This window comes from Nipponia nippon, unplaced genomic scaffold (assembly GCF_047370975.1).
Source record: "Nipponia nippon isolate SJK-2023a ecotype South Korea unplaced genomic scaffold, ASM4737097v1 scaffold_4, whole genome shotgun sequence".
Taxonomy (NCBI): Eukaryota; Metazoa; Chordata; class Aves; order Pelecaniformes; family Threskiornithidae; genus Nipponia; species Nipponia nippon.
This window is the reverse complement of record NW_028262358.1, coordinates 61,207,163-61,351,341: the sequence shown is the minus strand read 5'-3', so window position 1 is coordinate 61,351,341 and position 144,179 is coordinate 61,207,163. Positions and strand designations below refer to the sequence as shown.

At 39.0% G+C, this 144,179-nt stretch overlaps 1 protein-coding gene and 1 long non-coding RNA gene across 7 annotated transcripts; one reads left to right on the top strand and one right to left on the bottom strand.

Annotated features, from left to right (window-relative positions):
* Positions 1 to 33,714: 33,714 nt before the first annotated feature.
* On the bottom strand, positions 33,715 to 51,121 carry LOC148053328 (uncharacterized). Of its 6 annotated transcripts, none has more exons than XR_015708413.1 (6): positions 50,944 to 51,121; positions 45,735 to 45,945; positions 44,438 to 44,760; positions 41,553 to 43,444; positions 37,408 to 37,444; positions 33,715 to 37,315 (listed from the first exon to the last, which is right to left on the bottom strand). It is a non-coding gene; the product is annotated as an uncharacterized LOC148053328 (long non-coding RNA). The 6 variants fall into 6 exon arrangements; XR_015708411.1 differs by lacking the exon at positions 41,553 to 43,444 and having other exon boundaries at positions 44,438 to 44,588; positions 44,673 to 44,760; XR_015708410.1 differs by lacking the exon at positions 41,553 to 43,444 and having other exon boundaries at positions 33,715 to 36,544; positions 44,438 to 44,588; positions 44,673 to 44,760.
* Positions 49,149 to 78,467, top strand: LOC148053327 (uncharacterized). Its single transcript, XM_087775661.1, has 6 exons — positions 49,149 to 49,549; positions 70,808 to 70,857; positions 72,175 to 72,247; positions 73,707 to 73,869; positions 75,701 to 75,786; positions 78,051 to 78,467. The coding sequence occupies exons 3-6, from the start codon at positions 72,216 to 72,218 to the stop codon at positions 78,082 to 78,084; spliced, it is 315 nt and encodes a 104-aa protein (XP_087631787.1). The 5' UTR covers positions 49,149 to 49,549; positions 70,808 to 70,857; positions 72,175 to 72,215; the 3' UTR covers positions 78,085 to 78,467.
* The last annotated feature ends 65,712 nt before the right edge of the window (positions 78,468 to 144,179 follow it).

Below are 144,179 nucleotides of genomic sequence, written 5' to 3'. Positions count from 1 at the left end.
TTTAAGCAAGAATTCCACACCGGAGGGAAAAAAAAAAGCACAAAATGGTTGTGCTTAAAGAAGATAGTCCAGTCTCCCCAGCTGTTTCAAAATTAGTGATTAAAATGAATGATATCTCTATTATTTCCCTTCTTCCCTCCCAAATATGCACACATGTATTCACACTCATAAAATGTGTGTCCTGAAGGTCCTAAGGACTTGAAGTAAAGGAAGGTGCAGAGGGGATGTCTTTGAAAGTGAGTGATTTATTTTTACTTAAAACCTGAAAATTCAGTGTATGCAAGTCCCCATTGAGAGATAAAATAACAGAGTTATAGAAATAGCAGGTCAGTAACTCTCATTTGCCCTGAGCTCTGTACAGAGTCATTCAGCTTCTTGTTGCACTAAAATGTGGAGTATTTATACAACTCAGAACTGCTGGCATCAGAGACAAAAGTCTCATGTCTTTTTGGCAAGGCAGGGTTGTGAAAAACCCTGATATCTGTTTTTTGGGGGAAAAAGTCCCCACCAGCCATGTGAAGCCTGTCATGGTATTAGCACTCATGGACAAGAACATCTAGAAGATTGCACAGTCTTTTCTGCACCTAAAGAAAATCATAATTATAAGCTTTGAATTCACATTCCTTGTTAGATGACAGCATGTTTAGGAAGCTTATGTCCCTGTTAAGCTTCTGACTTTTGAAATTAAATTAGGCATGGCAGAGGGAGGGCTTGGGGGATGAGGGAATATTTTTTGGCAAGTGAATGCAAAACTGAAAAGCCAGATTTGCCAAGCATTTTTCCAGGGATGTGTGCATGATTTGCATGTCCCCAGTCAGCCTCATAACACATCCTCAGTGTGAAACTGATGGGGAGGGTTAGGGAAATGGCAGTGGTGGCTGAGAAATTAAGGGCAACATGAAAAATATTTGGTTTTCCTTGATGCAAACTAATTGATGCTGGTGAATTAGTGGATTTGTTCCCCCTTCTCCCCTCCCCTGAGGAAAGTCCTCTGTCCTCTTCTGTTTCTTTTGAGTAAGCACTTAAAACTGAAACTGTGATCATTGCATTAGCACAGGTTGGTGAACCTCAGAAGGAGGTATCAACAATTTTTGAAGCTAATCCGAAAGCACAACAAAGCATTTTAGTTTAGAAATCAGGCTAAAAATCTTTCAAGATCAAATTCCCTTGTGAGATTTCCACTTTTACATGTGCGAAAAGTATCATGAGACTGTTCTTGCATATCACATCATTGCAGTAATTCTCACTGCAGGAATTACAGTTCTGTGTGAATATTAAAGTGAATAAATAGCCAAGCTAAAATGTTTTGAGTTCATTTCAGGTTATAGGCACTGACTCTCTACTGTTGATGGACTTCCTGAACTGCTTCTTTTGTCCTTGGGCTCTGATTTAGCAAAACACTTTAAAGTATACTCAGACGTAAATGTCTGGATTTTCCCATCAAGGTCACTACTCTGTTCACATATTTAAAGCCAAGCAGGTGTTAGAGAATTTTTAGGTAGATAATGCAGAGGAAGGTTTTCAAAAAAGAGTCAGAGCTGTTTACAGAGGAAGCAGGAGACTCTGCCCTCGGCTCCCTCTGTTTACTGAAATTTAGAAAGTCCTACTTGCTGGTCTGCCTGAAACATCAGCATGCCCAGTGAGGAAGGGACCCAATTTCTAGCAAGACTGTGAAGATTTTGTGAAAATTTACCCTTAATTAGTAAGTTGTCCTTATATGACAACCATCTGCAGGATATAGGGCAAAGAGTATCAAATCCAACACTTGGGAAACAAGTCAACACCACCAGTGAAGCTCAAAAATCTCACAAATTATTACAGTGGAGTGAAATATTTTTTATACTTTTGAAACATGGGAAGTGGTTGAAATTCTGACTTTTGGAGAAGTGGAACTTGTCATAGCCCCCTTTCGAAAACCAGCAGTCTTTCGTAGTGTTCAGCTTTATTCAGAGATCCTGTACAACTTTTGGCATGGATGAGGGCATAGAATCATGCATTGTTTTCTGGAAACCTCATAATGTCAGTGAAAATGCAGATAAATCAAAGAAAATGGAACATCATGAGGAGACAAGAAGAATTGGTTTATGACAGAAGATTAAGAGAATCAAATTTATCTAGCTTGTCCAACTTAAATTAAATCTCAAATCATGATGAATAAACACTTTAAGACTGTGAACAGCAAGGACAGACACATTATTTAGGGTTTTTCAGAGAGTTATTTTTGGGAGTATCAGAATGAAAGTAAGGAATAAAAGATACTGGCTGGGTATTAATAGAAGTGCTCTATAATGATACAGAAGAACAGGTTCACCAAAGAGAAAAAGTAGCTCAAGTAATTAAAAGTGGATTGGACAAAACATTGGGAAATCTCTATTTTAATACCTCATTCATCACTATGATGATATCCCCTTTAGAGAAGAAAATTTCCCTTACACATTAATGTGATAGTGGTCCATCTTTTTCTTTTTCACTAACTCTAATTTCTGTTTTCTTTTCTGCCTCTACTGTCTTGCTGAGAAAAGTGTATTGGTTTGATGCCTAAGATTCAGTTCATAATCAGATATGTCTCAGCTGTTACTTTTTCCTCCTTTCCTACAGAGAGTTCCGATGTGCCTATGGCACGTGATTTTTGTCGGTATTATTCTGCTTCATCCTGTCTGGTGTACCTAACAAGAATGCTCAGGACTGACCATGAGACAGTGCCATCAATTAATAATATAAGATGTTCATGCAGTCATAGAAGCTGAGGATCGAAGAGCTCTGTGTAATCACCTGTTCTGGCTGCTGCCATTGATTCTTATTCTGTTTCAGATCCTTGCTAGGAAGGTTTACATACTTTAGCCCAGGCTTTGTGAGATTAGCCTGTAATTTAAATATATTTCATTGACAGACATGTTCTTTCTTTCCACTGGTCTTCTGTTTATCTGCTCTACTTTCTGTTCTACCCCTTATCCTCAAATTAAAGAAACTTCAATTCTGCTCCTCCAATCTTCCTTCCTTATTCCTCTCTTAACCAAATGACACACACTCCATCTCCCCACCTTAAATGATTCTTTTTAGCAAAGTCTCAAAAGTCTTTGCTAAAGTTTTGAGAGATACTTTTATCTCTCTCAAAAAGTCCAGCCTCTCCTGGACTTCCTCTAATACGTCAGTATCATATTGATAGTAGTGGCAAATAGATCTTATTGGTAATAAATAGTGTATAGAGCTGAATACAGTGACCTGGGCCTGGGTCCAAGAATGCAAGCATTTAAACAGGTGAGTAGCTGCCATGTTAAACTAAAGCTTTAAGGCTGATAATATAAACTGCATACAAACAACTGAAAGGCTGCACAGTGTAAGCAAGGGAAATCTGTGCAGAAAATTAACTCCAGAAGTTATGTTCACTAGCTATACCAAGTGTGTACAAATGGGTGTCTACGGCCTTTAGCATCTCTGAGTTTTGGAGTTGCTGAAGTACTGTGGAGACAGGGCAGTCTCTCAGGTGAGGGGAGGCAAGCTCCACGTGCCAGTCCAGCTCCCACCCAAAGCTGCACTCCGGTTAGCACTGTTGTTAGCAACTTAGGTATTCCTAACATCTTAGAGGCTTGGATATAACTACTAGGGTGTCAATAAGTTTCTCAGCCTTTCTGTACTGCATAGGAAGTCTGAATGTGTTCAAACTCAAATACATCACAACCTCTCTTTCTTTCTACTATGGTTTTGTTTTTTTGTTTTTTTGTTGTTTTTTTTTTTACAAATTTTGCGATTCTGTCCATGCCCAGTTGTTGAAAGTTTCATTTCAGTATTGTGGCAAAAATATAGCCTTCAGAATGCTCCATTACTTAGAGGTCATGGCTCTACTGCCATTTCTGCATGTAAAGATGTCTTCCATCTTTCCAGGAGAGGAATAAAGACAGGAAATCCTATGATCATCTGGTTCAGCCTCCTTCTCCTCAATCCTGGAATGGGGGCTGTATTGCTTTTCTCCAGTCTCACAAGACTTCTCCAGTACCCATCTTTTACAATCAAGCAGTTCAAGCAGTTGATTTTGCTGTTCTGATCACTGCTCAAATCAAAACAGAGTTCCTCACTGAATTGGTCATAAAAATGCCCAATCTGAGGTGCCAAAGAAGCCACCAACATATGCACGGAGTTTAAATTTTTCTGCACTGACACATTCTACTTGTATTCAACTAGATTCTCCATCATGTTGCCCCATTTCTTAATTTTATTAGTTCCTTTTTAGTTCTTACCCAATCATTTTTTTCTCTCAAAGAAGAAACTTCACTATTAAATGCAAAATAAATGCATTTTACCTTTGTCCCAATTTCAGTGTGCTCTTACAGGTACCTATTTACTAGTGCAGCACTTCCATTTCACTAGATAAAAGAACCTTGCAGAAGCATCTGTTCCCTTGCCCCAACTGTCTTACATACTACAACGGAGACGTCCAAAGCAGCAGGACTTCAGGGAGGGCAGCCAAACTTTAGTGATGATCCTGGCAGCCACAGGCAAATACCAAATCGACTGCGTGTGCAATGCGAAAGGGTTGAACATGCTGGTTAGATGCACTAGCTGTGTGCACGCTTATGTTTGTGTATGCAAAGGAGTTACAGAAAGAAAATAAATGACTGCCCTTGTGAGTGGCAAGGGTAAGTGGGACTACTGTTGGAAGATCACTTGTAACCATGGCAATGTGATTTCTATAACATACCTGTGGCTTGTTTGTAGCACATGGAGCCATTACATGGTGTACAAGCTTGACTAAAATACCATTGTTTTCCCCCAGTCTCCTTAAGCTTAATCAAATTAAGCAATTTGGTGTCCTCAGTGCATTTGGCACATGCAAGCCTTTTCCCAGCCCTTGAGTGGATCAAATCCTCATGTCTTTACTTCTTTCCCTGTCCTTCCTTAAGAGGCGTGTTTGGCAGACCCCGTGGCAAAACTGAGCTGCATTGAGCCCTGTAGGATCTAGCTGGACAGAGAAATCTCATGGCACTGATCTTGCTGTAAAATCATGGATTTTTACAGGAGTCTTGTCCATATAAGAATGATAACACAAGCTTCACAATAATTCTTGTGGTAAGCTCAACATGAAACTTTGCCATATATCACCACTTACAACTCTGGAAAAGGCAAAGGCTTAAACATTTGGCATGATGGCTGGTACCTGCAGTCATCAACTGGTGCAAATTCAGTAAGAATAGGGCGAGAAGTGACATTTTAAACAAGAATATGAAGGACGTCCTGGCTATTGTTAACACAAAAATAAGACTTCTTCCTGCCTCTGCTTTTATAGTCTCTTAAGAATGAGGATTAGTTTATTACTGAGACAACTCTTATTCTGGAAATTAAAGAATACAACAGACAAAACCCAAGTCTGCCTTTGCTATTTCAGGAAGATACCTTTAGTGTTTTCTGAGTACATATGGCAAGCAAATGCATACGATTATTTTTCCTGGTATCTGAAATGTGGAAATCACAGTCTTTACAGAGGAAAGTTTTTTTTCATTACATAATGTATGGCTGGCCAATGACTATTGCAGCTTATTGTACTTTATCCTGGAGCCAGCAACAGATCTCATACTGAAAGGCTGTTGCTGCTTTAGTTATTGGTTGTAGCACATTTGAAACAAATGGTTTAACTACAATTTATCCAAGTCTATAATTATTCAAATTGCTCAAGGGGCTCTGTAGGTTCCATCCCAGCTGGAGTTTTTCTTCCTATTTTTATTTCTTTTTTTTTTTTTTTAATAAGAAAAAAAATAACATGGAAAGTGTTAAACAAAATACACATTATTTTTAATTTCAGAACAATCTCATGCACTGGTTCAGCTGTCCCCATTAGTCTTGCTGTGCCATACTACTGCAGCAGCCTCTGCTAGAGAAGGAGGGGGTTTTGACTTCATGTTTCTCTCTTTGTTCTTTCCTTTCTCTCTCTTCTTTTTTCCTTTTTTCCCCTGCTCCTCTCTTCCTCCCCACTGGTCAATAATTGGCCTACAGGAATTCGCTCAAAGCTGAAGCTTGAGAAACTTGTGTGAATTTGGAAAGTTGGCTGCATTTCTGTAAGTGTTAATGATTTAATATTTATCATTTTCCTCTTATTTCTTGAGATTTAGACTTGGAATTTGGAAAAGAAATAAACAGCTAGTCATAAAATAAAATAATAAAAAAACCCCAAACCAACAGTTGGCTATTTGAAAGGGCAGTGTAAAGAGTTTTTGTCTTCCTGGATGCCTATGTGCTGCTTGCATTCTTGTTACTCTTTTTAAATGGAATTGCTGTACCTGTTGGAAGATTTATATGTCAACTGCTTTGGAAAGTTTAGAACCATTGCTTCATGATGTGAACAGGATCCTTTGGGTGTCTTGTAATAACGACTTATTTTTCTAGCCTTCTTAATCAGAGTATGATTCTTTAGGTGCAGAGTAACAAAATGGGACATGCAATAAAGGACAGCTATTAAGTAGCTCCTAAGAAAATACTGACTAGCCCAGAATTCTTGACAGATGAAAAGTATCCTAGCCTCCTTGGTGAGGGGATTGTATATTTGACTTGTATATTTAACTAGTGCCATTTATAGTATGATGTTTTGTAAATTGTCAGAAATACAAACTAGTACTACAATTTGTGGGAAAGCCTGGGGAGTTACTTAGTAATGTATGGCATTGCTTGGCCCACTGCCTTTGGTGTTTCATCAGGTATATAATCTGGAATGGTACCACCACAGTTGTCATTTTGCCATTTGCATTCACATTCACTTTATTCTAGTCTCTTTCAATCACTGCTATGGGTGGGAGATACCAAAGCTAGAATCAGGATTACATTGTACTTGATCTTAAGCTTGTTGTTTCAGAAATCAAACTGTACAAAGTGTTACTATCTGACTGGCTTCCCTGTAAGAATATTGCCTGCAAAACTCATGCTGGAATGCAAGTGAATGTAGAAAAAATGATCAGTTCGGTCTCATTTTGGATCTCAGGCATCATCTAACTTGTCAAATCAAAAGAAAAAGGAAGTTTGAATTTTCTGTCCACTTGGAAAAAGGACATAACAACTGCCATATAGATCCAGTCTGAAGTCCCCCTGTCCTGTTATCGTTTTCTGACATAGACCCATAGCTGAAGGGATGCTAATGGGTTTACTTATGGGAAAACAGATTTCTGAAGTGATTAGAGGCATAGCTACTGGCCTGATATTGTAGCATTCTTGCCTGGGCCCTCTTCGCCCTGGTTTCACATAGTGGTATGAAATGAGCCCCCTCAGTCCATCAGGCTTGTTTACAAACAAATCCAGGAAAATTCTTTTGTTGTCACGGTTTTCGAAAAACATAACGTATTAGGAGTGGAAAAGTTAGAATTGCCTGACCTTTCCAGTTTTTATTTCTGTCTGAAATAATATAGCTTTCAAAGCTAGGATTCAGTCATCACTGAAGCCTGATGTAGTCTGGTGGCTTAACTAACACATTACACTAGATGTTTGCACTGGGACTGCACTCTTTGTAAGTCATCATGTCCCTGCCGAGTGCTGCTGAGCTGAGCAGCTTCCACCTTAGAGGGAAGGGCATTGTAACAGAATCAACTGTGATCAATGAAGTGTAGCCTTTAGCCGTGTCTACACTATGTAGTGTTCCTGGAATAGTTATGTTTGTAAGGAAGGTAAAAATACATATGGGGATATTAGGCAAACTTAAACCAGAAACCTTCTCCGCACCCAGGTAGATGCAATTAGTTTTGTCTCTTGTTTCTGCATAAATATGACTACATGTTAAAATATCTGCTGCTTTGGCTTCTAAAACAGTTTCAGAAATTATTTTATGGCATTATTTTCAAACTCAGGCTTGTGCATCCTCCAAGTTTCCCTACCCAAGGGGGGATACTGAGATAAATAAATTAAAACATCCAAGGCCTTTGTGTAAGCCTTGAAGCCAGCTAAAGTACAAAACAAAAAAGCTCCATGAATGGGTCCTTGGATATAAGGTCACCATAGCTTAGCTGTGAGTGGGATCAGAAAAATTCCCGTTATCCATTTTAAGTGCATGGAAAGACACAGAGACTGATTTCAATTACATTTTATATACAATGAGTTGTGTTCAATACAATTGCTCCCATTTACACTAGTACAAGCAAAAGGAAGGCTGGGACCATTTTCCCTACTCTGAATATTTTAAATAGTTTAGTAAAACTAACACGACTATGTCTCTTATTATCACTTTACTGTGGTAGTGTTTTATAAGCAGGAATGAATTTCTCTCGGCAATGTCCCTGCTGGAAAGACTGTTCCCATTTCACAGCCAGGGAGCTGAGGCATGTAGGTCAACAATGTAATCCAAAGCCCAATTTTTAGCACTCTCATGAAAGACACTTGAATTATTTCATTGGGAACTGAAGATAGGTTTGCTTACTTCTAAGCCAGAACACATTCTGTAATTTGTCTGTAAGGCAGCTGTGTCCAAGCAGAGCACTCAAGGATATGTGCAGAAAAGCCTTAGCCTTAAGTTTCAGTCTTGCAGAACTTTTTTTGCATCCATGTGACTCTTACAGCCTATTCACAGTCTGGGGCACCGAAACCAGTAGCAGTGTGGAGCTCAATTTCTAAAAGCACCAGTAGGGCTAGCACAGAGCTGATTTTGGGGCTGTGCCATCTGGAGAGAGATGTTGGTGGCTCCCACCTTCTGGCTCGCTCTGAGTTCTGAGAGCAGCGGGAGCTTCTGCCTTGTACAGATGCAATTTAATGATGATAGAAAATGGTAGCATATTGTTTCTGTAAGAGGCAGTCTCTTGTGGATCCCACAGCGTTCTTACCAGCATGTGTAACCTCTAATCTGGGAAAGAAAAATACCATCTGGTACACACCATCCTTGAAATGTTGCTGTCCCCTGCCTTGATGTGTACCTGAAGAGATCATGTAAGTGCTGCACTGAGTTACCCATGCTGAATGAACCTGCCTAGGCCCCAGAAGAAGTGAAGCAACATTAGTGTGATGCACTATCTGAGTTAATATAGCTGACTTTGCAGCAGGGCTAATGAGCTGGTGCAGAATGCCATATTTGCCTGGCTATGCTGCTTCCAGTAGTAGAGCTGGCTTATTTAGAGCTTGCTTAGGTATTGCTGCCCAGAACTGCACCAGGCCATGTTGGCAGATCCATAAACTCTTAATGTTTAATGAAGAATATATTGTTTCTTCATTTTATTTATCTCATCAGAGAAAAGATCACACTTTCTGTCCTAAGGAACCCATGCTTCCTTGTTTGCTTATTTATACAGTGTTAATCCTATTTTCACTATTAAGGTGAGAAGGATTCTGGCACGAATGAGAACTTGCTGTTAAGCTCTGACAACCTTGACTCATGATACCTGTCAGACTTAACACATCACCTCTGCAGTCTACGCCTTACGTCCGCATTGTCTCTGTAGCAGAGAGGACAGGAGGGGTTGTGTGTCCACTCTCAATCAAAATCTGCGGTCAACTGGGCTACTGATTTAAATCACCATCAGTTTTGCTACATGCTCCCAGGTAGACTGGTCTGTGCTGCCAGAAATTGAGCTGCTCTGTTTCTGACTTGGGTAGGTTCACTCCTCCTTAGGCAGCCTGCTGACTTGAGCTCTCTGGGATCATCAGACTGATGCCAAACATGATGTGGAAACCTGGCTGGCCAAGCACACTGCAGCCCCAGGCTTGTGGGCACCCACCCACCTCCTGAGCCACTGGGATGACAGACATGGTCCACCAAACCCAGCTTTCTCCTTAGAGGCAGTCAAAAATTGCCAGTGCTGACTCTATTTCTAGTCATGAGGGAACAATATTGCGAACAGTTTCCAGTAAGCAAATACCGTGCCTTGGACTGACCTTGCTGGTGAAGACACTACTGCTGTGTGAACACACAGCTCATTCTGCTACCTCTGTGAAAGAGATGAGGTGAGACTTAGAGGTGTGACCTCATGAGTTACTGACGAGAGTGTGAATCAGAGCCCCAGGCCCATTGGTGGCATCTGTCCATTGCAAAGAAGCAATTCTTCCTCATCCCAGTTCTGCAGTTCTTTAATAATAAAGTGTCCTCTCAGAGACAAAATGAAAATGTGAGATCGGCAGAAATCTTAAAAATGAAGCTGCGTTACTGGCTTTCGTGTGCATAGGAACAGAACTAACTGGCTGCTACTTTGGTCTGTTTGGAAATCTCTGTCCTATTACTGCTTTCATTCCTTCAGACGGTTGCAAATAGAGCTGTTTTGGTTCAAAAAGCTTCTTCATATACGTACTAAAATGTGCTTATTTCATTTTTTGAAAGTGCCTGTAAAGTAGCTTGGAAATAATTGTTCCTGATGTTTAATTAGGTAGTGTTTGAAAAGCACTTTGAAAATGAAAAATGGAGTAGAAGTGCTAAATATTCTTGCCTAAGGTTGATTAATTATGGACAGTAAATCTTACATTAGCCCATGTGATAAATGTGAGTGAGTAGACTGCACAATCTATTAAAGGAAACCCAGGCATATACATTTCTCCCTCTGCATATGGATCTGGGACTGACAATCTGGAGGTTGGAGAATTGTGTCTGCTTTGTAGCTTCTCATCCCCTTTCTTATTCAATGCTATTGAAGACTTTAGCAGAGAATTCAGAATCCGGCTTTTCAGAGCTAGCAGAGGGGCAATCCGGGGCATGGGAACCCGCTGGGCTCCTTCAGAAGTTTCTGTTTTCAACTTCACAGGAAGTCGTTAGAGAGTGAGGCTACATCTATATTAGTAAATCAAACATGTCCAGCTCTCTGCCACTGAAGTCACCTGGCACTGAACTGTCCGCATCCACACGATTAAACACTTTTACCCTGTGAGGGTGAGGTGGTTGCTGCCAGGCGCTCTGGTGGGAAGAGTCCCTGGCCTGTGCTAACTCGGGAAGTCTTTCTGGAGATTGCTTGGGTGAGTGCAAGACGGTCAGGGTCAAAGCCATTCTAGAAATTTAACAATGGAGATGACCAAGGTTGAGCGCCTAAGCCTGCCCAGCACTGTTTATTTTACTGGTACAGATGTATCCTGAGGGGCTATAACCTCAGCCTAGAGTACTTACCTCTGCTGTCTTCAGGGCACCTTCCACTAATGAAGGGGCACAAAGCTGCTTTTCTACAGGCCAGATCATGCCATGTGGTATATGTATCTTGCTGAACTCTCCAAGCTGTGGCTGTTTTGGGGCAGCACTAGTAATATCTGGTCTTAAAGGGCTGATGAAACTAACCACCCAGCTTCACTTGAACTGTAGAACAGATGATAGATTGCAGGACCACTTGGTGTCTTTGACAGGTTTTAAGTGGAGCTAATGTATAAAGAGCAAATGTTCTTATCACACCTAGACAAAATATGTGAGAGGTCTGTGCTAGTTCTTGCAAATATGATAAGTGCCTTGAATAAACTGACAATCACTTACCCCAGATAAAAAGTCTGGAGAAGCCTGTAGAATGAAGGCAGAAAAGGAAGGTGGAGATGAGTCCAGGAAAACTGCATGAGAGTCTGCGGAAAATACAGAGAGCATCTGTGCCTTTTTTTTTTTCATATATGACAGTTTGCTTATACGTTGTAGTACTGTAATCTTCAAAGACTGAAGGAGTAAGTTTTCTCCTTGGAACAGGGGGATCAGGTCCGTTTTTGACATTAGCACGTTGGAGTTAGCATGAAGGACTGATCTGAAATGCTTTAAGGTGGCATTACTTTGAGATATAGCAAAACCAATGACTAGTCATTAACATTGTTGACTTACAAAAAAAGAGGCAGCATATATGAAAACATCATAACTGCAGAACCAGCAATAAGGTCTCTGCTACAGAATATAGGAGGATAGTTGGAATCATGACAGTTTGGTTTGAAAAGAAAATACGTAAGCCTTGATTTTCCATTCTGGTTGACAGATCATAAAATATTAAATTCTGATCTGTTTGGAAAAGATTGTCACGTGTTCCTGAAAATGACTCCTGACTACAGAGCTTCGAAGAGATAAGGTCTTTGGCAAAAGCCCTGGTTCTTTTAGCTTCGGTGAACAAGCTACAGTGAAAAAAGGTACTGAAGGTCAGATCTAGGCATAAAAAAGTTAAGGCAAAAAGTAGGGCCTTAGGCATAGCCTTTGCAGCCCCCCAGAATTTCCCTTCCTCTGCATGTATTCTCCAGACCCAGCCTGGTGGAGAGAGCTCTGAGAGGGGCCTGTGAACCTGAGCATGGTACCTGGTCTGCAAATACAGGGGAAAGACTTAGATTGTGAAGGCACTGCTGGAAACAGGGAGCTGTTAGAATGGCTTAGGTGTCCTGCTGAAAAAGTGCATGCTTCCTTCTTTTTCTCTTATGCCTGTCATCTCACATCACTTTCCCATGCCAAAACATTTCTCTTAATGCTTAGGCAGCAACATGATGCTTTTTGACAAGAAAATTCAGCAAGAAGGTTCTGCAGAGCTCTTCAAAACATCTCTGAGAAGATGGTGAACTGGTTTAGAAGGAGCTGATGAAATGGCAAGTCACCTGGTGGGTAAGAAGCTTGAATGCATGGTGTTCATTGAAAGGAAGCAGTAGGAAGGAGAGAGAGATTCAGAAAAGAGAGGCAAGGACTGGAGAGAGAGCACAGAGACTTGGAGGGCAGGATCTTTTTAAAGTTGAAAAGGAAAATCCATACAATGTGCATCTTCCCTGTTTTTTTGACTCATAGAAACTTCTGAAATCTAGTTAATTAAAGGCATGTTATTTAGCACCCCACTTTTGATTGATCCTTCTCTCAAGAATGTGTGAATGAGATGCCGAGGTGTAAACAAGAACCATGAGACATACATCTATGGTGAACTATACATACCCATTCTATTAGCATAATTCACTTGTGTCAGGTGCTTTATGCAGCATTTCATTTATTTAGCAAGTTTCTCAGTTACAAGAGCTTCAATACACAAAATCAACAGAACTGAAATGTTTTCCTTATTTTTGCATCAGGAATTCTTGAAGATATAATATGTGATGGTATCTGCTTCACAGTGCTATGCAACTCGGTTACAAGCTATCACAAGTGACCTATAAACCAGATTTATTTGACACTAAATTCAAGCTGAAAACAACTTCCCAGAACCCTAGAAAAGGCAGTGAAGCTCTATATACTCGCTCCAAGGAGGCATGCACACACATTCAAATATGCATACTTTTATGCACAGATATCATCATGTATCATATTCTCGCTGACCATCTGTTTGCTTACTGTGAGCTCTGAGATGATTCAGTTGCTATGCCTTTGGGGAAAACACTGGGTAAGACCTGCATGTAAATGTGCAAGGACACATTTGGGGATACACTAACTTCTGTGTGCTGGGACCTTACATGCTATGCCTGGCTCTATCTATCCCATCAGCCCTCCTGGTTGGGCAGTCAAGATGGCTCCGAGATCCATCACCAAAGCTGGAGTGGTGAGGCCACCTTAGCAAGGAAGGGTGTGAAGTGTAGACAATACAAACTCTGACTGAGTTTAGGTTGTCTGCAGGAGCTGGGTGGGGTTCAGTCACGCGAAGAAAGCAGGTGGCTTTTGGTACCACTTAGATCAAAAGCAGATATAATTGCTATATCCTTGTGGGACAATGCAAAGAATAAACCAGAAGCATACAAACAACAGGAGCTGTAGCCACTTTTATTTAGGTGGGAATCATCAATGGGAAAAATAGAACATCCTTAAAAAGTGAGGGAGATATTGAATCCAAATTGCACAATAAATATAAGAACGCTGCCTTCACATATGTCACTGGTGAAATCTGGCTGTCAGAGTTGGACTTGATCTGAGGCAGATTTACCTGTGCACAAAGGAAGTTCTGTAACAAGTGCAATATTACATTAACAGTGCATCTCCACTTATTCACAGGTAGCAGAGTTGTGCATTTCAGATGTCTGAAAAGACCCCGCAGCTGGAAGTCATGAAGCTTTTCATTTATATTTCCTCAAATTCGTGTTTTATGTAACATTTTCGCTATCCTTGCCAATGCACAATGTATCTCTGTGAGCCTTTATAACCGAAAGTATATCACTGTCCCAAATATCTACACTGTTTTTTTCATAATGGATTTTATTTCTGGCCTAATTTAGGAACTTTCAGAAATGTTGTCCTGCATCTGGAGCTGAAACCCTCTACTTTTCAGAGATGTTCTGTTAGGCTTTTGTTAACAAGCATGTTAAAATCGGGGCTGCTTGTAAGAAACTTCCCTACCATTCTCTGGTCTGCAAAGAGCTCGCACAGGCAAACCCCACAACTATGTGCAGTCACATGCAGGATTGGGGCCTAGAGGTTTTTTCTGTCAAATCAGTTCACAGTGGCAGGCAATTGAGATTCGATATTTTGATTAAGGCTTTTCCTTATTTTTTTCCTTCCGAGTTGGTGATGAAGGAAGCTCTCAGATCCACCCTTGCATTTTTGTCCCAATGAAGTAGAGCTTCCTATGGCATTTTCTTTGCTCCAGAACTATTCATCACTAGCACTGTGTTGATAATGTGATGACAGTTGTTGCCAAAACTTTCCTGTTCACCCTAAATCTGTTTTTCTTGGTATGAAAATAAAGATACGAAGCTCAGCAGAGAGCGAGCAATCCGTGGTATGAGAACTCAAGGTGACTGGGACAGAGTAATTATCCAAGGACAAACCCCAGGGGCGGGCGGCATTTTCCAGATTCCAGAGGGGAAGGAGAGAAGAGGGGTGTGAGGCGAAAGGGGGTGGGCTGGGTGGGATGTGCCTGCTGGGGGCTGAGGAGGGAGACAGGGCTCCTCTTTTAAAGGAAAATGAGCAGCCAGCAGAAACTAGATGCATCTCACCATGGGGTGAGGGTGGAGAACCCACCAACTGCTGAGACAGTCAATAGGCAGATTATTCATCACACATTGCTAGGAGATTAACTGAGCAAACGTTCTGACAAAACTGATTAAAGCCTTCATCCTGTACGGAGGAACAAAGAGACACCAAGTTATTACACCCCAGCCAAATGCCATATGATGACTACATGTAGTGGAAACACAAAGTATGGAGTGTTGGGTTTTTTTTTCCTTCCCAAACTGGGATGACTCTCCTTCTCATTATCACTAGAGTCATCGAAAGCTGAAGTTTGTAAATACAGCTACCTACTGAATGTTTCAAAAGCCAGATTGCTGTGATGTAACAGATAAAGAACACCCCTCCTCTTAATTTCCTTCTCTTAAAATGTTATCTCAGAGTGTTATCATGTCTAGAATAATCTCTCTTCTGAAGTGCATTCTTTCTTAGTATTATCACCACTGTTTACAATTGCAGGTACTTAAAATGAGCAAAATACTTGACTTCCCATTATAGTAAAGTTTGGATGGTACTCCCTCAGCCAAGTGTAAACTCTGAATGTGAATGCTTCTAGTATCAGTGTTTGCTCAGTTGCTAGCACTGGTAAAGGGGAAATGGACATGATTTTTTACTGTGTTCACTAATTACCACAGTTTCTAGCCTTCTCATCTCCTAAAGCAAGAGAAGTAATATCAATAAAACTAAATCACTTAATTGCAGAGTTCTGAAGACTGGGAAAGTCATGAAAAACAACCTGAGAAAGGAATCCCTTTCTAGGCAACTTTGACTGTTTTCTTTTGACAGTCAAAAATTTAATTGGTCATGGAAGTGATCATATCAAAACTGCCAAGTGTCTACTACCTCTAACAAGTGCCTCCTAACAAGTGTTTAACCTGTGGCACTGCAGAAGCCTAAGCACCGAGCTCAGCATTGGTTTAGATATACCTATCTATGTTCACTGTTTCTCAGGCATGAAAAATCTCCCTCTAAGTCGTCCTGGTAATGTACGGACACTTTTGGAAAGAAAGGCCATCATCTGTCAGGACCCTGAGACGTAAAATTACACAGCGCAGCCTCCTGGGGAGTCAGTAGCAGGAGCTGGGCAATGGCACTGGTGGCTCTTCCCTCTCTAAACCCCTGACTCTGAGGGTAAGGACATTACAACTAATTATGTCTGTGGACCGTGCTGACATGAATAAACCATTTGAGGTTAACTGTCATGCTTCTTGATGTCATAAAGCCTCCTTTTCATAGAATTAAAGCCTTATTACATAAAATCGTGTCAAATCATTCCCTTGCGCTGGGTTAGATCCTATAAACTGGTCTAAAAAAGTTGTTGTTTTGGGAAGAGTTGGGCTCGCTTACTGTAGTAGTGTCCAAGTAATCTTTTATTATAAATGTGTTTTTCAGGTGTCAGAAAAGTGGATGTCAAATGTGCAGTAGCTTTTGAAAAGAAATGTCATCTAATGTAATAACAGAAATCTCTGAACATTAGGGAGAACACTGGTATGGTTAGGAATGCTCCAAGACTGTTAACAAAATTATCGTTTGCTACTTCATGGGGATTTTTGCTTAATGATTTGTATTTGTTAACTTGCATTTACCTTAGCTGTGGTTGTCAGTGCCATCTCTTTAATATAAGCAAAGAGGAAGGAGATAGCAAGTGAGAAAAAAATTTTTCTGTTTAACGCTGTGAACCCTAGACACTGGGTTAAGAAATAGCTCACATATATTAGAAGCAGAACTGATAGAAACACTAATAACAAAACCAGCAAAATACTGTGTGCAAGAGAGTAGAGTAACACATATACTGGAATAATTTGTAAATATAGTAGGAACTTTTATGTACATGAACATTTTATAGAACTGGTTGATGTGTTGAGGTGGAGCAGTGGAAAATTAAGAAACCCCTAGAGAATTTCAGATACCTTACATAATTTATAGCTGATTTTCCTCTAAATTGTTAAACAGCTTTATCTAGCAACATGTTGCATATATGTCAGCATTTCATAGTTAACATGAATCTGCAAAAGATGCTGCCAACTGTTTGTTTTTGGGTTTGTTTTTTCTTTCTTGTTAAATAGGCAGCTTCATCATCATTCAAATGATTCTCACAATTTTGAGACCACCCCATCATTAGATGATCTTTGAAAAGGCAGTCGTATACATCTGGATTGCTCTGGCAAAGAGCTTTTCAAAATGAAGGAAACAGCTTCTCTTTTAAAAAACCTTTTATACCCTTGTAAAAGGCAATAAAATATATATCAAACATAGATGATACTGACTGCTCTTTATAGTCACTATTAAGATTTATGGTCCCTGAAGTTAAATATTGACTTTGGCATCACCTTGGTCAATATTTATCTCTCAGATCAATAAATCTTAATATTGACTGCAACTGAAGTCACCATGCTGCCCAGTGTTACCTCTGAATGATTTATATCAATGTATTTTCCTCTCCCCTCAATGTATCTTTTACTTTCCTGTGTTCCTATTTGATGGGGTTGGAAGATCTTTTTGAATCAGGAAACTTTTTCTTTGCATAGTGTTGTCCTTCCCATCAGGTTGTTTTACTCCTTTCCTTATTTCTTCATAAGTTCTACTGTAACTGCACAAACCATCTTAGCATGAAGAAACTTTTCCTAGTGCCTAAGTAAATGTATAACTTCGGAGAGCATACTAGGGTGTATCATTTTCATTATGATTTTACATACTGGAAGTTATAATCATCATAATCATCCTAATCAGTATTAGTGCTTTCTCTTATCCTTAAATTTCTATATTAACATTTACTTTTCTGCCACCCAATGTTTTCCTTCAACTGTTAGAGTTATAATACAACAGAAAAGTCTAGTTTATTTAAAATCTAATTATTTAGTCGCATTTGGTAGGTTTTTATTATCTTGATTTCCCCAACACAATTCAGTTCATGAAGAAGTTAGAGACATGAACACAACTAGCTTTTCATATATACATAATTTTCCTAATATCACTGGAATTTTTGTGTTAGCAGGACCTTTGAGGCTAATTGAACAAAGCCCCTTTGCCTAGTCCAATTAAAAGTGAAGCTCCTTATGAATGTGATATACAGACACTCGCTAACGCAAAAATGGGTTGCTGGCTACCCTCCTTGTATTATCCTAACCCAAACCTTTAAAAAGACCCAATCTTTTTTATGTAAAAGATGTGCGTGTTATTTCCTGAACTATATTCTCACCAATAGAAACCTACAAGCATGTTCAGTGGAAATATATTAGCCCTTTCTATTCTTTCACAGTGTCTAAAAAATCCACTTTTCTTTTGTTCCCCTGGGCAAATACTGCTTATGCCCTGACTGTGTTGTGCCTGTGCTGGCCCTGGCACCTTGCTGCCCTGCAATCCCATCCGAGGGACTTTGAGATAGAACTGGCCCTGGCACCATGTCCCATACTGTGAATCACAGTGTCATCTACCTACTCAGTTTTTGATCCAATGTTGCTCTTTTTTGACTCTACAGCTCCAAGCACAGTGATAGCTTAATTAAGAAATAGTAATATAGATGGTCCCTGTATCTGTATCAACTCCAAGAGTAGGCATTTGAATACAAGAAGTTCCTAATTTTTTTTATGGTGTAATTCTTTCAAATGCTTGAGACTGTAAAATGTCTGTGTGAGTTGTGCTCACACTTGAACAAAGGAAGAGTAGGAGTTTCAATAAACTTCTAAGTTTTATTCCTGCCACTGGGAAAAGCTAGAAGAATGCTAATGTTAAATAATGAAATGAAGAATACTAGGCTGCTGCCAAATCATCAGCTAAGCCTTTTGCCTTTTTTTTTTTTGTTGCTGTTATGTTCCCACGTGAGGGCTGCACCCTACAGAATAAAATAGCTCTCTTCTACTGAGAGTGTCATGGAAAATTTGCCAAACAGAAACAAAGGCCCTTCTTCCACTTCCGCCTTCTGACATAAACAGCTGTACTGCTGCATGTGATAAATTATCAGAATGGATAAAAATCTTCCTTTCCTTCTCTGTTTTCTTTAAAAGGAGATCAGAGCGCTCAGATGAACACAGCCTCTCTCCCTATCTGAGAAACAGAGTGAAAATGGCTCCTGGTGACCTTCTACATTATTTGGGTAGCTCAGCTAATTAGGGACACAGCAGAACTCCCTTGTGACTTGCCCTATCATGATCTTTCCCAACTAACACAGTTCAAGCTCTGAATGCACCAGAAAAAAACAGCTTCAGGATGTTCCTTGCAATCAAGAGAAGAAATAAGTTTTCCTCTGCTTGGATGGAAAATGGAGTGGCTGGAGGGGAAAAAAAAATAATTCACCAGTACATCTGTGAATGGGGAGTGAAACTCTGAGCAAGAGTTTGAAGTTGAAATGCAAAGAGTTGTATGGCTTACTCCTTATCACTTATTAAGGTCCAAAACTTCCCCCATTAGCAAAACTGAATAATTTTCTATACTTCCTGCCTTAAACTCTGGAGTAGCATCGATGTGCACAGCTATGAGTCTGCTGCATTCCAGTACAGGGCAACCTGCATTTCCCTGGCTGGTGAACAGCCCATCCTTGCATCTACTGTAGCACTAGTGATACAATAAGTGCTCCAGAGATGCTTTAAAATGTCAGGGCTAAGCAAATGATAAATAACAGTTTATTAGCTTTACTTGGTGTTATTAACAGAAGTACTATTAGTATTAGTGATATCATTGATAATGACAATGTGGTTTAGAAGTGGGAGGGAAACCAGGTGTGAATATTCTGTACAGTAAATAATCTGCAGGCTGTTTAGAGGCAACTATGAAGATCAGTGAAGAGTTTTTCAGTGTCATGCAACACTTCCGAACAAGCTGATAGAGAAACATTCCCTAAATGCTGGGCTGATGACCTGTCTAACAATGTACCTTGTGATGATTAACTGCTTCTCAGATCTCTAAGAAAACAGGACAAAAATGCTGGTGACCTTGCACCACTACCTAAGGCAAGACTGACAAATCTTGTTCGGCCCCTGAAACTGATGATTGCTGATGAGGACAACAATGCTAATGTGGAGCAGCGATGGATGCTTTTATCTTCCAATGCAGCTCACAGGACTAAAACACCTCACTTGACGTGGCCTGACTCCTCAGCTAACTGCAGCAGAGCTGAGTGAGACTGAGGATGATGGTAAGACCCCTGGAAAATTGTAAGGAGAATTTCTCTGCCAGTTGTGTGCGCAAACTGGATTTCTTCTTCCTCAGGATTCCGCAACAATGAGAAGGAGATTCCTTGTATTGGTCCTACTAAACAAGCAGATCAAATTTGCAGTCACTTAAAAGTGTCTGGGCACATGTGCCATGCTTCCAAGTCCTGCTTTGGAAATTAAGCAGGACCTAGCAAATACTGTGATGCTCTGCATGTCAGATAGGGCTATGAGGCTGGAGGGACTGATCTGAGAACAAATTAGAGCAATCAAATATGTTTAGCTTGGATAAACAATAGCTAATGGGCTGGGAATGCATACAACTGACAAGTTTGGAGAAGGCTGTAAACATCAGCAAAGGCAGTAACATAATTCTGAAGGTTCAAGTAGATTTAGATAAAGAGTAAGGGCTTGTTTACACCAAGAAATTCACTGTTATAATTATGCAGCATAATTATACAGCATAATTGTAATTATCCTGGAATTATTCTGAAGGAAGAGTGTCCACATGGGGAGTTATGCTGATAAAAAGATACTACTAAATTTCCTTGTGTAGACAAGCCTCAGAAAAAGAAAAGATTGTTTTTGTGTAAAGCTTCTGTGTGCTACTGTTACTAGAACCACAGTGCAATACAAAACAGAGAATGTAAATTACAGTCATAGTTTTTAGTTGATTTAAGCTATCTAGTTCAAGCCTTGTCCCCAGAGACAGACTCCCTACCAGCATTGGCTTGTGTGACACATATTCCCATTTCATATGAAGAGTCTTTGCACTTTTCAGTCCCCTGATTCGCCTGGGACTGTGTCCTGCTCTGTAGTTTAGCTCAACTAAATAGCTTGCATGACAATAGCTCACTCTCTGCCTCTATGGCACTGTCATCCACAGCTGTAAGGCACTTGTCATGGAGATGATCTACTCCAGCCTATTGCTGGTGTGTCAGTATCTAATAGGGTTTGTTTTTTCATACTTCTCCAGATTTTAGTTAACAAGCTTTAAGCTTCCTCTGGGAAACTATATCATATGCTTAGGCTTGCCTATGCAAAATGTTGTTCTATGTTAAAGGTACCAGAAAAGCCAAAGTGATACATTCCCCTCAGTTATGGATGCTCATCTACAACCACATTTATAAACCATTTGTATGACTTTGTTCTCTGTGGCCGTCTCATTGGACTTGAAAACAAGGTTAAATATGTGTGCCCTCAGTGAACAAAATCCATCACTTCCATGCTCCTACACAAGCGATGGTGCAACTGCTTGAGGAGGGACGATGAGTCTTTGGGATAATTGGAATATGCTTCTTACAGTGTCTTTACAAGTAGATATATTCCTATGGCTTGTTTAAGATTTCAAACTGAGCGATCCAGAAGAGTTTAAATATTTGAAGGAAGGTTCAGAAAGCAAACAATATGGCAAGGAATTGCTGTGATAATTAGTTTGAATAATACCATTGCTCTCCACTGTTTCCTATCATTTTTTACAGTCTTTTCAACAAGAACACATTGCTATAATCTTCATTTTATAGATGACAGGCAAAGAGAAGTGGCTTACTCAAAGTCCCATACCACGTCCCAGCTGGGAGTAGCAAACTGGTGTGCTGAGTTCTTGCACAGATACTGCTGAAAGACCGTGCACCAAGGACAAGTTCGTAATGACATATGTTTTAAATACTTTAAGAACCTGTGCAGTTGCATGTAGAGGAAAAGCCACCTTCACTGCTGAAAGAGGAGGCTGGAAATATACAATTCCATTGAAACAGAGAATTTTAAAATGCAGCTGACAGAGGAATGGATGAGATATAGATCATTCCAGAACTGTGTTTTTCTATGGCTAAAGCTTTTTGCTGTTCTTTGTTAATACATAGAGTTTTGCAAACCTGAGTGTTCTGCTTGCACATTGCTTGTTCCTTGTTCCTTTATTTAAAATGACACCTACCTCTAATTCATTTTTGTGCATCCGAAACAAAGAATGACTTTTTTTGTCTTCAGTGTGTCACTGTGTTTCCTTCTTTCTTTTTCAATTGTACCAATTTTATACTGAGAAAACACAGCAAAAATAATATAACTTTTATCTGCCTGTAAACTCTTCCCTGCCACAAAACTCGTGTCCAATGGAATGAAAGGTGTGGGAAAGGTTGTGCCTTTGTCTAGTGCTCCAGTGAGCACAATACTCCCTTAGTGTGCAGGAGGGCCAGGTTTGTCTTTGTTTCTTCCTTAAGAAGACCTCAGTCAATTTCTTTGCCCTCTCAGAATAGTGTCATCAGCACCAGGCACTAGCAGGAGACCTCCTCTGATGAAGCTTATAGCCTTATTGCTCTCCTCCTAAAACAATTCCTTAATCACCTGGGTATGAGAAATTAGTTAGGATACCTCTGCAAAGCACATCTCCAGGATGAGGCACCTCCCAGCTTAAGCAGCAACTGAGTGCAATTTAGAATTAGCTTCAAGTGGAGAGTTAGACAGTTTTACAGTTATATCCCTTTCTTTCTTTAAAACTGTTTGCCATGTCTTTAACTCTAGCTCCATCACTAATGTGTGGGTTCACCAATCACTAGCCCATGGTACAGAATTCTCCTTTTTCTGATTCATTATTACATTTACAATTATACTGGCTTTTAAAGACACCATGGCTTTGTCATTATGCAGAGTTAAAGACAATATTGATTAATTCAACCTAACACACACCTTCCAGAATTTCAACAAAGAAAATAAAAGTCAGTCTTTAAACAGAGCAGGCAGTTTGAACTATAAGCTCCTCTAAAAAGCATAGCTCAACTAGATCAGCACCTTTTATGTTGCTATCTTCTCTACACTCAGAAAAAAAGGGAGACTCTATCAGTCATAATATTCTAGCAATGTACCTGGTGTAGACAAAACTGAACTTAAGGCTTTTGTTAAATTTTCTTCCTTTGAAGACAAGTTTGGATTGTCAATCTTTTACATACAAGCCTCCCTCCCTGCTTTTATCCAGAAAGGGGACCAGTTTGTTCTCCCAGAAAATATCAAACTCACAGTCTTAGGTGGGATTGAGATATTTTGGAACACTTCCTTAAATTAGGCTTTCCAGTACCTAAAAGGTACACACGTTGGAAATAATCTCCTATCTGTTGGAACACTATGGCAATATGGTATGAAAAAAAAGATTTTAAATTACTGCTGCCTAACATTACTAGTAATAGATTTTGCTGTGGGGAAAAAGTTGTCGAGTCAAATCTCCTGTCCTAATTGTTAATTATTGTTGTCTTTGTCTCAAAGAAATTCTGTTAGGAGACTAGGCAGCTTTATTCAGTTAAAATGTTCCAGGAGAATTCAACACCAATCACATTTAAAAATGAATGTTCAGTAGCACAATGAAGAAATATACAGTTGCACACCTACTATATGTTTACTCTTCTTGATCTCCAAACAATGTTTATGCTTGTATCCTTTGTCTTTTAAAGTGAATATTGTATTGATGGAAGCTGTTCATTTGATAGTCCTATGGAATGACTTCTGCTTCACTGCATGAGTTAGTAATGCATGCCTTCTGCATGTGAACTAATCATTGTTTATAAAGCCTTGCAAATGCAATCTGGTATTTATTTGGTGAGAAGACTTAGTTGCAAACTGGTTGTAATCCTGACCTTGATAACATACGATGTAAATTTATGCAGCAATGATCTCCTGCCCTCCTGGGGGAGCTTTACCACCTCTTCAAAAGTTTGAAATTTGTCTCGGTCTGAAATTTTACCCTCAATCCCCAAGTGTGCATCCACTTGATGAAAGCCTCATAGAAAGATAATCTTTCTCTTTAAGGCTAGGTCCCACTCATGCCACCATACACAGTGTGTTTTGATGAAATCATAGCTTTCTACACTAGCATTAGTAGAAACCAAAGGTCGCCCACATGAATTAACTATGGTAGCTTACCACCTTGTCAGGTGCCAATTTAACTATGCTAACCGTTGGTAAAATTTAGGCACATGCTCTGAGTCTGCTCGGCTGTGAAGTAATATATTCGTTAGCTCAGTCCTGATGAAAGAGTTTGAGCTAATCATGCATACCATTACTCAGCTGATGGGAAGTAACTTGTTGTGCAACCATAACTTCATTGTGTATCTATGCCTCAATTATCAGCTCATATCTTCCATGAGTCTTAGAACTGCTGGTATCAGAGATAGGTCTAGTGGCTGGAAGTTACGTAGGCCTTTATAGGCCTGTATGGACAGAAAGCCTGAAACCACCAAGACACTTCATTTAGCTCACCCTCAGCTATCAGACAGTAATGCTTTCCGTTCTCAATAATCTGAGCTAGACTGTAACCTCTGTGACAGGGATTGTCACTGTACTTGGTTAGTATAGTACAGTAGTATAGTAATCAGACCATTTGGGTAGTGACAGTGTATAAACATAATTTCTGTTTTATTCCAAGGAAATTTGCTCACTGTTATGACACTGATCTCCTCAAGCATGGAGAATCTATCTTTCTTTTATCAGTCCACATCACTAGCTATTTGTGCTGTAGATCATGATGAAACATGTTCACATACATGGACCATATGGCAAATTCCACATTTCAAGCACCTTTGTATGAAGAATATCTGTCTGAATTGTGTTTAATATCTGTCCTTTTTTTCCCCCTCCACATCAGTCCAAAACCACATGACTCCAATTAGTTCCTATCTCAAATAGTTCATTGGCAGCAATCTATTCTCAGTATTGCCAAAATACATAAAACTGTTGCAAGTCTCATGATTTTTCATGGTTTTCTTTACAATTCAAAAGTCAGATGAATACCTTAACATTACAATGAGATGAAAAGAAGTGAAAATTACCTTTCAACTCAGAAAAACAAAACAAACCAAAGCTTGGATCTAATTAACCTTGGCAAAAAAAGAAATCACTGAGAATGAAAATCTCTCCAACTCTAAGCGGCCAAAACAAAGCCTTCTGAAGTCCTAACAAAACTCTTGAAATACGATTTAACTGGTACATCAGTGCTGCTCAGGCTGATGTTGATGCTCTGTATGGAGATTAATTTTACCCTCAGAAAGGAGGCTTCCTGCCAAATACATGCAGTCTGTATTATTTACGTCTTTAAGTACAGAAAATCCTGGAAGTTCTCTGCTTGCTCCGCTGTATCTCAAAGAATTAGGTTAAGGCAAACATTGCAGGGAGTGAGTATTTCCTCATGTCTGGGTATTTACTGACATTTTAAGTTCCAAAATTTATGTAGGGCAAAGATTTCTGGGGCTCTCTGTTCATTCTGCACTCCACTGTCACTGCTGTAAAATTCTTAGATTTAAATAAAGTTAGTACAAAGTTGCATGGAAATTATAGTCAGCTTACCCCAAGGGGGCTAATAAGCAAGACAATATAAGCAAGTCTCCAGAGAAGAGTAGATGTCTTTAAATTATATCCCAGAGATGTACTCTAATGGCTTGCATCAGAAATAAGAATCAGAATTAGGGACAGGATTTTTAACATCCCCTTTAGGCAACCAGAGCATCAGGTTTCATCTCAGTTTTAACACAGGTAGAATCTGTTCCAACAGTGAGAAGACTGCCATTTGTAAGTATTTTAATTTCACTTCTCTGGTGACTGAGTGACTTTGGGGAATGAGAGAATAAAACCAAGGGTAACAAATCAGGTGATACTTGAAATAACATTACTAACTCCCCACCCTTTGCAAACATATGGACAAAAAACTGTATAGGTTGTATCAGAGTACATACAAAACAGGATAGAAGCATTTCCCTGTGGCCCAGACAGTTTAATGAATCAGATCCAATACTGCAATCAGAACTGTGGTATCTGCGGACAAAATCTGTATGGAAGGTGCCAGAATGATACGTCTTAGGGATCTTGCAGATCAAGACCCCCAAGCAGTAAACTGTTGTTGAAAACTATAGCAGCTTCATTAGCTTCAATACCATTTTTGCACGTGACTACTTTGCTAAATCAAACCACTGGATGAGTGTCTTTCTTCACTGTATTTCTCAGCATCATTCCAGTTATCAAAAATTGAAACTTCCCTGAAGACTTAAGCCAAGCCTCAAATTACGTCTCAAAAATAAAGAAATTGGCATAACGTTAGAGGGGTTTACAACACCCTTGACCATCATTACTTCTGCCACTGTTGTTTGTGCTTTGCATCATGCCTTCAAAACCACATGCTTCAATTTTGGAGTCCTCAGTACTTCTGTAAAGGATGACAATAGTAGGATGAGATAATCAGATTCCATTTTGATTCAGGATTGTTAAAAGCTGAACAGACAATATAGAATAACTGCAGGATCATGGTTGTTCTAGGTAAACATTCCAGATAAAGGCTTCAAGGTCATCTAGCAAGAGTAATATAAAACATAATACCTGAAAAAGTATAATTTTTCCAGGCATTTGGCTGGGTCTGATGGTCCTTTCTTATAAAAAACATGATGTATTCATGAAAATGGAATAACCCTAGTATCAAAAGTGACAAAACTGGATCTGGACTTTGGTTACAACAGTGGGTTTGCCTGACCAGTTAGATCTGTCTCATCTTATAGAGACTAGATAAATGCATGAGAAACCTGTTACATTGAGCAGAAAGAAGGATAATTTTCAAGCTGAAGTGAAATATAGGAAAATTAGGATTAAAGAAGTTAGCACTGTGTGTCCATTGACAGGGAGGAGGCTGCATGTGTGGTACTTGAGGTAAAATTGCATGAGATGAGCTGCTTTAAGAATTCACAGCCCACTGGAAAGGTCCTTCAAAAAGGTCTTCCTATTCAATTCATTCACCACATCTCACAAATCATCTCTGCTGGAATGGGGAGGTCCCACCCCTTCCACTCCCAGGCTTCTGACTTGGTTTTGTTTTGGCTCTGACACTCACTAGACCTTCTTTTGAGCCCATTCGATTTATTAACCCAGAGCAAACCGGTCATTTATCTTTTTGGATGAGTTTTTTGCCATGTTAGTGAGCTGGTCTACATAGGAGTCTGACAAACACCAGAGCTCGTGCACAAACTGGGTGCAGGAGTGGGAGTGTATGGATGAAGTGGTAGGACCTCCCCCTTTCAGCCACAAGGGGCTGTTAGATTTACTTACTCATCTTTTATAACTTAATCCTTTCTAGAAAGTGAAAGTACTAAGAGAAATTCATGACTGTTGCATTGTCACATGAACTCAACCAATTTGTATACGTTGCATGTGGGATGTTTTTAGTGAAACTGATTTCAGAAAGAGGTGCTCTGTTTTATTTTCAGGATCCATTTGGATTTCTGCTACAGTGCCTTTCTACAGAGAGTTACAAAAATGAAGAATTCAGCCCTAGCCTTACATGTTTTACATAATTACCATTTATATTTTCTAAAGTGGCTTTTGAGGGGAAAAAATAACTGTATGAAAACTGTTCTAGAGGGGAAAATATACAAAAAATCTCCAAGTCAGCAAAAAATACTTGCAAACTCTCAATGAAGTGTTATTCTGCAGGGACATCTACAATTTTATAGGATGCAATTTCACAGTTCAGGCTTGGTTTGCCATGTGTGGAGAGCAGGCTGATTGCATCAGGTGGTGGAGCATTATCAAGTCATTGTTAACTCATTACCACAGAGGACCTAAATGGCTTTCCCCACTTACTAACAGTGACAGAGTCAACTGGTTTGGCCAGGCTGATATTGGTAGAGGGAATGTTCTCCAAGCTGAAATGTGAAATGAGCAGTATGAAAAATATAGATTTTTTTTTTTTTCTAAATAAGGTCTCAGGATTTTTGTAGCAATTGCATTCTCTGCAGTTTAACGATTATGACTGTCTCCCATCTTCTCCAGTTGCAAGACAGCATTTGCCACCTTACCACTCAAAATACTTCACTGTTTCTCTTCAAAGTGCTTTTTAAAGTCCTTCTTCACTCCCATCCTAAATATCTATTGGTAGACCACTGGTAAACTTTGACTTTTTTGCTAACTACCAGTTCCAGTAATTCTTGTGTTTTGAATCTCTTCTTGGCAGGATCTTAATTTTATTCTGTATTTGTACAGTAACTTGCATCTATTTTGGTCGATAAATCTGATAAGCTGGACTAATGCAAATAATAAATACATATAATAGTAAGGCAGCTGTACTGGCCTGAAAGTTTATCTTTGTATTATTCAAATACAGATATTGACATATAGACCTACTGTAATGAATCATCACATTTTGACAAACTAGATAGAATAAAATATAGCAGCTGAATCTTAGGAGATGAATATAATGTGCTGAAACAACAAGTTATTCCACTAACCTTCTACCTGACAGGAATTCATGAAAGGCAGATACCAGAGAAGATTGTTTGTCAAAACCAATATGGAGGCCAGCCTTTAGGTTTATCGTGGAAGTTGGATGCTACGATTTTTACAAGAATTTCTGAACATGCTTGGGGTAATGTTTCTTTGTGTTAATATTATTGGTTTGCTTATCCACCTCTGCTCTCTATTTTCCTCTCTGTAGCCCACCTACATGCCTAGCATATATATATTTCATGTAATTTGTAAATGTAACCAAAAGCTGCAAGTTCTTCTCAAAGTATTGTTCAAAACCTCTAAACCTTGGTGCCATGAACCTCAGCTGTTCAACTTGGCATGGGCTTGGGGCAAGAAGTGATCACAGTGATTCCCTGTGTGCCAGATAAAATAGTGATGCTCCAGTAGCACTTCCTTGCCCCCAAGGAAACTGAGATAGGTAACTGCTGTCCCTGCACTAGGTCATGAACCATCAGGGAGACGATGAAACAAAATGAAGTTGATGATTGGCTAATACAGTAAATGCTGGGTATAAGATTGCAGGCAGGGATCCAGACCATTTGTAAAAGTGGCATGGGATGTATAAAAAAGCAGATGACAGAGGATATTCGTGGAGGCCAGAGGACCACACAAACTTTACACAATAGTAATAACAATAGGAATTATTTTTGTTAATATTCTTGTTAGTAGATTGGCCAAGGCAAACCACAGCATGACACAATTTCATAAGCTTAGATGGATGAACCAGTCTACTTGGGGGACTAGTTGTCTCTAATGAATCAATTGCCTGCATAAGAATAAGCATAAGAATAGCCATAGTAGGTTGGACCACAGATCCACCTAAACTTCTATCTGAAAGTGGCCAAAAGTGGATAACCACTTTTGGATGAGTGATAGATAACCCTATAGTCATAGTTAACGAACTTCCAGCAATCTACAGTTCATGTATTTCCCTAACCATGGATATTATCTCTGTGCTTAACAGCTATTGATGTCTTGTTCTTCTATTACTCTATTTAATCATTTTGGGAAACCATGAAGTCTTTTGACATCCGTGATATACTGTGTCAATAAGTGACACAATTTAACTGTACTTTCAGAGAAGAATATCTCATTTCATTCATTTTCAACATGCCATCACAGATTTTAATTTGATGTTCCTTAATTCTTAACAGTCATGCCATTCCAGTCACGTCATCTCCAATTTTATCTTTACTATGTGCTTTTAACTATGCTGTCACTCGATTAACAAGGCTTCACTGTGAAGGTTTGTCAGAATAATATTTTTTGCAGTATTGGTAGCAGATGAGACTCCAAAGCCTTTGGTGCAATATACAGGGATGCATATTAATTGCCATCAGACAGTATCAGTAGGAGAGCATTCCACTAATGAGCAGCAGAGGACAAGGGCAGATTTCCAAAGAGTCAATTTCAGACCTCCAAAAAGCTTCCCAAAATGCTTGTTTTTATTTTAGTAGCCAATTTTACCAGAAGGTCATGATAAGTCTGAGATCTGTCAAAAGAAATGTCAGAAATCAATTGTTTTTCTGTGGGCTGCGAGACTGTTTATATTTCCACACTGCAGAAACATCATGGAAGTAGGAAATGCATACAATTGATTTAGAAGGGGCTCAGTTTCAGTTCTCAGTTATGGCTGTAGGTGGGTATTCACCTAATTCAAGCTGTCCTAATGTTCAGAAAAGATTCGATGGCATTCATATAGCTGAACTTACTGCATAGATTTTCAGACAGACAATTGTGTACATTTAAAAAGGAATACTGCTATTGTGGAATATTAAGGTAGGTGGTTGAAGTGGGGTTTCTTGGAATTGTTTCTGTTGTTTATATGGCTTGTTTTATACTAGCAAGTGTTCTTGTATTGAGGGAAAAACAAAGTACAATCAGTTCCTATTCACCCTTTTCATGCCATTGATTTTATAAGCTTCTGTCACGTCCTCCCTCGGGCATCTTTTTTTTCAGGCTGAAAAGCCCTAGTCTGCTTATCTGTTCCTTGTACAAAAACTGTTCCACACATTTGATCTCCTGTATTTCACTTCTTTGGATTTTTCCAGTTCTCATATTTTGAAATGGGGGCCCAACGTGGCACACTGCATTCAAGATGTCTGTCACCATGTGTTTATATATAATAATGGAATAATGTTGTCTTATGCTTTGTTCTCTCTGTCTTTTTTAATAGACCCAACATGTAATGTACTTTTACAAATCCTCCTGATCAGCAAATTGCCATTTTTTTCTCTGCCATTATTTGACTAGCTGTATCTATGATCCTAGGTATCAGCGATGTATGTGGAACCTCAGACAGAATTAATCTTACATTCATCCTTCCCATGAGTAACCTGAAGGACTTGGGTGGCATCATGCAGGTGTGTAAGAGCTTCTGAATCACATCCTGTGTTAAACAAGAATTGCTTTGTTAGAAGTACTAACTATATGAAATACACAAGATATCTTGTTAGTTGTCCAATCCCCACATTTATCTTCTCCCATAGAAATAAAACTCAGACTAATCTTTGATCATTAAGGCATGCCTCCTTTTTGAATGTATTGTATCATTAAAGATCAGTTTTCATGCTAACTAGGACTACTTAATGATTTTGGGTTGAAAAAACTCTTAATTCTAGGTGAGTTCCATGAGAAGAATTATTTCAAGTGAAGTTTGCTCTGAGGTTTTGAAATCATTTGGATCTGAAGCTCCCAGTGAGACTGAAAAGGGTAAAGTTGAAACCATGTGGACTGAAATAAAGAAAAAAATGTACAGATAACCTCTCCATGAGTGCAACCTCTTGAGTTTCAATAAAATCTAGCGACAATGAGCTCAGCTAGTTTCTAAGTCCTCAGTCCTTTTCCTGCAGCATGAAAGTACCAACTGTATTTTTGTTCTTACCTCGACTTGGTTTTCATGGTTCATTGTGCAAGAATGAACAATGATTTCTTTTGTCAGTCATCCAACTGAAAATTGTTTTGCTTATTATTCAATATAAATTGTTCCTCTGCTAAAACATAAGATATCAGCATGTAAGGATTTATTGCCCAATTTTACCTCTCACAATTCTAAAACATGAGAACAGTACTTGCTGCTTTGGTAGAGAATGAGAAACATGGTAAAAGGGGGAAATGTAGGTTTCACTAAAGAGAGAGTATTGAATAGCTCCCAAATTCACTATAGTTCAAAGCATTAGCTCTGCAAATCCATTACTTTGGAAGAGGACGATGGAAAAATGCCATCTTTGTATTGCATATGAAAGGATACGACTTTCCAAAGTGTTCTGGTGAAATAGAAGGCTACATCCTGTTGACTCAGGATCCTTTGAACTTGAAGCTCCTAATATAGGACTGAAAAATGTACCGCTGAAGTTATGCAGACTGAACACAGCTCATAACATCTGAGTGAACATCCTCTGAGTTACAACTAATTCTAGCAAGCCAACTCAAGGAATTTAGGAACATAGTGGTCTTAAGTTTTCTCTTTAGTCACTGCACACCTAAGATCAGAATTATTCTTGATCACTTCTGTGGACAACTGAGAGGTTGACCTGAGGCTGATGAATTTAAGGACCTTTAGTTATAGCAAGTCAGCTTTTTGCCTCTGAGCAGGCTCTGAGACTATAATTATCATGAAATAAATGTAGATAACTCAGCATTGCTATGAATCCCCCTAAGTCATAACTGAACTGTCTTTGTGGTGTGACCACAATGAAAGATGAATACTTCCCTGACAGAGAAATCCAGCAGAGTCAAAGCAGCTAAACAAATCAGCTGGGTTGTGATCCAGCATATGTATCATTAGAAGAGCTTTTTCACTCTGAGTTGTAAGACATAGAAGGAGGAAACCGGTCCTATTTTCAAATATTGTTTGTATATTTTGCATTAAACTGTTACTTGATAGAATTCATAAACTATTCTTGAAGAATGGTCTAAAAGCCAGGACTTCTTGATTGAAATCTCCTGTTGCTAAGAATAAATGCTTTCTTTTCTGCATTTTCTTTCCAGCCAATGAATACTGAAGTTTTTTTCTTGACAGTGAGACAGGTTCAGCAGGAAAAGTAGAAGTGATATTTTTATCCAGCCAATAGCTCAATGACCAAGTAATTCTCTGGAGCTGCAGAGAGGACCAAATCCAGAGTTTGAGCAAAGAACCTGTTGTAAGCAAAAGAGCTCTCGCTTTGTTGTGTGTGCTGCCCATCACAGTCCCAGGAGTCAACTGAAAATGATTTTCAGAAACAGTCACTTGAGGACGGTTGTGGAAAACTGCTGTACTTTTGAATTCTATTTGGAAATTAACTGTGAGGCTATTTTTGAACTCCTTAGGACCATCAGAAATGCTTTCTGTTGGTGGATACAACTACTCAGAATAGCACAAACTGGTGCATAGAATTATTATCACTAGGAAAAAAACACTAGGAAAAAACCATCACTAGGAAAAAACCATGCTGGGAGACCCCAGACGGGTGTTTGGGCTCAGAATAAATACACAGAGCTGAAGGTTAGAGAAATCATCTACTCAGGTGAAAATCACTGTTGTAATATACTCCATGCTGAAATTTTTAGAAATACATACCTAAGCTGTCAGGGAGCAGCAAGAACAAGTTTGGTCCATGAGGGAGGACAAGCCAGAATCCAAGGGTGACCTCCACATAGGCAGGGTGCTCATCAGCTGGGCGCCATCTCACAAGGTCTGAACAGGACTAGGTTGGTGATAGTGGCAGGCTCCATCAGGGCAAGACCTATGGATGCCTTTGGGGTCCTGACATAAGGATACTATCATCTGAGCAAAAGCTGTCATGAGTCTAAATCTTACTGGTTTTACTTTTTAATTATTTACTGTAGCATGGATTCAACTTCAAGCTACAGATCAAACATCTGAAAACTGATCACAGTTTGTATTTGGATCCAAAGACCCTTATCACTAAGGGTTAGTTATTTGGAAGTGGACTGGAATTTTGTGGTTTGTTGCATCTCTTCAAAGCAAATTCGACCGTTGTGTCTTCAGGCAGGTTTGCAAATGGATGTCACTTGAAGGGTTCTTGGTTTCAGTGGCAGCTATTCATGGTATCACAGGATGCCAAAAGCACTACCAAATCCTTGTTATTTGAATTGCATACTGCATCACTGGGAATTTGTAAAACAAAACAATGCCCATTACTTCTGCAGCTCTCAAACTGAGATTATTTGTCCCCCATATGCTGACTCCAAAGTAATAATTAACTAAGCACACTATTTCCTGAACAATTGATAATGCTGGCAAAAAAGAAAAGGTGGTTTGGCATGACTAAAGATGTCTTTTAGCAGAAATATGTAATCAAGGCCTTGATTACCTATAATCAGTAAAATTTTAAAGTGCCATAGGTGTTTTGGCCTGATTTCACTGGTTAGGAAACACCACTGTAAAGACATCATATTACTGCATAGGTCTTGTTATATAAACTGAAGATATTAAACTGAAACAGATGTGTTGATTTCAGCTTGGCTCAAAACACACACAAGAAACTGATGTTTGCCAAATGGAAAATGATAAAAATCAGTTGAGAAAATGTTATTTTCATGCATCTGAGATAATTACAACCAGTGGGCAGTGAAACAAAATTAAAACCTATAAAGAATAAGCTCGCAGTAGCTGACAGTAGATGCTACAGAGGGAGGTAAAATCCTTGCCAGTGAACCAAGCCAGTAGGTGAGTAGAACTATATAAGGAAAAATTGCATTTTCTATATACCCCATGACATAAGATTTAATACTCATTTATGATGACTTTCATGTCTACAGAAAGTACTAATGGTTGTAACATTAGGCTTCTTTTTAAACTGTATCCCTAGTATTTCACTTAATGACCTCGTGTAGTACTATGTCTCTTGAAAGTAAATACTTCTCTTTCTAATTGGGATTTATTGCCTTTTAATTTGCAACCCTATGTTGTTATATGATGGGACAAGTTTAATAAAAGGAGAGATTGATCAGTTTATTACTATACCAGTAGCAATTCTGTACACCTCCATCAAGTCTCCTGTTACTCTTGTCCTGTCTGGGTTAATCTCTCATCCAATATAAATCCCACCTTACCTCTACCTCTACTCTGGACTTCATCAGTCTCTGCTTTATCTTTCTTGAGAGTGAGTCAACCACAACTGAGCTCAGTTTTACACGTGAGAATTGATCATTTTTATATGGTGCTATATATTTCCTATATTGTTTCTATCCATTTTAAATTGTTGTCTGTTAAAGTCATTCTTAAAATTTGGCATTTTTCTTTAAGGCAAGAAGTCTTCTTAGCAGTTCCAGAATGTAAAGGTACATGCAAATTGAATTTTTATTTGGCCCTTTCAACAAATTTTTTATAGAAACACTTTGTTTTTCTTAAGAGTTGGAAACTAATGAGCTCTGTCAAATTGGACAACACTGTGTCTAGGAAACTGTTAGAGGAAATGCTGATTAGTTAGTGAGCCAAAACCATAGCCACAATTTGCTATTGATTGTGCAAGGCAGGCAGTTACTGAGTTTATCTACACGATAACTCTTGGACAAAATATACCTAGCTAGTTAGAAACAGAATGTATTTAGCTAGTTAGATTCAATAACAGGGAATCACATTCATTCAATGGAGAGGACAGAATTATATTTTGAGTGATGGTCTGGGGACAATAGTAGAGTGGGTGTTAATGTTTTTAGTTTAGAAGAAGTGATTTTTCTGAATTAGGGTTCTGAGTAGACTTACTGTGATATGGAAGGAAGTCAGTAAAGTATTTAGGTATTTAAATAGGACTCAAAACACCTGAGATTCTCATGGAAATCAATAGAAGACAGGTTTGGAAAATTTTAACAGCGACCTATCTGCATGTAAAAATGAATAGACATGGACTTCATGCTGTACATAGATCAACCTTCCTCCTGCGTGTCCTTCATTTGGAGTATAGTACAAAATGTAGGTCTGTATGTTAAGCCTAATTCACCCTATATCTTATACTGATCTCACATATAAGGGCATGCCCTGCATGTACTAAATAAACTTAATGCTAGATTCTGTTTTGTTGAGTGGGAACAGAATAATGCAAGGGTGCTTTAGGATCTGCTGCTGTTCCGGAACTTGTGACTGAAAAGCACTATATGGTCAGTGATTATCCAAACAGGATTAGCATTATATATGGATTTTTTTTTTCTTAGTCTTCTGGTTCTAATGGCTGTTCTAGCCACATCTCTGGAGAGTTTGAAGGCTTTTGGAGTTCTGTGATGGATGTCCTCCAATACGAGACATTTACATGAATGTGAATAACTATAAATGAGTGAAGACAGATCTAATACTGAGTCCAACTCGCAGCGTCTTTCTGTTTCGTTCAGTGCTCGATCTATATTTTGACAATGACCACCTACTAAATCAATTATTTTACTTTGAGCAAAATGCTACTTTATTTTTAGTATTTGCAGTCCTATCATGTTTCTCAATTTCCTCTAGCATCTTCTCTAAACCAGTTTCAGTATAACAAAATAGGAAAAAATTATTGCAGATAATCTTTGGTTTGAATCAGCTGTAGCCGCAATTTTGTGCTAAACAAACTGATATCTTTGTGAAACAATTCGTTAATTGATGGTACTATAAAGGTTACCTTTTATAAAACTTAGTTCTGTTTTAATAAAGGCAACTTGTGAGCAGCTGATCTTTTTTTTTTTTTTTTTTTTGAAAAAGAAATATGCTACAATAAGGCACTTATAAGAAGATGAATGATGCCTAAAAGCTATGTTGGAACAGTCATCCCACAGTCTCACATCTTTTTTTTTTTATTAGATCTATAATTAATCCTCACTTATACCAAATGTGTGTGACTCAGACACACTGACAGAGGGCTGATGACAAAACATGTTATTGTTGATGCTGTAGAAGATGCACTGTAAGCATCTTCCAAGACTTGGAGAACACCCTCTTGTTCAAGCTGTTTACTCAGTAAACAAAAATCACAAAAATTGTCTCAGTCCACTCTTCAGAGCAACCTTGGGTTTGGTTTTTTTTTTTCAGGATTAATCCAGTCCTTGATGAAATTCCAGAAGCACCTCTTACCCTGTTTGCTGGATTTTTTCTATATTTAGACAGTCAGTAAGAGTGACTAGCTCAGGTAAAGCAGCTGACCAGCGAGGCTTCACAATTCTATTTGCATCTCCGAAACCCTGGAGGACAGAAGGGTCTTTTAATTGGTGATTCCACCTCAGTAGGAACATGCTTTTAGGAAATGAGGCCTACACCGTTGTCTTCACACCAGGCACACTTGCTCTGGTTGTCATGGTAATCTGCCAGAGCATGCTAAGTCCAATGATGTGGAAAACAAGATGGCTTCCTCACTTGTTTAGCCTTAAGGAAAATTAGAGATATTAACAAATCATTACAGGGTTAACAGACACTCCGAAGACTTGACCTAAATAAACAGCATCATGTCAGATTGCTAATAGCTGTCTAAGTTTTTCTTCTGTGACTCTCCTGAAAGTCCTTAGTTAATGAAGGTTTTATTACCCTAAATATTTGTTTTTCTCCACCTCCAAGTAAAATCCTGTGCTTTTACTGTTAAGGTGGACCTTGTATTCAGTGAAGTGCATTTAATTTGTCGGTCAATTGGGAAGAAATTAAAATGCTAAACAACAACCAATACTTTTGGGAATATAAAACCGAAATTTTAGGTACTTATTGCCACTTTCCCCAGAAAGGTTTTTCTGCATTTCACAGAAAGCTCTTTCCTGGTGCAGAGTGGCCAACACGCAGTGCACTCCTCGTGGTGACAGAGCGAGGTCTCGGGCTCCTGGAACTCTGTGGGGCTGGGGAGGGTGGCATGTCTCTGAGAGAGGAAATGTTGCATTTGAAGTTGGTGATTTGAGGGTGGGGGAAGAGGAAAATTAAATGCAGGCATGAGAAAAAGCGTACAAACGAATGAACCCATCTGTTAAAAATATAGGAGGAAGTGGCAGCCAAAACTCTGTAACTGCAGATACGATGGTGGTAGGCTCATATGGGGGAACCACAAGGTCAGTAGAAAAATAGACTACATCTTTCAAGTTTTCTCAGTCAAATCGTCTGTAATTTCAAAGCAGCCAGTTAGTTGGTGCCATCCACTTCCTCAGAGCTTGCTCCCTGGGGAATGAAAGATGAAGGTGAGGAATTTCACAAGTTGCTGAAAGAAACATTTAAAAAAAGGACTTGTTTTGCTAAGTCTTCTGACGTACCGTGTCTTTACTGGGGGCTTCCAGTGTCCTCTGGAATCTGAACGATAGAAGAAACCAATTAACAGAGAAAACACATGGGGCAAATTTACTGCTTCCTTGATTGAAACATACCAGTGACAGATACACATATGTAGGCACATGCTCTCCATCTAGCTCTACGTGTGCGCTTTAGCACATAACCGGAGAAACTATGCCTTTCGCTTCGCTTCCTTTGCTAGGTTTAAAATGCGAGTGCACTGGTTTTCAGTTTGGCCCAGGAAACTGGGACATTCCTGATGGAAATGCCTGCATTGTATTCAAAGCAGGGTGATTTTCTAAACTGTAGAAAATACCAACACTGAGTGCTCCTTTTTAAATGTAGAAAAGCTGCCCAAGGACTGCAAGATCAAATTAAATGAGATGGCCTCCCCACAAAAAAATTAACCACATTCCAATATCATCATATTTACACTGAGAATCTGAATTTCTCAGGTTCTTATTGATTATGTGAACTGTGATTCTTTCAATTCGTATGAATTTACTTGCTCTAAAATTCACCCTTGCAACTGAAATAACAGCATGTGTTTCCATTGTTTTTCAAGAGTATTTATTTGAAATTTCAGCAGTTAGAGCATATATTTACTTAGCAGAGGGAACAGGAAACATGGTGGATCAGGACACTTAATACAACCACCTGAATGTTGTTTATTTATTATGTTCTGGGTTTTTTACTTTATTAATGTATTATGACATAGTACACCTTATTCCAGGTATACTATCTGCATACATAATTGCACTTGCACTTTTCCTTTTATATTGCATATCGATTAAGTAAGTTAAAGAAACAGTGGGCACGGTGACTGATTTATTTTCTTGGTGTAGCAAATTTACTTAGTTCAAATATCCTTAAATAAACAGGATAAAAGGTTGTATGCGATTTCATGCATTAGCTCTATCACTGCTTTTATCCCAGAGGTCTTTTTTTTTTTTAAACATTTTGCATGTCGGTCTTAATTCTCAGGTGTAGCTATGATAACATTGCATTGTGATTCTCTCTGCTCTGACATCTCAGGTGTACAATTTCTGATGTGCTTTATGAAGCACCATGTCAGTGTGTCATCCTTAACAACTGTTGAGATTTACAAATTGAGGAGAATAAAGATTTCGATTTGGTTGTGGTTCTTAAACCAATTTGGTATACCAAATTATCTAATCAAAGCTTTGGCTTACAACTGAAATGTATCCAAATAATGGATCTTCAGATAGAAAGCTACAAATCCCCTGAGAAGAATTAAACAATCTTTCATGAGAATTCTGCTATATTTTACATCTGTTTCTTGGAAAGGCCCAGCCCCCGACTTTAGATGTTCCTATTTTGGAACACATGACTTGTTTCACTAAGCATGCTAAGAGGAAATGTGAACACATATAAAGGAGAAATTACTCCCTGCACAGTTTCAACAGTGAAAGCTTGGTTCTGGTTCAGTTAAGCATCACAAAAATCTCTGGGTGCACTGTTATTTTTATTTGAAACTATTTGTCTATCACAATATCATTGAGTTCTTAACCTTTTACTTCTGGAAAAAACAAATATGGTTTAAACTATCTCTTCAGAGCTTCAACTTGCTAAGGAATGAAAATCACTGATAGCTGTTGCAGGAAGAGAGGTTACATATTAAAAAAAAAGGAAAGAGCATTTGAAAAATGAACGGGAAAAGAACAACGAACCCGAAGATAAAGATACAGTAGAAGACAACGATGGAAAAAGGAATGTGATGACTTGAAAAATGTTTAGAAGATCATTTAACTATTTCTCACAAGGAAAGATGGAATTGCTGGATATGGCTTTGTGCTGCATTACTTTGTAAACCTCTCCTTGGTAATTAATCACCTCTTCTGTTCTGGTGCAGAGGAAGAGTAACACATTTTTCTCTTTGAATTATTCCACATCTTCATTCCTGAATGCATTCCGGACCCTAGAGGTTTTGTAGAATTGGGTGCATGTGTGTGTGTGGGTGTTGCTGTGGAATGGGCTCTTGAAATTCTTGGATGATTGTAGCTCCAATGACTGCTGGGAAGGGACAACACCTGGCTACAAGTATGTGATCTATGGACCATTCTCTTTGAGCCAACAGCTCTGCGTGTCCCTAGAGTCCCCATTGTCATTTCTAGATTTCTTAGTCTTTTTTTCCTTGATGGTAGACCCTATGAAAATAAATTATTTTTATATTGTGGAAATTATTTGGATATTCCCTGCAGTTTTGGACGTGTAGTGGATCATGTGAATTAGAAGTTTGTTTAATGTCAGTCAGCAAAAGGCAACAACAACAAAGAATAAGAAAAAAAGAAAATAAATAAAAAAAGAGAGAAGGAAGAAAAAGGAGGGAGAGAACATTTTCTCTCTAAGCAACCCATGTTTTCCCTGCAATGAAGAAAACAAGTGAAGGATGAAGTTGCCTCATCACATGAGCATCCTCGGGGGTGTGGAGGTGGGGGAAAGGAACCAATCTGGAACCACTTCTCAGAGGCAGCCCAAAGCCTTTAACTGTGAACTGGTTGGGAATCCTTGTCCTGACTTATGCTTGGGCAGAAACAGATGAGATTTCCTAGCCTGGGGGGCAGGTGGTAGCAGAGCTTTTGTCTTAACAATCTCCCATGTCAGAGCCAGGCTCTGTTCAAATCAAGGTTAAATTCAGCATGGCTTCTCTATTGCTCTTTGTTTTCCCATGTGTATCGGGAGGTTATTATCTTTTGCCATGTCCAGAAGCCACTACTACCTTTGAGTGCAGTTCAGTCTGTACTTAGGAAATTCAAATCTTCTTTATTATTTCAGGCAGACCACTCAGTAACAACTAGTTAAAACTGTAGTTCTTGTTATTATTGCCTCCCCACTATTATAAGGTGTTCATACTGGTGTAGTTTCTGTCCCAGTATGATTTTTTTAAAATTATTTAAGACTTGAACACAAACGATGAGCAATTTCTGAACAAGTCAGAGAAAAAGTACATTCTCTTTTGTTTCCCTTTTGCTCTTTTTGCATTTCATTAAGAAGGAGATTTGAAAGGTGTCGTTTGACACAGAAAATCTTCACTAAGAGGCAATGAACCTTAGGCTGTTGGAGAAATAAATATTTCCTGTGCTATGTTATAATTCTGAACTTTAGAATATGATCCAGTCATTAAGAAATGCACTGCAGCTTAATAGCTCTAACCCCACAGAGAGGGATAAAGTTGAAAGTTGTTGTGGAATTCTGGTGGTGGTAATCCCTTTCTCTTCAAGGAATAGCTGTGCAGACTTCATTTTACATTTGTGTCTGGTTTTACTTTTAATTCATGTTACTGAGCTTTCTCTCAAATCTTTGCTCCCACTCTTTTAAGAATTTCTCCTCCCCTTCCATAATTTCCCTAATGTCATGGTTTACAACAAAAGCAGACCATGTTTCTTCTTTTTCCTCTTTATATCCTCTCTCCAAGTTATACTCATTTGGTTGCATGCCCATTATAATAGATGCATATCACTGGCACTCACTGCTAAATGCCAACTACAAGTGGACATTAGCCACTCTCCCCCTTCTGACCATGCCTGTTTGTTACAGACATTTTGGTATTTACTCTTTCTGCTGTCCTTTCTGCACCCAGTAATTGTGTTTTTAATTCTTTTGTTTTCTGTGTACACACAGATTATTTCAAAATCCCTTGCTTCTCTCTCCAGAGACCAATCTTCATTATATCTTTTTTTTCATTAAGTATTACCTTCTCTATCTCATTGCTCTGTTTCTAATTATGGTATATGTTAGTTGTGTTTTTATAGACGGTTGCCCAAAACACCAGAACGATGTTTAAATTACCATGGTCAGATATGAGCTGCTTTTTCCCGAGAGTGCAATTCCTCCCCTTTGTAAAAGTATCCCCTTATTTCTGCTCAGCTTCATGTAAAAGGCTGAGTAACACATACCACATGGGTACTACAGATTGACATCTATAAGGAATTGTTTTTCAGAAAATGGATAGTGCCCCTACAATAGTCCAGAGAGGTTTTCTTTAGTGCAGGTGTTCAGAGAGGATGACATGAATTCGGACAGGAGTTAAGATCAGGAAGCCTGTAATGATGACAGAAGAGTGCAAAGATTCTAGTTTTCATTACAGCGTTTATAATAAATGCCTTACCCCTCCTTTTTTTTTTTTAATTGTCTGTCTTTTTTTTCTCTCCAGATTGCTCTTGGAGACCGACGAGAAATGATTGCTGGTACTTGCAGAAAAAAACATCTGGGGTCTATTTCCAAACATTAAGCTGAGTGTAATCTAAATATCCTGGAAGTATTTCATGTTAAATCAATCTGTTAAGCCTGGTGTGCATCCCACAACCTTTGCACAGATCTTTACAAACAATGTTAGACCGGCTCTGTGCTTGGCAGCGCAATACTGGGTTGAAGCTACAAGAAGGGAGCAAAAAACCAATTGCTCAGGAGCATGAAGGCAAACTCTCCCTGGGTGGCCAGGGAACTGTTCTGCACTGTTATCAGGCCAGGTCAGGGAGCATGGAGATATCATTTGGAAACTGAAATTGTCCTCTGCAAAATCCTGCCTAGACACAGGAATCTCCTCTTCAGCAAGAAACGGCCCAAAGAGAGTGACCAGCATGGGTTGCTGATCTGGGAAGGAAGAACATGGAAAGGAGTGGTGGGGGAAGGGCAACAGCTTACATTTTACTCTGCACAAAAATAATGTCTCTCCTTTTTTGTTGGCTAATGTACTTTGGTTTTCATTCCACTCTCTCCGAAGTCAAATACTTTTCTCTATCTACATTCTTCCACTTAAAAAATAAACAAACCAAGAAGTTGCCACAGCTTTGCCTACTTCGCCTCAGCCACTTCTCTGGTTTCCTTTTCTGTCATACACTCCCTTAGGTCGCCTCCGTGCTTTGGCTTGTGAGATTCTGAGAGCTGGACTGTACTTCTAACACTGACACAAAAACACTGAGTTTGAGTCATGTAGAAAGCCTGTAGTGCATTCAACTCATGCAGTCCATTGAAGACTGCTTTTTTTTAGTAGTTAGTAGTCTTTTCCCAAAAAAGGATGCATGATTGTATAATGCATTGCACTTTCTAGCTGTAGACTTTGCTTCTCTGGCTTCCTTTTGAGCAAATATTTAGAAACTCTGGTATGTGCCTATGTCTTTATTAGAGCTGCAATTCTAAACTGTGTGTTGGAGGCAGTGATATAGTACAGTTTATTCAGAACCACGTCTTGAGGAAGTTGTGCAAACTAGTGAAATTTTGCACAGTAGGGTCATGATCCGTGCTTTGGCCATGTAGGCAGTGCAGTCTTTTAAAAAAGTAAACAGTGAGAACTTGCAGGAGTTGCAAACTGAAGCCTGAAACATACTGTTCTTGTGCAGTCCTAAAAGGGAAATAAGCTATGCACATTTTCAATCTGGCAAAAATTTGGCAATAACATTAGAACGCTTGTCTCTAATAAAGCATTCAGAAACATTTTTAAGTAAACAAAGCCAGCTAGCAGCAGACTAAAGTTGATTTACAGTAAAAAGCAAAAGCCAACAAAATGTTGTCAATTCCTGGTTATTGTTGAATATTTTATTCTACTATTGCTAACTAATAATGGGTGCCAAAAGCCATATATAAAATACCTTAGGTTTGCATACTATACCTATCTGGATTTGAATTTTCAAAATCTTTGGTGGTATGGATTTGGTTTGCTTTAAGCCTTACTGTATATACACACATTATCCATGCATGTGTGTATGCATTATATATACACGTATATAAGCATGTGTGTATTTATATATGTATATTATTGGGAGGGAAAATATTTAAGTAGGAAACTTATGGTTTTGTTTATATCATCAATGGAGGACCAAATGGAAGAGGTTTGTTTTTTTTCTAAAATCTTCGTTAGTTGGATTTAATTTTTATAAACCCCAAAGCTGATACAGACTGGTGCCAAAGTCATCCAGGGTTTGAGCTGATGAGAGGCTCCTCTTTAGATTCATGTTCGTCCTGAGAGGTTTAGCAGTGGAATTTCCAGAAGTGCCAAAGTGCCTGAGAAGCAAAAGTGTTATTGAACTCAATGGGATTTATCCATACGCTACTAGATGAGAGGTCTCTTATACCTAAGTGTTTCACAGAAAATCTCTGTGAAAAATTGGAAGCAAAAGTCTAGACTTAAAGCAATGCACTCCAGTAACTCTCCCTTCCACCAGGAATGTGACCCCAGAAGAGGGGCTTCCTGTCAGTGTCTGCCAAGGAGAATGGATAGGATCCAATGGGCTGGCCCGAGAAATGGCTGCTTTATATGCCATTTGTTGTTCCTGAGAGACACTTCTGAGAAAAGGAAAGACATTTCATAAATTGGAAAACCAGTTTATTTTAGGAATAGTGTCAGAAAGTGTGTATTAGCTAGTTATGGTTTAATATTCCTAGGGTGAGTAACCATGCTAAAGTAAGGCAATGGCTTCTTGCATAAGTATGTGAAAGTTAGAGGTGAAAAGACTATTAAAGTGGCTCCTGCTAAGTTGTGAAATAGGAGAACCTGTTTAAGAGGGTCACGTATGCAAGAAGACTGATAGTTCTCTTAGTGTTAGATGAGTTTTTATTAAGAGGTGAAATAACAGAAACTGCAGCAGTTAACTGACACAGCTAGCAGAGTGGCTGGTGGGAAAGAGGGAGACAGAAGAGTAGAAGTAGCTTGAACTGATCTTTTTATGTGGGAAAACTTGGCAGTCTCAAAATGGGAAGGAGGAAGCAACTGGCTGGCATAGCTTGGTTGTACTTTATGGCTTAGGTAGGGCATATTAGACAGTTGGTTTACTTTGTTAGGCATTTTCCCTTCTCCTTTCAATAAAATATTGTTGTTGCCATTGATTCAAATTTTCAAGTCGGGCAATTGGCTCACTGAGCACCAATAGTGTCATTTAAATTTGTGGGTGAGGGGCTGAACTCGAATTTCACTGGGAACCCCAATTCAAATGGGACCAGCCCCTTGCTGCTAGGTCTAGGCAGAGAAATTACACAGGATGGCCAGCCTTAACTTACCTGGTGGCTCCTGGGCGTGGCAGGGTGCTGAGATGTACAGCATGTGCTGAGGAGGCCATGCCACAAGGACATGGCAAAGCTGGCAGCAGGGAAGCTAAGTGCACTTGAAGGTGGCACAGGTACAATCTCACTTGCCTTTGAAAATCCAGCCCTGGGAAGGTTTGAGGATTCTGTTACTCACTCTCTCATGGAAAGTCTTCCCCCTCACCAACTGTGACACCACATCCTCAGAGACCTTCACACCCGTGTGTTTGCTCAGTAGTGCGGATCAGCTGAGGAGCCTGAGCCATGCTGTGACCTCTTTCAGATTTCTGCTCTGCAGACTGACAACCAGAAGAAAAGATGGAAAATTTTGCACCCATAAAAGCTCTCTGAAAATTTTTCTAGAAACATAGAGTCCTCTCCAAAGAAAGCATTAAAGTACTTGTGACAAGGTGAATGGACAGGCCCCAGTTTGTCACGGGTAAAAACTGGCTCAGTCAGCTGGAGGCTTACCAGCCACTAGCTATTAGGATTGTCATTTCCCCTCAGGAAATACCTGCTGGTGTATCAAGGGTAATTGCTAGCAGTCAGCTGTAACCCCAGAGGGTGGGTATATAAAATCATCAGGAAAAGACTGAACTGTTCCTGGTAGGAGGCAATAGGGGGTTTGTGTGTGTGTGTATCTTGGGTGTTTATCTTAATGAAGGATCTTAATGCAACGCGGGCTTTTGTTTCAGTTTTAACCCTGGTTGTGACTCATCCTTAGTTTTCTGCTGAAGCTTCAATTTTACAGACTCCTTTTCTTATCTGAGGCCACCACTTGCAACATTGGCTGGTTTGTCACAAGTATTCTCCAAAACAGAGTAGATAATTATAGCTTCCCGGATGGCTTGGTGTCAGTATGTGGTTTTGCTTCTAGAATACTTGAAATAGCATTCCCAAATGCCCTTCACTTTGTTATGCTCTTGCCATTCTTTCCTCTCACAAAAGGAGTAAACACCTTTGCTTTCCTGAGCCTTGGTTAAACTACCCGTGAAGCAGGTATATCAAGTAATGCCTACTGGTTACCCTTTAAAGTTCATTCTAAAATTTACAGCATTATAAAGATGAAAAGCAAGGCAAAAAAATTCAGAAGCACTCATGCAGTCAGTTTAAAGATTCATTCCCTCTCCTGCCTAGGCAGAGGTCTCCCCTGAATATTGCAGCCCATCAGTGTTACCCTGTCAGTTAAAGCACTCTTTGCCTCCATCCTTTCTGCAGTAATAAAGTTCCCAGAAGTGCAATAAAGCCAGACACTCAAAATAGGTCATCCTACCTGACACTTGTCTTTTCCTTTGGACGTATCCCCACATATCCATGCTCCCTGGGCTTTTTCTCCTGCTCCCAAAAGACTCCTCCAGACAGCAAGTTGTCACTTGGTTGTAACTTCACGAGGAGGCTCTCCCTGCCTCTTTGTCCCCTCTCGCTCCCTCTTCCTGTCTGGCATCTGCTGCAGGTGTGCTTGAATAGGACCCACTCCTCCTTACCTGTGGAGAGACCTTGTATTTGTCAAACAACAGAGTGAGCTTCACTTGGTTGTAAAGTTCAAGTTAGATGCTTCCAGGGTGGACTCAACACCTGCATGCTCTCTGAAATGACTAGTAAAACCTGTCATGATCAGATCATGAACTAACCACAGACTAAGGTGCTTTGTAAACAACAATGAACATCAGATGTATAATCGATTAATAGAGTTCATGAGCCATTTGATAATAAGTCACAACTAGGGAAAAAGGAATAATTTAATGAATAAACTAGTCACAGTGCGGGTGTTTCTCCAAAGCAGTTTCTCAGAACAAACAGAGATAAGAATCAGAAATAAACCATAGTTATTTACTTTGCTCTTTCCTTCTTGTATTCACTTGCTGAGATGAGAGAAACGTGTGGGACAACCGGGGGATCAGGCCCAGCCAGCATGGGTTTATGAAAGGAAGGTCCTGCTTCACTAACCTGGTCTCCTTCTATGACAAGGTGATGCGCTTAGTGGATGAGGGGAAGGCTGTGGATGTTGTCTACTTGGACTTTAGTAAGGCCTTTGACACAGTCTCCCACAACATTCTCCTGGAGAAGCTGGCTGCTCACGGCTTGGATAAGTGCACTCTGTGCTGGGTTAAAAACTGGCTGGACGGCCGAGCCCAGAGAGTGGTGATGAATGGAGTCAAATCCAGTTGGTGGCCGGTCACAAGTGGTGTTCCCCAGGGCTCAGCATTGGGGCCGGTCCTGTTCGATATCTTCATTGATGATCTGGATGAGGGGATTGAGTGCACCCTCAGTAAGTTTGCAGATGACACCAAGTTGGGTGCAAGTGTCGATCTGCTGGAGGGTAGGAAGGCCCTACAGAGGGACCTGGACAGGCTGGATCGTTGGGCCGGGGCCAACTGTATGAGATTCAACAAGGCTCAGTGCCAGGTCCTGCACTTGGGTCACAACAACCCCAGGCAATGCTACAGGCTTGGGGAGGAGTGGCTGGAGAGCTGTCTGGCAGAAAAGGACCTGGGGGTGTTGGTTGACAGCCACCTGAACATGAGCCAGCAGTGTGCTCAGGCGGCCAAGAGGGCCAATGGCATCCTGGCTTGTATCAGGAAGAGTGTGCCCAACAGGACCCGGGAGGTGATAGTGCCCCTGTACTCGGCACTGGTGAGGCCACACCTCGAGTACTGTGTTCAGTTTTGGGCCCCTCACTACAAGAAGGACATCGAGGTGCTGGAGCATGTCCAAAGAAGGACAACGAAGTTGGTGAAGGGTCTACAGCACAAGTCTTATGAGGAGCAGCTGATGGGATTGTTTAGTCTGGAGAAGAGGAGGCTGAGGGGTGACCTTATTGCTCTCTACAACTACCTGAAAGGAGGTTGTAGCGAGGTGGGGGTTGGTCTCTTCTCCCTAGTAACAAGTGATAGGATGAGAGGAAACGGCCTCAAGCTGCCCCAGAGGAAGTTTAGGTTGGATATTAGGAAAAACTTCTTCACCGAAAGGGTAGTCAGGCATTGGAACAGGCTGCCCAGAGAAGTGGTTGAGTCTCCATCCCTGGAGGTATTTAGAAGCTGGGTAGACATGGTGCTTGAGGACATGGTTTAGTGGTGGACTTGGCAGTGCTAGGTTAACAGTTGGACTCGATGATCTTAAGGGTCTTTTCCAACCTTAACGATTCTATGATTCTGTGATTCTAAAATATCTCCTCTCAGAATGCTGTGGTTATCTTATGAGTAGCGAGGTCTTCTGTGAATCATATGCCTTCAGATACTCAGTTCATAAGGAAATTTTAAGCCTTTGCATGTATATGGGAAGTAGTCAGCTTCTTTATTCTAATTTCCAGAACTCAGCAAACTATGAGGTTAAATTCTAAAAGAGTTCTCGATTATAAAGTTAAAAAAACAATGGAGAAGGAAATATCTTACAATCCAAATTTTCCACCTGATGATAGTTTTTCCTTTGCTTGGTATACTCTTCTTAGGACACTTTGTAGCATGCTCAGAAGACACATGATTTTCCTGAGATTGCCTAGTTCATTTCCTAAACACTGTGTTGAAACTCTAAGCTCATTCCCTTGTTGCCTTTTCTAAGTAGATGGGATCTATTGATGGAAAGAGATGAATTCTCTCTGCAACAGAGCAGACCTTTGTGAAAACAGATCCCCTTATAAATGGCCCAATCCTCTCCCTGAAAAACAGATGCCAGAAGCAGTTGTGGGACATTATGTTTCAGCTCTAGAGACTTCCACTTGTAAGAAAAAAGTAAAGGAGTCATTATTTATCTAAACAAGGCCTTTATGCTATGGTTCAGCGGCTGCTGGACAGCCGTGTGATCTGTCTTGTGTAATGCCCTCACCCCCTCCTTTCCCCATTTGGAGAAGAGAAAAAAAAGACTTGTACTAGCACAGAACATACTTACACAGCTCACTGTCTATTGTGCTCAGTCGCTCTGTCTATTATGGTCCATTAGATAAACATGGTGTTGAGCAGCCACTCAGCTGCTGCTATGTACGGCGGTGCTGATAACATGCTCTATGTTTAGAAGGGAAGCAGTGTGTCATGGGCTATGTGGGATATGTTTACGCATACGTGTGTGCTTTATCCTCAACAACAGAGAGCTTCCATCACAAAGCCCCTCTCTCTGAGGAAACAGATGGGTTTTTATCTTTTGTGATGGATTTTTTCATGCTGCTTCTTAAAATACCGCCTTGTATTTCTGTGTCTGAGGGTAAATGAAGTGCGACACAGACTCCTAATATTTCCCCTCCCCTGTAGGAAGTTGTACTTTAAATACAGAAGGAAGGAGGCAGCTCACTAAACACGCACTTTCCACATGCTACTGAGTCTGTCAAAGTTTCTGTGTATATCTCTCTTTCAGGAGACAAGCAGTCAAACAAGTTACGTTTTACAAAAGCACCTAATTGTATTTTTTCAAAAGTGACTTAGGCACTTCAGGGCCAAGATCTCTTTATTTGAGAACGGGGCTTGGGGCTTATCTATTCAGGGAGGCATACTGCTTTGCTGTGTCCGGTGTTGACCTCCAGATATGTACACAACCTGACACAAAAGCTCCTCTTGTGCTTCTGAAAATGTCACCCAAAGCACACAGTGCTCTGAAAACCATGTTCTACAGAGGGTTGGTCCAGGATCAGTGAGTACAAACTTGCAAAGAGCAGACAGACTGGGAAAGGCTTGCCAGTGTGGAAGGGCAAATGGTCAGGAGCTACTTCCTCCTTGATTATATGAAGCAATAAAACCGACCACTGAGGCTGTCCTTAAATTATGAGAAGTTGGGTGTTATTCTCCTTCTGCACGTGGGAGAGGATGGGGATTTTTCTTTGGGCCCAAAGTAATGGGCACGGCAATGAAGGAGGAGCCCAGCATCACTGTTTGCCGGCCAGTCTTTTATCAAGCAGATGTCACGATCAGACCATCACTGTAGAAACAATGACAATGACCAACCTGAGGTGATCATGGCCTGTTTCTTGCCATGTGCTGGATAAGCTCCACACAAGGTGCATGTTAAGAAGTATAAAAGTTCTGCTGACTCCTCTGAGGCTTCATGAGCAATGACCAGGTTCTTTCTGAGACAACCCAGCATGTGGTAATGCTCCAATACAAGGTAATAAAATAATGTGTCCATTAAGACGTACCTTACATAGTATCCAAGTACTTATTTAAAACACTGAGATTGCAGGCTGCTATGATACATAGTGAAAAATACTTAGAATATGATGGTTCATTGCAATAGAATGAGTCCAGTGAATCCTGCATTCTTAATACTTTTTCCCCCATAATTGTGGTGTTATTAACAGAACAACAAAATAATTCAGAAAAATCTTTAAAAATTTCAAAGTTGTTCCCATGAACCCATGGAAAAGAGCTCAAATTTTCTTTCAAAATTTTCTTGGCAACACATGCTTATGATATTTTTAATTAGCATTCTAATGTAAGATGTACTAGTTACAATATTTTGGTTTCCAAAGTACTGGTAAACAAGACAACCCACATAAAGATTTTAATCTCTCCTTTACGATTACAATATATTACACAAGAACTTCTTGAAATGGAAAAACATTAGTAATGCCACTAGTTTCTCATGAACATTTTAGCCTATATTTAGTATTAAAAACCAGATACTTTTAAATTTGATAATATTCAAAGTTTCTCATGTCCACAGCTTTGTGGACTAGTTATTTTACTTTTTTCCCCCTCTTTGAATCATTCTGAAACCTCAAAAAATGTTAATGTTTATAAACATTACACTTGTTTATAAAGTGTTTTCACAACTTTAGTTCTTCCTGAAGAGTGCTGAAGTTAGATTCTTTACCTGAATTGTCCTATTGTAAGATTCCTTTTGTAGGGTCATGAGGAATCATATTAATAGCATGACTTCATTTCCAGTAAAAATTTTGGCTATGATTGCAGACTTCGAAAATCTGTGTTTTTTACTTGGTCTTATTTCCTGATACTCAAATTTTTTCTCTTCCTTTCATCTACACTGCTTTCAGTGTCAAAGTGTGTCATAATTTTTTCTGGTAAAGGATTAATTCAAGCTCAATAAAAGTAAGAAAACACAACACAAACACATAAATAGTGAAATTCAGTCCATGGTCTGAATGGCACAGCACATACACAGAAGGCCCAGAGAATGCAGGGCATATGTTGGATATTTTTAGCTATCAGAAAAGTTCTGGTAGTTTCCCTTACTGTATTAGAGGTACCTTTGTTTGGACATTCGTGCAAGTGAGCAAAGTTGAGCATGAAGGTGATTTTTGTTAGTGATTTAAAAAAAAATCTGTATCTGTGTCTAGACCTATGTACAATCTGTCTTCCTTACATATTCATTTTACTACATAACCACCTTACAACTTATTTTCATCTCAATGTTGGTTTTTTTTTTTGTATAAAATTACATCAGTCACAGTGCAGGTGTGTGCATTAGGTGCCTTTCTGAGTGGGAAGCCTAAAAAGAGAAATGAAAGCCATAAGTTTCTTGCCATTCCTGTTGCTTACCTCATCTTGGGGGTACAGACACCAACCAGTGCACCAGCACAGAGAGACTCTCAGACTGCCAGCTCTGCTTTCTTCCCTGCTTGCAAATGATATATGGCAGAGCCTCTGCCTCCTGTGGCCCATCCTGGGACAACAGGAAGGCACCAGGGAGTCAGGGATTTAGGAAGACAGGGGTTAGGCGGGTGTTCAGATACTGATCTGGATGGGAGACAGCCCCTTCAGTGCCCTTGTTACATAGGTCTCATTGTGGAGGGCTGTAGGCTGGCTGACCCAGGGAGGGCACCAAATTTGGGATGATCAGTCCCTGTGAGCATGCATCATGTGAGCTGTCCTGGGTATTTCCCAGGTTACAGATGTTACTGGGATGCTCCTACTAAGCTATAGAGACTTTAAAGACAGAACTGGAGAAAGGAGAAAAGAATGAGGAAAGGACAGCAAATGTGAGAAAAGAGGACTTGGCCCTGCATTTAGCAATGTAGCCCATGTAGAATTCACATTAATTCTGGTCATTTTAGGCACGCTGTTTAAGCTAGTGGGACCTGCTTCCAGATTCCATCAAATCATCAAAATACCTTCAACTATGCACTTCTTTTGCTCTTATTCCCTGACTTCCATCCAATCAGATGTTTCTTTTATCTGATGCTCTCTTTTATAGCAAGAGTTGTTTTGTATAGAATGCTCTTCCCAAGTGCAATTAGCATTGGTAACTCTCTTCTGACTCTGGCTTCTTCAGCTGACCTCCTGCAATGGTTATAAAGTTTAGGCAAGGAGAAAAGGCAATCACACATACGAAATAACTCGAGTGTAATCGCCAGTGAATGTCAAGTTGCATAGGATGACTATTCTCCTTGCATGCCTCTCTGGCAACAGTATATCACTAGTAATAGTATACAGTAAAGCTAGACTGAGTCATTCATGTACAGAAGTGCAGTCCTGCCGAAGGCAAGTAATCTGAAGTGCTAGTGTGCATATGCAATCAAATAGGATAAATCTTGTTTCTCTGCAGTAATTTGAGTGAAGAAGGGTTCAGGTCTATATGCAAAAAACATTCAGAGTATACAATTCTGTTTAGATACAGGTAAGTCAGTAAAACAGTATATTAATTCTGGTTTAGACATCAATGCAAGATTTCTTCTGATCATTAGGCAGTGGCAGCTATTGGAATAATTTCTAATTTGGTTTTATTTTCACATGATAACACCTACTGCTTTTATACATCACATTTTCTTTAGGGCTGCCCAAAATTAGCACTGTTCATTAAAATGGAATGAGGATAGAGAGAGGAGTGGAGTGACGGGGTGGTGTAGTGGCAAAATACAAGCTAAAATAAATAATGAAATATCTTCTACTCCACAAGTTTATGGAACGTTACATTGGCACTTCAGTTCCCAGCATCCAGTTCCCACCTTCCTGCACTCATATGGACATGCGCTCTCTTCATACCCTTCTCCCTGACCATGTAAAATGAAGATCAGCAACAGGAGGCAAATATTTCTCTTTGATGCTGCAAAGTCTACATGACCACCAGGGAAAGCTGATCAGAACTAATATGTGATTGTCTGGAAAGGTCAGTAGTAATGCCAGGAACATTAAAAGCCTGGTCTATTTCAGTGATAAATGCAATACATTGTTGATTAAATGCATATATAAAATGATAAATTGTTTTGATGATAACTAGAGCTACAGCTGTTATAGTTCTGCGTGATTACTTATCTCCTGTGTTCTTTTCCTGGTCTAAACTGTTCCTGTGTGCCAGTGGAGCCTATATTTTTAAGTCTAAATGTTTGATAATGGTGACTCTTCTCAAGATTGGTGCTTTCATGCAGTTTAATAGCTATGTTTTGTACAAACATCTGCAGTTGGAAAGAGAGAATTTTGGAGATATTTGGGAGAAAAAAATTATATACTTATAGCGGCCATTGAAATGCATTCTTCAGGCCAAAAAATCAGAATGTCAAGCGCACAGATTCATCTCCTGTGCATTTCCCACTAGGTGAATAGCACTGTCTTGATGTCAGTGAATAGCTGTGTACACTGGTGTGGAGCAACCCCTGGTTCAAATTAAAACTTTCAGGATTTGGCCTCAGGGGAGGTTTTCTTGACTGAGGACTTTGATATCTGATTAACAAAAGCCAACCATTAGTGAATAAATTGTCATCTTTCATCAAATAATGTGTTTGACAAATCAGTTATTCTCGTATTCAATCAGCGTTTTAGGCTGTTCATCAAATGCGTTACTTGACACAGAAAACGTTTGTCAAAGAAACATCGTTAATAAATTTCTGCAATATTCTCTCATGTCTTCATCTGGCTTACAGTTTTGCCTTACAAAGATCCCTCCATTCCTTACAGTCCCATCTTCCTCCCTGACCCATCCCCCTTCCTGCCCCAATGCAACAAGAGGAATAAATATTTTCCTTGTCATCACTTTGATGTTTCTTCATAAAGTTTTTGAAGAGGAAATAAGCAGCAAGGGCAAAGATCAGAATGCTTTATCTTTCATTGTAGCAGTTCCTTCTAAAAACACCACAGTTTTAAACAGAAGTTTATTTATGACTTCAAGAACCATTGGAGATGCTGATGGAAATGGAGAATCAATTTAACTCCATTATAAATTAGTGGTAATATATATCACAGTATTGTGATAGGGTCACATGTTGGATATAGGTTTACTACAAGCAAGAGACTCAGGGAAATAAGCACATATCTGATTTGCCTGTGGGGATGGAGCAGGCAAAGGATGGGCTGGATGACACCAGCTGTTCAAAGGAAGCTTGACAGGAGCTAAGGAAAGCAGTTCAATCTTACAAAACAGAGCTCTGTTCCCTAAGGGCTGCTTATACTAGAGAGCTCTGAAATATCGCCTGTAACTTCAGCAGGGTGAATTTTGAGGGAAGATGTTGTCTGTGTCTGTTTTTGTGTGGGAGGGTGGTGATGGGGGTGGTGGTGAAAGTCTTTCCAGTGGAGCTTTGCAAGTTCCTTATTCCTGCATGCTGTGCAAAAAAAGAAAGTCCCTGCTTCTTAGAGTTTTCCATCACTGGATTGACACATTTCTCATCACTGTGTATCTTTGTGTTATAGAGCACGTGCAAAAGAGACCTTGACCTGTCCACTAGGAATCCTAATGATAGTGAGAGTAGAAAATGTCAGTGGTACTTTATGCAAAGTCTGTCTACAGGGTCACAGCTGACTCCTTAGACAGACTGTCTGACACTAGCCATTTCTGTTGGAATCTGAAGTTAGCAGAAGTTAGTATATATCCAAACCAAAAAAGACACAGGGCCAATTGCTATGCAGTGTGGATGCAGTCAAGTCAAGCCAAGCCACTTAGACTCAGTGAGTGGCCCTGTTTCATTTGGCAGTATAGGTGTACACCCACATTAACTTCTGAAGAATATCTTTAAAGTGTAATAAAGAAATCTGCTTTCTTCAAGTGCCTACACCCTTAAAAAACGATCATCATCAGGAAGAAGAAATATAATCTTGTACTGGCTTACATATTTAGCCTAGCTTCCTGAAGAAATTAGCTTATCAAATCATGTTGTCTGTTCTGTCTGTCACTTTCCCTTTAGCTTCTTCCCAACAGCCCACACCTTTCATGTCCAGTAGGTGTGAAACCCATTCATCAACTTAGGAAATGTTGATAGCAGAAGGATAAAAAAAATTCAACCAGGATAGATGGCATGCAATGGCTAGTTAGAAACCATAATGAATGTTCTTCTGGGGAGAAACCCTGCTAGAATTCAGTCCATTATCCATTCTGAGAGGTGGCATCTAAGTAGCCAGACAATGTATGTGTGCTGACTAGCTGATCAGTGCAGCACAGCTCTGAGTCAGATAAGCTGCATAGTGCTTCCTGTGCAGCAGGAGAAATGAGGAGAGCAGTATGTGAAAAGTGATGTTTTGGGCAAATGGAAGGGACTGGAAGTATTAAAAGAGAGAATTAGGGACACACAGACTTCAAGTTTCATTATGAAAGGAACAACATGTTTTTAAAGAAGCAACAAGTTGTGTTGTGCATCATCCTGTTTATCGTTGCTGCTGTAGCATGCAGCCCTCCCACAGGAATGGTTGCTTGCAGGGTATATTTAGATTACAGTGATCAGATTCCACCACACAACTCTACAGTATAGGTCAAAACTGTGCTGCTTGTTTTCATTTTCAGCAGAAATGTTAAACATTTTGTATGTGGATGCATAAACTCTTCCTTTTCAACTAAGGATATAAACAATAATATCTCTTCCCAAGAGGTTTTTTTTTTTTTTTTCTGGTAAAACTAATTGTCCTCTAATTCAGTGTTATAAGCACTGACTTTTGTTATAGGATCAAAGCTATACAGCCTTATGTAATGGTGACTGGGATAGCTCTGTAGGGTCCATATTAACTCCAGCCTTGACTTCAGATGCCTTCCAGCATTAAATGTCTTACGTGGTTTACAAATCTTGCTTGTCTAATTGGGCCCTGAGATAGAGAAACTTGTAAGGGTCTACAGAGCCTGCCTGGTAATTAGCTTTGCTCAACAGAGTGTTGGGACAAACCTCATTGCAGGTTTTGACCATCAGACAATATCAGAGATTTATTGTCGTTGTCTCTTCCTTCATAAGTTGCTCAGAAAGTAAGTTGCTCATGGTAATAACCTCCTAAGACCTGCTTCCATAACCCTGGGGGTATGTCTGTAGTTGACTAACATTTTCCCATAGTCTTGTAGGAGGGCTCTGAAGATAAAATTTCTGTGGCTACTGCTTTGGGTGTTAAGGGGACTACCCTGAAAGTGGCTGGAAGGACTACTGGCTGATCTGGGGATCTCAGGCTCTGTGTAAGGAACAAATGTTGCTGGCAGAACACAGTGCCTCTGAGCAGAAAGATCTCTGAGGATTGGTTCATCTCCCAAGCCTCATCCGAGAAGTTTAAGCATTAGAAATCCCTGTCTAACCATGTGAGTAGGACACCGGCAACCTAGACTGTCCAGAAGATGTCAAGCAGTATGATCTGGCCTGATTATTGCTGCAGAGCCATAAACACACGCATAACTGCTGTGGTCAAGACTGTGTCTGCTGCATGCAGTGCCTGGCTTCTAGAGGCACATGTAGCTTCTTGTCCACGCTGCACACTGGCAGTGAAGATGTGGGCTGGTTCTAGCAATCACTTCAAACTGCAGTTGATCTCTTGCAGCTTGCAGACTTTGCTAGTTAGATGAGGGACCTCTTCCTGCTAAGTCCCTTGGTGAGTTTCTGAGCTCTGGGCCATGACTAGAATTATTGCTAGCAGAGGCACTGCAGTTAGGGATGAGGGCAAATCCATCATGCAACAGTGACTCCAGGTGGTCTTGGACAGTCTTGAGAAGGGGCTAGTGATTAAACACCAACAGTAGCACACTGTGGGGCCTGGGTTGAATTTTCTCAAAGCCAGCTTGTGTATAGCAGCTCCACTGTGAACTGGACTGGAACTCCTAGGCTAGTCACGTATGCCAATACCTGCATCCAGAGGGTCACTTGGATCAGCAGAACACCATCTAGCCAATTGTCAGGCAGGCAGTGGTGAAAAAAGACTGGAGATCCATTAGCACTGAGTCGCACCAGCAGAGACATGCTGGCTTTTCTTCTTGCCTGGATTTGCTAGTTTTCTCTGCTCCTGCAGTCTTCTTTAGAGGCTTTAATACACCTTGAACTTGTGCAATAGGTGGTATTCACCTTGTTTTGACTGTTGCCACCTAAAACCTAGGCATATAGTCTGATATTCTGCAGTCAATCCAGAAGAGATTAACGCGTCCAGCATTTAACACACCCTGTGCATCTTAGGCACCTGCCCTGGCACGGATTATCTCTATCAAATCCAGCTGAAGTGAGAAAAAAGTATCAATCCAGCTGAAGCTGATAAGTGTAAAATATCTGAAAGTGTCGGTGATGCTCTCTGCCATGGCCTGTGCTAGTGTCTGTGAAATGGCTGTGACAAGACATAATGATGAAACTTATTTTCTCCATGATCAATAGAAGTCTAGCCAAATACAGTATGATACCGCTACAGTGTGTAGTGACTGGGGAGAATGCTTAATTCTTGGTCAGGAAAAGCAACCCACACAGGATCAAGAAAGAGACTTTATTTGGGACCATCTGGTGGATGCTGTATCAGTGTTCTGAACTACAGTTCAGTCTTATACCACATTTCTGAGATGTAATATATGATTAGTAATTATTCAGGAGGGGAAATGTGAATACAGGCTGGCCTTACTTCACCAAATGCATTCCTAACTGTAATGAACTGTCACTGAGATTTCTTGTACATGTGTAGATGTCCTCGGGATTTTCTACTTTCTTTTGGTTCCAGCCTAATCAAGTGTGGAGACTGTGTGTGGAGTGGATGTGTCTCCCGTTAGGGTGGTCTCACACCCAAAGTGCAGGATGCTTTTGTTGAAAACCTTTGACGTGAAGTAGGCTTAGACAAATAGAGTGGGACTGGTGCAGGTGGGTGACAGTCAGCACAGAATAGTCAGTCTTTTGGCCAAGCGTCCAGGCCCTAATGGCATCCGCAGAAAATGACATTAAAGCTTCCCCTCCAAATGACCATAAAGAAGGCTTCATTTTCTAGCCTGTGACAAGCTGATCAATTGTTTGATCCTGGTAACAGGTAATGGCAAGGATCCATTCTCTGGATAGTCCTGTCTTGGTTTTTGGGATGTCTCTCTTCCTTGGGTGAAGTGGAATGCATTAAAGGCCATCCTCAGGTGCTCTGGAGTGCTTCCTACCAGAGGTATGTTAAACTTGCAGCACCAGACTGTCTATTCTTTGGCTTTGTTTGCAGTCTCTTGTGGAGCCCAGTCGTGGCCTGTCTTGTTCCAGGTCACTTTGGAGCCTACACTGAAGCATCTGTGTAGAAGGGAATGGCAAACCATTTCCTAATGTGCCTTGCCAGAGCTCTGGTAGGGCCAACAGCTCCTGTTTAGATCCCAAAAGACAGAACTTCAGGAAAAACAAAGCCACCAAACAGAAAAAAGCAAAGCCATGAAATGGACAAACTCAGGCATTGTTTGTGCCAGCTGCTGGGTGCTGAAGGTCTAACTACCTAGAGCTGGAGCAGGAGTCCATGATCAAGAAAGGTTCAATCACAGTGAGAAACAAAAATGGAAATACAGACAAAATGGAAGCTCTAAGATCATGTTTAGTGAAGGCTGTTGACATCCAGAGTCCTCTGAAGATACCAAGTAGGAATGGCAGGACTAGACCAAATGGGGAAGTCCTGAGAAAATTCCAGGACCAGATGTTAATGAACAAACATATCTGTGTGGAAGCAGCCTGTCAGAAGAAAACTGGGTAAATTTTATGCAAGATTGTGAGTTTCAGCCAGAGCAGGGCTGTGCTTCACATTGCTAGACCATTAAGTTGGAGACCTCAAGACAGATTTATGGTGCCATCAAACCAAAGTCTTAGTTTTACTAACTACTCTGTCTTTTTAATGGTACTTAAGGGCTTTACTGCAGTTGGGCATTTTATTGTGTTTAGACATGGTTTTAACAACTGAGTTAGCTCTCATGATGCTGCCAATTGCAGTCTGTGTGGAGAAATAGAAGTCTTTTTTCAGCACTGTAACCTAGTAGACAAGGTTATATTTTGGTCTTGCAGAGTTTAAGAATGACTAGAGGCCATTATGTTGAGCACAGCTTCTCCCTGTATTTGCTGACATCCAGTTCATATGGTGTCAACTAATTTCATTTGTTAAGAATTTTATTTAAACAAGCTAAAAATTTTTGAAAGGAGCAAACCTTTAGAGGTTTTATCCAGCCTTGAATGACTCCCATGGAGAGCAGTGAGTTGGGAGGAGGAGACAAGGAGAAAAAGGAAAATGCAGACAGATCCAACCTAAAATCAAAACTGTTGCTTCATGCTGAGAAAAACGACCAACTGTTCTCTTCTAACCTTTCTTTTAAAATAGTTTAACTTGTTTGAAAAGTAATAATGCGGCTTGCTTGACTTTTAAAGCACAAGATCATTTCAATTTTAAAGGGCAAAAACAAAATCTAAAATTCATGAAAGGGAGAGAGAAAACTTAGCTGCTGTCCCACAGCTTCCATGTTAACACAGGAGTGATATGCCCCGCAGGAGACTGACTCAACTTTTTTATGAGCCATCAATGATTTATTATAAATCCCGATGTTTTTCCCCAAGAAAAAAGTATCTTTCATTAGGTGTCAGGAGATGACATAAGGGACTGATCTGCTGTGCTGTTCTCCCTCTTATCCCATTCTCTCTTCCCAAAATACAGTTATTATTATGTAGTATCAGGCATCGAAGTAAGTTCTGGAAGCTAAAAAGTCCAAGGGATACTATTTGTCATCCTAGCATAATACAAGGGTTTGCTAAAATCGTGTGGGAGGAAGCATACCTTAGCTACTTTAAATAGGGCAGAAACATCCTAAATTTATCCTAAAAAAATGATAGCGTAAGGTTACTATTTATTATTAGTCACAGCTGATTATTTCAGAGATAGCTTTGGCTTTATTCAGTGGTAAATCTGCTGTCACCAGCTATGCACCGTGGCCACCCTTCTTGCCAGTAGTCAGCTTTGGGCAGTGGATCAACTGAATGCCTTAAATTCTCTGTTGAACCTTGGCATTATTATGGAAGAAGTCTGCAGCCAATTCATGGGTCCCTGGTATAGCTCCAGCAGCTTAACAGATGGATCACTAGCAAGTCTCTTCTCAATTTCTCTGTTAAATATTCATGGAGCCAGCATGCACATAGGCCCAAGCATGCCCCTGGAGGTGCCAGCAAGGGTCTCTGATCTGGGGAAGATGTCAAATTGGCTAGTGGAAGTCTGAGGGCAGAAATATTTTCCACAAGGATCCATCCTTCAGTGCAGAACATGGAGTGACAGCCATATGTGCAACTGTGCTGGTGAATATGTCTGCAGTGCATGCTTATACAATCTATTAATAGGCCGGTGGCATACCGAATGTTAATGTGGGGAAACAGGGAGTGAAAGACAATAAGGAAATGCCTTGGATTAAGTTGAGTAATGAACCAAAGTAAAAGTCTTCCTGTTAGCTTGCTGTGAAGTTGAAGAAAAAAAATTAAGCTGCTTTCCCCACCCTGCCCTTAGAATATACCACTCTTATTTTCAGAATGTGCTACTGAAAACATTGCTAAATGCAAGTTCATACAGCCCTGTGGATTGCTTAGTGTTTTTAGATCCCAGTCAGGGCTAGAATGATGTTTTCTTTTGATATTATTTCTTTAATACCATCATTGAAACAACAGCCAAATATACCTCTGGAGTATCAGGGTCCATATATGAGTATTGGGCTACCTTTTTGGGCAGTACTGCATATCAGCATCGAGAACCTTTTTTTTTTAACCTGAAATAGCTATGAAGACTTAGGAGTGCTCTTTTAAAGTCTGCCTGTGGTGAAAAGGAGGTTGCAGTTTTCTTACTTTGACAAATTTCTCTGTTTCCAATGCTATACTAGAAATAGAATTTATCATTATGTCTCATTAAAAATGTTGCAGAGAAGTAATTTGTGGTTGTTACAATGGACTGTACTGCATAGAGTATGAAGAATAAAAAAAAAAAAAAAATCCTGGGAAAGAACATACTTATTCCCTCTTTAAAGATTTGCACCCAGTCCTTTGAAATTACACAGTGCTGACAAGCTACTATGTAACCAGTATTCCTAAGATAATCAATTTGTATAAAGGTGAAATATTTCAAGTGAACTCAATGTAAGCCTTTTTATAACATGATATTACAGAAGATATGTAATATGCACATGTTGTAATGAAGAAACAAACATTTTTGTGTTTGCCAGTGACATGATAGTCATAAGTACAATAAGCATTAAAATTAAGATGGGATACCTGGAAAAGGCCGTATTGCAGACTCCTGTTTCCTTTTACTCAATAGTATAAGGCTTTTAATGCTTCTTAACTTAGGCTAGAAGTCTTTCCTCCTTAGCCAGAAATTCAGATAGCTGCATAAGCTGTTTGCTCCCAAACTGGTTCTAAGCATGATTTCATACAGTTACATTATTAGCTACATTAACAGAAGAAAACTAATGTTCTAGTACTGTCTTATATTTCCCAAATGATGCAACAGAGTATGTGTTTCCAAAGAGCATAGTCTGTGCAAAAACCATGAGGTATTTTAACTGGTACTCAGATATACACTTAAGATATTTGTCCCAACCTGAATGGTGTAGCATGACACTTCTGTAAGGTGATGTAGTAAACTACACAGTGCAGCTAATATACCATTAAACGTTGCGTCCTACACAGTCTGGTGGTTCTTGTAGCCCAGGAAGATCTTTTCTCTATGATAAATAGAGGTATTTCTGAAAAGATGCTATACAATTTGCATCAAGAAGTAGTCTTTCAGTCAGCTCAAGACTAACACAAACCAAATATTTTTGAAAGCAAGCGTAAAGTATGCAGACTGAATTTCATCTACAAAAGGGACTATAAAAGTATCACCCAAAGGTGTCTGTATAATACCAGGAGATGAAATTGGACACTTGTAAATGAACATGCTTGAAAAAGTAAAGGCCCATTTGCTTTAAAGCCAAGAATATTCCTGCTGTGTTTGCAATCAGCTGGATGGGGGAAGGGGAAATAGGAAAGTATGTTTTGTTCTTTTTCCTTCAATAAAAGTTTGTTCCTTGTGACGGATTGTTCAGACCTTCCCTGAAGTTCTTTGGTAGAGAGAAATAGTGAACAAAACCTGATTTAAAGTATCACCAGAGAACTGGCATTTATGTTTAAGCTAAGACTGGATATATGATTTCAAAGCTTCTGAGCAGTTGTGATTGATTTCTTTTGCTGCATTGTATAACTATTTGGCATATTTGACCCACTGCTTGTTCAAGATGGACTGCTTTTATTGCTGATTGTATGTGTGACCATGATCACTTCACTTAATTCTTTGTATTTCACTATGTCTATTAGAAAAAAATGAGTAATAGTTCTTGCCTAAGTGTTGATTCATTCAAGTGTTGAATCATAAAAGCATGGATTAGTGACTAATTACTAATTAGCTGTATCAACATCTTCAGTCAGAATATCCCCTCTAAGAGTACAAGGAACATATTAATCAAGAACAGAGTGTCACATGCTTTTGGGCAGTAATTTAGAAATTATTCTGTTCCTTGTATACTAGCAATTGAAAACCTGCTTTTCAAAAATGTCGGGCACCTCATTTTAAACTTTTTAGAGTATAATTTTGTTTAGCTCTTGAAATCTCATAGCTTAAACCACTTATAACACAAATGAAGTGAATAGGATAGGTCATTTCCTAGTGAAAATTAATCCAGTAAGTGAAAATTTCTTTTTGTTCCAGAATATATCCTTGCTCACTTGGGTTTTGAATTCATCATCTATTTCTTTTTCTTTACTTAAGTAAGATATCTTTAGCAATAGCTATCAACAGCCTTCTGCCAGTACTGGAAAATTTCAGTTAAAGCTAAGAAGGAAACAATTCTCATGTTCTAGTAAAATGTTAAAAAATTTGAAACATGTCAGTTAGCTAATCATGAAGTGTTTAATTATTGATCACTTTTACAAATAAAAATCAAGCATTCCAAACTAAGAAGTAGATTGTAACTGAAGAGTTATTTTCTTTTTGTGGATATTGAAAAAAAAATATTTGACATCTTCAGAATACTTTCAACATTTTTTCCACATAAAAAGTTTACAAAACCTGACCCATTCCTGGGAACAACTTTGGCTTTAGCCAATCAGTTTTTAGTAGGGAAGCAAGTTATGGAAAAACTCTCAATCAATTTTTAGTGTCAGTAGTATTTTATTAGTATTTATTTCACAGTTGTTCTGTTAGATAAGCGAGAAGTGAACTTTACGAACATGTGAGTGTTAATTATAGTATATTAAGATAAGCAACTGAAAGTTCTCATTTCCACTTTGACTGATACCAAAATAACCTGTCTTATGATATTTTGACATACCTCTTTAAAACCCTCTGCTAAATCAGGAAGATAAGAAATAAATTTGTGAAAAGAGAGAGCAGAAGAAAATAATTTTTTTAAAGATCTGAGAAGCTTTGAATTAGTTTATTATTCTTGTCAATGGTTATGGTTAGTTCTTCAGTAGAGTGGAATTGGTTCAATCACATTATGTCATACTTCATGACTATTGGCTTGGTACTACCATAGTACTTTTTGGTCTATCTACAATAGATCATACAACATATGCACACACATGCAGCTGTGTCAGACAGAAAGGGGAGAGGGGAAATAATGCAATAGTAAGAAACTAATATGCTTACACATTGCATCAAAATAGGCTGTTATAATTTGTTCTTCCTGGTGCAAGCAGAGCCACATATATCATAGGGAACCTTATGGATATTGGGAAATCGTGCGGTAAGTGTGTGCTGCAGTGTGTCCTGTTGGGTCCTGTTCCTCTTGTCATCCAGGCATGTGGCCAGGGCCATACCATGTTAGGCTCTTAAGGCCACCATACTCTGGTTTCATTCTCCAGGATAGCAGTGATACAGTGGAGAAGCAGAATACAGCATAATTAGGTCTCATTCCAGCAGGGATCAAGATATGACTGGAGACCTCACTTGGACTTGTGTATCTGACAAGCATTCCCAGGTCCCTGACCTTTAGATGACAATATTCATAAAAGGACTATCTAGATCCTTAATGAAACTCTTAAATTACTTTTAAGGGAACCACTTAAAATTTGGGTCAAGAGGCAACACATATGTCCAAGCACAAAAGGAGTGCTATAGGATTTCTTTTCTGCATTCATTTACGCCTTGTGAAATTGTTTTCTGCACTGCTGTGATATAGTTCCTTCCATTATTCTCTCAAAGGAATCATAGTCTCATATTTTTTCCCCTTTGGTGTGTTTGGCTTCCTGCTTTAATCTAATTCTCACAGCTCAGGGGAATCATCAGACCTGGCTGAGATTTGTATCTTTTCAGAGAGCTCATCAATAGTTTACATAATGCTGTGGCAGGGCCAGGGTTCACACAGCTGGAGAGGTATTCGGCAAGAGTCCTGAGTTAAGCAGAAAAAGCCTTCTTGAGAATCTCAACTTTGTTTAAAGAGTTTTATTTTCCTTCTGAAGAAGCCAAAACAACACAAAAGCGGTGTGTGCAGGTTTGCTGGCAGCTGGTGTGCTGTGACTGATGATGCTTGTGTTAATTATGCTCTCACTATTACCATGTGATCCACCCATCTGCTTTTTGAAGCCAGCTGTTTTCCTTTATCTTCCTGTTGAACTACCAGTTATTGAGGGCAGTGACCATCTTTATGTGATAAGCAAGGAGAGAAGCAAGTGCGGTGAAATTCTGATATGGGGGTAGCACTGTCATGACTCAAATAATCAAACTAAAAAGCTAGTAAAACACAGGTTTAGCCACATCATCTTTTCCAGCTTGTATGTCTTTAAATATTAATTAGGACTGGACCAAGAATGTGATGAAAAGATGAAACTGTTGAGTTTAGCCTTTCCTGGAATTCAGAAAATGTCTAATAATGCAAGTTTTAATAAAAAATGTTTGCCGTGCAATTAATACAAATGTGTTTTACCCAATTTACTTATCGCTTTCTAATTTGCAACTGATTGCTTAAGTCGTGCAATATTCTTGCTGCCCTTTATTGGATAAGCCATACCTTTTAACTTAGAAAAGCCATACCTTTTAGCCTTTTGTTCATATGAGAACACTGGCATTCATGTGGAGTGCAACCAGTTGCCGGGCAGTCATGCACATGCAAAAAAAAAAAAAAAAAAAGTAATATTCCTGTAAAATAATACAAAAGGCATATGATCATAGTTAAAACAAACAACTATTCAGAACTAAAAAAAAGTTTATGAACTGTTGCTTCACCGTGTTTGTCCAGTTCTTGTCCAAACAGCCAAATATATATATATAAACAGCCCAAACACAACAGCATAAACAAAGCTGTTCTTATGATTCCAGAATTCCTGTTCTGGCCTTTAACCAGCAAATATGATCTTGTTCTCTCCCTCAGAAGAACGCCCTCCCCCTCTGTCCTGCCTTTAATGGTCCCATGTGTTATTTTCTTGATCTCATAAAATATTTTCCTTTAGCAAGCAAAAAATCACAAACAAACAAACAAAAAAATCCATTAACAAGATTTCTCAAAGATCTTACTTGTGTATAAAGGAAAGACTATACAATATTTAGAATTATCTTAATGTTGCCTTGTGGAAATTTTAGTAATATTATTATTGTTCAGATTGTCTTTAGCTTTCCTCATTTCACTGATCTTCATGAACTACATTGCAAAGCCTACTTTTCCTTTAAATATCTTTTGATCAAATGGGTTAAAATGGAGTAGAATTTGAAGAAGAATAATGTTACATATTGGAGACTGGGAATTTCTGCAGGATAGACTTGTTCACATCGCACAAACATTTAGGTCTTTCCTCTTATCATATGTGGAAAGAACTAAGTAAAACTAGGCTGAACATATAAGATGTGTTGATATAATGGCATGTCAAAACCAGAAATTTGCTATTACCAAGTTTTTCATGTAATTGAGAAGTATCAGAGAAACTTGAGGTTTTCCATGTTTTTCTTGAAATTTCATGGCAATATTCACAAATCTGACTCAAATGCTGTAGTTCTTAGTTGAGTCAGTGCTTTCTAGTTTCTGTGAAGTAGTCTTGGCTAGCAAGACAGCTTTTGTAATTGGAAAGACCTTGAGTGCACACTTTTAATCAGAATTTTGGAAATACAGAACTTTTAAAATAGAATAAAAGTCTAAACAATACAATGTAAACTTTCAGAATTTTTGTAAATGCATGAAAAATATCTGTCAGTCTGATATTGCTCTATAATGATATAAACTGCCTGAGCTACAATTTATTTTCCAGCATAAGGAGAATCTTACATCACTGACATACTGTAGCCTGGATTTAAAACTGAGAAGGAAAAAGTATTCGAGGCTATGAATGAAATCACTCTCAAGGGGAAACTGGAGTCCCTCATTTGAAGATCTGGCTCCTGTTGCTGTAGCTTACTGCATTTGAGTGGATATTGGAGGGATTTATGAAGAGTGAGTGATTCTTCTTATTAGAAGTGGGTTACACATAATTTCAGCATGGCAGATGAGATAAAGGTGAAGATTCTTCCTGTCATCCTAGTCCTAATGCAACTAGCAGGAGCTCTGGTACTTCCTTGGAGCCCAGATTTTAATCTTAAGCATTACTCTGAATTTTTCCAAATCTCGATTTTTCCTAAGTCTGAACAAGGGGAAGAGAGATTTTTCTTGTGGTTTTATTGTTTGTATATTTTCTTGAAAGATCTACCCTCTTGTTTGCAAGAAAAGTCACTAACTGACATGTCAAATTTTCTTGAAGAAATAATCCAATTCTTAGAAGAGATTCCATCAGCTACTGTCTGTCTTCAATTTCACAGTCACATATAAACATTATTCTATATTAATTCTTCCTGGATACAAATTTTACTTTGAAAAGACTGGTAACTGGACTGCTCTGTGTGCTTCTAACATGTAAATCAAAATGGACCCTTTAAATGTATATCAAAGCAATTAGCCTTCTTATCATGTGCTTGGGAGCATGCAAGGTGAAGTAGCACTCTGGTGACATCATTCTCAGGGCACCCTACAAGAATAATGAAATCACATAGAGAGGTGTGCCCTGAGGCATACTCTGTTGCCATAATTAGGTTGAAGGCTCCCTTGGAAATGATGCCTTATTGCAAGAGCATTTGCAGGAACTAATTGTGGTATGTTTTTGCATCAGTATTGGCGTACTGCATCATTTATGGTCTGAAAATAGCTGTAATTGTGTGCATGATTGAGTCATTTCCTGAATTTAGTATCCTAAGCAGAGTACGAATTAAATGACTAACACACTCTTGACTTTGTCATCTTTTTTATCTCTGGCTGGATTCTTAAAAAGATCTCTCTGTGCTTTTGCATTTTTAGAGCCAAATTAGATTTGGTGTAAGTTAGCGCTGCTGAGACTGACAGTTTAGCAATAATCATTGTTCCCAGACAGAGCGCACGCAGGTGCTGTGAGATCTTCCTACCCTCTTGCAGCTCTGCCAGTGCGCTTCTGATCAGCACCACCTTGCTGTGCCAGGGACTGCAGGTTTGTCCTGAACAGTAGGCACAGTGAATTTTTGAAACGGAGAAATGGTCAGCAGGGCATGAGGTTGAGGTCGTCACTCCTGTTTCATTTGCAGCTCAAGTTGGAAACAAATGCACTGTCCTCAGGTACTTCTACTCTTGCATTATGTCAGTCTGCATCTCAGGAGGCCCCATTTCCTCTGAATTTTGCCTGTGGTCCTCTCCTACTTGTAGGGGCACTTTTTCTTAGTTGTGAGACTGCACTCTTGTCTTTTTAACTGGCAGATCCTCCAGAGAGGATGAAATGACAGTTGTTTGCAGTCTCGTGAAAGCAAAATAAACAACTGGCACTGGTTTTTAAAATAGTGCTAAAGATCTAGAATCCTGCTGCCACTCAGAGGGTGCAGCATATTAATTATGAATCATCAATATTTTTGGTGCCATCATTATCACACACACAAAAAAAAAAGCAACCTACAGTACTTGCATTCATATCAAACCATTTTATTTCATTTATTTGGACTGCTTTTCTATCCTGTACCAGTTAATCGCTAGCCCTATTTCAACTCAGAATCTGAATGTTATTTACCATCTGTCTCCAAGGGACGCACTTGCCAAGTCCCTTAATTTGCTATAATTGGCAGGTTTTCAGTGTACATAATTTATATTAAAAAAAAAAAAGAAGCCACAATCCTGAAAAAAAAGAAGATTAATTAAACCATTTCTTCTGGGCCCCTAGAAGTGTTCCAAAAGGATGGCTTTAAGGCCGCAAGGTCTGCTCTGTGTATGTGCTGTCACAGCTGATCACATTAAATATGTATGTTGGGTTTGTCCCTTGTGCCTCTGTGCTGGTCAGAAGGATGTCACTGGCACCTGGGTAACATCACACATAAACAGTGAATTAAACATCTTGCATTTGCATTTGTGCCTTTTGTTCACACACTAGAAACTCCTAGGCTGCAGTATAATTTATGGATACCTCCATGTAGGCAATTCTGTAGCTGATATGATAGGAAACGCTGTGGAAAAAAAAAAACCAAAATCCCAAGCAGATGTACAGAATACTAAATAGAGCTGCTGAAAGACCACAAATGGATTGAAAGACATCGCACATGTGGTTTGTAAACATGATTTATACCTTTCTTTCTCTTAGCTTCCTGCTCCTGACAGCACCTGGTTAATGAGCGCATGGTGCAGTGATGTAATGCCCTGTGTAGGCAGCTGTCAATCTGGGGGATGTCAGCAGTTCTCCCAAGTTACCCGTGTGAGGATGCAGCTGACTACAACGTCTCTTCTGCTGCAGTTCTCCCACTGTCCTTTCAAGACAGTGACAGAGGAAAGGTTGATAGAGAAAGGGATGGGGATGATTCATCATGTTTGGCTTGGAAAAGGAGAGGAGAGGAGAGGAGAGGAGAGGAGAGGAGAGGAGAGGAGAGGAGAGGAGAGGAGAGGAGAGGAGAGGAGAGGAGAGGAGAGGAGAGGAGAGGAGAGGAGAGGAAAGGAAAGGAAAGGAAAGGAAAGGAAAGGAAAGGAAAGGAAAGGAAAGGAAAGGAAAGGAAAGGAAAGGAAAGGAAAGGAAAGGAAAGGAAAGGAAAGGAAAGGAAAGGAAAGGAAAGGAAAGGAAAGGAAAGGAAAGGAAAGGAAAGGAAAGGAAAGGAAAGGAAAGGAAAGGAAAGGAAAGGAAAGGAAAGGAAAGGAAAGGAAAGGAAAGGAAAGGAAAGGAAAGGAAAGGAAAGGAAAGGAAAGGAAAGGAAAGGAAAGGAAAGGAAAGGAAAGGAAAGGAAAGGAAAGGAAAGGAAAGGAAAGGAAAGGAAAGGAAAGGAAAGGAAAGGAAAGGAAAGGAAAGGAAAGGAAAGGAAAGGAAAGGAAAGGAAAGGAAAGGAAAGGAAAGGAAAGGAAAGGAAAGGAAAGGAAAGGAAAGGAAAGGAAAGGAAAGGAAAGGAAAGGAAAGGAAAGGAAAGGAAAGGAAAGGAAAGGAAAGGAAAGGAAAGGAAAGGAAAGGAAAGGAAAGGAAAGGAAAGGAAAGGAAAGGAAAGGAAAGGAAAGGAAAGGAAAGGAACAGACAAACATGGATATTGCCTTGCTCCTTTTACCAGATCTATGATGATATCCAAGTGATATGTGAGACCTTCACCAGCCTCAAAAGTTACTGATATGTGACCATGCAACCTTCTTGTGTGTCAGTCACTGTGTATTTATTTATATAAGCCATCCAAGAAAAGCATGAATTAACTAAATTGTGTGAAAACATAGCTGGATAGGTCTGTTCCTATCCGTGTTCCATTACAATTTGGCATGTACCATTTCAGACTCAAATGAGAGATGCTTTTTTCCTGTGTTACTCATTTTCTAGTGGCTCAAACTGCCCCTTTTTCAAACTGAAGTACCCATATTTGCTAAAACTAATTTTCCTAAGGTACAATGAAAAAGTAGGTGAAGCTGGGAGGAACTTTTAGTTCTCTTTTGACTTTGTGAAATTTAGTCGTCTTTTCTTCAGGGAAAACATATTTTCCAATGTAATGAGATGGTTACTTCTTATAGTATTTCAAATGGAAAAACTTAGGCTTTGTAACTGGACATAACCTGTACTGATAATAGTGTTTTAGAAAGTCATTCTGAAGGAAGGAGGGATGAGTCAGTGGTTGTAGTGTTCACTAGATTAGCTAGTGTCAGTTCTTTGAAATCCACTTTTTAGATTACACAAAAACACATTCTAGGTTTCCTTCCCCAGTAAAAGTCTGGAAAATTCCCTTCCAGAGCTAGTTTCTGTGGAAATGAACTCTTTTCCAGTACAACAGAAAAGTACTCAGATGAATACAGCAGTGTATCTAAATTCCTAGGTGCATTAGATCAGAGAGACACAGCAATACTGTGAAATGCAGAAAACTTGAACAAATTTACATCCTAAACTGCTTGCTTCAGAACTGGGAGAATGAAACCTGCTGAGATTGGCAAAAAAATTAAGACAGATATCACACTGTGGGACAGCAGAGATCTTGGGAAAGCAGCAAGAACAGAGGGGATCATCAGTTCTCCAGACCTATGTCAAGGTCTGCTGTGAGACTCAACCTTGTAAGACTTTTGTAACGTCATGGAGTTTTATCCCTTCCCTTACTTGAAAGGCTTCACTAAACACAATCTTTTCCTTGTCATGTTAAGGTCTGGGAAGTAACATGGGCTGTGACTGATGATTTTCCTGTTCTGCTGGAAGTGGGACTAGTTACTCAAGTGCTCTAGGATATTCTAAACTGTACCACTGTTCTTCTGCAACTGAAACACACTAACTCAGAGCCAAGCTCATTAATAATTGACCTACATCAGGGATGTCATGCTTTTTCCAAAGGATATTTTATGCATGTATCGGGGTGTATATTGCCTGCTCAATTCCCAAGGTAACATTGAAAACTTAGCAGTGCCTTCAAGCATCTATACAAGATTTGGGCTAAATGGGTACATTACATATACAAGGGAGGGGACATATTCCCTTTTGCCTGTTTGTGGACTAATTACACCAGGAGTTAATGAATATCCTTATACAATATTGAAGTCACAAAGAAGCATGGTCCAAAAAGAGAGCTAAGCTTTGCAAAATGGGCATGGGAAACCAAAAATGATCATCTAGGCTTTTTTCTAGATATTCTATGCAATCCTCTGTATTATAGATTATGTTTTAAGGCAAAGTACTTAAAATACTGATGCCATGATGGTCTGATTCTTTTTTCGTTTTCATACCTGTTCCTTTCAGTGATTTAAGTTCTTGCAAATGCATTGAAAGCTCCTTTGTCATTGCAGGCCATCTTGCAAGGACATCAGAACAAGCTCCAGCTTTCCTGTGATTTTTGGTAAGTAAAATGCATAGAATTTGGCCTGCTCTAGGCAATTGCTCAGGGTGTCTGAATCATTGACTGCCCAGTGGATTCTGACAGCTATGAGAGAGGAAGAGGACTACAGTTATTTTGCCCCAACTGTTACAAGCATGAATGAGACAGATGGTTATCTTACATAAACCTTGCACCTTAGGAGAAACTGTCCCATACATTGCATGGCAGTTCTAGATCCAGTTTTCTTCTTGACTGATGACAAAGTCCATATCACAAATCTATCATGAGACTGAGAACAACTGAGGCTAGGACATTTCAGGGAATTTCATTCCAAGTTCCAGCACCTCTCTGTATCTATCTACCTGTCTATCTGTCTACCTACCTACCTAATCTCCCCAAGCTCTTGTTGTCACTTTTAAACAAGCACCTAACTTCTCATTAAAAGAATTTTTATCTAGCCTTTCTTACAAGCCTGGAAGTGTAAACCAACCCTAGACAGTGAATCAAAAGAACATGAAATATATTTTGTTCAAGTTGCATGCTTTTGCAGTCAAATGTCGGATTTTGCATGGATTTAACAAATGATTTGGAGCTTTCTGGAATTAGCAGGACACTAATCTTAACAAATTATTTTCCAAAGCACAGAGATTAAGTTTGATAATTTGGATAATTTGGTTTTTAGCCATACCCAAAAGACACAGATACAATACAGCAAATCATATTGATCTTTTGAAGGCAGGACCATCCTCAACTTTCCTCTGCCTTGCCTTGTGAAAAACAGGCACTTTAGAGTGGAACATGTTTGAGAAAGACCTTTTCATGCTGTTTTCTTCATTTTTTATTTTTTTTTTTTCAATTTTTTAATATTTCATCCAAATCAGCCACATTCTGGAAGAACACTTGGATTTTCATAACACATCTTTCATCAAAATGCCTAGGGGAAAAAAAAAAATCAGTCAGAGATAACCAGTAATGGAAGGAAAGATACAGAATTATTTACAGACTGCCTGTGTGGAGGCTACAGACTTCAGATAAAACCTCTTTCCTTTCATACCTAGAGTGTGTCAAGCCAAATTAAAATGTCTTTAGTTCCTCAAATTAAAAAAAATTAAATGGGGAAAAGAAGAGAAGGAGGGAAAGTAAGGGTAACAAGCACATTCCTACATTTCTACATAGAATGCTCATCATGCTATTTATCAGGAGGACTTTTTATGCATAAACTTATTGTGGTACCCGGGTCTAACCTAAATATCAATGGTAGCCCTCTGGAACAAGATCTTCTGAAAACCTGGCTTGTTGAGATCTTTAAAACTCTGATCTTTACTGAATTTCTCTAAGGGAAGCTGAGTCGTCTGGGAAATCTGGCCTTTGATGCAGGCATGGTGACATTTGTACACGAGTCAATCTACAGGTAAAATTTCAGTGCTTGGTGTTTTCAGAGCAGTGGCTCTCCTCTCACCCTGGAAGATTTGTCCTTTGCACTATAGTGCTTTTATTTTCTTATTTGATTCATGCAGCTCTCAGTGGCTATTCCAAAGAATGGCTGCAAGGTCATGGGAGTCTTTGCTGATTCAGGAAAGACACGTTTCATTGCAAAAGGCTGCTTTTATTTTGTTTTTGTTTTCCAGCATGTACGCATGGAATGCTGTTGTGGTTGTTTCAATGTTTACAAGATATTTCCTTCAGTGATAGTTTCATTTCTGCCAAAAGAAAAGTTAAAAAAATCCATTAATGAGCTGACAGTGCTTTTAATACTGCTTCAAAAGGAGAGGGAATGCTCGTGTGCCAAACAAATGTTTGGAACAGTCTCAGACAGCAACATTTGTTCTGCAGGGGAATGATCCACAATAGGACACTTCAGCTGCTGAACATCTAAAAGTACTCAGATAATGCAGTGCTCAGATGGTCAGCCTGTTTCCAAGATAAGTAGCATTTCTGTTAATGTGGCAAAAGACTATGCTCTACTTAATGTAAACAGAGGGAAAATCTCCCAGCTCAAGGTTTAGGAGTCCCTGCAGGAAAAAGTTACAGAGCTTTAGGCAGAAGTGTGAATGTGGGAGTAGTACATGTCTTGGCTCATCAAGAAGGGGGATGCTCTTGACAGCATAGAGGCACATTCTTGACGTTTGTCAAACTTTCTGACACACTTTTATCCATTTTGAGACAGTGACAAAAATGTTGCAAGCATTTTTGTAAAATGTTAGTCTCATTTTTCTGACCAGAATTCTATAAGAAAATGACTGCAAAAATTGAAAAGTAGGATTTCTTGCTTTCACAGGCACTATGCTGTCTGAAATCATCCCCAAAAGAATGAGTATGAGCTAGGAAATCACAAATATACCTCGCTAGAAAGCTTCTATATCATTTATGCTCTTTTATTCTTAATTGTTACTCTCTTTTTCAAGAAAGTTCCACCAAACATGGAAATTTGCATTGCATTTTGAAGATTATTCAAGGGCACAGTTGTTCTTTTCTGGTTTTCACAAGCTTGGGCTAGCAGTCAGGCAATGTAGTTCTTCCGTTTGAAGATGCGAACACTTGAAGTTGCTGGCTGCATCGTTTTTGTTCATGCATCTCAGTGAAGGTTTACCTTTTAGATAACTTGACTTTCTCTTGCAGGAGGTCTTAGCAATGCGAACTACTAACTTGGAATTAACTTGATATTCCCAACAAGTACAGGTAGCCACTTACTCTTAGAGCATGATTGTGAGGGAATTATTCTACAGACTGCAGCGAAGCTGCTTGTACAGTTCCACCTGAGAGAGGCATCAGAATACGGCCCTGTGTACTCAGGACAGCTTTGCTATTCCATCAGAACAAAAAATGTGAATGTTCTTACTGTGTTAAATTGTGTTCCATTTATGCCACAGATCATCCTTTGGACCCAGATCTCAGCTAGTGTTAATTGATGTAGCTCTGAATTTAAACTTTGGAAGCTCTCACTGCCTGAGAATCTGTCCTGTAGACGGCTTTTGGAATAAGCTTATATTCGGCTTGATCTATTCACAACTGCAATTTATGCTTCAACTGAAGGTAAATGGTGGCTATTTGGTAATTAATATCCTGTTCTCATGCCAAGTCAACTTAAGATGTGCTGACTTAATTTATCACTAACCAACAGTTACTATCTAACCGTAATTATAAGAAAAAGCACATCATTTTTACCTTTGAGCAATCATGTGGGCAGACTATCCCTTAAAGTTTGTCTCTAATTTTCTATAAAGCTAGAACTTCCTTCTCCGGGGAGATCTTTGCAAATCCTTTGCAAAAAGAAGAATTACAGGCAAGTGGAGGCTGCAGTTTTGAAGGTGGTTTATGAAGTTGAAGCTAAGGAGGGACACTTTCAGAAGGATCAAAGGCAGCAGCAAGATAATTTTTGTTAGGCAAAAAGATCAATTGCTAGTTATGACGTTATCACAGTGCAGGGGTGTGCGCATGTGTGTGTTGTGTGTGTAAGGGGTAGTGGTGGGTCAATTGTTGTCAAGTGAGGTGCAGATGGGACATTCATAAATATAACAAGGTTTAAGTCCCAGGGACCCTTCAGGGAAAAGGCTCTGGGTGCACTCAGTGCCATCATCAGCTTTGCCTCCTTTGGAAAAGACAAGGAGTTGGGCTGCTTTGAATCTCCTGTGGAGTCCCCCTCTGAGCGCTGGTTGCACTGGCATGATTCACCACTGCATTGAAAGAAACTTTTCTGCCACCCGCCTTCAGTAATTCCTCTAGGAGGATGCAGTGGGGACCCTATTGTGCAGCACTGCATTTTGAGAGTCATTAAGATGAAAATTCATGTCTGCTCAGATGTACTGTGTTTTGGGGATAAAAATATTCTGCATGTTCTCTTTTCAAATAACAGGAGAGCTCCTCCAAGAAAACAGAAGCTGCTTGCTTCGGCTCAGAAAGGGAGTAAAAGGGGTGAGATTGCCTGCAGTTGGGTCCATGCCTGTCTATTTCCAAAGGCAGGGAAATTATCATTTTTTCAAATTCCCTCAGGCAGCAGTAGCCAAGCCAAGTTGGCTCTAGCCAGCTCTTGTTTGTAAAATGTAATTCTGTGGTAATGAGCTGGTGACAACTTGAAGAAAAGAGTCTAAACATCCTGAAAACAATTCCAAACATGACTAAATATGAGAAGGAAACTTCTAATAACTGCCTCATGGGAATCAAGAGCCCTACGTACAAATGCAAACATAATTTATTTTCTAGACAAGAATATATATATTATGATCCTTTTCCTTTCTTTTCCTCCCTGAATATATATGTAGGCAAGTGTATATCTCTATACCTATTATCTGTCTCTCCAAATGACCTATATGTCATGCAGGAGCTAGCAGTGTTGTCATTGTTGGAAAAAGCAAAAATTGAAGTCTTAGCCAACACCTGATGTGACCACAGGAAATGTGAAGGGATTAAAGCTGTGTGTGTGATCATGTATCTGCCTGGAGATTTTTATGCTACATTGTTTTGATTTCACATTGGTTTATGCTACATTGTTTTTGATTTTGATTTTATGAGATTTGCACTAGGCAACAATGCAGAAAAAATAACCAAATAATATAGAAGAATGTTGCATTATTTGTTTTAAAAAAATCACAAAATAATCAATATTTTGTATACCAAGTGGAACCAAGCCAGTTTGTTCTCTGAGAGAATCCACTGTATTCCAAAGCAACTTAAAATCCTCCTGTTCTGTTGTTTTTCCCTTACTCTTTTGTGGCCTGCCCACCTAAGCTGGTGTAAATTTCTTGTGTTCCTGATATGTTAAAATAAAATATCTAAGAGGCAAGGAATTTTATTTCAGTCCAAAACACTGTGAAGAGCTGCAGCAGTAATGCTGAGGACACCATAGTCTAAAGATATAATTTCTTAGGATGTGAACACCGTTTTCTGGACCTCAGAATCACAGCATTCTCCACGCAGCCCTGTTCCATGTCCCAAACTTCTAGACCACTTGCAGTGAGTATAATTTCTGTCAAAACCCCTTCTATTTTTTACCTCCTGAGCAGTGAAAACCGATTTACAGGAACAAAAAAAACTGGCTAGAGAAAATTCAGACCAGTGCTAAACTTAAGAGACAGTTTGCCAGGGAACCACTGTTGTCTGTGTGCTAGTGGAGCTGTGCTTGCATTAGCCGTTTTGGTTCAAAGCAGGTCAGGCTGTAAGACAGCTTGTCAGGGGTTGAATCCTAAGTGTTACCTGTTCGTGGAGAAGTAGGACACTAACACTTAAATCCTGTTATTCCAGTGGTAATCACAAGCGAGTGTGTTTATAGTGGAAACCTGAGACTCATCTGAGGCATCCAAATAGCATGTTATTAATGATGACATTTTAAGGAAGTTCTTGCATAAAAGAATTACTGAGAGAGCATGTGATGACTCATTAAACAGAAATTCAGGCTTCATTCTGCTTTGTACACCTTGTCTAGTGCCCATGTTTAATACTTAGGAGTTCTTCCAGAGTAATGGGAATGGTGGGGAGGGCATATTTCGGAGTACACTGGCAATCTATTTCTTCTAGCACAAGCCATTTTTTTCTCTGTGAGAATTATGCTAGATGAATCTGATAACCATTCAGTAACACCAACCTGGATTTCTAGCATGGTAATTACTTTTGTGGTGGTTTGCAGCAGAAAATAATACAATGCAGTGTGTGGCTATTCTGTGTCTTTAATATCCACAGTATCTTCTCACCAAATATAGTCTTGAAAGCTTTTTATGGAGTCTGAGAGAGCAGAAATATATCTGGATGTTCTCAAACTTAGAAAAACAAAAGCAACAAACAAACTTTGGGAAAAATGAAGACTCAATTGTAAGATCCTTTGTAGCAGAGACTGAGTTGACCTTTATGGCCACTGCAATATTAAAAGGAATAATAATTCCAAGCGTTTAATGATCTGGCATCCCAGTCCTATCATCTTCTCCATGGTAGCCAACAGTAAACTCATTAAGAGCCTCTCCTCAACATTCTGAAATTACCACTTAATACCAAGAGTGATATTATTTTTTACAGCACTGTGTTACAAATCTGTTTAACTTCCAAATACCTATGCCTACTCTATTTGTAAGCACATGCATTAAGGGGAGCTTTACCAGGCTGCATGAATGTGTTTTGCTTTGTTTTATTGCAGCAAGGGAGCACATTCTTTGCAAGATTGATATAAGAAATTTTCACTCTCATGGTCCGACTGGAGAGATGAAGTATCAATGCTTCCTGCTGATAAATGTGTGCGTTCAGCATAGCTGCACTCCAAAATGTGCTGATTGGGTTTATAGTTTAAAATCCAGTATAACACTAGGTGTTTTTCCTCACATTACTTCCTCTTATTTAGGAGATATAAAGCCTTTCACACTAGTTGGTTAAGTAAGACTCACAGATTCGGTATTAATGCACGCCATGCAGTCAAGTTGGGGGAGCTGCTTGGGGATAGCCAGTGAGTCAGCAGCAGGGCTGAAAACACTCAAGGAGTCCTTGGAGGTAATCGCTCTTATCCATTTGACCACCAAACTGCAGTAAGTGCTTGCTTAAGTGCTTGGCTGTTGTTGAACCTTGAACTTTCAAGAACATCAGGGTAGCAGATAAATGCTGAGTAGTCCGAGAGCAGATACCCATTTTTCAGCAGAGGGGAATTAGCAGCCAAACGGTTAATGGTATCTGCTGGAAGACCGGCAGCAGTTGAATGGTCGCTGCCTCAGCCCTGGGGCCTTTCTCTGAGGGATTTCAGAAGAACAAGGCCAGGACTCTTTGATGGAAGCCAAAAGGTTCAAACACAGAAGTTTCTTTTGCCAACGTGGCAAAAAAATAACTGTATATTCATTTACATTGTTTGGGGAACTTTTATTCAGTCATGATTCCAACCCTCTTGATCATGCTGCTAAGTGTTCAGGGCTAACAATTGGAGAGCCGGTGGTGGCCGCTGTGGCTGGGTAGTGCCCTGCTGCTGCCAGACAAGAGAAAGGATCCTGCAAGCCCCTGTGGACAGCCTCGGCTTTGTACTGCTGACAGAGATACTTCCTTTATAAAAATCCTTTTTTTTCCCTCTCCTTCATTCTTTGAAATAAGATTTGCTCAAAGTCCCTCCCAAGCGGTCTGTCTTATGTTGAGAGGGCACTGGGTGAATGTAAGTGAACTGAAGCCCTTGAGTTTGGGAAGGCATAGGCACATGATGTTAATAGCACTACTTGCTGCGCATTAAATTAATCACGTATGTATGTCTTTTGCAGAGCCAAGACTATGATGAACTGTCAGCCAGTATAAAGCAGAAAAAGGGCAGATTTTACAGCTGCTGTGGATGCCTGATATCAGCTTCTCTGGAAACATTCAAGGGTATTTTTGGTTCAAGATTAAGAAGTCACCAGATAAATTATTAACCAACTGAATCCTACTTATTTTATGTATATGAGCAAACTGCACTATTGAAACAATATTCTGCACTCAGGGCTGTCAGTGGATATTCACACATTGTTCTTAATGTGTTGTTTCTTTCCTAAAGCAAAATTAGTTTAGATGTTTTAAACATGAACCTGATTTTACATCTTCTTTTGCAGCCTTTTTTGCTCAATATTGACAAGATGCGAATTTTCTTTCTACCGTGAAGCTGCAGGCCTGGATTCTCACTCTTTACCTATGCTATTGTACAAAGTGTGTCATTATACCGGTCTAAAAAAATGTTAATAAAGGAGTTTTAATGGGGTTTGAGCATGCACAGACTGCTTGCAACAGACTAAATGCTGCCACTGAGTTGTCTCATGCAACTTTTTTGGGAATCTGGCTCAGATTACCTGAAGAGTTGCTAATTTTAAATTTGATTAGTTTAAAAAGAAAGAAATGCAAACACAGAGAAGACAATGCCTTAAAGTAGAGAAGAATGCCAGGTTATTTGTATTTAAGAAAAACTTCTGTCCCCTCATCTCTACCTCCAGCTGGATCTCTGTGCAGAAAATTGGCAAATGGTTTAAAGGTTGTTGAAATCTTTGCTAAGACTGCCCCCCACCCCAGCTCCTGAATGCCTTTTGATAATGCTCTGCAGCTCCCTAAATATGGCTGTGACAAAAAGTAAGGAAGCAAAAGAATTCTCCTGAATGCTCCTGAATGACCTACTGTGCTGCACAAGGGAAGGACGAGCTGATTTTATCATGAGATGCTTTCCTTGCTCTTATCTTAGAAGGTGTAATGTCTCTTTTTTCCACCTACATATTGTTATGGTGATCCCTGGTTTCCTCCCCCCTCCTCTGCCCTTCCCTCCCCCTCCCCAATGGCAGTAAAGCCAAAGGGAGAAGGAACCTTTAAGAAGTGGTTTAATTATTAACTAATTTTGATCTTGGGAAGGAGGGCAACCAAAGTATTTCCTGTTTCCTATAATTAAGGACTCAAGACTCAGTTCTGACACACACACACATGCATTGTTTATTTTTAATGTACTCTCCATGGAATATAATCTGCTGCTTTATTTCTATATCTTAGGCCAAATTCATAATTGGTGTAAACAGCTGCTACTCAACTGACAATTCCTAAAATGGGGGCAGAGGAAAAATGAGTTATAAGGTTTCATCTGCTTACATCAGGAATGCATTTGTCCTGTTTGTTCTTCCCCTTCACCTCCTAGTGATCTTGGGAAGAAGACCAGTGGAGGCAGGGGGGTCTCTGAACTATATTGAAGCAGAACAATTTGGTCTTGCAAACCCAAAAGAACTGGGAAATCTGTATATCCATGGGGCAGATCATGGACACTTGGCTACAGATACTAAAGATGAACAATCCCATACATCCTGCTGGTAAAATTTCCCCCCAGTCTGGAAGAGCTGGAGCTTGCATAAGGAATCTAAATCTGCAAATATTGGGGTGGAAAATGAGACACTATAATTTGGAATGACCTAAATGCAGTGGAAGATTCACATGCAAGTTGCTGAACGTACCATTGGAGCTCAATAAACAACAAACAGCCAGATGCGTGCGGTTTTTGGTGTATTTTACATGATGTCTGTGTCTTCCTGTGTGTCCAGATACCACGTTCCCCCTAGAAGTGAAGGCAGGATTGGCTGAACCATTTTCTGAACTGTTCCTCATTTTTGATCCACACTTGAATGTGTTGCTATTGAGAGCTGTCACATCATTACACACAGAACGCCAACGCCTTCTGTCACAGTTAGGCTGCCATTAATGCAGGTTTAGTACCGGAAAGAGTAAAGTGATACAGTTTTGGAAGTGGGTGCTGATGACTAGCAGTCGGAGGAGGACACGAGTGTGACTGTAAGCTCTCCTCCTACCAGCTTTTTTATAGGTGGTATCTCCACTTTTCTTCTTCTAGGGCACTGAGGTTATAAAAAATAGTAACAAATAGTAGTAAATATTCTTCCCAGACACCCTTTCTCAAACAAGAGGCCTGAGAAGTGATAATATAGAATATCCACGTCTAACTTTCCCATTGCTCATGTTTTATATTTAATTTTATTTGACACTAAAGTATTTGTTTGCCCACTGTGTTGCCTCCAAATGAACGTGTTTCTGAGGTTTATTCCCAAGAGAAGTCAGATTTGCTCAGCAGCACAAATCTGTTTGCAGTGCATAAATATTGTTCCACTTTAGCAGCTCTTTTGCAATGATACTTGTGACTTTGACTGTCACCTGCCCATATTTGAGCAATTTCTCCTTACAGTATGTATATTAATTTTTTGCAGTTGAAGTAATTTTTTCTTCTTTACCCCCAAAACACTGAAGTTACTCATCAGCAAAACTTAGGCTGCCCTGCCCCATTTAAATTCACAGCAGAGCAATACAGATTTCGTAACAAACAGGAAAAGAAGTTTGAAAGCTGCAAAACCAAAGTGGAGCTCAGTAACTGTGACTCAGCAGCACTAAATCCTGGTGCAAATTTAAACCCCACCTTTTTGGTTGCAGCACAGATAAATGAAGTGAATGAATTAGTGCCAGCTTGAGACTTTTTAGTTAATAAAATAAAGACAGAGTAATTAGGAAACTTTGGCTATATAGCTAGCAATTTCTCCACTGGATTTGGGGAGATCTAGTTCTGGGTTTCTGTTTGGATTTGATAAGCAATGTGACAGCCAAGGACATGACTTTATTGACATGCTGCTGCCCTGGGACACAGACATGGTGATGGGGACTTTCAGGGATGCCTCCAGCAGCTGCATTACTTTAGCAGCACAATCCTCAGTGGTACTTGAAATGGAGAAATTTTCAAGAGTACAATGCTAGACAAAGAGATTTACCATCCAGCCATACCCTCAAATCAAAGGAATTGGCTACGTGGACCATTCCAGAAGTGAGGAGAAAGGACCACATTGCTTCAGCCTTCTGCTCACTGAATGCTGAAAGATGAACTTCACAGAGTTTATCTTGCTCTATTGTAAAAGAAGAGTTTCATCAGTTTCGATCTGTGGACGCTTTCCCAAACCAAGAGTATTCACGACTAGCTTGTTCTTCATAGAATCTCTTTGTAGGCCATTTAGCCTGTGGGTTTGTGGTGATCACAGGTTGGAAACTACTGTTTTGGCAAATATATAGCTGATTCCTTCCCCTATCTGCCTACCTTCTCAAGAGTCTGAAAGGCATGAAGTACGTTTTAAGAACATTCAAGGATGCTGAGAGGACCTATACTGTGAAAACTGTCACTATTCTTCATATTTTGGGGTGATTTTTGTTGTTAATAGAAATTCTGACCATTTGAAAACTGGTTTAGAAGAGTCAGAAATCCAAATCAACAGAGGTCTCTTCTTTCCAGTATTGATTTACTCTCAGAGGGTCATTCCAGAACACATTCATTACAGACACAATCCACAAATTCACAACAACACATCAATCACTGGGCTGTTTATATTGGGGGACACAATTGAAACTGGACAATATAACTCAATAAACTTACTAGTAATTTTATTTATTCATTTAAGCTATAGTCTGCTCTGATTCTGCAAGTAGAACTGCTGAAAGCTGCTCTTATTTTTCTCCTGTTTCATGCTTGATCTATTTGAACTTTTGAGTGGTCTTGTTTCACATAAAATTATTTTATTACTGTTACCCAAAAAAACCCCCAAAACCCAGAAAATTATTGTGGTGAAGTAGGAATAAAATGCAATCTTGGATCAAAATGGACACCAGTGAGATTGACAGTGCTGTTAATTTTTTAAAATCGAAAGCGTATGTGTTTACCCACAAATGTATCCTTTCTCCGGGGACCAGCACTTATGTCTCCTCCTCTTTTGGGTGTTGATATAAAAATACAGTTAGAAAGAAAAGGCCCAAGAAGATGACCTCATTATATTTAGTCTAGTAAGTCCTAGGGAAAGCCCAACTTTTCCTTGGCTGTCCAGGGATGTTGTACATCTTGCCACTGATGGGAAGGAGACTGGCAGAGGGACCTGCTGTGGTTCTGCAGCCCCATGTAGCTCACCTGCAGCTTCTCTGTCCTCACGCTCGTCCTGTGCTGTGGGACTTACAGTGCCAGCCTGGGGGCTGTGGAGTAATGAGAGTCCCCAGAAGCCAAAGGGGCAAACCAGCCTGGCCTGTGGAGACTGGCATTGGGGGGGGCACTAGGGATGCATTGCAGAGCTACCTCGAGGTTGCTTTTGGTAGGCAAAATTCAGTTACGCCACCCAGGGTGGTGTGCAGGGGGCATGCCAGGCCATGTCCCCTCTGTCATGGGAGGAGTAAGGACACAGCCAGGGGACAAGGAGTGGCAGGGAAAGCTTTAGGAAGTCAAGGTTCCTGGGGAAATGGGAAGGGAAGGAGCAGCAGTGATGTTTCTGAGGCATGCTGCCACTTCCTCCTGCTCCTTGCTTTTTCCATTAGCAGCGGCAGTAGCAGCCAGACTATTTTTGTGGAAAAAAAAATAGACAGTGGTGCCCTGGCCTTTGTGTCTCCACCTGCAGCTGCCTCCTTTGTGTGTAGCAATAGCTGCATACACACACACACACACAGAGCTGTGTATACAGCTAGGTATTGCTGGCTGAGTCCTGCGCAACCCAGTTCCCAACAGACAGGATCAAGAGATGGATGTTTTAATCCTATGTTAGCTACTCCTTGTTTTCCTCTATACTTACCTTCTCAAGGTGGATATAGTTTGTGCTCTGGACTATACAGGAAATTTGCATGAGCTTTACATGTACAGATAATTTGGGCATTCCACTCTAAGCTCAGTTCTCTTTGATACACGGACTCATACAAACCTGTTTCACCCATTCTGGGGGTATTTGAGCAAGGAAGCAGAACTGTATTCCCTGAGGGAAATGATACAGCTGCTCTCTAGTAAGACTGGAGCTTAAAGGAACAGTGTTATCTACTGTTAATTCTATCCATTTACTAGATATTTTCTCCTTTTCTAATGTTAAAAGAATAATGGTTAAAATGTGGTCTTGCTATAAAATAACCGTGGAGACTATATATGGATATTTTGCCAAAGTGGTTTTCTTTTAAGCAAACTATAAAATGAGATTAAAAAAAAAACTTTCATTTTCCTGGGACTAGTTTTCCACTGTGCAGAATAATGAATTATGAGTTCCAAAATGAAATGGAGCCCTGGAGCTGCTTCATCTTTGTCCTTGAAACTTCTGAAAAGCTTGACTCAAGGTCTACAGGAAACTTTTTTCCCCCTTCCTTGCAGCTGAGCTTCTTAGAATTGCATACACACTTTTCTATTTTTACTTTCTGACCCGGGCCCATTTCCAAACGTGAAGCTGAGGAATTCCTGCACTCCTACATATGAGAGACCCAGACTGAACTCAAAGGGCTGGCCAGTTTACCTTCCTTTTCCTCCCAGCCAGCCTACTTTCATTGCAGTGCACAACTGAAATTGGAGACCACTTGGGTTTCCTTAGTTTGAAAAACCTTGGAAGGAACCTTTACAACTCCTAATGAAAGGCTGCAGAGAGGAGCTGAAATTAAGTCAGCAGAGTTCACGATTTGTCTTGGACCAGAGCCTAATTCAGTTTATAATGCAATGTCTGTGCTGGAGTCCCAGCATCAGGTAGGTTTGGGCTGTCCTCCCTGTGCTCTCTTAGAGCTGTTGAGTGCTTTTGTGTATTTTCACTGCTCTATAAAATTTCAGTGCAGTGGTAAGCTCCCTTCGTTCTCCATTATTTGAGGAAGAAACATGTTGTCAATGCCTTTTGCCTTGAAAGGGATGACGAGCTTGATCTACAAGCTGGGCTGGTGTGGGGGAGGAAGGAGAGCAGAGCTCCCTTCCCCCAGCTGCTGTTTGTCTGACGCAGAGCTTGTACTTCAGTTGTTATCAGCTGCTTTGGTAAGATCACAATGTGCTGGGATTGCTCAGAAGGTTAAAATATGTTGACTGAATTTTCTTCAGCTACCAACGCAAAAGGCTAGCTAATAGCATCACTGGCTGTCAAAAGCAGCCAGCCCCTGCATTGCTCATGGTAATGAAACACACTGGAGTTTTTCATGGCTTATATACATCATGATACCTGTGCTGCGTATGTCATGTCAAGGATAGGAACAATAGGCATGCCAGCCAATAGATCCATCAGGGCTTGCAAACAAACACACAAAATTGCCTCTTTCTGTGAATTACTTGGTTTATATTGATTTGTGATGATGTATAGAGGGAGATGAGGACTTTTAATTTTGGACCTTTTTCTCCTAGTCTTTCTCCTGTGAATCTCAGCTTCTGTAACAGATACCCTGTTGCTTGCTTCGGTGACCTCCTGACTGTCTTCAAATCCCATTTCAAGAGCGATCTTTTCTCCCTGGCCTCTGAATCCTATAAGTCTGTCTAATAAAACAATCAAATTGTACTCCCTAATCCTTCCAGTTTCCCATGCTAAGTTCTTCTCTCTAACACACTCTTTTCTTGTGTCTCAGCATCCGGTATCTGTAGATGCAAGCTATCTAAAAATAGACCTTACACAGCCACCAACCCCTCTCCCCGAAAAGTTCAGCTGTGGGGAATTCATACACGGTGTAGGAGACCCCAGTTGAGATTTTTTTGCCAAAGGTGATTTGAAATGATACTTCATCTGCCAGGAAAGTGCCTTGACATGCTTGATAGTCTGGGATGTGTTTTCTTCAATAGTCCTGTTTACATTGTTGTACAATTTTAGGGATACATTTGTTGACCTGGGACTACATTCAGAAATACCAGTGTTTAGGTAAGAAAGCTCTTAGAATTTAAAGGACCAAGTACTCAAGCCAGCTTAATTCATATTTAAAGCCACTCCTATAAATCCATATTCATATTCATATTCCAGGCAAGTATAGCCTGAAGGAATGTCCTGTCTTTCTTAAATCTCCTCTACCCCAGAATATCTTACAGAACAGTTGGGGGGTAAGACGTTTCCTTGGGAGACGAAACACATGCCTTCAAATCTCCTTGTGCTGAGGAGGGATTTTAACCTGAGTTTTGTTCAGCCTCCATAAAACCCCTAGTAGCGAGTCTACTGTGAAAAAAAAAGTCACTTCTGCCTTTTCCTTCAGTACCAGTGTGGGTTTAGCTCTTTATTTCCTTTGTGTTTATTGCATGTGCCTGTAAATGAAGTGCTTCAGAAATGTCAGAGCAGCTCACTTAGACTTTCCATTTTCTTTTTCTTTGGTTGAAAGTATTGGGCAAAATATAACCTTTGCTATCAAGTCATTCTGGCTTTCCTGGAACAACTTATTAAGAATACGTGCCCAGTTTTACCAAGAAACTGTAGTCATAAGCTAGGAAAAAAACAGAACAACAACATCTGAAACAGCAAAATCCTGCCAGTGATCTATGAGGAAATTTAACCTCATCTCAGCAGAATGATCTTGTTGCTCTGAGGAAGGCTACCCTGGCTTTATCACACAAAGGCTCTCAATAGATCAGTTAGAAATAGTGGTTCAAATCCTGCTGGTGCTGGGCTCTGCCCTCATTTGTGTGAGGTAAATACATTGACTTTTGGCCTTTTTTTCCTTTAAAAGGTATTGTATGGAGCAAAAATGTTCAGTCCTTATAGTGATCAGCATAGATCTAAATGTTCTTGACCTAAATTACCCCTCCTCATCAGGTAGAGAGTTTTCTTGGGGCTACAATTGTACAGCAGCCAGGACTTACTCCTTTTCACTTGTGCTCTATGCATATACCACAACATTAAACTGCTTTGGGCCAAAATCTTTCATGTAAATATGAAACATTATTATTTTTGTATTTAAGCTGCCTACGAGTTGGGTAATATGGGTGTTCATATGGCACCATATAGCTCTATGAGATGATCCTGGAGTTAATACAGAGCTGCAGAGGTTTTGCTGTGCATTCAAAGCCTGGGGAACAGGGGAACAAGTGCTGTCTGCAGTACTCTTGGGCAGCACCGTTTAAAGTTCACAGACATTCACAGTGAGGAAGAACTGAATCATAAACTCTTGTGTGAGATTCCGGGGGAGGAAAAAGAAATCGTATCTGCTGTTTTTTAGAGATTCAATTAGATACTCTTTTTGGGAGAGTAAGATTTCCAGGCCTCTTATAAATAGAAGGCTGCATCTCAGCTTGATTACTTCAAAACAGCTTCCTGCAACCTCCCACTAGGAAGATGAGCAATTAGCATAATCACAGCAATAAGTCAAAGATACTTAATGCTGAAACTTGCGTAACAACTTTTCTTTGCCTGGTTTTCTGCTGGGCTATAGGCAAATAACAGTTTAATGCATGTTCCAATAGCTGAAAACACACTACCCAACGGGTCTTCTTTCCTCGCTGCAGTTAATTTGACGCCATGAAATGGTCCAACAAAGTTGCAAGGTCCTGTGGCTAGGTGGAGGCCTTTTAATATGAAGTACAGTCATGCAGATGGAAGTGTTGCGAACAAAATGGAAAGCAAAGATCCTCACTGTGAGTCAATCTGCTAGTAATAAAGGTGCTGCCGGAGAAGATTCCACCTCATTTTCCATCAGGAATATTCCAATAACCCAAGGTCAGGAACTAGAAACAGGTTTTTGAAAACCACGAAAAAAGGGAATGAACTAGCCCCCTCTTTTGGCTAATTGGGAAACAGTAGTAGGAATTGTTATTGGCTAAATTACAGGTCCTGAAAGTACTCCTTCTCTCACCTATGAGTCTGTTATGCTGCCAGATGTCATTTATGCATGTAGCTGCTGAGTATCCATTGTAAGTAGGTGTTATTTCTACAAGTAGATCTCCCAGTTAAATCAAGATTCTGGGTCTTAGGATCTAGGCTCCATGTCTACGAACACTCTCTGCATCTACCAGTTCTGCAGCTGATACCATTTGCTAGCACAGGAACCTCAGGGATGTGTGCAAGATCCTCCCAGCACAGAATTTATGGGAGTAAATTAGCTGTGGGAAGAATCTCCTGGAGACTGTTGTGGGTCTGGAAGGACATTCTGTCACTGCATGGGAAAGCACAACTGCACATAACATTTTTTAAAGGGTTTGAGGAGAAATATTTGTTCTTGAAAACCACGGAATCTTTAACACTAAGGCCACCACTTCCTGCTTCTGCAAAATGGCACAGATTGGTGACAAAATTTAGCCATGACAGAAGCTATTAATGGTTCCCTGTGATTTCTAGAAGTACCTGCAATTTTTTATAAGTAATAAACACAGTAGGGTAAGGCTAGTATTCTGCCTCTCTAGTGGAACTGGTTTGAAAAAACTAGTTACACCTTGCAGAAAATTTTGGGGAAAAATAGTCTTCTAATTTAATCCTTCCAAAATTTTTTAAAAATGAAATCCTGGAATGCAAGTGTTTAAAAATTTTCCTCTTCAGAAAGAGAAAAGAACCCCCATATTAACCAGAACATTCAATTATCTTTAAATGTATGTGAGTGTGCATGTATGTAACGTGAAAATCCCAAAAGCCAGATGCTATAAAATGTTAATAGAAACTGAAATGAATAATTGACTTATATAGAAAACATAGATGTATATAATAATGCTTTTGCTTTCAATTTCTCATAATATTGTCAGTCAAAAAGCCATTTCTACAAATATGCATAGATCTATGTGCACTTAGCTACTGTTTAAACACTTAGATAATGTAGGTGTTTCCAGGAAAGGGGAAAATTTTTGCTTATTTGAATTTTGGATTGTGTCGCTGAAGTTATCAGTGATAATTTCATGGTCCATGTCCTCATCTAGTTGTGTTGGATCCAGTAGTTACCACCTCTAACCCTTTCCTCTCCCAAAAGAGACTACCCATTGATCTGCCAGCTGAATTCACCTGACTCAGTCAAAAGGAGTAAGGTTACTGAAGAACCAGTATTTGTACTGTGTAAAATAACACATGTCATTTTGTCTGAAGCAGTAAAAAGCATGAGCTCCAGCTGCAGACTAGAGGTGGTTAACTTGGGAAGTGTGGTGCTGCCAGTAGTGCTGTTAACCTAACAGCCTTTCTGACTTTAACCCTATAGCTGTAAGTCACCTGCAATTGGGTCTTGGTGAGAGCACTGTGCTTAAACTACTGGCTCTAGATTTCTTTAAGTGAGTGAGCAGAGCCACACAAATGGTAGCCAAGGTAGAAAACCTGAGGTAGGAGAGAGAAATAGGGATAAAAAAGAAAGTCAGACTGTAGAAGATGCCAATATGGGCTTTCTTTCAAGCACTGAAAATGAAACATAAAAGCACACCTCCAAAGTTTAAGTGATCACATAGTTTAGGGGTTTTTTTTGGTGGTATTTTTCTATGTCACAGTATGCATATTTACAGGACCTGGTGTATCTAATCCTTCATGAAAAAACTTGGGGATTAAAAACTATACTTGGAATCAGTGAGCTTTACAAACTCCCATCACTGGACTGCAGACCTGTCCAGACAAAAAGTGGGAAGTAAGGAAGAAATAGCGTGCATACTTGAACTTGATAGGGAATACCTGATAAGCAGAATGCAATGACTTATTGTTTCAGCCAGGAGTCTGGAATTAGCTCCGAGCTACCTGAGAAATGTAGAGTCTGTTTAATGATTGCAAGCAATCAGGACCCTAAGTTTTACACCTTTACTGTAGGAGTTTGCTTTTGTGTTCCCTAACATTGCTTGGCTGTATGTGTTTCAGGCAGCTTCCCAGGAATTGTCTTGAAATGATACCACAGCTGCTATACCTTCATGTTCCTAACCTCCTATCCGGGGAACTGGTATACCAAGTAAAGCAAATAAATGATAATTTAATAGACTTATTGTCCCACTCTGATTACTAACACACTCTTGTCTTCGCCTTCTCCCTTTCCCTCTTCCCTCAGCTTTCCCAAGCTATTCTCTTGACCCAGCTTTTCAAATGTTTTTATTTGTAGGGGATATCCAGAACTCTTGTTATCACCTTGCTGTTTTTCTTGGTTCTTGTTGTTTCTGCAGTTTCACAGCTCAGCTTTCCCAGCTGTACTTTGCAGCGGAGGAGGCTAACTCTCAAAGAAACCCTAACTTTGTGGTTTTGGAAAAGCGGAGTTTCTTCAAGGCTTCCTAGGCAGGTGACGCAGCTGGCTGCACTGCAGTCACCTTGGGAATTGACCACACTGACTCACCAGGGAGCCCAGAAAACACTGAACCAACTCACCTGCTGTGAGGTTACAGCATCAGCTCTAGTGCCTACCACCAGGTGATATTCAGCCATCATCATGCCAACAGCTGGGGATAGGTGATCTGAGAAAGGCCAAAGGTTTGTACTTTTTTTACTGTTGCACTGGCTGCTCTACATGTCTGGGATTAAGAATGCTTTTATAGGTCTGCCTAATCCATACTTGTCCATAATACTGCCTTGTACTCTGTGTGTAGGCTTGACAGTGAAGAGGACCTTCACTGGAGAGGGGGAGGACTCTGAGAGTGTTGCCAGGTTTTGAACCTGCAGACATCATACTGCTGGTAACCGCAAACTCCCTCACTTACTACTCCCAGCACATGTGACTATGTGCTATAAGGTCTAAAACATTTTTAATGATACCAAGATCCTTTCATATTTTATATCAGCCCATGCAAACATTTAGGTGAAGGGTGCCCACAGACTTTTGAAGCTTGGCAGCTCTGTGTAGGTTTACCAAGGCCCCCCTGTGGAGGACACTGTATCTGTGACATCCCTGCTTGGCTCCTTTGCTGGCACTGGCCTGGTGGGCAAGAGCAGCAGCATCTTTCTAGTGCTGCAGGAATTTCTGGGGTGCCTGGAGGAAATACTCAGCCACCAGGCAATAATAGGTTTACTTGGCACTTTGTCCCATGTTTAAACCAACCAGATTTAGAAGCATCATCCTGCATCACTTTCCAGGGGAAGATTTATCTATTTGATGAAACTAATTAAATGCCCAACAGATTTCTGAGTTAGACAGCCGCTCCTTTTTAATTTACAGAAAAATTAATACAGCGATTGTGTGTGCAGTTCAAATGCTTGTGCTTCTATTCCCCACTTGACAACTTGATAGTGTCATTTAAGGCACATTCCTATCTTGCAGACAGACTAACCTGTAAGTGTCCAGGTGCTGGGTGTTACTGAGAACTTTTTAATTCAAAACATGTGAAATGAGTCAGTGAAAATACTGATCTACAGTGGTCTGCACCTGATATCTTCCAAGTCAGCAGGAGCATTACAAGAAATTCCCTTGACCTTTATTTTGGCCATAAGGGTGCCAGTTCATTGGGGCACTCAAGCGTGCCCAGACATACTTCATGGCACAGTAGATGAAACTAAATATCTGCTTAAAAATGTGGCTTTGATAAGAGATAAATGAACTTCCTGCTTGAAGAGGAGGCCAAACTTGGGACAGGGAGGAGGCAGAATGATGCTTTCAGTCCTGCTGAGGAGGTCCATTTCTCTCTACTAGAAGTCTCTATAGAAAGGGATGTGCAATTTAATGGTTGGCATACAGTGAAATGGTTATTGACCATATTAGTTGGGAGAACCCTGGCAGTAGCCTCCTTACTACAAAAGGATTTCTTCCAGGAATCAGTTCAGAGGCACAACAGGGATGTGGCTCCAACATCTTGATATCTTTACCAGCCCCTGAGACTGTGAATCAAAATAAAAAAAAACAAAACAGAGTGGACTTCATCAGTTTTTCTCCCTTGCTAAGTTGCAATTTCTCCAATATATTTGTCTCCATTCTGCACATGCTGGGAACAGCACAGCTTGCTGCTCTTGCTGCTGACACTAATCCAGCATGAGCTGGAGGGTGTATAATCAGAGATTTTTCTTCAGGTCTGCGTTTAGGTGGCCTCTCATAGATGTCAAGGACATTTGTTCCTCCTGCCTTCATGGCTAGACAAAAAGAATCTCAGAATAGCAATTCCACAGAAAAAGCCCAGCACCTTCTGCTGTGCAGCAGTGTTACTCATAGAGTATATGCTGCAGATAGGGCATTGGACATGTGCCACCAGTTTTGCACACTCAGTGTTCTATAGGGAGAGGCAGTGCACCCTGCACAGTGTTTGGAAAGTCTTTTGAAAAGGGGCAAAAGAATTACGGAGGCCCTCAACTTTCTTGGGGCATTTTCATTTAAACTGCTGCTGGTGGGGATGTAGAAGGGCAGCGTTTTTTCCCACAGCCCCATAATTTCTCTAATTTGTTAAAATTCCTATCAGGACCTTTGCAGATCCCTGAGTTAGTTAGTTTTTGTCAGGCAAACATCTTTATTCCAGGCTGTATAATCAGGGTGTTGAATTCAGTGTAAAGAGCCAGGGGAGTAAAGTTCTTGTACTTGCACTTTTGAATGAATGCATCATAATTTAGCAGTACATTAATTAGCCTGTGAAGAGATGTCATTTTATCCATGTCACCCTACTCTTTCTTGGATTTACCTCTTGCTGCAGTTTGTCTCAGGGCTTGCTCCAAAAGAATCAGAAACCGGCCCACTCTCAAACACACAGCTACTGCCTCTGCCCAGAAAAACACATACTCCTATGTGAATGGGAGCGCGTGGGAAGGGCTAGGGAAGCTTTCCTTTCCCCCAGTCAAGCATGTGCCTGTGTGCCGTATCCCACTCCCTGTCTGCCTTGCAGTCTTGCACAAGAAGGACACCCCTGCCACATATCCCAGCCTTGCTGTCATCCATCACCTGAACTAGCAAAGGGCCCTGTGCAGTATGAAGGGAAGGACTCAGCTGAATCTGGGAGTAAGCTGCATCCACAGTTGTATAATCTAAATGTTTGGCTTTGCCAGCTCTCTTTCAGGTAGGTAATTTTTTTCACATGAGCAATCTCACTAACTTTAGTAAAACAGAATAATAGAAAGAGGGGATGGAGAAAAAGACGTGCAGGGTAACAAAGGAGAAATGTTTGTTATTACATAAGAATGACTTGAGGTCTTTAGTTTTCAAAAGCTTGAGCATAGTCCTTGAGTGGAAGGGGGGGTGGTTCTGAGCCAGAGCTAATATGTGGTTGTGGTGCCCATAGGTCAGAGTCAAATGGGAAGTGACAGACAAAAGGCATCTGTACTCCTCTTTTTATACAATGAGGAGGAATGCATTTCTGGAGCACAGGTACTTGCTTGAATTCATTATCACAAGAAGCTCCACAGTAAGGCAGGATGTAAATTTGATGCTGTAAGCCAGGCCATGAAAAGACACGACTGATAAAGGACAGGTTATTTTTGCATTCAAGGTCAAGTGGCATTTAAAGAGCCATTTTGCAGACGCAGTGGAAAATTACAGAAGCAGAATTTTTGTTGGCCACTTCATCCTTTTCAGCTCTACAGCAAAACTGGAAAGAGGTGAAAAAAAATCAGTCTCTGCTTGTGATTGTTCTCTTATCCTGTCAATGTTTCGGGCTCGTGTTACAGGTCTGCCATTTTCTCTGTAATTATTTTAAAGCCTGAGTTTTGTGGGATGTGGAACATGGAGGTTTGTCCACTCTGAAAGTTCAAACTTTGTTATTTATGATGTGTGAATGGCAATGGCAAGATTAACTCTCAGCCCCTTCCCTGGGCGTGGAAGTATTTCTCAACACTGACCTGAGACTCTCTCTCACAGAGAGATATGTTCAGGCTCCCTGCCTTTCCAGTCCTTGGCTTTTCAGCTGAGACTGCCAACAAATGATTTCTGAACACTTGCCAGAGAGCAGTAACTTTCAGTCCCCAGTTTATAATAATGCAAAATCGGTATTCTGCTGTCAGCCCCTGGTTTATAATAATGCAAAATCAGTGTTCTGTTGCTGGGAATGTCTTATTCATTATGGGCTATGTCCAAATCACTTGAATGTGAAGCTGTGGTGATGCACATCAGCTAATCTGCCAGAAATTGCTTCATAAAGGTGCAATTTGCCATACCGGCAACATGTAATTTATGAAGTCTCCTTTTCAGACCAAAATGCAGGTTGGCTTATTCTAAGGAAGCTAAGAAAGATAAACTATCAACCAGCAATAAAATTCAAAGGGAAATAGGCACCTAATTCTATAAGGCACCACTGGAAAATCCCATCTGTTAATGCTTAAAACAATATATCTTCATAAACGTAAAATGGATTCAAACAGCTAGTTCTCTCTCTCTCTCTCTCTCCTATTTTTCCTTTTCCCTCTCATAGTCTGTTTACTTACTTTCTGGAAAGATATGGGGTTGATATCCAGCGTCAGGATTGTCCTTATCCACCCATGCAGTAGAGATTCTGTTCCCACTCCCACCAGAGTCCTTTTAGCATACATTCAATTAACCTCGGTTAAGTATTGGGTATGCAATAGTGTGTAGGCAGCAGAAGAGCTCCTCTAGTTGTTTAGAACTCTAGCATCGGATGAGGATAAATACAGGGCATGACCTGACCCTCCAGGGCACTGGCCTAAATCTAGTAACATACAGACTGGAATTTTTCTGCATTTGTAGCTGACACTGATTTGATGAGGAAACCGCCTGAATGCTTAACAAAATAGTTTAACCACTGAAAGGATTTTCCCAACATTATTTAATGTGGATGTGTGGTTATGCACATGCACACATTCGCATACACACTGTATTATATTTTGTTTGAAGATTGTAAAGGCTTTTGTGGAAAAAAGCAATATCAAACTTCGATACAAAAATATATAACATGGAAACATGCAGTGGGCTGGATTACATTTATGCCTGTAGTAAATGAATTGACTTCAGTGACCCTCTGTAGAGGAAAGTTTAGCCACTTATGAATTATAGATATACCTGTTACTTTATATCTACTCATAAACATTTGCTTAAAATGATTTAACATATGATTTTGCTTTATAATTTGTAGAAATGGCTTCATACAGAAGTTTCTGGTTATGAAAGGTATCCAAACGCAGTAATGTTTTTACGTCTATAGTTTTCCCAGGCATGTGTAATGTGATTGCTTCCCTCTAAGTTGCACTCTTACTATATAATAGGAAAATAGTTTTGGTGTTCCCTCATAACCATATGGGGAGCATTTTACAATATGAAATACACAGGGCACATCTCTGTGGAAACAGAACCACATACTTCAGTTCATGACCCAGTATATGGCCAATGGGTCCAATACTGCATGAAATGCTATACACTTAGGGCTATATCCTTCCTGCTTTGGAAAAAAAAAAAGAGTCCACTGGCTTGAGTGCAAATACAATTTGAATACCCTAGCAAAAAATGGATTAAAAAGCATGTTCCAAGATTCTTTGTCTTCTCTGGTCCTTTGCTAGCTCTGTCTCAATGTTGTTAAACTGGTTTAAGTACAAGGGAAGAATCAGGTTTACTGTAGTCCCTTAAAACAGTACAAGAAGTATATTGGGCAAAACCAGGAAAACACACAGAATAATATCAACAACAAAAGTGTTTTTACAGTGTTAAGCTTTACGTCAGGCTGTATTGGTTTTCAAATGTTAGCACTTCCAGCAGGCTAGATTCCCTGCTGATTGTAGTGTAATGAAGTTTACATAAAGCAGGAAGTTAAATTTATTTCCATACCAAAAGACAGTGGGTTGAGAAAAATGTAAAGTCACTAAAATAATAATGAAACAGAATGGGTGGAAGAACAGCCCCCTGCAGCAGGCCATGTTAATTACCCTTGCAGCTGGGAGATCAATTTGCATATATATTCTTTGAAGCCTGTCAGGTATGAACTGAACCACTGAACTGTTACATTTGATAACCTAGGTCTCCAAAGCATTTTTGCAAAAGATGTTATGTTTCATAGGACTAGTTATTTTTCTATCTCAAAGTAAAAAGCTGTACTTAATTTGTTCCTGTATAAACAATTCTATGTTTGTGACTTCCTGGAGCACCAGGTTAGCAACATAATCTCATCAAAAGCATTGGTACTGCTGATTAAACACAAAAGAGATATAGTCAAATAGCCTTGACAACCAGTGAAAGCAAGGAAATTAAAACTTAAAGCTAGTGGTGACAGGCATGACTCAGGGGATAGTTAATGAGATATGGAGCTTTTCAGCTCCAGGACACATATTCTATTATGTTCTGTACTAGTGGTGACAAAATTGTTGCCATCTGATGGCTGCTTCACGGCCTGAATGAACCTAGTGTGTGGTCCCAGGAACTTCGCAAGTCCATTTGTTTTGCACCATCCGTTACTGTAGCATCTTGATGCCGATGCTGCAAAATTGTTTGCAGTGAATGGTAGCAGTTTACCACCTGTTGGCAGCAGTTTCAAGGGAGCATCTGAGATTTACAGAGCTGTTGGAAAACCTGTTTCTTGGTCTGGGTAATCCAGAGTTGCTCGACTGAAACCAGTAGAGCCCAGGGCTCCCACAGAACAAAACTGGTGTAAAGGGAGAAACTGTGCATGAAAATGAATTTTACGCAGGAACAGGATATAAACTAAGACTTACTTGTTCTCATTTAACAAAACTGTGAGATTTGTGTACAACAGATTTCATACAACTCACATGATTTCACTTTTTCTGAAGTCTTTAAAAAACCCCAGCAGCAGTACCTTATCTGAGCTTCAGAAAAGCATATGACCCTTAACACATTCTTTTGAACAAGGATGAATGCTGGCTCTTCAGATATTTCCCAGCATTGGACCTAGAGTAATACTTTTTCAATAATAATTGCAGATAATATTGATGTAGGACAAATGCTCCATTAATAGTGATCAAGAGCCTTAGGATCACCTAAAAAGATTTAAAAAACCAGTACGTACCAGTTTGTTGCCAGATCTGGTGTGGGGGACTTGGACTGATGCTTTCCATGCTTTCACTGTGGGGCTATTAACAATGCTATTTACTTTTCTGAGGTTGCTTCTTTGTGTGGTTGCCTCAGTTTCTTGCTATTTTGGGGGAAAAGTTTTATACAGAAATTCCTCCCTGCCTGTCTTCACTGATGTAACAGATCATCCCAGGTGATTATTGTTTTCCTCTTTCTGAATGGGAAGAGTTAGACTAGTCAAGGATGGTCAGGGTGGGGCATGGGGTAGGCTAAATGGAGAATACAGTTAATTAGTGTGTCCAGCTTGCTTTGAATTAATAGTCCTACACCTCCATCACCCATTTGACACACTTTTCTGCAAGATTTCTTCTGAAGTCCAAGAGAAATACTTTGCATTTTTGCAAAATTTAAGCATTTTTGGACCCAAGGCAAACTTTTACAGTCCTTAGTGAACCATAGATTTATTGGCTAACAAATCTGGTTCATGCATCTGGTTGTTACTAGCAGTTAGAGAAGCTCAGTTACATTTCCTCCCTTCATTAACAATGTGAGCATCACTGAAAAAATTGGACATTTGGGGCTCCCTGATTGATCTAGGATTGAAAAGAGAGGTTGATACTCAGGTCTCATGGAAAACTAGGTGGAGTTGCATACCCATGTTAGAAACTTAAAAAATCTTATCCAAAGTCAGCTATGAATTGGAATAATTTTATCTGCCAGGGAGGACTGGCAGGATAGCAAGTAAAATAATGGAGTTTTTCTTTGGGGAGAGAGTGAGAAGCTTTTCTTATTATTTATACCTTTCTACATCAGTATTACTGTATTTCCTCACTTGTATGCAGCCTTTCAAAATAAAAGAGCTGGCTGATATAATTTTAATGCTCTTTAATATAACAAATCTCTTGCATGAAAGATGTTTATTTAATGATCATATATTAAAGATAAGTGTATTCCTTTCTTTTCCTGGCAAATAAAACTCTCCAGGTCTAAAATGAACTGCAGGTAGTTATAATGCAAACCATGCCTAGAAAAATAAACTCCTTCTGTATTATCTTAAGCTCTTTAAGATTTAATAAAGTCTTACATTCATTGATCAAATGTGCAAAGGGTGTAGTGCAAGCAAAGCATTCAATTCATAACAGGGAGAAAGTTCTGTGCAGCAGAAATCTTACCTTACAATGGAAGTGGAGGTAATTATAAGCACCGAATTCAGTTTAAATCTTTTTGAAGAATGTCCAGTGAATGCAATAGTCCATATAGGACATCTAAGATGTAGAACTCTTTCTTCCCCTCCATTTTCCTTTATTTTAGCAAGAATAGCAATATGAAAGCAGGATAAATATAGAGGAAGCAGGACATACATCTCAAAAATATTTGCTGGTGTTGTATTAAACAGGTTTTTGAAATTTCCATTGTTTATTTTCATTTTTAGAGGTACCTTTTGTTGAATTCTTATGCTGGTTCCATCTGGAGTTTTCTATCCAGGAACATCCCATGATTTTCCTCTGTTCTGTTAGGGCCAGTCTTGACCACCTCCATCCAGCAGGGGCTGTTACTTCATCATACAGTGTCTTTCACATTTACTCACCTGTTGACTTTTTTTGTTGTGTGCCATTTATAGCATGTTTCACAGCAACATTTCTCACATTTTTATGCCTGAATTTCAACTATTACCAAATATTTGTAATTGGACCGATTTTTTGTAAAGCACCATCAGGTAGGGCACTGTGTAAAGCATGCTAAATTAGTGACTGGATCAATAGTGTAATGAATATCATAACTGGAATGAGCTACAGAAAAGAAACTTTAAGGTATATAAACTAAGAAAGGTAGAAACCATAAAGTTTTGTCTTCACAAAGGTTTCTTAGCTGAAAAGGCTCCTTCCATTTAGCTTTCTTGTATGTTGAAGATTAAGTAGAGGACATGAATCCCAAGGGGCTATGTGAAATACAGCACATGTCAGATTCTGAGTTGAAGAGTTCAAGAAGAGTTTCAAGTTTTTGTGATATCACCATGAAATCTGGAAAAAGATGAAATAAAACAATCAGCTTGAAGGTTTCTTTATTTGTTTCATCTTACAACGACAAGGCACAGAGACAATGTTAAGAAGCTGGATTTACTAAGCATTTGCAAATAACCTTTACCCAGGAGAATTCAGAAAAATGGAGATGTGGTTTAACCCCAGCTGGCAACTTAGCACCACACAGCTGCTTGCTCACTTCCCCCTGGTGGGATGGGGGAGAGAATCGGAAGGGTAAAAGTAAGAAAACTTGTGCATTGAGATAAAGACAGTTTAATAGGTAAAGCAAAAGCTATGCATGCAAACAAAGCAAAGCAAGGAATTCATTCACTACTTCCCATCGACAGGCAGGTGGTCAGCCATCTCCAGGAAAGCAGGGCCCTGTCACGTGTGAAGGTTAATTGTGAAGACAAACGCCATCACTCCTAATGCTCCCCCTTCCTTCTTCTTCCCCAGCTTTATACGCTGAACATGACGTCATATGGTGTGGAATATCCTTTTGGTCAGTTGGGGTCAGCTGTCCCAGCTGTGCCCCTCCCAACGTCTTGTGCCCTCCCAGCCTACTCACTGGTGGGGTGATGTGAGAAGCAGAAAAGGCCCTGACCCTGTATAAGCACTGCTCAGCAGTAACTAAAACATCCCTGTGTTATCAACACTGTTTCCAGCACAAATCCAAAACATAGTCCCATACTAGCTACTATGAAGAAAATTAACTCTATTCCAGCCAAAACCAGCATAGGAGGTCATCTGAAAACAAGACAACCTTGACAGCAAATCATGAGCCTTTGTTTGTTGAGTTCCTTCTTTCCCTGATGGTGACTACTTGTACTGTTGTTTATCCTTCAGGCCACAGCTGCCTTATCAAGGACACTTTCAGACTGAATTACGGGTGAGATGGTACAGTAATAATAACAACGATGATGATAATGGTGAATATAATCTCTTCATTCTCTGCCTGCCCTATTTATTCTGAGCAAATACCATTATCTTTCAGGCCCAGATAATTTCTTCCTACCTTTTTAACTTTAAAAAGGTATTAATTTATAAATAAATTTCACACTGCCACTGAAAATGTTGAAGATGACCACCTGACACCCCTTTCCACATTACTATTTGTTGACCTCTAACTGGTGGTTGTGGTGGTGAAAAGTACTGGCCACTTTCTGGGTTGCCTTTTTGTCAGCTGGTGCTGTGAATGTACTAGGACTTAGGTTTATAGCCCACATTGTTAGAGTTATATAGGACATACACTGCTTATACCACATTGGGGTCCAAATCTGATGTTGTGCTTTTCCCATCTATAAAAGAAATATTAATGTTTTTGAAACTTTTCAGTTCTGTGGTTAACTTGTGTACTTTCTATAGCAGCATTCTATTTTTTTTAAGGCTGGTGAAAAAAGCAGAGTAGAAGAGACACAAATTTTAAGGTCTCTAACCTTCTGCATCTCCAGCTCTTCCAATTTAAGAAAAAAAGGACCATAAAATGAAGCTGGTAGGGGACAGGATGACAGCAAGTAAAAGCAAACAGCATTATGGCATTCCTTTCCAAAATGTGTTGGGGATGCAGAAATTTTACATGTGTCACAGGAGAGACTGAACAAGTAATTGAAAGAGAGATGTATTGAGTGTCATTAAATAGGCAAATCACATCAGAATCAGGAAATCCCCTGAGCTGAAAATAGCTGGGAAAGTGTAATTCATTACGTTGTTGTGCTTCCCTTTGCATCTGTCTACGGTCATTGTTGATGACAAGGTTCTGGGTTGGATGGGTGCTTTGTTTGCACCAAAATGGCCATTGTACATTTCAGGATCTTCCCAGTCCCTCTAGTTTCTCCTCCGAACCACAGATACTCTCTTTGTACCCTGTTAAATCAGTTTCTTTTCTCCTCATTATTCTCAGGCAGAAAACAAATTCCATTTCTCTGCTCTGTTCTCCTGCTCTGGTCTCTCTTTGTTTTTATGGGAATTCCTTTGAATTCTGCTTATATTATTGTACTCTGTCCTAAACCCAGGATTACCCGATTTTATTTTACTCTCTCTATTTCCCGTTCTCCTAATGTGACTTCTTTCCTTCTCATTCACAAAGACAAGTTAAACAAAACTGATTTCACCTTGGTAGTGTCAACATATTGTACCAGAGTCCTCCTATTTAAGTGGGATTCATTTTTGTTTAATATACCTTCGCCATTTGTGGTTTGCATGATACATGATATAATTCACTCCATGTACAATCACATTTTTCATTCATGCAATTCATGTGCAGTATATTGACAAATTACTCAGATTATAGTTCTCATAATCTGAGAAATCAAATGGTAAGAGTTCAAGTTGGCTCTAGTTCAAATGCTGGAGTTGAGGTCAAGGATGTCTGAAAGACATGAGCAAGAGCTTGGTCCCATCTATTAATGAGTTCTTCCACACTTGTTACTGAGCGTCGTTTGTTATTTCAACTTTGTTTGTCAGGGAAACTTTTCTCAGTACATTTTATGGACTCAATGGGCAGGTCAGGGGGAAATTTCTGCTACTTCCAGAGATTAAAGAGCTTAAGAGACCTACTAATTAAGTTCAAGCTGTCATGTTGTCCCATATGTGGAGAGTAGAAAGACTGAGAAGTCACTGAGGTAAGTTTTTTATATAGTCTTTTTTTTTACTTAAAGAGGCTATTCGGGAAAAATAACATGCAGAGTGACAGTCTTAGAGAATTCCAGGGATGACTTTTATATGCTGAAACTATGTCTGTATCACTTTGGATAAAGGCAATGGTATTCATGTCTGGCTAAAACCCCATCTATGCTCTATTGGGATAGGACCTGTGCATTCAAAGACTGTTAGGGGCAAAGATCTCAAGTTTGTCTTGTTTGCAGAGTTCATATCTAACTCTTCAGAAAGAACTGACGCTGCAGTTTTCTCAAATCTTTAGAGTCTAGGTGTACTACAAAGAACATGAAATTGTCTTTGAATAGAATTCAAAGGCGAATGTATTGATATGTTTCCTAAAGACTAAATGTGAAGGTGTTATGTAAAAACCTCACAGGGAAATACATGTATAACAATGTGAAAACTGAGGAGGAATTATCAGTATATTTGATATTTAATATCTTTGTTCAAGCTTTCTGTCAGTATTCCAGGCACTATTTAGAATGTTTTATGACTTTTTTAGTATAGAAATTGCACTTTGGTGTATGAAATGTAGTTAGTACCTGATTTCAGGTACTTTGTTGCACAAAGCTTAATTATGTTTAATGTTTCAGAAAAGACAAAGGTGATCTCTGCTCTAGCAAAGAGTTAACCTGGACTTCGAGAAAGGAGTTTAATAGAGCTATACAAAATATTACCTCAGTATTCCATCGCAGCCAGTTATTTGTGCAGATGTGAATTAATGCACTGTTATAAAGGTAGTGTGATTTCTGCCTTTTTAGTTAAGGAGTGATGATGGCCAAGGGTTTTTTTATGTGCTACCATTAAGTGATACCAGTGTACTAATAAAAAATCTCTGCATCTCTTTTAAGAACAAACTTCTTAAGAAATATTAGGAAAGGTGGAACTTTACACCCCTTGAGAAGCAGAGCTGCCCTTGGTCTTCCTCAGGTATCATCTGAATCTGTTAGAACTGCTTATAGCAGAAAGACCAATGGCTGGAAATGTTGAGGCTACTAGAAGTGATACCATACACCAAGTCAGAAAAATCTAATTGTTTGCTTATAAGCATTTTCTAGTGCATACTGCTCTACTTGAAGTTATATAAAAATATTTTGCAGAAGGAAAGGTTTCTGACTGCCACTAGTCATCTGTTTTCTTTCTATGACATAATTCTGAGGGTTGATCTCACTCTCACGGGGTGTCATGAGGCCATGGATGTTTCTTCCTGGGTACCTGTCCTAAGTTTGAACATTTAACTGGCAATTCTGTTTTAAAAATCAATTGGGCTAATGTTTAATAGGACTGATGTGCCTTCATAATAGATAAATCAATAATAACTTCTTTTTGATATACAAAAAAGTGTCCACTCTTGGAGAGAAATCTTTTCTTCCCTGAACAAAATAACTCAGATCTGCAGACTTCTGAGCCAAACTTATAAAAGGTTGTTATGATCAGAGTGCAGCTGTGGGAGTTAGGGCTCCCAAATTCTAATTCAAACACCCTTTGACGTAAAGAGTTTCTGACTCTCTCCCTACTCCCAAAACACTCTTATGTCTCCAAAATATAGTCTGAAGTAGAGAATAAGAGGCATATAAACCTTATACGATTCCCTGTACAGGGTTAGATATAATTTGGAGTTGTTATAGCTTTGTGTTTGTAAATGTTTTAAAACAGAAAAGCATTGTGTAAGAGCTAAATCTTCTTTCTATAGCTAAAGTACTTTTAGTAGAGTAACATACATTTTCTCTTACCAATTTAATTACCAAAGGCAATTGATAATCTCTCTCTCCTTTGGGTAGTAAGTGCTTTCGATTTACACTTCTGTATATCCCATTGTTTTCCTAAAAGTTAGCCTGCATAAAGTACAGAAATTTAAAAATATTTGCTTCATATGAACAGCACACACATAGGGGCACACAAACTTCGATGTCAGTGTGACTGTTGTTGATCTTTTTGGAAAGCTTACTTTCCAAAAGTAAGGACTTAATTTTTCCAAAGCCATTAAGAAGGGGATGAAGCTGCTGTAGGCTTGATTGAAGTGGTATGACATTATTCTATTACACCTTTGCCCTTTGATTCTCTTGGAGACACCTTTTATGTAAGTGACCTTTGCATGTTTTGCAGTGTGTGATCTCAGCCTGTGCCCCATGCTTTTCTGAAGGATGTCAAAGTATTTAAATACTTGCAAGTTATGCAGATTGTGAAAATATTACCTAGCAACAAGCTCTGGACATACCCTGGAACATTACACTTGTGGTTAGGGCAAAGATCACATTATGCTAATGTATTAGGGTTATGTTAAGAAAAACTAAAACTTACTCCTTTCACTTAACATTAGGGAGAAACAATTTTCATACCTGGGCTTGACAAAGACGGATAAATAATGAAGTGAGAATTGTTGATGACTTTACCTTTACTGCTTCTTGGCAAGGATGAAGAAGGGACATGCAGAGATGATGAAGACACAGCAGAGAAACTCAGTGAAATCTTTGCATTGGCATTTAGTGCTGTGACTCCCACACCTGATGCATTTCTGTAGCAGACTGTCTAGAGGATATAGATCAATTTGAAGTAAATACACAGGAAGTATTAGACCAGCCAGGCATGTTAGGAAGGTCACCAGGACCAGATGGCATAAAATCAAGAGTTCTGAATATGAAATTGCCAAACTTCTGGCTAAGGGATATAAAATGTCATTACAAATGGACACTGAGCTAGAGGACTAAGACAGTTGTTGTATCTGCCATCTGTCAGAAGGGCTTTAGAGATGGTCTTGGGGATGACAAACTAGTGAGCCTGATTTCCGTTTCTGTTAAGGTGGTGTATATGTGTATGAATAAACACAACCTGTTTGGAAGAAGTCATGTGGCTTCTGGAGTTCAGTGATGTTGTCAGTAATAATATGGATAAATGTGATCAAATGGACGTAACACATTTTGTTTTGAAATTTCTTTGATCAGGTTCCACACCAAAGGCTTATTAAAGAAATTATGTTGCCATGGGATTGGAGGAAAGCTTTTTAAAGGAGAGAAATCAATGGATAGGCCTTAATAATGGCAATCTTTCAGGTCGGAGATTGTTACTGGGAGCAGTTTTGATCAGCATCTTCATCTGTGGTCTGGAGAGGGCAATGAACAGTGAAATCTGCAAGTCTGTGGATAATAATAAATTCTCTGTTCATGATCAGTGCCAATGCCTTCAATGGCAAGTATCTCCAAAAGTACATCATAAAACTGAGCAGACCAAAAGTCAACAGGTGAAGTTCAGTATGAAGTAATGCATCTAGGAAAAAATAATATAAACCATGCTGACATGATGCTGAACTCAGAACTGGTACTTAAAACTGAGAAAGGAACCTCTGACTTTTCTCTGAAATCAATGCCTCAGTGTTGAGTGGCAGACAAAAAGCCACCAAAATGTTTGGCATGTTTAGAAAAGTTAGTGAGATTATCCTTAAGAACAGAGAGCACCTGAGATGAGAGGACAACAGGGTATCACTCTAAAAACTGGTGTGCCTATATCCTGAGCATCATGTGCCATTTGGTCTCCATGTCTCAGGAAGGGAGTAGCAGAATTGGAAGAAGTATGGAGAAAAACAAGTAAAATGTTCAGCATGATGGAGCAGCTGCCTTGTGCAGAGGAACTAAAAGGCTGGGACACTTCAATTTGGACAAGAGAAGGCCGAGGGAGGATATGACTGAGGTTCATGAAATTATGTAGGCAATAGATAAACTGAATACACAACGGTTGCTCACAAAATCCCAAAATATTAGACCTATGCAGACTTGAAACCAGTAGGGGTTTTGTTTAAAGCTGGTGAAAGTACTTCTTAACAGAGTGAACTTCTGGAGCTGAAGGTCACTGGAGGGGGTGGAGGAAGCCACTACTGGCAGGTTCAGAAAGGGGTTAAACAAAGTCAAGGATAACAGTCTCACAAAGGTGACCTTTAGTCCTTTTAATACTAGGTGGGCACGTACCCACTCATAATACTAATAAAACTTTTCTGGACACTAGCGTATAGGTTCTGCTTAATCTGGTAAATCAAGAAGTAAATGATAAAGTCCTGAAAAGGTTAGGCAATGGTCAGAATTCAGCACACACAAATGGCAAAACCAGTGATCTCTTGACTGAAAGGAGAAAGAAGCTTCTTATGCCATTTGTTTCCCCAGCCAGTGAAATAAGTAACAAATATGGACTAACATCACAGTCATGTATAGCAAATTAAGGGGAAAGTAACAAGTCAATATGCTTCTGAGTGTATAAGAATGAATATCATAGGCAAATAGAAGTGGAATAAATGGAGTCCAATGTCACATTTTATGCCATTTACCTAACTGGCAAGTTATGTTGCCACAGGCCTCTGAAAGAAGCAGCCACCTGTTTATGTGCCTTGGCACCAGCTTACATATTTCAAAATATGGTAGTGCTTCTTTCCAGGGTAAGGAACGCATGCATAATTGAGTTAGAGAACAAATATCAGGGCATAGGAAACTCTAAACTCTTGATTTCAAAGAGATTATGGGCAAAAATAATGACCATGTGTCAAACAGAAAGAGTATGTTTGAATTTCTTCTACCTGCTAGGCACACTAATCTCTCCTTCATTTCGGACCGTTTCAAAGGATCAAGCACCATGTGAAGTTTTTAGATATCCAGGCACAGGCAGCCTGTGACGTAAGGGGGAAAAAAATTAAGTCTTTAAGGTGGATGCTGCTGTGAGTGGAGAATACAAATCTTATCAAGTAAACATTGCAACAAATGATAAAGTGAGACTCTCTTGATTTTGAGCCATTCAAGAATTGCATAGCACTAGTGGTTTCCAAGAGGTCTTGGTTGGAGAAATCCAAGTAAGGATTTTTCCATTCAGAAATAATCTTACAGGTAATTTATGTTATTTAGGTGTGGATATGTGATCAGGTTTAATTAGAGACTGTTGCATTATTCCAATAATACATTTAATAAATACCTTTGATAATGATAACTTCTAAATTACTCAGTGGCTATGGTTACGCTCAGCTGGGTAACCTGTGAAATGGATTCTACATGAAGATTTAAAATTAGTCAAATATTCTGATTTACAGTGCAAGTGTGTGGAAAAACGGCTAAATATAATTTTCTCTTTCCTGAGAAAATAATTTTTATTCAGGACACTTACATAATGCAATGAAATCAATGGATCTTATATATGTTCTTAAAGATGAGCAAGTGCTTCTGTGCTATTTGGAATAGAAATAAAACTAGGAACATGTTAAAGTGCTGTCCTGCATTCTCCTAAGGGAACACTTGGAAAACATTCCTAGAAAATAAATTAATGGTTTTATAAAACCTATTACATATTTATTTAGATTTGATAGAAAATAATGCTCACATAAAACACATAGCAATAATTAGGCTTATAGAGACAAAGCACTCCCTGTATTAATAATAATATGCAGGTAAATTTACTTTGTTATCTCACACTCTTGAATAATCAGTAGGTAGTAATATTAAACTTCCAGTTTAACTGAATGGATTGCTAAATTTAAATCAGGTACCTGATTTTTCAATTGACATTCACTGAAGCACAGATCTCTCCCTCTCTCTCTCTCTGTAATCAATATGGTTTGAATACTTACACAGCATATCTCAGAAGTCATTTGAGACCCAGCATTGTGTGCAGAAAACATTTCGTAAATCATTTTGAATACTAAACAAATTAGAGAAAATTTTCCTTTGGATTAGAGAAGAAATTTGTTGAATAAATTATATTTTCTGAATTATTTCCTCTTCTCTAATAAGCAGACGAGATTAAATTGAGAACCCAGTATAAAACAGCCACTGGGATATCTATTATCTTTTCATCCTTTTATCCTCTTGCAATTCCCTTGGGGAAGTGTACATGTATATGCTGCATGAAATGTTATTAACTGACATTAAGTCTCTCATCCCCTTAGGCCATGGCTTTTTTCCTGCTACTGTACTGACCATTAAGCAGCTCTTGTGGATGTGATCTGGAAATTGTTGCATTTATACCTTCTAGAGCACATGTATTAAACTGCTCATTAGGTTTTGATATTACATGACTTCGTAAGCCTCATATAAGTTACAGTATCAATTATGTTTTAGTACAATGACACGAAAATGGCAGGCTATTGGTTCTTTGCTCTAAATGTGTGCCAATGACTTTTAAAATATTTTCAGTCATCTCCCAGGTATCTGTCTTTCACTCTTCTTTCTGTTGTAACTATGTATGATTAAGGACAAAGTAAGACTGCCTACCCTGAGTCTTGGAGGAAGCCACATGGAATCTTTTTCCTCTGGCTGACTTGTGTTGGTGGAAGGCAATATTTGGTGGCTTGCACTTTGAGTGGGAAAATCAAAAGCACGCTTCAGATCCAGGGTTGTTTCTGAAGAATGTTGGCACACTGATTATTTGAGTTAGTGCATCAAATCGTTTACTGAAAGATAACATGAGAGGTAGCATGGTGAGAAGGAAACTAAACCTATTGCACAGATATCTCAGTTGCATTCTCCAACAATTATACTGAAAATATTTTGCCTGTTTGTACACTGCTCCTGTATAATAGCACCAGCAGAGCAGCAAGTACAGTGTATCTCCTATTCACTTTCCTGTTTGGCTTAAATGTCTCCAGCCAGAAGCTTCCACCCAGGTTTAATATTCATTTGTACTAAGATATTGCTTTTTTTTTTTTCTTAAGCTTAAAGGCTCAAAACTTCAGTGCCCCATGGGAAAAGCAAAAGATTGTAGCAGTACAAGAATCTCATTTTACTCTGCACCTGAACTGTCTCTCTATTTTTATATTTTATGGTTCTGCAGTTCTTTCTACAGTCACACTGACTGCATTAAATTATGTAAAAGCGCAGTCTTGTGACACATCTGAACCAGTCTGCAAAAGAATACCAAATCTCTCTTTTGCTCTCACCCTGACTCAAAATTAAATTCCAAAAATTATATGCAAATAATATCACCAGTCTAAGTTTAATGAATGGAATCAAGGAAAGGCAAGGGCAAAGGCATCAGTTTTATCCTTTACTAGTGCTGAAGAATTAGCACTAGAATTAGTATGAATTTGCATTACTAAATGGTCTTTGAATGACATGATATCTGGGTGCAATTCAAGTTTGTTAATATTTCTAAACAATAGCGGAAGATGAACTCTCTACCTAAGTCTTAGGGCCGAAGCAAAGAGTTCCTAGTCATGGACTTGCAGGGTGACCTTGACAAGTCACAGAACATATCTGTGCTTCAGTGTGAGATGGGGGATACTAAAACATTTCCTAGCTCGCAGAGGTATTGGTAAAGGTTCAATTAATCAAGGTCTTTCAAGATCTTCACACAGAAGAGTTTAGATAAGAGCAAAGTATTATTATTACTAAAGTGGACCTCTCCTGAGCACTTAATTTTTCATTTTATATAAACTTTTTTAGCTTATATACACTGTCAGCATGCAGAGACATAGATCCTTCAGACGTAGTTTGTGTGGAGCTTGTCAAGATACAGCTGTTTTTAGCACTATATCCCTATTAGGATATGACACAATACATCATAACAGCTCCATCAGAGCCATTAAGGTGTAAGCTGTCAATGCGTAATAAGATTACTATGCATTACATCTGGTGGTGCTCTGATAATGCTGAACTAGGTACACTATCATAGAGTCTACAAAGCCTTTGAATATTGGTGTTGCAATATCTCTCTAATGAATGCAGCAGTATTATTTTGAAGTAGAAGTAGAATATCTTCTCTAGCATGTGTGAAGAGCAATTTTTTTTGGTAAAATAAATAACTTTAAGTTTTTGCTGTTTCAGAAAAACCCCAAGATGTCTTCCCCAGTATCTTTATGTACTAAAGATTTGCAAATGTTTCTATTTACAAATTAAGTTGTTTTTGTTTGAAGGAGGGGCAAAACTTGCCAGTCTCTCTCTAAATAATAGCCAAATTTATTCAAAGAGATATAATCAGATAACTGGCCTTGGATGCCATGGACTATAGGAAGTTTGCATTCGGAGTGGCTACAGAGATAGGGACAACTTCCAATGTGCTTTTTGTCTCTTCAAAAAGTTAAATTTTCAGGCAAAAAAAAAATTATGCTGTTTTTCCCATAATATTACTTGGAGTATAATTGACACAGGAAAAAAGAAACATTGAAATAATTTGATGTGAGCATCCAAAAAACTCTGCTGATTGTCTAACCACAATCTAGGAAAGATATTATCAAGAAAAATCATAGAATCATAGAATCATTAAGGTTGGAAAAGACCCTTAAGATCTTCGAGTCCAACTGTTAACCTAACTGCCAGGTCCACCTCTAAACCATGTACCTAAGCACCACATCCACAGGTTTTTTGAACACTTCTAGGGACTGTGATTGCACCACTTCCCTGGGCAGTCTGTTCCAATGGCTAACCACTCTCTCCATGAAGAAATTTTTCCTAATATCTAATCTAAATCCTCCCTGGGACAACTTGAGGCCATTTCCTCTTGTCCTGTTGTTTGCTACCCGGAAGAAGAGACCAACCCCCACCTCACTACAACCTCCTTTCAGATAGGTGTAGAGAGCGATAAGGTCTCCCCTCAGCCTCCTCTTCTCCAGGCCAAACAACTCCAGCTCCCTCAGCTGCTCCTCATAAGATTTGTGCTCTAGACCCTTCACCAACTTCGTTGTCCTTCTTTGGACACACTCCAGCACCTCGATGTCCTTCTTGTAGTGAGGGGCCCAAAACTGAACACAGTACTCGAGGTGCGGCCTCACCAGTGCCGAGTACAGGGGCACTATCACCTCCCTGGTCCTGCTGGCCACACTCTTCCTGATACAAGCCAGGATGCCATTGGCCCTCTTGGCCGCCTGAGCACACTGCTGGCTCATGTTCAGGCGGCTGTCAACCAACACCCCCAGGTCCTTTTCTGCCAGGCAGCTCTCCAGCCACTCCTTCCCAAGCCTGCAGCATTGCCTGGGGTTGTTGTGACCCAAGTGCAGGACCTGGCACTTAGCCTTGTTGAACCTCATACAGTTGGCCTCAGCTCAACGATCCTGCCTGTCCAGATCCCTCTGTAGGGCCTTCCTACCCTCCAGCAGGTCGACACTTCCACCCAACTTGGTGTCATCTGCAAATTTACTGAGGGTGCACTCAATCCCCTCGTCCAGATCATCGATAAAGATATTGAACAGAACTGGCCCCAATGCTGAGCCCTGGGGAACACCACTCGTGACTCGTCGCCAACTGGATTTAACTCCATTCATCACCACTCTCTGGGCTCGGCCATTCAGCCAGTTTTTTACCCAGTGAAGAGCGCATTTATCCAAGCCATGAGCAGTCAGTTTCTCCAGGAGAATGCTGTGGGAGACAGTGTCAAAGGCTTTACTAAAGTCCAGGTAGACAATCATCAGTAGACAATAATCAATAGACAATAATCAGCAGAACTTTCTGTTTCAGAGAAAGACTCTATATTAGTAGGTTTGTGCTTCTCTGTCTGCACAACACTCGAGCATCAACCAACCAGTGGTGAATTTATTCTTCTCATACGTTTGTGAAGGACGTTTTATTGGGAGAACTGAAGTGCTGGCTTGACCAGGGTCACTATGAAGTCTGTAGCAGAACAGGAAGAAGAAGTGGGCTTAGCTGATATTTTAATATCATCACCAGGAATCTGTAATTCTATGTATGAATATCTTGTTCACAGTATATCTCATTATTCCTGAAATAATGTGTTCAAAGTGAGCAAGGTGACAAAGCTACAGTAACAGATATATGCCCGTAGAGTTTGCATGAGAACTTGTACTTCCACACATGTGTGCCTGTAGAGGAGGAGGTTGTGGTAAGCCTTGAATAAAGGGAGAGGTGAAGGGAAAACACAAACTCTAAGCGCTTACAATATTCTCAAGTCTTCCCAGAGAACACTGAGCTGAGTGGCTTCAAAGGACCGTTAACATAGCACTCGGCCAGCAAGAGCATTAGTGCACCTTCAATAGGTCTGTAGCCTCCTAAAAGTGGAAGTTATAGCCTCTGCCAATCAGATGTCCTGTGAATGTGTGAGCTGTTTGATTTTCTGATTCTGCAGTAGGGGCAACAGGCAGGCAGACCTATGATCAGAAAAGCTTAATAAATATTCTAGGAATATATATTCCAAAAGGTACAGACTGAGTAAGAAGAGAAAACAGTACAGTCATTTTTCATAATGATAAAAAGTCTTGTTCAAAGACTTTCTCATTAAAAATTAAATATCTTTTGGTGCAGCAATAGAAGGTAAATAGGAAATGCATTCAGAGACCTGACACTTATGCTGAATAACAACCAGGAAAACATGCTGTGGTCTTTGAAGGAGACATAGAGCACAACTAAACAAGGAAAAATACAGAAAAGAAAAGGTGAAATTAAAAAAAAGCAAGCAAAATGAGGAGGAATGTCTATGATGTGACAGGCAGCATGAGTACAGGCTTTTTCTGTTATTAGGGTGAACAGGAAGACGTAAGAAATTCAAATGTTTTGCAAGTATAGGCAGACACAGGGAAACAATGGGCTGAGGGAAGAGTTGCTTACATGCAGGAAGAAGTTGCTCATTTAAAAGAGTATCTAACAAAAATACATGGAAATAATCTATGGCTTTCTATCTCAGCATTTTTGTCTCTGGCTAGAGTAGTCCACATGCAGGAGAGAACAAGAAAAGTCAAAGACATGAATTAAATCTTCTACTCAGGAACAAAATCCTCTCTCATAAATATAGGAGAGTTCAGTGAGAAGAAGAGACATATAAAATGCTGGGAATGATCTAGAACAGGTAATGAAGAGCAAGAGCTCTGATAACAAACCTACCCCAGGTGTGAACAGGTAATTTCCCTTATGTGGAGTTCTCAAAAACGTCATGGGGTTTTGGAAGAGATCCCCAGTTCTTCATGTCAAAATGTTCGAATCTCTAAAGTCTTCTGAAAGTGTTAAAATAGACATTTAAGGAGGCTGTTCTTATTTGCAGATTTGCAGTGTCAAGGACAGAGTAACTGTAGAGGAAAATTAAAAAAGAAGTTGATTCAAAGACCCTCCCAAACTGAGTAAGAACACCAAAGAGCGTATGCCTTCAAAAGCAACACTTGCTGAGACAGCAGGAATCAAATTCTTCCAGAAATTAAATGCTTCTTTGCCCCCGCTACAGGTTTGATTTTTTTTTTTTCCTTGGAAGGCTATTTTTGAACCACAGTCCCCAGATGGTTAGAAACCTTCTTCTGATTTCCAGCATAAATTTATTCATAATCAGTTTATATTCATTTGTCCTTGTGCCAGCAATGTCCTTTTGTTTTAATAGTACATCTATATTGTGTAGCTATTTGTAGATTAAATTATTTAGTATTACAAAAGATAATATCAATTTTTAAGAGAAATCACCAGCTGAGATTATGAAGATAAAATTCATTGTTGCAACAGCTGTTTGATCATAAAGTTATAGCCTAAAAAGCTTATAAATACAATAAGATGTGTTTTCACATCACTTCAGGGGAAAATAACACGTTGTATCATTTTATTACTTCTTTTTATGATATTCAGTAATGAAATACAGTTAAAATAAATTTCAGTAAAACAGATCTTGATTTGAGAAAGAAGCAGACTAGGTGGAGTCATTGTTCGTTTATTGAAGGCAGGAGCCTATTCTTCAGCCTTGGTACAAGCGACATGATGAAGTTCTCTTTTGGACCTGACTAATTTCTTGGTCACAATTAGTAGCAATATGACAACTGATTGGCAACTGCATAACAATCAGCTATTTTGGAAGTAAATTTGGACAAATGGATGTCTGAGGGAGGGAAATGAAAATGTCAGGCTGAAGGAATAAAGAGCATCCAGGTCCATGCAAACATATTGTAGAGATTATATTGCTAGGTTGTAAGCTCTTCTGAGTGATGATAGTCCCTTTCCAGGTGCCTGTGAGTATTAACAGTCCTTGATGCATTAGTATATAAAAAAAACAACACCAATAATGGTTTCTAAGTTTTCCCTCTTTCTTGTCTGAAGGAAGAATGCAGAGTAAACTGCTGTCTGTCAGGGCCTCTAGGAAATAATACAGGGATTCCCCTGCAGCACTTTCCCTTCTGTGCAGGACAGACGGAAGATATGTGAAGCAGAATATCAGAAATCATGCTTCTTGGCTGAATTAAACTTCAGATTTATCTTCCTATTCCTATTATTAATTACCTGCAGCCCCTCCAGCAGCATCTTCTGTCTACAACTGGACACCTCATTCTCTACCTTGTATATGCTTAAGTATTGGTACTCTGTCAATGCTGAGCTAGTTCCTCCTTTCTCTCTATCCCTCTGTTTTTCCTCCTATGTATTCTTCATTAACCTTTTCCACCTAAATAATCCAGAACAACACATGACTCCTGACCTGAAGCAATACAGACAAGTGAGTAGGCCAGCTTTCTAGTTGCACTGCCTTTCTACCTGATGTTCCTCCTTTTTCTCAACAGACACAAGGTACCGGGGATGTATCAGAGATAAGGAGAGTGCGTCTGCCTGCCTGCTCACCCTATAGCTCTGGGAGACAAGTAGGGTGCGTATGAGAGTGTAGCAGTTTGTGCCCACAGCAGTGTCTCCCACAAATACTGTGAGAGGTAAATGGTGAGTATTACTGCTTGTATTTCAGCTGATCATAAATATAAACAGGATATAGTAGCCCAAAGGATAAACTGAACTCAAAGGTACTTGTAGTTACTCTGAAGCTTGTACTATAAAAAAATCAGAAGCAAGCCATTCATTGAAGTCCTGGCTTTCATGCACTTGTGTTTGGCATTGTTATTTTAATCTCCTGACCCCATTCTGTGTTTCTGTACTGTTTGTCTTCTCTGGAAATGTTTAACTTGCTAAGTTAAAATTAGTCTTGTGTTATGGAGATACTGTGCTAGGCTACTGGGATTTTTCCCTTTAAAGCTAACCTGATCTTAACTCGGTGTCTTTCTTATGTCTAAACAATTACACTTGGTAGGCTGCCAGCTCATGGTGGCAATAGGAACCTCAGATGAATGTGAGAAAAGTTTATACCCCACTCAATACACTTTATCCATGGCAATTTTTTTCAGATATACAAAGCCTTTTGGGCTTAATCCTGCAAATGCCTTTCAAAAGGCCCAACTGCTGAGGAGCTGTCTCTTCAAAGCATTCTCCCCTTCACGCTTGTGAGCCTCCAGTGCATTCCACAGAGAGGCTGTTAACATTCATTTTCTTCCATTACTGCCGCATAACCTGTAAATTGTTGGGGTTTTTTTGTTTGTGGTTTTTTTTCCCTTTTTTTTTTCCAAAGGGGGGAAAAAAAGAGATGAAAACCCCTCTTTTGCATATTAATTCTGTACCTGCCTACCCTTCATTCACTATCTCTGCCTTCCCCAGGGTCCTCTCCATGTTTCTGCAGTCTGGACTGGCCACAGAGTAATTTCCTAGGAATAATGTTGGAGTAATTCTACTTTATAGCTTAAATAAACTCTACCTGCTCTACATGGTACTTGGAAGATGTTTTCCCCTGAAAGTCAGTGACAAATTAATTCCATCCAATGATAATTTATGTATAAAACAACTTTGGAAATTAACACGAAAGTAACCTTTATCTTCTGTGAGAACCCATTCTGAGAAATATGTGATGGTATCCTATTTACGCACTAATTAAACATTATCTTACTTATCTTCATCAGCCCCTGGGAAAACGCCACTTCTACAGTGATTCCCTAGCCTTATGATAAGTTTAGCTAGTCCTGGAAACCTCTTGGTAAATTGACCATTCATACATATTTTCAGTCCCTTAACATTAATAGTGACATTGAGATGATTATTTAGATGGGAAAAAACACTAACAATAAGCAATCCAGTTCTTTCTTGATATACAGCTCCTGATCTTTAATAAGAATTAGGAATATTAATGTTCAAATGCTAACTCTTCTAAAGAAAAGACATTTTTCCAGAAAAGTCATACTCATATACATCAAGTTGTGTCCACATGTGTGAAAATTTTGGAACATTTTTGATTTTATAATCTCTCTGTATAATGGATCTTGAATATGAGTTAATTGATTTCTGGATAATGAAGAACAGTGCAAATAAAATCCACATAAATCTGCTTAATACAAACAACAGATTATCCTAATTTTGTCTTGAGTTGTCTATTTTTATTTATGATAAAAGAAATACATTTAATAATAAAATATAGACTCTGTGAACTGCAATTAACATGTATATGTTGTGTACTATTCTCCTTTTATAGCACAGATTATTTTGCAGAGGTACACAGCCTTTAAAAGAGCTGAGAAAATTAAACTGGTGCTTGAAACTGCATACTTTTCTTATGCAGAAAACAGCAGAAAATGTTCAGAATTTATATGTCAATCTTCCTAGAAAATATTCAAATGGCCTAAAAGCATAAGTTGCTACTTATGAAGCAATAAGAAGAGATTCTGTTCTTATGCCCCCTGTTCTAATTATTTCTGTTTGTTACAAGCATTTCATATTCCTGCCACCATTTTGGACTGATCTGGCAATTTCCTGCTCTTGGGCTGAATGCTTAATTAAACAAGTGATGCCACTAGAACCGATGGGTATGCTGGAATGAAATTATTTTTGTCAGAGTACATATTCACAGGACTGGCTCCAGGATGCTCAGTAGCAAAACAAAGATATTAAATGTAATCAGTATAGTGAAGGCTTTCAAGTGCCCACATGACCTTCTTTGGAGGTGTACAATTTCAGAAAGCAACCTTGGATATCTAGAGCTCTTAATCATTATCCATTTTGTTTGCCTCAGCTACTACCTTGGAGACCCAGTTCCTAGGCAGATCAACCCCTTAGAAACTTAAATTTTCAATTCAGTGCTTGTCCAGAGTTCCCTCCTAGGTTCGTTCACCAGTGCCAGCTGCACATAAACACGACTAAAATGAGTACAGCTAGATGGGAAATATCTAAATAGTGAGAGAGGTGAGGCTGCTTAATTATTTTCCAGTGCTGAGCACAGGAATGTAAATCTGCAGTGTAGATGCATAGTGCTGAGACCATGCAGAAAGGCTCTGTCTATCCAACCCTGGAATATAGGGCTACCCCACCCCAGAATTCCTACATTAAAAGCAAACAAGCAAGTACATATTTAGATATCTAGAATGTTTACTGACTTCAAGTTTCATGAGAGACTTTTATTTATATTACGCTATGAAGTGCATTAAAAACATAGTCACTGTGTATAAGCACCACATGAGAGTATTTCTATAAACAGAAATTAAAAGAATTGCAATTGACTTTGGGATTCCCTTGGATGTGCCCTCTTGAGATACATTGTCAATGCAATGATGTTGCCAGCAAGAGTGTAAGTTAGGTTCTCCTCCTGAATCAAAATCCACACAGAAAGTTTATGTATCACCTGCATCTTATGAGTATTCCTCTTATGCACAAGTTATGAGAGGATCCAAGTTAAAGAACTCTATTAATTAAACTTTTTGTTACCCATCAACTCAATTTTGCAGAAATAGCCATAAACAGGAATATTCTTTTTCCATCTTTTTTTCTTTCTCTCTCTCTCTCTCTTTTGTTCTTTCTCTTTCTTTCTCTTTCTTTCTTTCTCTTTCTTTCTTTCTCTTTCTTTCTCTTTCTTTCTTTCTCTTTCTCTTTCTCTTTCTCTTTCTCTTTCTCTTTCTCTTTCTCTTTCTCTTTCTCTTTCTCTTTCTCCCTCCCTCCTTCCTTCCTTCCTTCCTTCCTTCCTTCCTTCCTTCCTTCCTTCCTTCCTTCCTTCCTTCCTCCCTTCCTTTCTTCCTTTTTTTAGAACACAGGAAAATATTTTTGAGGCTTTTAAACATTCTTTCAGGTTCGAGGAAACTTATTAAAGTACTATGTTAGAACATAAGGAATTATATGAAAACTTAAGAAATTAAAGCTAACAGGAAACAGAAATTTAGGTCTGATATTATTATTATCCAAGCTGAATAATATGTGAAATGTAAGTGCTATTAAAAACTGAACATCCAAAGAGATTTTAACATTCATTCAGTTCCAGCTTGTTGTGACAGCAATTTAGTCACTATGTTTTTTGGATCACTTATTACATGATACTGACCTCTATCTTATTTCCCAGTGGCTTAACATCAAAATATACTGCTATAATAAATGCAAAATATGTGTATAAGAAACATTCTCTAATATTCTCAGGGTTTCTATAAACCTGATGGAGTGAAGAGGGTCCTTCCACAGCCATTTTAGAGGAGGCTCTGCTCTTTCTGCCATGACATGTCCACATTGAGTCATCCCAGAAGGTTACGCCAACAAGATGTGTTAAAAGAAGCAATCATCTGATTTCTGATTGTAAATAGGTTTCCTGTTTGAAAGGTATTAACTTAATGAGGCTGTCCAAAGAAGAAATTAAAACAAAATACTTATTATTATAAAACCAAGATGAACATTTAGAGTATTCCCACTGCTACAGTGCAGTTGGTACTGTAGAGATTTAGTGGATAGAGCACATGGTTGGAAAGCAGTGACAAATATTGGAGTTTTATCAAAACATTTATCCTGGAGAATTTTTTTAATGTTTAATTAACGACACATTAAAAAAGCTTGATATGTTAATAAAACATCAACATTGTGCACTGAAATACGTTAGGTGCCTTAAACTGCCAAACAAACAGTGAATGTATTCTGCATGGCAACTGCTTGACATGTTGGTTGTTTAATCATTAACAGCTAGACAAATACTGTAAAATATCTTTTGTGCATTTTTGATTGAGTTATACATCCATTTCCTATTCCTTTTGCACTTGCTTTCCGCAAAGGCTTGAGCAAACAGACTTTATTTGCACCATTTTACACAATGTGACATTTATTCCTGTACAGAGGAAACACAGAAGCAGCACATCTGAGTGCAAAACTGATTCAAAAATAGCTTTTGCATTATTAGGGATTTACTGTAAGACCTTGAGAGACTGCAATCTCTTCTCCAACTGGATTAACACTGCCTGCTACAGTGCAGGTTTGATGTCTCAAGATACAAGAGCAGCTTCAGAGATGCACACCACTCCCAGAGATGGACAACAGCTGCATCCAATGTTCCCACTGAAAACAGGTGACTTCTCCAGACAAGGAGATAGCAATGCCATGCATTGACGATAACAGTGGCTTCACACATTTTTTCAGTGTTGCAGTGGCCGTGGATATGACGAAAATTTGCAGTCCAAGAGAATGTAGATATGTTATGTAACAAAACATGGGCAACTCAAAGTGATATACAAGGCGCCTGTGGCTTTTTTTTTTCCCCTCCTCAAATTCATAGTAGTCTTATATGCAAAGACTTTACAACACAGTGAAAGAAAAATTAACTTCAGCTCAGTTTTCAGGAAATATATTCAATAGCAAGCTAATTTTGGTGGCTATGAATCCCTGAAAAGCTATGTGGCTAAAGAGGACAAGAATTAAAGTGTTCTAAAATTCCTTAATCTTCTTTATCTACTGCAACTCCCCAAGAGGTTCAAAACCTATTAGAAACCATGATCGGAGATCAGAAAAATACGCTGAATAATCTGAACTCTTACACTTTAATTCATGAAGCTCAGAATTCTATTGTGATGGACAAATCTCTGACAGAAGCTGTTTGTAATCCATCTACAGGAATAAAGCAAATAAATTCAGGGAAATCTAGATTTACTCTTGCACATTCTGCAAGCAGAAAAAGCTAGGGTGGATGAATATATTGCTAATTGTGAATTATTCATCTCACTCTAGCAATCAGTAACATCCACATTAAACATTAAAGACCTAGATTCACAAGGAGAGTTTAGGCACATAAATGCCTCTTCAGGCAGCCAGGGTTGACATTTAAATGCTAGTGGTATTCAACACCCACACTCCTCCCCCTTGCCTTTTCGTAGGTGCTTAAAACTGCATACATACTCAGGTTTCTGTTGAAAGGCATAAGAATAACTTCCAAAATTTTAGCAGCAAGGAGTTAGTAGATACCTGTTTTATTGCTTTTCCATGTCAAAGTTCACATGATAATTCTCTCTCTTATCACATTTCTGGTATACGATTTTTCATCTTACAAAAGATACACTCTGAAACTCTTTCACTAAAATATTGTAGCATTACCTTAAAGCCTGGAAGCTGAGTTTCTGTACTCCTACCTGAGTCCTAACATAAGTTGCAGAGTCAGTCTCCAATGTCGGAGGTCTGATAAATATTTAGATCCTATACAGACACACACACACAAATTGAGCTTCAAGAAGAGAAATCAATTACAGTTTGCTAGAATATCTATAATATCAATACCAAATATGTTCATTTTTATGTCTGTATAATGATTTTATGACACATGATGATAACACAATTCTGATCGCTTTTCAGAGCTTTAACCCTGAGCTTGGTACCTCCACTTGGTTTGCAGGGAGTGCTGGCTAATAGCATGGTGATTAGTGATTCCTACTAGATCATTTTAGATGTGGGTCAAGCTCCACTAGAAATGAAGAAGGCTGGGACCTCATGTCTCTCCTCCAGGGTGAGCAGTGATCCTCTGGCAGCTGTGTTTGGGACGACTTGACTTCCTTAGTTATTGAAGAGAAGTCTCAGGTTCCCCGGTTTAAAAGAGGGTTAATGGCTATGCAAAAAGGAGATTGGGACTTTGTAGTAGCTCAGGACTGATCTTCTGTATCTCTTTGTGGGTGCTGCTAGAGCCCACAAATATAGAAAAACTTCTTTAGATCAAATGTGGAATTTATACTATCTTTTGCTATCCTTTCTCTGAAATAAGGCTCCGATTGCTCAACCCCTTTCTTATCTAACCCTCTGCCCATTTTCTAGGGTTGGGTTTTTCCCCTGAAATCTTGTCAATGTGAATAAAAAAGGTCTTTAGGCTGATTAAATGCAGCTGATGTTTATGGGGTATTCAGGTATAAGGATACGACACTGCTTGGTAAGATCATTTCAATGTTACATATGAAGGATCTGTACATACATCATCGAATCAAACTCTCTCCCTTTGGTTTACTTTTCAAACAAGGAGACCAGAAATGAACTTTATGGGGACTGGACTTTCCTCAGAAATTTTTCTTCCCTTTCTGCTTTTGTCAATTTGGCCTCAAGTCACCACTTAAGGCCAATATTAGTTCAGCATGGTTCTGATCCCCATTGTGTAAGCATGTCTGATAGATGCCATAAAGGAGGTGGTGGAAGACAAAAGCTCTTCAGTTGTTTAAACTTATGCTGCATAGACTACTTCAGATTATAGGTATATGAAAAGTCTCAATCACAGATATTTACATGACTGAAATGATTAAGTTCCATACTAAATGTTTGAATTATGATAAGCATCTGATATGAAGCTGAAAAAAGGCAGGAAATACAATTGAAAGTCAACAGTCCTCATTGAACTCATGTTATGCTACAGTGGGGTGAGAAGGCTGGGATGGGGAAAGGGAAAAGTAAGAGCAAAAGCATGACGTGACCCAAACCTTGAACTCCCTTCAAATTTTAGCACTTCTAGCATGAGTGTGCGAAGGAAATATTTAGTCACATTTTTTTGGTTTTTAAAAACACTTCACACAAAAGGTTTTTTAAATGTAAGAATGTTATCTAGTGAATTCCAATACGTAGTCTCTTCAGCAAATAAAGCCTTTAAAGTGAAACAAACATTACCATGTCTGACTGGAGCAAGCTGAAGACTTTCCAGATTTCTGAATAAAATCTCTTATTTATATATGCATAGGAAGTCATTTTATTGAAGCCAGAGACTAAAAGGTAGTTCCACTTTATTAGAAAGCATAGCAATGTTGTGAACAAAATCCTTCCAACAAATTAATCTGCAATATTTGCTACAGATGTGCAGTAACTGATTGTTAAATTGCAAGATGTCTGTCATTGTAGAAATAATTAACAATATCACATGAATTGGACCATATATGAATAAATAAATAATGTTCATTTTAACAGAAGTGTAATGACAACACAAGCAATATTTGACTTTTTTTTCTATTTTTAGTACGCGATTAAAACCTCCAGGTAGGTATTCCTGTTGAAACAGAAAAATTGGAAAACAAGAAATTGTCCAGCTTACCAATGGCAAAATAAATCTTAGTGGAATAATTATTTTGATATCAAATCACTTTTATTCTGGAGTGCAGTATTCACTGAATAGCTTTTCTCATAGAGCTTATAGGTCTACTGTAGTTGTAATGGGCAATTTCCCTGTGCAGACATGCTTACAGTTGTGCAGAATATGGTCTTTGGAAATAATGCTCCATGCCAAAATGTTTCATAGAATATTTATTTTTGCTTGTATTATAAAGCTCTGAAGATACAGGTTTGTGAAAGGGATGAATGCCTACATGCTGATGGGCACTTAACAAATATTAATAGCCTGGCTTTAAAATATGAGACAGCTGTTTCAGCTGGTTTCCACATGTGATTCCAAATATTGCAGTGGGATGTGATCTCTCTATATAGTCCAGAAACAGACCTCCAACTCAAAGAGTCTCCTGGAAAAAGACTTGTTTAGTTGGGAAGTAGGCACTTAGGTGGGGGAGCCTCTTTCAAGTTTTCTGACTTCTGCTCTTTAAGGGAATTGTATCAGGTTCTTGAAATGTGATATTTTAACTTTGAAGGACTGAGAAATATTCTGAACTTTTCAGGTCATCTCCTATTTTGAGTCATGATATTCCACTGATGTTTAAAACAGGAAAGCATGGATGCTTTGCTCAGAGCATCAGCTCTCAGTTTTTTTAATGTGTTTGAGCAAGAAGCTATGTGTGATGGGGAGAGAAGATAGCCCACTTTTTTCATCTTGGTCAAACACAAGCAGTCCATTTCAGCACAACTTGAGTTGCACGCGCCTCCCTGCATGAACTGCTGTGTGACTGTCCAGTATGACCAATGAAACTGTGTTTTAATGGATGAAGAGTGCAACTATATGCACAAGGGAACAACTTTGAAAAGTGGGATTTTAGATTTTTTTAGGGCAAAATACTGGTTCCACACCATCTTCCTTTAAGAATCCTTTATTCTGCTTAGTAGATTAATTTCATCCATTTGTAAAGTCACAGGTCAGGTGTGTTTATATTGTGTAATAGGTATTCTATGTAGTGCTGAAATTCTGGATGCACTGAAGTGTACCACAGCCTTCTTCCTGCTTGAACTCAGGTGTCCTTGTGTAGAAACCTGGGCTTCTGATAAAACAGAGGAGAGGGCTGATATTCACCCCCTTTCACCCACAACAGAGCACTCCCAAATCCCACAGTATAGCTCTGGCCTTTGTATTCAGTAGGACTGTCTATATAGAGAAGCAATGAGGAACAATTGCTTCAAACAAATACAAGGCCACATTGTGCAAGCAGCGATGATGTTCAATTACTGAAGGCTGGATCTGTCAGTCCCTGGGTCCCCCATTTATCCCTATGTATTGTCAGAACTGCCTACTAGTTGTGGTTGACTTGAGCAAAAAGATAAAAAGGGGGAACTAGTTTCTGGACAATTAGCATCTGTGTCATATGCTGTTCCAGCCCTGGTACAAAGCTCCCCATTTCCCATACTAGCTATGTGGTAAATGCCACATGGGCAGGCAGTCATTGTGGAATCAATTTAACACCTGGGTCTAATTAATCACACCCATAAACATTGCCTACACCAAGTTCTGCTGCCGCCATCATATTATACAAGCACTTTCTAGATCTGCTTTGAGCAACGTGACTGACATCTGTCATATGGAGATGTACTCTGCAGTTTTTCTGCTGCAGAAAATCGATGTAAGATTTGAAATATGTGCATTTATAATTATTTTATGTCTGTGGGTTTAAGTTCTTTTTTTCTGAAAACAAGGCGAAGAAATATATCCTTTCTTTAGAAAGAAAACTGGCTAGATTTTTTTCAGTGTCAAATTAAAGCAAATTATAATGCTTTTCACTTTAAGAGGCTTTTGACACAAGTCATGATCATATGGAGATGGATTTAGCTACAGAAAGTCATAGTCCATTTCCTGTAATGGCGGTAATATTCTAGGCAAAGCCACCCTCCCCACCCCCCCCACCCCCCCAAAAAAAAGTGTTGAAAATACTTTTGCTCTGGAGTGGCTAAAAGTCAAGGATAACACAGTGTCAAAAGTAATTGTATTGAATAAATTTGAAATAAAATGCCTCAAATCAATCAAGCAAATCATGCAGGAAATATACTGCACAGTTAAAGGAATTAGAAAGTAATAACGACAATCAGCAACTTAAGTATTGCATCTCTCTTTCTCAGCTCTCCTCCTGGAACCATAAATTACTTGTTTCCAAGATGAGCAACACTTGTCCATGCAAATTCTGCTCACAAGTGTCACCAGTTTGCATGGGCAGCCTTGCAAAATTGGGCCTTGGAGGTATGTTATAACAACCTTCCAAGCAAGCTGGGGGTCAGAGGGCCTTTTGGCTTCCAATGCCCAGATAGGTCTGTATGTATTTTAGTGAATGTAAACATTTAATGTTTGCAAGCCCTTAGAAGGATTAATCAACTCAGCCTTTGCACTGTGCTGGCATGTGCTTACTTTAAAAGTTTGGAGGGTAGCACAGCCTTTCAGCAGGACAAGCTTTGGAAGAGTAGATAGCTGAGAGCCAGGAAACTTGCTGAAGCCAGAGGCTTATGAGTAGCTGCTGGTAGCCAAAAGCTCTTCCCCAGTAAAGGACAGCACTGCCAGAAGTGAGGGGAATGTGACTAATCTTGATTCTTTGGAGAAATCATTAACAAACTTTCATCCTTAATGATCACTTGATAACTATTTAAGGTTGCAATTAATATTTTCAGATAAGGGGGTGCTAAGAATGAATAGTTTTTTGGTTTTAAAATTAAATATTAAGGTTTGTTGAATTATATGAGGGTTATTTCCTTGCCTTCTAAGCAATTCTTCTGCTTTGGTACTAAATGCAGCTCTGGACTTTTACATTCCACCTCTCTCCTTCTCTTTCTAGAATATCATGGTTAATTTAAGCCCTTTAACTTTCTGTAGGAACCTGCCTGGAACAACAATCTCTCTTCACACACATACTTTCTTTCTTTTCCCCTGTCTAAAATTTAATTATGTTTTTTTTATAAATCTTTTTGCTAAATTCCTCTGAAGCTGTCATTCTATTAAACACAGTTTTTGGCTCAGTGTGTGAAAATTACATATTAGTTAAGATTTTGACTAAGATTGTTTTTGTGGTTGCTTGCTAATCTTGCAACATAAGAAAAAAAATCAAGTGTACTGATCAACACAAATATACATTTGCTCAATATCTGAAAGGTAAATAATTATGTTGCTAGAGACATACATGTTCTCTGTTCTTTTTGTGTTTATTCACTTAATTGCACCTGCAAAGGCTCAGAATCATTTAATGTATGTTACTATTGCTAAATGCTAAATACAGATAAAAAGAAGTGTTGAAAGGAAAATGTGTGATCAGCTTCTGTGATGATGTTCACACATGCTCTTAATCTAGCACTTGCATTTTGTATATTTTGATACAAGAGTTAAGATCCTGAGTACTTACGTAATCATGTAGTTACGGTGTGTCAAGAGCACATATTCTGATTCATTATAGACTGAGAATTCAAGAACTGATTAACATTTCTGAAAAAAATTGTTAGAACTTCAGAGTCGAATTAAGGCCAACTTCAAATATCTTTACACTGAAGAGCTCAAGAGCTGCAAAAGAAATAAGATGGTATCTCATTCAAGTGGAGATGTAAACACTTGTTCCATAATTAATAAATCTCCAATTGCTGGTTACATATGAGGGCACTTCTTTGCCTGTAGATCTTCAAGGGTCCATTTTGTTCAATGGAGCTATGCAAATTCACATTGACCAAGCATCTGGCTCTTAGTGTCATGTAAATTAGATATTAACAAGAGCATAAGGCCATTTTGTCCATTTTTGTGAAATGGTGAGATTATTACTTACAGCATATTGCCTAGTTCAGATTATTAAAGTAATGAGATTTCTCTTACTTCCTAGGGAAAACTGTTAATTCCAGAGTTTAATTATGCTCACAATTGCAGGCTATTTCCTTGAGGTGCAAAAACATTTTTAGTTTCCTTTCCTTTATCTATTTTTTTTCTTTATTTTTTTCCCATAGACAGATAAATACTTTGTTCCACTCAGTAAAATTCTCTCTTATTGGCTGGGTGGGTCACTATGTTTGAGCTCTGGCTTATTAAAATTAAAATGTTTCAAGGCAGAGGAATGCAATAATACTGTTAGTGAAATGGGATTTTTTGCTTTTCAGATTTTTTTTTTTAAAATGCTCAACTGCCATAGTCTAAATCCTCTTCTACAAACTTAAATTTGTGAAGGGGTGCTTGTAGGAGAATGAGGGTTACTTTGGCACAAGATCAAACACTCTGCAAAGTAAATTCTGGCCAAGCACTTCAGCTAAATACTGGGTAGTTTTAGGCACTGAGTTTGAACATTCTTTTCTGGGTTCATATGCCTTTATCTTCCCAGGACATTCCAGGATCAGTGCTTTTCATGGCCTCTTTTGCACACTTTCTAGGCAAAGACTGTTTCCCCAGCTTATAGAAATGGGAATTCAGAACTTCAACTCTCCAAGACTAGCTAGTATTTAAAAGGCCCCAGCAAAACTTCCCTGAAGATTCACCCTGTCACAGCTCTGGCTTACAACTCATTGCTTCTGTGACATTTGATGGTGAAAACAGACCTACAAGCTTTGCAGAGCCACCTGCATTTTAGATAGTGAAAAGAAAAACCCAGAAAGAAAAAGAACTAGATAAAACAGGGGAATACATCAGCTTTCTTAGCACATTTGAATATTTTGGGTCATTCAGGAGTCCAGGAATTTCAGTGTTGTACATACCTTCATATGTTTTGACTAGCCTCCTTTGAACAGTAGATTTCCTTCTTTCCTTTTACATTTCCTTCCTTTGTTGCCAACTTCCCACTTTCTCACATGCTGACAGTTGAAAACTCTCCATCTGCCAGAAAAAAAGTTTTCCATTAGTTCTTCCATCCTGCTCAAACTTCTTCCTATTTTATGCCTCTTAAGCATTTCCAGCATAAGGTTTAACTTATCTTAATGTGAACACTTCAGGTAGATCTGAATCTCAAAGTGACTGTACCCTCTCTATTAATTATAAAGAGAATCCAGGATGACTAGCTCAGATGCAGATATCTTCATGGCAGCTACCTGAATTTGAGTAGAAGAATTTTGCACCTGGGCTGAGTGTTGATCAGCTGAAAAGTCTGCAAACTTTTCTCAGTCCTGGTAGATATTTTCTGGGATCAAAGGCAGTGACCAAATTGACCATGTTTGGGAAGCTCTGCAAAGAAATAGGTCCCATCTGAAATGTTGCAGGCTAGTGTGGGAGATGCAGGGTGAGCCCATGAGAGGATGGCACATGCCTGCTGCCTCCAAGTGGAAGTGTGCTTCCTTAGTGCAGTTAGCTGACCTTTCAGGAGCACTGGAATTGCATGGAATCTAGAAAAACCCATGAGCCTGAATGAAAATTTTGCCTAAAAGAATAGAAAAGCACTGTGCAACATGAAGTATATTGTGTTAGATGTGTGGGGGAGGTCTGCTACAAATCACACCAATAAAAACAGAAGAAAACAATTTAACACCAAAGTTAAAGTTCAAAGCAACTAAAATAAAATTCAATAAACAAAATGCCCCACTGAAGAGTATATTCAGTTTACAGGGGTTTGCATTTGTGAAAAAGACTTTAATTGCCTGCTCCCACCTACAAAGCCCATCAGCTTTGTAGCCCAACCTTTCACACAAGAAGAATAAAGAGAGCACTTATTAAAGAACACTTAGCAATGTTCAACTGGTCGGCTCATACAAGTGGCTAATACTCTCAGTCCTGTACTTTGGTGCCTAGAGTGCCTTGCACAAATACTGAACTATTTGTTGGACTGCCCATTATTGTGTGGCTGAGATGATACTCACCTGAATTGCTACCAAATCTCATAATACAAACTATCCCAGCTGATCTCTAAACATATACAGTCAGAGAGCCTCAGGAACACTGTGGTTGAAAAAAGGACAGGAGCATGCTGTGACATTGAGCTTTCAAAAGTCTTTTCCTTGCCTAGTGGCAAAAAAAAGTATTTCAGGTGACAGAGTAGAAAAAACCCAAAAGATTCACTACTCACTTGTATAGAGAATTATGTAAGTTGCAAAGATACTTTTCTCCCTCAGTTCACCAGATAGTCAGTGACACGATGTCACTTTCTTATAGTGAGGAAACATTATAATCTATTTCTTTAATAAATACATCATAATATTTTACACTGTCATTTAATAAAATGCACACTGCACACAAAGAAATGTGCTCCTGATTCAAACAGGAGTAATAACCCTGTTCTGTACTTCAATGTCCCCTTTGTAAGATGGTACCTTCTTAATGTTGTATTTGATAGTTTCTTCTACATAAAACCTGATTAGTTTAATTTGTAATTTAATGAGTAATTTACTGTATAGTAAACATAGGCTTTGAAAATAGTATTGTTCACCACAAGTGGAAGTTGCCCACATACTTTCTTTGCACTTTTTTGGGTGTATTTAGATTCTTAGCTCTGCCCACTCTATCTATTTTGAATGTGTTTTGAATTAGTCACATGAGCTGACACTCAAGGTTTTCCACCGGATTTTAAATTCTCTTTGCATCTAAGACTGTGTGGGGGCTTAGGAACAGATGCGAAGGTCTAAATATATATGCTTAAGTACCATGTTGAGTTCTATAATAGATGTTCGACATTTTTTATATCTAGCCAATTAAATGCTAGAACAAGTGATAGCTTTGAAAGGAAAACAATAAGAGAAGCTTTTATAGTAGTAAACTACAACTGTGCTGTTTCTTCTTCCTCTTTTCTCTGAATATCATGTTTGATTTCAGAGATGCTGATAGGACTAAGAGTTTCAACAGATTGCCTTCACATCAATAATTTTGTTTCTGTTTTTTTTTCACCCACAGAGTTTTGCTTCAATGTAAAACTGAAGAGTACCAGGTTCTTAAAATGGAATCAAACTGGCAACAGTATTTTTGTAATGTTTAGTGACTATAATAATTTTAAACTATACAATTTTAATGTTTTCCATAACTTGAATCATTTGCTTAAAACACAGTTTGATTTTCTTGAAATTCAGCTGAAGTTTATTGAAGTTTATTGATGTTCTATGGAGAACCTCTAAGTATTTCAAACTACTCAGTTTATACTCCTAGAAGACTATAATTAGACCTAAAAACTGAAAAAAAAATTTAGCAGAAAAAAATTGTTATTTTTCATATACCTCAGAGTCCAATCCTGCTCTCATCACAAATTAAGTAGTTGTTAAAGATGTTTCATTACAACTTCCATTTTCAGTGAAAATTAATAGCACTGATTTAGACAGAATATAATTACATTCTCAGCTTTAACCCTTTCTTATTTTAATAATTTTGTTATTGAACGTCCAGTATACAGTGTATTTTGCATGAGTTTACTTGCTTAGTTAATTGATTATCATTCCAGTGGAATGTAATTCCCTAATGTGCAGGGAACAATAGAAAAATGTTTATATGTGCTATAGAATAGACAGGCAATACAGAAATATCCTGCACTTCTATAGTACAGCTGTCTAGAACATCTGCTCACTAATCTAAACATTATCTTACACATCTGGATTGACTGGCTGTGTATTCAAGCCCACAGTGTGTTACCTACATAAAATCATGGCAGTTATCACTTGTTAGGAATCTAACAGAGAAGCAGAACAGTGGACAAATGATTTTTCTTGTTGATCTTCAAAATGAGGAATAAGGCATTTTTCAGGGAAGGTCTTAGAAACTCCTCTTGCTGCTGCTCTACCTTTACAGCTGATGAAGACAGTAACTAATTCCCATAGACAATTATTCTATCACTTTTTACAAGCATCAAGTTAACATGAAATGAAATAGTGGAATTAGAAATTATCCTGTCTTCATTATTCTTGGAGCAAACTTAAACCTATTGTGCCCCACCTTTGGAAAGCACAGGATTCTACTCGCAAGAAAGCTTGCCACTTTATCCTATAGTTTTGGGGGGACAGAGATCAGCAACAAACATATAAGTAGTGTGGACATTTTGCTTAAATAAACAATTGTTAACAATTGCTGACAGCTTCAGTTTAATTTCAAATTCTCAGCAAAATCTGGGCATCTCAGATCTTTGACTATACAAAAACTCCCTGCCTAACAAAAACGACACTCATTGACAGAAAGTATTAAGAAAGTGTAGTAAAAGAACCTGTATCTTCAAATGAACATGAGACCATGACTATGGGGACCAAAAAGTTGACATGGGATGTACAGCACCTATAATTCTTTACATGAATGTAATTAAGAAATCCCAGCTAAGTCTGCATCTGGATGCATTTTACTGTATCAGTGCTGTGATTCATCTCCCTCTAGGTGAAACATAAGTTGATGTGGCAGAGTGCCATGCGAACTAGAGATTAGCCATTATAGGAACTAGAGATTGATTATAGGTTCAAATTAAGATCTGTGTGATGGAAAGACAGTTCTTCAATACAAATTTAAATGCACACAATATTTCTAAGTGAGATGAAATCATGAGCAATGTTTTCATCCCAGCATTTGACACAACCTTTCTGTAAGAATAAAGAAATTGCTTGGGGAATACTGAGAATTCAGGTTTAATGAATCATTTCTCATATTAAACCTTGAATTTATCCAAACAAATCAACATTTTAGAAAAAGATTCACAATCACAGATCCAACTACGTTTGCTGCTGGTGTTCTAGGACCTATCAATTTATTCTCTTTAGAAGAACAATAGTATGTTGCTCTTTTGTAAAACAAGCTCATTAGAAGTGTTAGCAACTCAATTTTTCACACATAAATTAGTGAGAATTTTAAATCTGGCTTAAATATGGTGTACACACATGTTTCTGGGTGTAACCTAGGCCATGATTATTTCCAGAGCTGGCAAATGCTAGAAGAAACATACTGTGAGCATTCATTTGCAATTTTAAATGAATTTCATTGACTTTGTAGATGTATCTATTTTATTCACTTTCCATCAATATCCACTCTTACAAACAAGTTTCCTGGCAAGAGTGTTTTCTAGAGCCCAGGGTTTTATATGAAAAATATAAATTGTTAGCTACAAACACGTTTTAAATTGGTAATCAAGAAGATATATGGACAAAAATGCATATTCTAAGAGTCACAGCCCTCCAATCAGCAAACAAAAAAATCACCATGTGATTATTACTTCAACCAAAATAGCTTGGATTATGAATTTCAGTTCTTCACAATGAACTATGAACGAGCTGCAGACCAAGAATTATAGAAATTAGTTGGCAAATCATTTCAAATAACAAATAAATTAGAGTGAATCATGATGCATTTGTGAAAATGTCACAATTACTATGCTAATAAGTTTAAATTTACATAGTGCCTTTCATCCGAATGGATCCTAATGATGTATAATCTCAACATCCGGAGGAGGCATGATGTGACAAAGGCTGAGAAAAAATGTCTAATATTACTTTGTTAATACACAGAAAATTATACTTTATTTTTCAAGCTGTATTAATGTATTTAATTGCTATCAATAAAATAATCAAGTGCTTTTTGTTTCTTTTTCTGTACACCTTGTTTCTTTCTTCTTGTGGTTTTTTTTTCAGTATTTCATTTTCTTTTGCTTTCCTGTTTTTAACATTTATTTTTCTTTCATTCCCAGTGCATTTTCTTTTTTTTCTGTTACTGTTTTTTTTAAATTTATTTTCTTGTGCCCATGTTTTTTTTTATTTGCTTTATGCTTCTTCTCTTCCATCTGTCATAGCAGATTCTTCCATAAGCTGCCTTTTTCTCACTATAGGCTTTTTGTACTCCAAGCTAGGAAACAGAAGTATCCTTTTTCCTCCTCCTTCTCTCACCCTGTGGTTTTACTGTCTCTAAGCCATTTCACTGATTTTTCTTTCTGCCCTTTCCACCATTCCCACTATTGTATACTCTGTTAGGATACTGTCTTCTCCTGGCTTAAAAATCCCTTCCCCTTGCATCCAGAGTCATCCAAATGTCTCCTATTATGCTTGCCCATGATGCATCACAAAAATGTATGTAAGCTATATGCAAGTGCTATATATACCTAAATACCATCTGTTTTACATATTGAACTTATGTGAGATCATATATTGACTCGTAAGAGTGGTTCCCTTTAATTACAGTCCACACACTTACCATATGTTATATATAAAAAACATATGTCAGACTATCTGTGTATATGAAGCACTCATGCCTTTTCCACATGGGCAGGTCCTGGAGCTATCCTGATCTCCTAAAGCAGAGTCAGTATTACTTTTGCTCTTCCTCCTCAGTCTTCCAAGCCCCAGGGGTTTCCCGTTGACATGTGTACCCACTTCTCAGGTTTGCCACTGTGTTGCCTTCCTTGCCCCACGCTGATCTGAATCCTAGGTTTTTTACCAGAAATGTTTCTTGGTAATTTGATTTACAGAATATCCTTTACAGAGCTTGTTGATGGATCTTTCTCTACATCACCCTTTCTCTTTTTCATATTTCAGGGAGCTGCACTAGCTCTGCACCTCCCTGCCTTCTCTTCCCAGAAAACTGCTGTTTCCTAGATCTCATTTCTCAGTTATGATGGCAAGGGAGCTCAGTGCCTCCTTCTATCCACAACCTTTCAAAATCTCTTCTAATAACTATGCAACTGAGATCATATGTAGACACAGCCTGATCCTTAATGAGGACTGTTTTGTGTCAGGATCTGGTCATAGCTGCTCACGTTCCTTGTGACCACAGTAAAGTAATATACTGATTTCCATTTTCATTTAGACAGGTTTTTATTTCTATGGGTTGTTTGCAGGGAAGCCTTTTTTGCAGTAAACAGTAAGCCTGGTAGGACATGATAAAATAAAGGCTAAAGGGCTACGTAATAACTACACGCTGCATGACATATGTCAAAGCTATGACATAACATGGGCATGTCCATAGATACAGTGCACATGAGGCCAAGACATTCATTGCTGTAATGCTTAGTTATAGAAAAGAAAAAAGTTTAAAAATGAGGAATCTTACTGAAAGTAAATCAATAGGAGCAGTTATAAGGAGAAAATATTTGCAGATGATGAGGAAATTTTGAAGATATAACACTGGTGGCTCACAGAAGACACTGCCTGTTAAAGGACTGCAGGTAGAAGCTAAAGAAAGCTATATAGCAGGGGGTGGCAGGCTAGCAGAAGTAAGAGAATGACCTTGAGAGGATCAAACTGTGTTCAAATAAAAAAAAAACAAAACAAAACAACAACCAACAAAATAAAACAGAAAAAGAAAAAACACAAACTCTGGTATGTAAAATATAAAACCACTGAGGCAGTTCAGAATAGATAACATTTTTAGAAAACACTTGGAAAATGCAAACAAGCTAACAAATAAATCCTTTTTCAAACACATCAGTAGCAGGAAACCTGCCAGAGAATCTGTAGGGCCTCATCTATTGGAATAAAGAAACACTCAGAGAAGATGAGACTATATCAGAAAAACTGAATTTTTTTTTGTCTCTGTATGCACCATGGCTAAACTTAGGAAGGCTTCCATTCCATAACCTTTATGGGACAAGCACTGAGTGATCTGTCTCAAAATGAAGGGTGAGCAGAAGACATTATAGAACAAGCTGGACAAAACAAACTGTCAGATGTCATCAGGACCTGGTGGTACTTTACTAAGGGTTCTAAAGCAGCTGGTGGTACTTTACTAAGGGTTCTAAAACAGCTTCAGAATGAAATGAATGAACAATTACTGCATGGTTTAACATGTTGCTTAAAATTGTCTCGAGCCTGATGTTCATACTAGAAAGACTGATAAAACTATATTAAAGAACAGAATTACTAGACAAACGGATAAATTTAATTTTATCAAGGGACGGTTGACATTGCTAGTGTGAATGGATAACATTCCTCACAAAGCCAGTAGAGTTCTTTGAAGGAATTAACAATCATGAGAATGAAAGATTGTCCTAGCTGATATCTTAGGAATCACCAAGCATGAAGATGAAGGAATATGCAGTTGATATAATTTAGCTGGGTTTCCAAAAGATAAAACCCTGTCACCAAAGGTTCTTAAAGAAGCAAGCTGACGTGGCATAAGAGGAAGGGTACTAAAAAAGATCATTATCTGGTTAAAGACTAGAAATAAAAAAATGTACAAAAAATGACAATAAGTTTTCTCATAGCAGGTCACCGGTGTGTGCCACAGGGATCTGTGTGAGGAGTTATGCACAGATAAAGATTAATGAAAGATCTAGAAAGACCGATCATACGCTATGATGACAGATATTTGATAATATTCAGTACTTCTGCAAAGATGGAACAGAAGGCCTTCAGAAAGATGAAAGAAAAAAAAGTGAAATGTACAAAACAACAAACAAAATTGAAAAATTAAAAAAAAATCAACAAATAAACTTAAATCTAAATAAATATCAAATGATGCAAATGGGAATTATAGGCATCAAAATAGTCTTTATCACTCCAAAAAACATTTGGGTGTTAGCTCCTTAGAAACTTCAGCTCATTACTCAGTAGCAGAAACAGAAAAGGTTAAAAATTATAAAGGAAAGAATGGAAAATGCAATCAAAGACACTCCTATGTTAAAATTCAAGATGTGACAACATCTCACATAGGCTGTATAGTTCTGGTCCCATCATCTCAAGAAAGATATAATAATAAAAGAAATATGAAGGTTTCAGGCTAAGGTGATCGAAGACATGAAACAGCTCCTATAAAATGCCTGGGGACTCTTTACAGGAGGAAAGGAGATAACCTGACTGGGTGTGTAAGGGTATCAGGGAGGAATGGGAAGTTCAAAAAACCAGATATATCACCTGGCCATTCACAAACACAAGACACTGAGCGGGATGGACTTTTCACCTAACAGACTGCTCTTCTGTTATTATTAATTATAGAATGGGTTATCCTCCTTCTTGTGGCCAAGAGATTGAAAAAAAGCCTCTGATTACTGTGGTCTTGTAAGCCAAAATTACTTCATGTGCTTTTCATAAATTCCGTTTGACTGCTACATTGTGCCAAAAAGGCAGAGCAAGACATGCTTGAAAAAGTTTGGAACAGACAGCCCACCACAACTTTCCTTTATCATCTCTTCAGTGTTTGTTGAAGTTGCAGGTTCATTCAATTCTAGGTTCAAAATCATTAGTCATGTTTTTTTAAGTGTTTGACAGGACCGAGTAATCAATTCTGCTAGTCATTCACTAATGTGTATGCAAGTGTGCTCAGCTGGTTCCATAGTCATATTAAAACAAGAACTCTAATATTCATCGAAACATGCTCTGCTTCCCCTATGTCTGCAGATGTGATCCAAGCTTATCTGCCATGCCTGAGAGGTGGGAAAAAATTATTAGGGAAAGTTTTGTCTTAATTAATAAAGGTTTCTCCATTATTTGTTGAAATGCTTTTCAAATACTCTTTTTGAGTCAGATTATTCCTTGACAACTTGGAAATAGTTTGGAATGAAAGCTTCTTGATGCTGAGATGGTCTGGGGAAATTAGTGATTTAGGTGTCAAATGAAGGATGTAGTCACTCTCTTGCATAATGCAAAGAATGGTGAGTCATGCAGCTGAGATTTTGCATGTAACTCAAAACAAGAAAATTGTCTGCCATACTAGATAATGCCTCCTATGATACTACCCCCTCAGAAATAAAATGGTCACTGAAAAAGATATTTTTTTATTTGTTGTTCATTTTGATTTTGGATTTAAGCCAGACAACTGTTAAGATCCCCCCCGGGGAATATGGAATGCTTTCCCCTAGCAAATAATATTGTTTTATATTAGAGGATAAGTGGACCCAAAAGGTGTTTTATATTAGATTGAGAGCTCAATAAGTCAAAAGTAAATATTTAATACATGACACAGAATGTCACACTCCAGGATTATGGAATAACACAAACACTGTGCTAAAATACAGACAGACTATGTTATAACTCTATTAAAAGGTTTGTACCATACAAACAATATGCTGTATTATTTCTTTAAGACATGATTTAGTGTGTTCCCATTGGTTAGCACACATTTCAAGATCGTAGTGATGATAACATGCATGTTTTATGTCAAGAATGGTAATTGACCCTGATGAATTATGATGGGGAGGGAGATGTATTGTATTCCCATGAATTCCGTGTGTGTCATTCGCCATATTTTTTCAATAAAAATAGTTCTTAAGCAGCAAACCTTTCTCAAGAAGAACTGCTAGTTTGTGGTATTTATATCAAGACGAGACTCCCAAAGATCCCAGAAGTTGACACAAAGTAGAGCTAGCAGCCTTTATGGTGAAAATCATCTTTGCTATTGCAGGGGCAAATGAGTGGTGCATCAGTATGATAACAGTTCTTTATTATCCAACCATTTCTCTTTGACTGGTAAACCCTGTTGACCCTGTCGTATACAAAGGTGCAGTGAATTGAATTCTTCACTATGAGGGTGGTGAGGCACTGGAACAGGTTGCCCAGAGAAGTTGTGGATGCCCTGTCCCTGGAAGTGTTCAAGGCCAGGTTGGATGGGCCTTTGAGCAACCCGGTCTAGTGGAAGGTGGTTGGAACTAGATGATTTTTCATGTCCCTTCCAACCGAAACCATTCTATGATTCTGTGATTCATTTTTATGAAGCTGGGTGGTGGTATATTTTCTGACAAAACAAGGGCAAATTTTAGTGCTCTGGTGGGCTGACCTGTGTCTGTCTCCTGCCGCAATTTTAATGAAGGCTGTAAAATAGAAGACAAGGATTGCTGTTAATCTACTTCTTTAGTTTTAGGCCATAAGGATCTATGCTATGAGCAGACTCACTTGCTCTATAATCGATATTGCCCTTACCTACTCATTTCTGTAGTGCCCAACAGGCATCTCAGCACAAGTCTACTCTAATAATCTATTGTAATGAAGATGTTCCACTGTAAGAGCACTCTTTGTTTACCCATTGAACAGTTTTATTTGTTTTTTGGTTTTTTTTTTGCTATTTGGGCAATGTTTGTGAGGTCTTCATTCCATTTTCTTTTACCCACAATCATTCCCTAGACTTCCTTGTGTAATCAATAATTCCTTCCTGTATAACCAAGTATTGCTTCCCTGTATAACCAAGTTTCCTAGCTTAGCAGTCTTTGTACCTAAAAATGAGTTCAGTTCATCCTACTTTTGATCACAAATGTTTTGTATCAGATGAACTTTGAACTCTCAGGAGTCACTGGAGGATGGAGCTGAATGATATTCTGTGCTCTTGGGAAAACTGGTTTCTTCTCACCACATGGGAACATGTAAGTAAAATATATTTATTCTCTGTTTCAGTTATTGTCTCATAGTCCTAGCATTAGTCTTGGTTGGAAGTTGATTGCTTGCAAGAACAGTTTGTTACTGAGACATGATGCTAGTCTCCAGGTACTGTTGTCCTCTCTGTTTCTTAATATCACTGCTGCCTTCAGGTCCACTCCAATGTTGATCCAGACAGTTCAGCAGTCCTCTCATGAGGCAGTTATTTCCCGATGATGCAGCCCAGTAACCTCACCAGTACCTGAGAGTAGCTCACTCCTGGGGTGGGAAAGTTTGTTGCTGATGTTAAAACAGGGTTCTTCTATCCTGTACTGGGGAGCAAAGCTGCGGTAAGAAGTAACTGTTCTAGTGAAGTGGAGAGAGAATACATTGTGTTGCAAAATGAAAACATGTAGGGCTCTAGTGAGGCTCGTACCTTCTTACATGTGCATGAAAGCTGAAGTGAGGTGGCTAAGGAGCACTCTATGTTCACCGAGCTCTGTGTTTTCTAAAGCATGTGCAGCTACCAATAGACATAGGCAGTCCTACCTGAGGACTCAATGGGATTTTGGTATCCATGGGTATTTTCAGAGATGGGGGTTGGCTATGACCCACTTGTCTGTGCACGTGGTTATCAATTTTGGTTGTCCAAAGGGCATGTGTCAGAATTTTAGGAGTTTCAGTTGACATAAATGCCATATAGGTGAACAATACATAGAAACTGTTCCCCTTCTAAAGACTGTTGACATAAAGTTAGAAGCCAACAGATTTGTTCCTTATTTCAAAAGTTAGAGAGGTCAGCGGTTTGATGCCAAAAGTCTGAGGTACAGTGCCTAGTGATGATGAATGTTTGGTATCAATTAAAAAAAAAAAAGCGAATAGTTTCAGTCACACGATCAATCTCTTTCTGCCTCCAAGTAAAATGTGGTGACCAGATTTTCAAAATCTGTTCGGCTCTTTTGATAATCAGGCCCATAAACACCAAAGACAATATTTCAAGAGCTTGTGTAAGCAAAAATAACCATTTACGCATCATCTAAATTCCAGACCGGTCGAATAAGTCTAAATGGTCACTTTGTTGTCAATATACTGCAAAAAACCTCCATAATGATAAAAATGCAAGAAAATTGCTTCCTTCTGCTAAACTTATTTTGGACCAAGAGTGAGTCTAATTTCAAGACGCTGTCACATCCTGGTTGGAGGTGGCTGTTTGTTGACAATGAAACTTGTTTCCTACTTCTTAATATGAACCAGAAAATTATCTGTGCACATTAAAACCAAAACTAACATAGGCAATCTACTAAACTAACAAAAACCTTTGCAGTATGGTTGCTGAGGTTTGGTTCGGTTTTGGTTTTCCTTCCTTTTGCCTTCTTCCTTTTTGCTGATTCAGTTGAAGCAGACTTCTCCTGTTCATCAGCCAGGTTTATGGAAAGAGGCACTATTTTCTGTGAGAACAACTCATACGGTTGAAAAAGCAGAAATGTTTGAGCACATAAGCTCTTCTTTTGTGCTTCCCTTAGCTGTCCTTTGAGGGCTAAATGCAAGCAATGCAAGGACTTCCCTTACGTTATTCTGCTATTCTGTGACAGTGTTTCTGTCTGATTCATCTTCTGTCCAGAAAACTACTTTTAAAACCTCTGTGCTAAGTAGTACCATCTCTCCAGGGCATCCTGCCAGCCAGACTCCTTGGGTGCTCCCCTCGCACTCTTAAATAGGAACAAATGCTAAGCTGACCAGGTGGGAGGGTTTCTGATCTGATTACCGAGGATCTATTCCTCTCAAAAGGAAGTTTGCAAACAACCATCAAACTAGTGAATTTGCAGAGGGTTTGTAGGTGGAATGAGATTTCTTTCATGCCTTTGTAATGTCATTCTTAAATGCTGAAAAGAAAAAAAAAAACAAACCCAGTGGTTTCATTTTCATGGTAAGAACTGTAAATGTATATAACAGACTAAGTGTGGGGTAATATAACCAGACATCCCAACTGGCATAGAATGAGCCAGCTATTCCTATTTTTTAATTTATTTTTTTCTTTTATTTTTATAGTGTTATATCCATCTGTCCTGAGAAAAGTCTGATGAGAATTTTTCCTGGTTAGCTTCATATCTTAGCCTCTAGGAGAAAACCCAAACAGCTAGGGTTTTTTTTGTGTGGGCTAGGCTTGTCTGGGCATTTGGTTCACATATGTCTCATAAATAGCCCCACCCCCACCTTCCTCCCTGTTTCCTGACATACTTTGCTGTTGCATCTTTTCAGTGGGAGTGTCTGCTCTCTCAACTGATGGCTGACTTTTCAGCTGAGAATCAGCATAACTAAGAGTATAGTATTGGAAGATCTGCTATTTAGTTTGACACACTATTCAGTCATGAGTAGTAGCAGGGAAAAGATGCTCTTGTCTGTTTTAAAGAAACACTGTACAGGGTATTAACAACCTTAATGTATAGGCACTTATAAACAGACTTCTGATCCAAACTGTCACTTTAATAGAGCATCCCTAAAAAGGGATGGGGCTTAGGTCCTTGTATCCCTCTACCCAGCTACCACTTTGTGCTGCTTCAGGAGAAAAAAAAGGGGGTTACAAGGAGAGAAGGTTACTTCAGATAATGGGAAAATCTTGGGTGTTACAGTTCTGTCTTGCCTTTCTGATAGTGGCAATTAGGATGAACACGTGTGAGAAGAACATTGAGGTAGGACCCCAAAATGGAAAGTGTAACTTAGATGCTCCAGAGTCCTAGAAGTATTCTCAGCAGTAAACCCACCCTCTGTTAGTAGGAGCCACCACTGTGGCATCCTTCCTCCTTTTTCAACAAGGGTCCAGCCACTCTGAAAGATCTGAGCTGATAGCGTGAGAGAAGAAAGCAGGAGCAGAGCTTGGCAAAAGTTCCTGTAAGGCATAATTGACTGTTTTATGTCACGCATAAATTAGTCAGTTAGTAAGAGGAATTACATTGTGTTGCACCTGAGAACAACCTGGCTCTCCAAATGCCAAAATGGATTCTGCACTCTTTTAGGCTTTACTTTGCATCCATCACTTTTAACACAACTTAACTTTCCCTGTGCAATAATGTGCAGGGGTTTTATGCTGTCATGGAGTTTTTCTTTGGTAACATAAGCTGTTCTTGAAGCCCCAGGGGTGTGTTTTGACCTGTTTTTTTTATGGTGGAAGAAAGCAGCTAGGGGAGGTTCTGAGTTTTATAACCCTACTTCCAGGCAGGCATCTTCATTAGCATATATAGAGCTGTTTATCTAAGAAATCCTGTGCTGGCCTGGAGGGCAGATGTTGTTTGCACTGAAGAAATATCTTATTCGGGATCTCAGAAAGTGTTGGGGGTAATAAAAGAAAGAGTGACTCTCAACCTGGAAGATGAATGAAATAATTACACTTCCTTGGATGTACAAAGAAGGCAGGCTATCCCCACCTAAAGCAGTGTTTCCCCTCTGACAAGCTGCAATGCTACTGAAGTAGAATTAAAAAGCATAAATGTTTGCAGTGCTGGTGAATGGAAAGTACAACAGTTTGACTACCTGTGTTATTTCTGGAGAGTGCTTTGCCTCATTACTTAGCTGCTGTTCACCCCTGCTCCTGAGATGGCATCCAGGCAATTAGCATTGCAAGGCAGTGCAGAAAAAGGTTGCACAGTTGTCAGTCTTCAAACACAGGCTTCTCAGTTGCGGGAGGGAAACAGAGGCGATACTTCAACACGCCATCCTTCCAGGCTCTGTTGCGCTCAGACCTGAACACCACACAAGCTGTTTTTCACTCAGAAACTTCTCAGCCCCTTACTTACAGGTGTCATGTTTTCTCTTTCAGTCTGAAGAGGATTCTATTGGGTCTATATAGTGCAAAGATAATATGTGAAACACAAAGTATAAAACAGTACTGAATACTAGAGCGGATAAAGTGAAACTCCCAATTGCTTGTTAGGGAATAGTTGTTTGTAATGTGAGTAAACATTGCATAGTGAGCTAAAGTTTTAGGCCAGTGACAAGGTAGGATCTCTTGCTATTAGCATGTTCTGTTTATCATTAGAAATTCCTATGTGCACCTCATTCCACTTAGAAGGGATTTCCTTAACAGGGATGGGCTGCATTACTCCTACATGCCCTGATGCCTTGAAACTGTGTTGTTCCTCCGACAATGAGATGCCAGAGCTTCAGAGGGTGTTGTTATGCTGCAAAATTGCCTTTCTAAAAGGTGACATGTGGGGGGATATTTAAAGAACGGTTCACAGGGATTTAACTGAAGGGTTCCCACTGATGCTAGTTTACCCCCTGCGAGTCTGACAGGGTAGATTAGGCCACATTGGGGAAAATAACATTCATGCTCAGTCAGTTACAAAAGATCACTGCTATTGTGCCACTCACTCCTGAGAGGAGACAGTAGGTATTAGCCATTGCAGTCCCAGTTTTGTTGACTTGAAGCTTGTTAAGCTGGTTTTATATTCATTGAAGGAGTGCTTGTGGTAATAAGGAACTAAGCTGAAGCTCTGTGATCCTGTAACTAGGGCTCATAGAGGAACTAAAACACATCTGTTTAGTTTAGTGCTGAGAGAGGGGCATTTTTTCCTGGAATTTATTTGTTAAAAAGAAAATCCAGTTTAATCAGTTTAGAGAGCTGTCCTGTTGTGTTCATACAGAGCACGATGGTTTGGGCTGAGTCCAGCAGTCCTTCCTTCCCAAACACTCTCTACATCTTTGTGAAGTCCCTGAGGTGGTTAGTCCCTCTCCCTTAGTCACAGAAAGGGTCCTGGATCTCTGATTTGTTCTTGCTGCCTGCCTGACTCATCCTCTCATACTTCTTTTTTTAGCACTTGTCTGTTTACTTCGCTTCTGCCGTTAGATACTAAAGAGTTAAAACTGTTTGAATCCACCACAGTCTCTCTTCTCAATGATGGGGGAAAAATAAATGTTCTGTTTCTTTACTTTACTTGAGATATGTCACAGAGGTTGCAGAAAAATACAGTAAGTGACAGCATCTTTCATGTTATTCTGTCATTTTTCTGAAATAAGAAAATTTCAAGCACTTATGAGTTAGGAACACTGACTCATTACCAACAGAAACAAACAATTCCAAATGTCTGAATAAAAAGAAAAAAAAAAAGATCCCACAATGTGGCTGCTACTGTCAAACAGTAGAAAATAACCTGCTGATAATACGTCTGTATGGCCTGGCTTCCTGAAAGGCAATGCAGCCACAGTCTTCTTAAAGTCAATATGGACTGTAGTTTTCTTCTTACTGTAAAATTTAAAGAAACATGAAAAAAAATGCATAATGTTGTTATGTTACAGTAGAGTATATATACATGCAAAAAAATAATTTGAAATGAAGATCAAATGCAAGAGAACAGACAAAATATATCTTAAAGACAATATAGCACTTAGAATTCATATATGTCCAGAAATTCATGCTCTGTTGCTTCTCTATAGTTTATTATGCTGTGGCTAAGGACTGGAAAACATTCCTGTGTATGGTTTAATAAGTAAATGAACAGTCAGTAATGATAAAGCAAACTTGGTTTTCTTTTTTGGATAACTGGAAAGAATTAATTTTGCACTTGAAATCACCATATCTGAAATAGAAACAAATTGTCTCCCTCACAGAAATAATTTGAAGTCAATCATTTATATAACTGCATCTTTTTTTTGTGTTCTCTGAAATAGCTGTGTTCAGGTCAGGATTCCTTGTTTCTTTGAGTGGACTCTGTCTGCCATTTTTTAATATTTATTGCCTGAAGGCATTAATCATAAACTGTTTTCTGTGAGTAGTTGATACGCAAACAGCCAAAGTTTATCTTGTGTTGCTTAGTTGTAGCTGGTCAGAAATTCACATGATATAATTTCTATTTCTGGATTGAATGACCATGCACTCTCTGCCAGGGTGAATATTTGCATGGGTGAATTGAAAATCCCATTTCTGTGTATACTTAGTGGAAATTCACTTCCACATTTGTGCCAGAAAAATTGGATTGCTGAGAAGGTGAACACAATCGTAAATTCATTTAAAAATGGAGTGAAGCTCTTTGCCTTGATCTAGAACTGACATTGCAAAAGGAATTTTAAGAGAGGAATAATAAATATAAATCTGTTTACTTTTGAGTGGTGATGAACTGTTCTGAAGTATATGTTTCACAGTGTGTTTTTCTTGACCTTGTTTCTTTTCACGGGATCAATTAGATTTCTACAGGTTTAATTCTTTGCTCTTGATTTTAAAGAATTTTAAAAGCATTCTTGGCTGCGTCTGTAGATATGTTCTCATATGTTCCTTCTGACTTCCTGCTACATAGCAGGACTCTTGCTCATGTAGTAGGAAGATCAGCTGGGTGCAGAGAAGCATAATGTACTTGCAAAAATGGTGCCCTTCCTTACTGATATGAATGTTTTATATGCTAGAGGTTTTATCTTTAGCTATCTTGGTTAGCTCTTCTGTGAGTTTAAACTAGAGCTTTTAATAAATAATCCCTGCTGCATTTTCAAAACCATCTTTCATTGATTTGGGAATCAATAAACCATATCCAACAAATCTGACCTGCTAATGAATAAGGATTTGCTCAAACTACTGTTTAAAGCCATGGAAATTTTATATTGAGCCCAGGAGTGATTATTTAAATGTTGGTTAGTTAACAGGTCATATTCTTTAGAATGGCACTATTAATTTCAACGGCTCTATTGATTTCCTTGCTATCAAATCTGAATTGATAGCAAGTTCCCAGACTAGTGCTGTTGGTTTCAATTGATCCAGCAACTTGGTTTGGCAAAAATATTGTGAAAAATGTGTGCTGTTAGTGTGCAATAACTCCTGTTTCAATGTCAATTTTTGTTTCACTCCAAAAAACCCAAATCAAACATAATAGATATGAACATTTGGACTAAGGGCTCAAATGAAGATTATACTTTTGACCTAAATAATGTGTGACATACACTCCATGATGTTCAGCAGAAAATGAACTGCAAATATTACAGTTCTATTGAAAGCTTTTTTATTTGAAAATTGAGCTGGAAATCTTTGAGTAGTACACTTCTGTATAAAAACCAAAAGACATCCTTTGTGCTGTTCACAGTACTTGAACTTCTTAGCTTTGACTGCAACTGAGCTGTTCAGAGCAACTAGCTTTTCCTCTCTTTTTGCCCATATTCTTTTCCGCTCCCTTTCTGGTTTCCAGCAAAAAATGGTCAAGTCCATACACCTCAGAGAGAGACCAAAGTTGCTGCATAAGAATTCTGGATTTATTTTTTTTAATGTTTTACAGAAATATGATAGATCAGTCAGGAGGAGAGTCTTCAAAATCACAGGAAAGTAAAGTGAGCCAAAAACCTGGTGTGTGCACCTGGCTCAGCAGAGTAGGTAACATGAAGTATAAATTGCAGTGTAAGTGAAAGATACAGATTTGCAGTGATTCTCCGAAGGCAAATCAGCCCAGTGATCCATATTTTGTGATTCAGTCTGTGGTTTTTCTTTTCCTTTTACGTATCTGCTCAGTGCTGTCAGTACTTATTTCTGTGGCATTGGTAAACCTCCACCGGCTGCTGGGTTTGGATTGTGTATTTGGTGGTTTGGGTTTTCTCTGCTCTGAGTAAACTGTATCTTTCTTGGTTGTCTCTGAAAGCCTTCCAAGAAATAAGAGGGATGTTAGTTACCCTTCATAACAAGGGGATTTCTCATCCCACTGTTTCTAATATCCTTGTTTCTTACCCCTGTCTTCCCTATACAACAACACAGACATGCACACCCTTTATGCTCCTGTTTTAACTCTCCCAGTACCTATGACAGTGAAAGAAGATTTAGTTCCTGACTACAGATGCTCTTTGAAATCACATCACTCTTTCTCTATCTGCTTTTTCTGCAGCCATCTCCCTCAGCTCGATCTTGCAGCTCTGGAACAGTCATACTGGAATTTAAGATAGTTATCTGTCATTTATATTAATGATCATTATAGCTTTATGCACTAACCCTAATTATTCACCATTGAGCTCAATAACATTCCATACATTGCCAAGACTGGAATTAAAGAGTGATGAATCAGACTTTATCTATCACACTGATTCTTTCTCAGAAAACTTGGCATGTACTTTGAAAGTATAAAGTTAGGGGATGTTAGTCACATAACAACTGACCCATGCTTAGAAACACTGGAGGAGATGTCAGTCATAGAGTGGAATTTGGAAGTAGTGATCAATAATTTATACTAGTGATCACTTGGGCTTATCTAATAACCCATTCTGTATTTTCCACAATCTAATTTCATTTGGCGTTAGTGATCACTGCTTTTCCACTTAAAGTGATCTGATTAGACCTTGAAATATTTCCATTTTTCAAGATATAGCACATCTTCTGCAACTCTATGTAACATATATTCAGGTAGAATTTGATTAGACTGGGCAATTTACTTGTGATTCATGCCTAGTTTAAGATACT

Coding starts and splice junctions, on each gene's coding strand:
- LOC148053327 (XM_087775661.1), top strand. CDS start 72,216: ATGGTGACATTTGTACACGAGTCAATCTACAG. Junction 72,248..73,706: donor GTACACGAGTCAATCTACAG/GTAAAATTTCAG, acceptor TTTATGCCACAG/ATCATCCTTTGGACCCAGAT. Junction 73,870..75,700: donor AATTTATGCTTCAACTGAAG/GTAAATGGTGGC, acceptor ATAATTTCTTAG/GATGTGAACACCGTTTTCTG.